We start from the raw sequence: 144,179 nt of genomic DNA on the forward strand, positions 1-144,179 counted from the left end.
GGACCACTACGACCTCCCCGGGCCGAAACACCATTATTTCGGTCCCGTAAAACAGGGCAATTAAACTTTAAATGGCCCTCACCCCTACAATATGCACACTGATTATACCCAAGCATAGATCTGGATGCCGAGGAGTCAGAGCGCGACTGCATCCTAGAAGACTGTGCTAGCGGTCGATACTGCTGTTGCGAGTCATTCTGATTCGAGCGTGGAGGATCCGCTTGCTGCAACAAGACCTTAGTTTTTAGCTCTTTCGTTTTCTTTACTGCACGATCATTCTCCTCTTTTTCTCTATTTTCATAATATTGAGCCGTTGCTAATATTTGAGCTGTGGTTGAAACAGCCCATGCACTTTCAGAATTTTTCAATTTGTTGCATAGCTCAGGCAACAGATTTAACACAAACTTATCGACAAACAATCGCTGACCTCCCTCAGTGCTCATATCCTGACCACTATGATCGATAAATGCCTCCTCGAATCTAGTAAAGAAATCGGAGACACTCTCGTCTTTCTTTTGTTTGCAAGCAGACAATTTATCCCAGTTCACCCTCATTGCTGGCATAAGTGTTTTCATGAGCGTAATGATTCTTTGGGGCAGGTCCGTAATTAACTGTTCAGGCTTAGCCCCACCAACTTGCCGTCCGTCAGCCGCTACAAGTGCAGCCCAATCATCACCTAACTCAGCTGCATGATTCTCTTGACGAATTTTCGTCCAAATCGGTTGCAGTACCACGTTACCAAACAACATATCGATATCAGCAAGGTTCATAATAGAAGCATCCACGAGTTGGGATAGCTCCTTGTAATAACCTGCTGGATTCTTCCGGGGGTCAGGCAAAGATTGTTTCACCTGCAAAACTTCCGATCGCTTCCAGGGGAGGTGTATCCAAACTCTCTGGAAGTGTGGCAAAATTGGAGGAACGGCAGCAGCATTACCTGGCATCCATACTGGGGGAACTTCTCGCATGGGATACCGACCAGATTGCGCTTTCGAATCATCGGAGTTGTCGTCAAACGACACTCGAGGAGGCACTGTAGATCTAAAAGCTAACAATCGCTCTAATGCACGTCGTACATCATCACCTACAATCATACCGTTCGAAAACTGATTCTGAAGTTCAGTCATATCAGGCAGTACGTTATCTAGGTCATCATTATCCCACTCTTCTCTCAAGGATTTGCACATTTCCTCGAACACGAATCTTTGTGTGGGCTCATTAAACTGAGAGAACGTATCGAAAACTATGCGCGGAGTGTACTTAGCAGGATGTCTAATCCACCTACGCGCCATAGTTACTAACAACTCACTCTCCCTACCACCAGGCATTTGACTCCGTCTCTGGGAGATGTCAGAGACATCAGATTCGAATAACGATCCGAGAAGTGGAGAATAGAGAGTAGCAACAGTATGAGGTATACGATTACGAGCAGAAGGGGTAGAAGAAAGAAGAACAGGAGCAACAATATTAGGAGAAAACGTAGGAGCAGTGGGAGTAGCCAAGATAGCAGGAGTAGTAGTAACAATATACTGAGAAGGTACAGGCAAAGGAGCAGTAGGAAGAAGAGGAGGTAAAGGAGCAGGGCCCACTTGAGGAACAAGGGGATTCGGAGGAACAGGACCAATTGCAGGCTCACCAGCAGCCGCCGGAACAACAGGTGGAAGAACAGGAGGAACTACAGGGGCTGTAGTACCCTGTACATAAGGAGGTGGTGATTTTAATAAATAGGATAACAAAGGATCCTCTTTCGATTCTTCTCCCTTCTTTTCAGAACTTGACTGTAAAACCGGATAACATTTATCCACCGCCATGCGATGCTGTCTAGTAGAAACTTCCTTTTCCTTCTCTTCTTTGTCTCGCTGATACTGTTCTGCACTTTGCATCATCGTAATGATACCGTCTCTTTTATTCTTCTTAATCTGCTTGATTTCTTTCTGTCTGGCCTCTTTGCGCCATAACCGGAAGGAATCAAACATTGCTGGCCTAGCTTTCTTTTTAAACAATTTTGCTTCTCTTATTATCTAAAATCTCAGTGTCAAAACTACCATGAGGTGGCCAACTAAGGACACCATCCTTTCTAGTATAACGGATCCAACATTCATTATATGCAATGGGGCCCACTCCATGTCGATTATAGAGCTCATAAATCGGAGTTCCAACTGGAGGTATCGGACATGAGTCCTCCAACCGGGAATCCGTGCTGTAACATTTAAGGAAACCAAACAAAATACTACGGCCAGGCATCGTGCACACTAACCGAGCTTCAAACTTCAAGGGTTATCGAATTACGATATCCTCGCAAAAATACGAGACCCTCGGTTTTTGGCAATTGCAATTGTCAAAGAAAAACCCAAAAAGAGAGAACCAACAACTAAGGACCACAAATGCAATGGAACCATGCAAACAACCAAGTTTCAACAACAACAACCAAGTATCAGGATACGAAGCAACAAATGTTCCAAGGAGGAACCAAAGAGTTAACCTAAGGACTGGGAGCGACCCACAAATACTTAACTGAAAGAACAATGGCGTCACCAGGAAGGCCCGTCTATCGTCTCGCCGTACAAAGGACTACGCCAGGCGCCAAAACAGGTCGACAGTCAGAGCATCAGTCCGTCGCAGCCGTCAGGAGGCGGGAATCTTCGCGGGAAAAATCTTCGGACCACTTATTTCGACAACAGGATCGATGAAGCGGGGTGCACCTTCCCTCGGAGATTTCACACGAAGTTCCTCACGATCGTCAGGCTTTGGACCGGTACCGCTGATGTCGCCCCACGTTGGGCGCCAACTGAAGGACTGGACTAATTTAAGGCCCAGCGGTGCCAGGGGACAACACCTGAAACCTTTGTGGATATACCTGTTCCGGCGTACAAATCACAGAGACACGGGACACTTCCTTCGGCGTCAAAGATCAGCGTTTATTTACTGCAGGGATACAGAAATCGCTAGAAGTACAACAGAGTGTAGGTTCAGAGAGTCTGCTTCGAATTGCAAAAAGTGGATCGCTCCTTTTATACGCATTTTCGTCATTGCACAACATGGCGAACAAAAGGTTACAACTCAGTTCCCACAGTAAACTTCAAAAGGATTGCATTCAGTGGCGGTGCGTCCATTGGGGGCGTTGGGGCGTTGCCCCACTAGCCATGGACGCCCGCCGCTGGTGCCAGCAACATATTTACAGTATGAGTATTTTTATTTAAAGTTCCTTTTGTGTTTACAATAAATCAGAGCGCACAGCGCTACAGGGCCGGGACGAGCAGAATCGGGCATTGCGTATGGAAGTGGGCCGTGGGGGGCGGGGCTGCGGCAGAGAGTGATTGTGATTGACAGCGCACACAGGCAGGCAGCCAGAGCGTAAGCACCTGCAGCGGGGTCAGGGTGACTAGCTACGCATGTAACAGCCAGGAGTGCTCATAATTGAGACTGGCCTGCGCATGCGTAGTACCGAATAAACCTCGCCCCCCCCCCCCTGTAGCACTGAGAGACATGGCAGGGACCCGGGGCCCCGGTTTCAATATGGGCAGTTTTTCTCCTGCTCGTAGTCCAATCCTGGCGCAGTGGCGCTGTTAAGCCTGCGCCAGGATTGGCTGAGTAGAGCAGGGGTCAGGATCATGGGGTGCCGCGCCTGGGTGTTTGCTGCTAGTTCAGTAATGGCCAATCACATATGGCTATATCAAGCCAAGTTGAGGTGATTGGCCATAAGCTACAGTGACGTGACCGCGCGTGAGCAACTGAAAGTCGAAGGAAGGTTCTAGAAGACGACGTTGAACTCCAGACTAGGTGACCACTGAGACAGACCAGTTGATCCAAGTGCGTGACGGTGACTGACTCCTGTCCTGACTCACTCGTCGTATCGTATGGCAAATTAATGTAAGTGCAACATTATTATCTTATTACAGTACTACTTGTATGTACACTGTACAACCACCCCAGAATTCACATTTTACACTCTAGTTGCACTTGTCTCAATGTCTCCCCCCTTTTCGCACTTTTCTCCCACGTTTGTAGTCCTGGGACTAATTTGTGAAAAAAACAATGTTCTATATGTCCTGCACGACGGCGGCAGGCTAAGTGTTCGCTGCTGACATCAGCTGTGACCTGCACATCCTGTCAAGGACCACCCAGCCAGGCCTCTACCCTTCAGACATCCTTACATGGATTCATTCTCTAGGTGTACATTCGGGCACAGAGCACCTTGGCGCAGATGGCAGCCTCCGTCACTGAGGGTGTCTTTGGAATCCAATGTACAGGCTGCCGGAAATAAGGGGGTGGGGGCGTCATAGGCACACATGTTTGCGCGCCCGTTTTGTGTGTGCTAATACCCAACTTTTCAATTACTTTTTCTGCGTAATTACTATCTAAGCACTGGCGAGGAGTGCCCGGGTAAAACAGAGCGGACCAATTTAATACCAAATGGTCAAAATGTACACAGATAAACTACTTGCTGTCACGCGCTCAGGGTTTCAGGGAGGCTGCGTGGGCTTTGCTGGGCTGTGCAATGTAACAAAAGGGGGGATGCATAAAAGAAACCTCTCTCCTGTCCGACCTGTCGCCCTGCAGTGCAGGCCCATTTAGTGCAGCAGGCCTCAGGCATAGCATGTGTGTGGGTATCCAAAGCACTATTAAAAAAAACACTAGAAAATAGGCCCCGGCCACCGTGCTCTCAAAACGTTTGCGCCGTGCACTGTCTGATGGCCGCACGAAGGATCAGTGCACTGAATGTCGTGCTCTCTGAGGGCTGTGAAGAACATTGTCAGTGGAACACACTGCGGGCTACATACACATTCTCAGTGCACCAAAGCAAAGCGAGGCCTACATTTATTTATTTATTTATTCGATTTTATATAGCGCGAACTTTACCCGAAGGTGTCAGATTCTCAGAATGAATGTGCCTGTCTTCTGCCGACAGTGTTAAGTAAAGGTTGAAGGCAACGTGCGTGCAAACTACCGGCTGCTTTTTTCTTTCGGAAAGTCATCTGTATAATGCCGCATATTAGCACTAGAATTTTGCCAGCCGCAATTTGATAATTTGATAATTTGAGCATTGTACATGAAATAATTTTGATAGCAATAAAGGCTTGTTTTTTTGAAGCTGTGATCAGTTGGATTTCATTGTAATGTGCATTTGGGGGTTCCAAAAACAAAGTTGCTGCAGCAGAAGACATGTGATCAGTTACTTTTTAACAGAGGGCAAACGCATAACTAGGCATGCATATAAACGTACAAACAGTACATGAGGCTGAGATGGAAGGGAGAGGTGGGCCGCACATCAGTGGGTGAGGGGTATTCATGGATTAAAGACTAATACTAGTATTCTGGGATGGGCCCATCGAGCATTCATGTGTATAGTACGGGTCTGATGCCATTTGCACAGCTACTAGAGGAGTCCTTCTCAACCAGAAGACTGTCTGAATGATCCTGTCTATCTCCAGAACTATTAGATGCCAAAGGTGGATGTACACACCTGTGTATCCTGTAACATGAAATGTTTGGGGATTTAGCCCCATGTTGGCAAATTGGAACAGTCCAATATTAGTGTGTTGGGGGCTATTAGAACTGGGCTAGCCAGCAATTCATGGGGTCGAGCCTAGCCATTAGTGTGGCCTGACTTCTAAGAGCTAAAACAACGAGTCTCGCCATCAAAGGTTTTAGCATGTAAATGACAGCAAATATCATGTAAAAATATACTATTTCAAATTGTTTTTTTTATTTTTGAATGCTTCTGTTTTACATTCGTTTGTCCTCCCGGCATTAACAAATATTAAAATTAAGCTTTTAAACATGGGCCCCCATGCCCTGACATTATGCTTTGAGTGAGCCTAGATATGTCAGCTCTTCATGTACAGTATACACAAGCCAATGTTGTGCTAAGTGGAGCAACCTTGTTGTTTAGTAATTGATACGCAAGAGTGTTTTTTCTATTTAGAGCACATCCCAAACTGAATTTATCCAAGGTGCACTTTAATCTAACAATCAATCAAAATAATGCTCAGTGTATTAAAATGCTTTGGATAGGATCCCAGAATTTGGTCAAGTGGGGAGATTTCACAGTCGCTGGCAAGTTTTGAAAATGGCCACATTAGGCGACAGTCATACAAGTGGGGTTAGTTGGCTCGTAGCAGCATGTTTCTGCAGAAGGGACTGAACTACAAGTGTGGATTTGCAAAAGGTGCTGTACCAGTGGTATTAAGGTGGCACCATTTTTTCACTATTTTTTCAAAATTTTCTCGGTGCAGTATGCTGCCGAGTTTCTGCCCCACCACTTTCAAATGTCACCAGCCGCCACTGATTGCATTCATGTTTTCAGAAGCCCGGAACATAATTACAGTAACATTGCCAATTCCCAACTGTAAAAGCATGCTATCTCACCATTAGGCACATTCCATTCTAGTTGTAAACGAGCTAAGAGAAGAGACAGAAACAGGTGCAAGGAAGACACAGACAAACAACAGATTGAAAAGAGTGTAGGGGCAATATCGGAAGCGTGATCGCAGGATCAAAGGATTCGAGCCTAACACATGCAAGGCTGAAACAATAGACCGGCACGGCAAGATGAGCCTCGAGCGGAGCCATCTGCCTTTGCCGTGTCATCCCCCTAGCCATAAAGGCACATTCAAAGGAATATGCATCTTCCGCAAGAGCTTGGGAAACTCAGGGTCATCAAGCGGACATTGTCCGTTCGCCGGCTACGTGAGGGCAAGAAACAAAATGGATGCCGTATCTAAAATGGAACCCGAGGGTTCAGATGGAGAAACCCACAAATAAGACGAACCCTTTCAAGTAGTGTAGCGAAAACACGTACACCTACTAGACTCATCATTTGCGGTTCGTAGATACCAAAACGTCCATATTCGAACATGCCCAAAACGTCGTTACGATTCTCACAGAACCTCAGAGTGAGATAGAACGGATAAAAAGACTAAAGACTTAAAGATAAAGGTCTTACTCCAACAAGCATACCCGACCCAGACCCAATACAGAAGTGCCCCTAAGTTTCAACGAATAGCTCAGAGACCTGCCCTTGTGACTCCTCGCCCACCGCTGGAACCCAACCAGTGCGCTTATTGCCGACAGGAGGGTCATTGGCGCGACGAGTGTCCCTTGTTGGCCCAGAACAACTCTGCCCCCGCTGACCTCTTCACAGGACAACGTCCCCAGAGAGGACGAGGGTGAGGCGGACCTATAACACAGTTACAGGACAGGCGCCCCCTCATGCAAGAGAATAGATTTGAAACAGCCAATTATGAAGACCGCAATTATTTTACTGAGGATTATGGCCCGAAGAAGGGACGGGGTTTTTGTCCCACTAGAATTGCCAAGGACAAGAGAAGGGACCAGTGCCTATTCCTGTTGACCAAAAGGGACCGTGTGTCCATGTTACAACATTGGGCTCTACGGAAAAATACCTGGTCGACACTGGTGCAACCAAAAGTTCTATTGCTAGGTCTAAAGTCCCTGGGGTCCCCTTGTCTGGCGCAAATAATACTTCTGTAGGGTTTTCTGGTACCCCAGTATTTTTAGCCCCGTTTCACAACCACTGGAACTAACGATAGGACCCTACACCTTTGATTCCCCTTTGGTTTTGACTTCCACATGTGGAAATTTGTTGGGTTTAGATATATTAAAAAGATTACATGCCACCATATACTGTTTTCCTGGTGGGGTTTACATCACTATGGGTCCCTCTACAACACACCCAGTTTATTTAGCCTCATCAGATCCCATTCCCCAGGAACTTCAGAATGTCCCTCCTGCTCTTTGGGCCCAAGGTGATACTGATGTCGGCCTTTTGTCCATACCTCCCTTTTCTGTTACCGTGAAGAAAAATGCTCGCCCTACCCCGACTTCCCCAATACAAAATACCCAACGAAGGGAAAAGGGCATTACTCCAGATCATTTCTGAACTTGTTGACAAGGGTGTGGTTGAAGAGACAAGAGGAAACGTGTTCAATAGCCCAATTTTGCCTGTCCTAAAACGCACCGATCCTTCCAAGCCACCTGTTTATCATTTTGTCATTGATTTGCACGAGATAAACAAAATAGTAGTACCCCAGTTTCCTGTGGTCTCAGATATCACCACTCTACTGACTCCGGTTCCCCCGTCTGCATGTTTCTTCTCTGTCATTGACTTAAAAAACGCCTTCTTTAGTATACCCGTTGATGAACAGATTAAGGACCTTTTTGGATTCTCATTGGCAGGACGAAGTTTACGGTTCTGCAGAGCTCCACAAGGATACACAGAGAGCCCTTCAATTTACAGTCAGGCCCTCAAGGGCCAACTTGATTCCCTGACCCTACCCCAAGGTACCGCAGTACTCCAGTACGTTGATGATTTGCTTATAGCGGCAGACACCGAGGCGTTATGTAAAGAAGCTACAATGAAATTGCTCCTGCATCTGGCACAGTTCAATCACAAAGTTTTCCTCTCCAAACTCCAATATTGTCGATATGAGGTGACCTACTTAGATCATCTCCTGTCGAAGGAGGGACGCCGCCTCACCCCGGAACGAATACAAACAATCAGTAGGATGCCCCCACCAAAATCGCAGAAAGAGGTATGTGCTTTTATTGGTATCACCTCCTACTGCCGCCAGTGGATACCCAATTTTTCTTTACTCATTAAACCTTTATTGAGCCTTACACTTAAAGATGTTCCCCACCCACTCCCTTGGACAAATGAGTGCCAGCATGCATTTGAAGTACTGAAAACAGCCTTGTGTTCGGCCCTGGTGCTAGGCACCCCTAGTTATCAGATGCCCTTCACTCTTTTTGTGCACGAACATGATGGTTGTGCATTGTCAGTGCTAACACAGCGCTTTGGCGACAGACAACGCCCCTATGCATATTTTTATGCAGTTCTAGATCCCGTGGCCCGCGCACTACCCAGTTGCTTGAGAGCGGCAGCTGCCATATCCATTCCCCAATCTGCTGGCCTGGTCCTTGATACTGCACTCACAGTTATGGTTCCTCACGCAGTTTACACTTTATTAAATAGGACAAAAACTCAACATCGTACTAGTGCACATTTGTCCGGATATGAATTGACTCTCTTAGCCAGTCATATCACCATCCGCCGCTGCACTACGCTCAATCCAGCCACATTGTTACCCTTTGTTGTGGTGACACTAGATCTGATCCACATGATTGTGTCTTCCGGACGGAGGAAGAGACTAAAGCCTGTGTGGATTTGACTGACACACCCCTCACTGACCCTGATGGTACCCTGTATGTGAACGGTTCTTGCTTCAAACTTCCTGATGGTAGCACAACTGCTTCCTATGCTATCACCACGTTACAGACAGTAGTGGAAAGTGAGAGAATACCTTACCAATCAGCACAGGCTGCCGAGTTAGTAGCACTGATAAGAGCGTGTGAACTGAGTACGGGGATGGCCGCCAACATCTACACTGACAGCCAGTACGCCTTTGGCGTGTCCTATAATTTTGGGCGACTATGGGCTGCGAGGGGATTTTTTACTTCTCACGGTACTAAGATACAGCATGGTCATCTGGTCAGCAGGCTGTTAGAAGCATTGACTCTTCCTTCAAAGATAGGTGTGGCCAAATGTAGCGCCCACAAGAAAGTAACTGATGACATAGGAAGGGGTAATGCATTTGATGACCAGACTGCATAGGTAACAGCTAAAGATGTCTCTGCCCGTATGTCTGTAGCTGGCCCCTCAAACTGGGTATCGGAGAAAGGGATGCATGAGGATACTATTGAGAATGTGAAGGAAATAGGGGCAGAGGCGACTAGAGAAGAAAAGGCTCTCTGGGAAGAGCAAACAGGCTTATTAAATGAGAATGGCTGTTAGACGGATCTGTCTGAACAACAGCGATGGTTGTTACCCGATGCCTATGTTTTGCCAGTGGTCACTATGGCTCATGGCCCAGCTCACATTAGTGCAAAAGGTATTTGCAAATTGCTAGCTCCGGTATGGAAAAACAAACACATCCCAAAATATGCTGAGAGGTTAGTCAGGAATTGCATGATTTGTTTGATGCATAACCTGGGAAAAGGCACACCAACATACTGTTGAATGAATTTTTTCCCAGGTTGGGGATGCCACGAATTATCTGGAGCGACAACGGAAGCCACTTTACAGGGGAAATAATGAAGAAAGTGTGTGTAGGGATGGGGATCAGACAGAAATTCCATGCCGCGAATCACCCCCAGTCAGCAGGTTTGGTTGGGCGCCACAATGGAACACTGAAATTAACAAGCATTTACAATGCAATGGTCTCTGCATTGTTAAAGTTAGAGCTATTAGCATTGCTCATGACATTATTTTTATTTATGTTTTTGTTTTTAAAACCTATAAATAAATGGCATTGTCATTTACAATACCAATAGCTTAATCTCTCGCAAATGCAAGACCTATTGCATTTGCACCCACACACAGAGCCCCACACACACACAGAGCCCCACACAAACACACAAATAGCCACGTACACACACACAGAGCCACACACACAGAGAGCCACACACACACACACACAGAGCCCCCCCACACACACAGAGCCCCCTACACACACAGAGAGCCCCCCACACACACACACAGAGTCTCCCCCCACACACACACAGAGCCCCCCACACACACACAGAGCCCCCCCCCACACACACACACACACAGAGCCCCCCCACACACACACAGAGCCCCCCCACACACAGAGAGACCCACACACACACAGACACAGAGAGCCCCACACACAGACACAGAGCCCCACACACACACAGACACCGAGAGCCCCCCACACACACACAGAGCCCCACACGCACACAGAGAGCCACAGACACAGAGAGCCACACACACACACACACAGACACAGAGAGCCCCCCACGCACACACACACAGAGCCACACAGACACAGAGAGCCCCCACACACACACAGACACAGAGAGCCCCACACACACAGAGCCCCCCACACACCCACACACAGAGCCCCCCCACACACACACAGAGCCCCCCCCACACACACACACAGAGCCCCACACACACACAGAGCCCCACACACACACACACACAGAGAGCCCCACACACACACAGAGTTCCACACACACACACACAGAGCCCCCCACACACACACAGAGCCCCACACACACAGAGAGCCCCCCACACACACAGAGGCCCCCCACATACAAAGAGCCCCCCCCCCACACACACAGAACCCCACACACACACAGAGAGCCCCCCACACACACACACAGAGCCCCGCACACACACAGAGAGCCCCCCCACACACACAGAGCTCCACACACACAGAAGAGCCCCCCCACACACATACAGAGCCACACACACAGAGAGAGCCCCCCACACACACACAGAGCCCCAAACACACAGAGCCCCCCACACACACAGAGCCCCACACACACACACAGAGCCCCACACACACACACTGAGCCCTCCACACACACAGAGCCCCCCACACACACAGAGCCCCCCCCCCCACACACACACAGAGCCACACACACAGAGCCACACACACAGATGCACACACAGAGAGCAACACACAGGGAACAGAGGCCAGAAAAACCGATCACAACGAGGGAACAGGGGCCAGAAAAAATGATCACAACGAGGGAACAGGGGGCAGGAAAGCAAGCACAACGAGGGAACAGGGGGCAGGAAAGCAAGCACAATGAGGTATAATTCTATTATTACATGTCCCTTGCAACGTCTACCTTCTCTGTTGGCAAATGTCCCTAGCCCTTTACCAAGGTGGCAGACAGGTCGCGCCACTGTGCTTGGTTTCTTTTTGAAAAACGCACGGGCCACTAAGAACTTTAAAAAAACAGCAGCTTCATCCCCGAGACAGGAGGCCGGTGGGGCTCGATATTGGCTGAGGGGAGCGGGCGGTGACAGCGAGGCAGGTGCTGGGGGAGCGTCCCCTTACCATGGCCGCTGGTCAGCTGGTCCCCACGAACGGGCGGCAGCAGGCGGAGGGAGGCTGCGGGGTGCCGGTCGAGCTCAGGGCGGAGGGGTGAGGATGTTCCAGCAGCTCGGCCTTTCCCAGGATGCTCGGTGATGCCACGGCCGATGTGTTTACTGCCCGCCTCTGTACTGTAGCCAAGGCTCTGCGGCACGCTCCCCGCGGCGGCGGCCCCTGTTGACGCGGACGGGCCTAGAGCGCGAGCCAGGCTCAAAACTGAGCACGAGCCGGGTTCAGAACAGAGCGCGAGCCGGGCTCAGAACCCGCGCTCGAGCCGGGTTCAAACCTAGCGCGGATGCTCAATCAACCCACAAGTTTTAGATAGCAGCAGGAGCCCTTTTGGTTTTAGGTCTGGTTTTAAGCACTTTAAAGTGTTCCATACTCCTATAATTTTTAGGCACAATATCAGGAAATACTTATTGCATAACCGGATGACTTAGTACAGAGGCAAAATGGTGCCCTTGTCATTCAGAAACAAATCTTGGTTAACAGCTCCATTGATTTCATTAGAATGGTGTAATTTGGTGCTTGGGTGCTAACTGGGACACCAAGCACATCAATGGTGCTCATACCACGGACACTCCTAAGAGGCCATGAATTAACACACGTATGTAATGTCAGAATTATACCAGAAGAGTCTACCATATTGCTATGGATACCCATACGACGCGAAAATGTTCCACCAATATGCGATGCCCAACATTTTACCAGACTTTGAATGCCCCGTCCTTTTCGGATTGGGGGGCGTGTTTCTCTTTAGAGAAAGAAACGAAAAAAAAACACCCCTCAATCCGAAAAGGACGGGGCTTACAGCGAAAAGAGATCGTCACAGAGACCTCTTCTCCAATGGCTGGCCACCGTTTAGGAGGCCAGCCAATGGAGAAGAGGGGCGGGTTTAAGCCTCGCTACTCTGAGACATAAGATCTTGCAAGCAAGACTGCACATGCGCAGCCTATGCTAGCCAATACCTAAAAATGGCAAAGATCCAGGCTGACACAGGACTGTCTTGGCCGGACGCCCTGCCCCTTGCCCTCCTATCAACTAGAGCCACGGCACATTCCCGTACCGGACTATCCCCGTATGAGATAGTGTTTGGTCGGCCAGCAAATGTTTGGGGAGTACCCCGCCCAAAGAAATATTCCGACATTGAATACCCATTGTTGCTTGATTATTTACATGAATTGACCACTAACCTACGTCTCATTCATTGTCATGTACAAGATATCCTGCCACCCAAACCAGAGGGCCCTGGTCACACCATCCAGCCAGGCAACTGGGTCTGCATCCGCAATTTCCAGAGAACAAAGAACTTGGAGCCGAGGTGGAAGCCGCCCCAGCAAGTGTTGCTGGCTACCAGGTCTGCAGTGAAGGTGGCAGGAAGAAAAAACTGGGTTCACGGAGTCCACTGCAAGAAGGTGCCTCTACCACTACCATACGACTGGTGGGTCAAGGAAGGACTGGGAGACGACGAATGTGAGAAAGTCCCGTGCTTTGTACCCTTCAGTGACGCCAACATTGCCTGGGCTTCATCTGAAAGAGAGGACGACGACATCCTGCAATCTGCCGTTCATCCACATCTGAGGTTGCGGGACACTCAACAGCCAGAGCCTTTGTTTCCTGATCAAACAACGCCCAGGTCCACCCGGTACAACCTCCGACCCATAAAAAAGGACTGAAGAGACAAAGGTATCTGCCCTCTGTTTGACATGGTCCGACAAATCGCTGCAGGGCTGTGATACACCGGCGCATTTTGACCGGAGCCGGTACAGCGGATCGGAACGTGCCAATAGGACCACCGGAATCACTGACCGGTGAAGCAACCACCAATCACAGGCAGCAACTAGGGAACACCAAGTGAATCAGACGATGAACAAAATGAACACTGAAAGCTTGAAGAACAAAGTAATAAAGAAACAAGAGTACATAAAGACAATACGTGGCCGGGACTTGATCTGTCTAATCGTACTAATGACTATTTCACTGGGACTGGCCTGCCTCGGATGGGTAATACACGCTGCCCTTGCAGCACCTGAGCCTCCTACCTCTACAGAATCACCTCATCAACATGTGTCATTACCCACCCATGAGAAGAACAGAAGGACAGGTTTCTTTAACAACACTTTCATTCAAATGTTACACCAGCACCAGCTTGTGGTGAACACAACAAACTGTTGGGTATGTGGGTTGCCGCCCCATACTGCAAGCACTGGGATGTCCCTGATTCCTGCTCCTTTTTCTCAAGCTGGTTTGGCCTACGGCTGGTACACAGTGTTCTTTGATGCATTCTATTCAGGTGACACATCCACACGATCCCTGGAGAAGATCAGTAGCAGACAAGCATTCCGCCACATCATGGCTGCGGAGTGGCCAAGCATGGATAAAGATTCAGCAGAAAAGAATGAATATGAGAACAATCATGGGTCTTTTTAGCCATCGAACATCTACAATGGTGGGGGAAAGAAAAGACTGCCACCTCTCAGGGATCTCCCTGTCTACCCACATCTCTGAAAATACTGCATGAAAAGCAATGGAACAGTATGGGTGGGGCAAAGTGACTGCGCCTCCACGCTCAAGCTCAATGGTTCGACTCTCCCAGCTCTGGTGTCTTCACTGAATACCTATTTTGTGTGTGGGAACAAGGCCCACACCTGGCTGCCCTAGTCTTGGGCAGGCACCCGTTACATTGCTTGGTTGCTTCCCCCCACCTACACAGCCGATGAAAAACACCACATCCAGAAGAGAGGTGTGGTTGATACTGAAGACACAGCTGGCCAAGAATTTGGTGACTTTGCTAAAGGATTCCTTCCCTTTTGGGGCCCGATGGTCAATAGTCGCAATCTCCGACATCTCACCAGGGTGGTAGAGGCCACCATCAACGCAACTGCCGGTGCCCTCAGTAACATCACGGCTGAACTTCAAGCGGACCGCCTCATGACTTTACAGAAAAGAATGGCGCTTGACATAATACTGGTGGATCGTGGAGGAGTCTGCACATTGATCAAAACAAGTTGCTGTATTTACATACCTGATAATGCACCGACAGTTTATCAAGCAATCCAGAAGCTCCATAAGATTGCTTCCGACATCCATCAGGATGAGGGTTCATGGTCCCTAACAGGCTGATTTTGGAGCATGGTATCTCAGTGGAGAAGGACGATAATGATTTTCATTTCCATCATTGCAACCGCACTGTTCTCCTGCTGCCTCTGTGTGGGCTCTGTGCCACCTCTTTGGCACACAAACAAATGAATTCACACCACCACAATGCCATGATGATGGAGAAAGAGGTCCAGGAGAAGATGGACATTGACCTAGATGATGACTGATTGTTGCCTCTGCATGGCAAAAGGAGGTACTGTTGAACTGTAATTAAAATGACCCACAAGACTCCATTTTGTGTTGCCATGCTCTCGGCAACCTGGTGAAGAATTGCTTTCCACGTCCTTGTTGAAACTTGCACAACCCTCTTTCCTCCTTGTGGTCGAGCCAATTCCGAGAAACTGCCTGTGTACCTCACCCCCCAGTTGTGTCAGAGACTTAGCCACATCCTGCCCCCGTTGGTAACTCAGCCTGCCACGACCAACTCTTGTGCCCTGTGACAACACCATCTGGTCAAGGAAACACGAGGCTGTGCCCCGTGACCACACCATCTGATCAAGGCAGGACGAGGCTGCGCCCTGTGACCACACAATTGGGCAAGGAAGCACAAGGCTGTGTACATTCTGGAATCAGAGGCAGATGTCCCCTGGCCACGACTGCACCACATGAGACTGACGAATAACTTGTCTGATGAGGAACTTCTCAAAATGTGGAACTATGTATTGTGCAAATGGGCGTGGCTAGCGCTATAAGTATGTGTGCGCTGCGGAGTAAAGCAGCAGTCTCCGTAGAATAATAAATAACTCACTTCCCTCCATGGCTGGTTGTCCTGGACTCTTTGGTAATGTATGATTTAAGCAAGAAGAACCCGTAGATTCTAGGTGTCCCCTGCACCGCTGGCTTTGACTCTCCTAGCGTGGGGTCTTCAAAAAGCTGGTTCTACAACCTTGACTCCTACAATGCATTTGGGTATCATCTGTCTAATGCAGAAACCGGGGGCGACCTGGAGGACCCCTCCTCATACCGCCCTCTTACTATGATCATTTCTGATGTCAAGGTTCTTTGCAAGCTGCTGCTGAGGTGCCTGCAGGGGGTGGTGCATGGGTTGGTCCACGAGGACCAAAGCGGGTTGATGCCAGCTCTTAGCATGTCTCACAATCTCCGGCAACTGATGCATATACTGCATTAGACCACCGATGTGGATCAGGACATGGTGTTTGTATCGACTGACTTAGAGAAAGCTTTTGATACTGTTAATTAGGGCTATCGCATGGCAGTGCTGTGAGGGATGGACCCAGTGTTTCGGGGCTGGGTACAGTTGCTGTACGCGAAGCCCAAGGCTCTGATCTGGGTGGTGGGTGAGGTTTCGGAGGCCTGGTCTGTCGAGAGAGGAACTCGACAAGGCGATTCCCTTTGCTACTCCTCTTCGCTTTGGCTGTGGAGCCGGTGGTGATCCTGCTGCGTAGGGAGTTAGAGCCCTGGGGAATATGAGTGGGTGAGCAGAACCACATTTTCTCCTTATATGCAGACAATGCCCTGATTTGCCTCCATTCACACACAAAATGGGTGTCATCTCTGCTACGGCAGATGGCAGCTTTTGGTCGAATCGCAGGCCTGCAGGTCAACATTTATAAGACCTTACTGTTCTCACTGGGGAGGTTGGCTGTGGTGCCGCTTGAGAGACTGTCTGAGTTTGGAATCTGCTGGGAGAGGGAAAGTTTCTGCTACCTAGGACTCAGGGCCACACATACGGAGGATACATACAAGCGCCTAAACATGGAAAGGGTGTTGAAGGGCTTGACTGGGTCGATAGAGTTCTTGGAGACACTGCCTCTGTTGGTGATTGGATGGGCAGCCATAGCAAAGATGGCCTTTCTCCCTCGTTGTCTTTATCCTGTCCAGATTTCCCTGTTCCCTCTGGGTTCGCCTTTCTTTCATTGCCTCAACACTCTGTTGATCTCCCTGGTGTGGGCGGAGAAGCGCAGTCGGGTTGCTCTATCAGTTCTTAAGCAAGACATGAAGGAGGCGGGCTCAGCACTTCCGGACATGCAACTGTATTATTTCGCAGTGCCCCTACAACATGAGGCTCGATGGTTAACAGACACTATAACTGGGAGAAGAGGTTGCTGCAAGGCATGTCCAGGGAGGACACCCTAGCGCGCCTACTGATGAGGGGTGGTCGCTCTGACAGGCCAACCCCCTACCTGGTATGGCAGTGAAGTGACAGTGAAGAAGGTTCTATGTTGGGTCCCCTTTGATAGAGAACTACAGATCTGGGACCTTGAACCCTTTTGGTCCATAGAGCAGAAAATGTCCATGGACAGACGGAGGTAGGGAGGATGCCTACTGGCGGGGAACCTCTACCTGGGGGAAGTCTTTATCATTTTCCATGATGCTCAACGTATGGTGGAGTCCCTTCTTTCATTATGCCAAGCTAGAGAGCTTGGCCAGAGGGGTCTGGTGCACCCACCCAGCAGACCACCGCCTTCACACACACTGGGTGGCCTGATTAGATCACACTTTTTATAAGCCTCTTAAGGAAGACTTATTCAAACTCCCGATAGGGGGGGGCGGCATGGGAAACGGATTGGGGTCCCCATTCGAGGACTCGGATTGGGATCTTGCATGCGGTCTGGTGAAACGGGTCTCCTGCAATAAAAGGTTTAAACTGCTACACTTTAATTTTCTGCATCGCATATAAACTCCTGCTCAGCTTCATAAAATAGACCCCACTAGAACAGTGAAATACGTGCGTTGCTGGGAGGTGAATGCCACCTTTCTGTACCTGGCATGGCAGACTGCTGAGGTACATGGATTCTGGAGGGAGGTGGTACCAAGAGTGTGGGGGGCACCGAGGGTGTGGTTGTCCCCAGTACACCAGGGGCATGCTTGCTGGGGATGGGGAAGAGGCCCAGGAGAAGCAAGACATCCTACAAATGTATCATTGCTCCTGGCCAGATGGAGAGTTACTATAGGTTGGATGGGATCTCGGGTGCCGAGTGTGGACCTCTGGGTCTGTGGCGTGTTGGAATGGGGGACTGCAGAGGAGTATCACATACATCTCTGTGGGACTGATGAAAGGGCACCCAAAGCTGTGGCCGCCTGGAGGCAGCTGCTGGGATGAGTTCAATACGTATGGGGCTCCGGACTCTGACAATGACACTGACCAGAGTGAACAGGATGCATGAAGGCGTGCACTTAGGTTAGTTGTTGCGGTCACCTAGTGCGGATTCCACTGGTACACAGCTAGGGTTGGCTCGTGGACTTGGTGTATGCACTACTACTTTATTTGTACAGCTAGTCGGGTTCAGGGAGACTAGACATGGGACATGCTGATTGCAAGTGATGGTAGCACTGACTGTTATGTTCAATGTTTTGTGAAAATGCAAAAATATAGGTTTAAAAAAAAGTCTACGAAACAGCAATGCAACAGGGTGAATGAGGTTATTGCTTTGTCCGATAAAATTGATATGACTAGCAAGTTGGCTAGTGTGCCAGATTATATCATGAATCTCATTTGGTTGTTCTGGATGAGCACTCTTGTCTCTACCCATTCTGCAGGCCTTTCAGCAGGAGACTGGCATAGAAATGTGCTTCGTGGTCCAGTAAGGCAACCAGTCTATAATTGCTGGGTTCTGATTTAAGGCACCCTTTGTAGATGGGTTGTATGATAGCCCCACACCATGACTCCGGAAGTGGCGAGCTCCTCAAGCAGTAATCAAAAAGCGATGAGAGCTTGCCTGCCAGAAAGGGATGTCCTGCTTTAAAAGGGCCTGGGGGAGGCTGTTAGGCCTAGGGGCCCCATCTATCCTGGCCTTTGGTATAACCTGTAGCAGCTGACTGTACAAAGATGGTGAATCCAAGGGGGAAGGGACAGGCAGTATCAATCTGGGGCATAGCTGAGGTGGTGGTTACATTTGGGCCGGGGAGACTCCCGTTTGTGTGGCGATCTAGGTCGCCTCTCGACATGAAATGCCTGAAGAGGAAAGAGGACCATTCTGATTCAGTGATGTTCGCACAGCCAGTCCTGCCGACCCGTTCAGGAGATCCTTGAGTTGGTTTTCTTGCTCTCACTTAGGACATTATGAGTTGCACAATCCCTTACTTCCTCTGTCTGTCACTTTGTCATATAAAACTTCTTGCGTTCTATAAGCCCCATGACGAAAATGGAGAATTGTGTTCAACTTGAGATAAAATAAAAATAACTCGCGATTACCAGGCCAACTTATATCGGCACCTCACTCCCAAGTAGTGCCAAGGGAATTTATTTTCACTTCCCTTCCATAGAAAAAGTTACATGGAAAATTCATTCTACAGTAAATTTGGCGGGTGTGCAGAGGGGAACACTCTATCTGGTTCTGAATCTCCAGGCAGAGTGATTCATTTTTGCAAAGGCATAAGCAACTTAAAATGTGAATTTAATATAGTGATCACGATCCAAGAAGCTTCTGGAAAGCGTTGGCTTCCTGTGAAATCTACTGCTAATCCCGAGTTGCTGTATTTTCCTTATATGCCCAGTCTCTGTAACTTTTTTCCCTCTCACTTAGTATACTTACCTCTTGAATGTTCTATTTATTTCTGTTTCTCTATACTTTTTCGATGTTTTTTCACGTTCGCTTTCTTCACTGGTTCCAATTCATCCTCTTCGTGCTTTCCTTTCCATTTTCCCGTCTTGTAAGTACAGTGTATTGTTCATATTTGTCTACGCAGACACGTTCCCCTCTGTTCTTTATATCAGTACCCCCGAATCCACTGCTCTTAAACTAGAAGATCGGGGAGCATTCTCAAAAATTCCCCGACTGTCTCCTAAATCTCCCACCCTTTTGAATGCCGCCCCTCTTGCTGTGCGAGCACACAACATCATTGGGCATTCAGGAAATTAATTAAAACTTGGCTCTTCTCTTCCACTTAGCTCATCCTGCTCTGACCTCGTCTGCCAGTGCTGGGGCGTCCCAGCACTACTTACTCACTTAAGTAAGTAAGTAAGTAGTGCTGGGACGCCTGGCTGTTGGGGTAGCCATGCGCTTTATAAATCCACATAACATAACATAACATGGGGGTATTAGTGCTTATCAGAGTGTTGGACAATTTGGGACTCTCCCACCCAACCTCCCTGCCCTCCGAGAAGGGTGGGGTTGGGGGGTTCAAAATCAGGGGCCTTATTTATGAAGAACTTGCGCCGCCGGTGCGTCACTTTTAACATGGGAAAAAGTGACGCACCGGCGGCGCAAGTCCTTCATAAATAAGGCCCCAGGGGCGTAACACAGGCCCCCGTGCAGTGCGGGGTTGGGGGCGAGCTGGAGGGGGGTGGGGGGGCCCTCAGCACAGTACTCGGGCCTGAGAACTCCAGATTAAACCCGGATGAGGGGGGGTGGGCCTGTGTACCTTGCAGAGGGGCCCTCTTAACTTTTGTTATGCCACTGGTCAAAATCAGGGGGCCTCATTTATGAGAAATGACGCATCGCTGCGTGAAAGCGGCGATGCGTCACTTCTCAGTGCGCACTCCTTGCGACATTCCTGTGCGTCATATTTAATGTATGACGCATCATGTCGCAAGGAGTTACAGATACGTCAGTATTTCTGACGTATCTGTAAGCGCAAAAGTGACGCATTGCTGGAGTGTGTCACAAAAGTGACGCAACTCCAGCAATGCGCCCCATGTGAAAGGGCCTGTGTCAGTCTTACGCCTGCTGTGAGTCAGGCGCAAGATTTTGACACAACGGCGTCCTAAAAGTGACGCCGTGAAATCTCATAGATTTCACTGCGTCACTTCTACGACCCTTTCTTGCGTCAATACGCCCCCCTTGCATACATTATACCTGGCGCAGGTCTAATGTGGCGCAGGGGTTTACAAAGTGACGCATCTACCTAGATGCGTCACTTTGTAAATATGGCACAACAAGGCACATTTTTTACGCCACTGGTGCGTCACAAAAAGTGACGCACCGGCGGCGTAAAAGTGACGCACAGCCTCAAAAATGGGGCCCCAGGGGCGTAGATACAAATGCTGTGCTGGGAGTAGTGGCTTCCGGGTTGAGGGGTCTAAAGGGCCTTCTGGAACCCAAATTCTGGCTGCCAAACTTTGAGCCGGAGGGGCTATTTTCCCTGCTGAATTCGGGCCCATGACGCCCTTCCCACACCACTGGGCAGAATAAGGTGGGTCCTGGTGCAGCTGGTCTGAGATTTGTGTCTGGCAGTTGAGGAGGCAACCTGGGTGCCCCTGTCGTTTGAAACGGGGTAGTGGTGCCGAACAGAGATTTTGATATGGCTGTGAGGGGCGGTGCAGAATACCCTCAGCTTCTTCAAACCCGCGGGTCCTGTCTGGAGCTGCGAGCACTGGTCGGGCTCTGACTCAACTCTCTCTGCCTCTAGGCCTGACTCTTGTGGACCCACAGCGCCACCTAGTGCATGCATGGCGCGCTGAACACAGAGGGGTGTGGCTGGGACATCGCAGAAACTTGGTCCGAAGAGGGGTGTTCCAAGGGGCGGTGGGACCTGGTGCCTAGGAGGGCTGTGTTAAGGGGCGGGGATATTTTCGGAGGGGCTGAGATTCTGCTGAGGGAAAGGCTCGGTCACTCCCTGGTTGCCTTTACTCTGGAAAAAGGACCCTTTCCGCGGGGGGCAGACCTATGAAGAAGCCCTAGCAGCAGCTGAGGTCCGCGGGTCCGAGGGTCCGGGCTCGAGTGCTCCTTCAGTTCCCAGGTAGGAACCTTTTATTGGCCATTGTAAATCACCTCAGGAGACTGTAAGGAACAGAGCGCAGCGCGCGGCGCTCTGCAGCGGGAAACTTTCTGCAGTACCAACTCCGCTCATTAGAAAAATGAAATGGAGGTCCCAGGAGGGGTGTAAAGAGGGCCGGGTGGGTACCGAAATGACAGGTTTTGGGACGAATAAACAAATAAGGGTGGACCAAATAAGTTTTCCAAAAAGTCAGATTTTATCACGATTGCCTAAACGGGGTGCTCTGCAGAGAGGGACTCTTCAAAGTGTTTGGGGGAGGTGGGTAGGGGGCACAGCCATTGCGGGCAGTGTCTGCTTTGGTTGGCCTCTTGGGGTGGGCATCCTTGCGGAAGGGCACGCTTTCTGTACTTGCCAGTCTATGCAGGGAGGGCAGGTATACCAGGGTTCGGAAAGGTTTACTGGCGAGAACACCCTACCCTCTGATGAAGAAAACTATGCATTGGCAACTGCCCATTTGTTGATCGTCTGCCCAGCGCCCATCACCTGCGTGCGTGCTCGCCTTCTGCCCACCTGTCCATCATCTGACCCCCTGTCTGTCACTCCCCACCTACCTATCATCTGCCTGGGTGCTCATCATCCGCCCACCTGCCCTTCTTAAGATTACCTGTCATCTGCCCACCTGAGCATCATCATCTGTCTTTCTGTCCGCCCTCTGTCTTTCAGCTCTGTCTTTTCACATTGGCCCTTCCACTAAGAACAGCTTTGTATAAAAACTCCTCCATCATTGCGGGGGTGTAATTATGTGGGGTGAGTGGACGGCTGTGGGGACTAACTACTCTGCTGTCATGGCCGGTTTGTTTTCTAAATAACCAATGTTTTCCCAAAGAGAGGGAGGGGGCCACACAGGTCCCGTCTTAATGAATGTTATTGGCATTTTATTGGCGAGCCTTTAATCGCGAAGACGTTTCCAACGCGTCACTTTCCGCGCTCCCCGCGCAGTGCTGTGAAGAGGGAGTAGGGGGCAGGGGGTGTAGGGTCACACGCAGCGCCAGTTCAGCCCGCAGGAGCAGCGTTTCTCAGGGCAGCTGTTCTTGCGATAGATAGGGCAGCGCGCGCACAGTGTAACAGCGCCTCTGGGCTTCAGACCGGACCCTCGCAGCGCTTGCAGGAGGGCAGCTGCGGTGACTCCGCGCCAGGGGGCAGCGCTGGTCCTTCACAGGCCTATAAGACGGTACTCGGCACTTCACTACAGTTGTAGTCGCCCTGTGAGTTCCTGCAGTTACTGTTTCCAGGCTCGAGCACCACTGTACTGCTGAACTGGGATGTGCGACAGCGGGGGTTAACATACTTCGAAAGCGTTTACACTCCCGAGGCGGGAGTTTTTACAGCCGCATAGGACTGCGAAATGCACAGAACCGCCCACCCTCAAGAAGTGGTGTGAGGTTAGGAACAGAATTTGTGTACTCAAGATAGCGGGTCTGAATGAATTAAATGGAATGGTAATAGGCGTTGAAGCGAAGATGATGTCAGTGAGAGCTGTCTAACATTACATTAGAGATAGCGCTGCTGTCTAGCTTTAGTGCTGTGGATAGGTTTGAAGTTCACTCGGTACTGAGAGATTGTTAATCTAACACAGGAGAGAGCTATGACATCTGAGGCCGGATCATGTGTCATCTGTGTGGCCTGGACTAGCTCCTCCCTCCGAGGTCTGAGCCTATAAAATAGCTTCAGTCTAAATCCTTACTGGGATATGGCTAGGTCCGGGCGCTGGAATTATGCAGCAGGGGAGGGCCAAATTATGTGGCAGGGTTGGCTCAATGATGTAGCGAGAAAAGGCAAAATGTGCGCATGTGTATAGATTACTTCAGTATTTTGATATTTGTACGCACTAACACCACTGTCTGGGCAAAGGTCTCACCTCATTCGTACCAGTGTAACGCTCCATTGCACAACAAGAAAGTGAAATGTGACCAGTCAACATTTGGGAAGGGCCGTCCGCTGCGTCGCATCTGGGGTTCACTCATTTTACACACTTTTTATTCTTTTGAGCTTGAAACATTTTTCATTGTTAAAACCTGCAGATGATGGATCATGTAGGAATGACCCTTCCACTCCGCTGTCTCAAGCGTCACTGGCCGCTGGGTCCCCTTGTGGATGGTTCTAGAATCTCACCATTGAGCGTGAGGTGTGGAAACTGAAGGAGAGCGCCGCTGCAGGTGGTTCTGAGCGCTTTACAAACGAGGTGACATATTGAGGGAAAGCTCTGCTATCTCATCCCTTACTCAGAGGTGTGTACCCATAGAGCACCCAGTGGTATAGCACTGCTGTCTCAGGGACTAGCGAGAGCTGTCTACCCTGACGCTTAACTCCGCATACCATGCTTGCCTTCAAGGGACAGCTGTTACTGGAATCATAAAATCCATGTATCCTATGGGGTAGCTGTGCTGTCCCAACTGTTGATGGCAGCTGTGGAGCCTTCGATAGAACTCTTCTGTCTCAGGCGTTAATGAGAGTGACGTGACCCAGTCGATAGCTCTGCTGTCGCATTACCACGAGATGTGCAGCCAGAGAAGGAACTGTTAACTGAGGCCTGGGTGAGAGCAGCGTAGCCTGACGTAGCTCTGTGCTGACGCAGACATTCATGAGAGCTGTGACGCATTTAGGGTAGCTCTGCTGACCCTCGTACTTCCCACACGTGGGTATCAATGAAGTTTAGCTCTGCTCTCCCAGATGTTAGGGATGGCTGTGTAAATTGAGGGACAGCGCTTCAGTCTTGGCAGTCACAGAGTGCGTTGTGTAACCTCCGGGTGTCTCAGGCCTTTCAGAGGCGTGTCACCTGAGGGGCGGCTCTGTTATCACAATTGCCGCTGAGATATGTGTGTATGCTGAGAGAGAGACAGCTCTGCGACCCATGGCTTCGTCCACATCGTCCACATCTGTGTCACCCTAGAGGTAGCTCTGCTGTCCCAAATGTTCCCATCTGCTGACTCAGGCATTAATGAGATCTGTGTAACCCAATTGATAGCTCTGCTGTCTTAAGCGTTACTGGGAGATGTGCGACAAAGGAGGTAGTTGTTTTATCTAAGGCCTTGATCAGAGCAGGGTAACGTGGTGTACGTCTGTGTTGACTCCGACATTAATGAGAACCGCCACACCTGCGTGGTAGTTCTGTTGACTCTCGTACTACCAAGATGTATGTAAACTATGTGTAGCTCTGATGTCCCAGGGGATACCGACAGCAGTCCAAACGGAGAGATAGCTTTTCATTTTCAACACTCGCAGAGCGCAGTGTATTCCTAGGGCTAGTTCTGCTGTCCCAGGCCTTACCGAGAGGCGTGTCACCTGGGCGTGGCTTTGTTGCATTAATGTTAATTGCTACTGAGATATATGTGCACGCTATGAGACAGCTGTGCTGTCCAGGGCTTCACCCAGTACTGTGTAACCTCAGAGGTAGCTCTGCTGTCTCAGAGATCACTGACAGCAGTGCAGCCTCTTCATTGTCAGCAGTCACAGAGTCAGTATAGGATAATGCCAAGGGTAGCTCTGCTGTCTCAGGCCTTACTGAAAGGTGTGTCATCTGAAGGATGCTTATTTTATCTCAGTTGCTACTGAGATATGTGTTGAAGCTGGGAGACAGCCAGTGCTTTGAATGGAGAAAGAGAAGAGACACTACTCACCAAATTGATTGGGGTGGGTCTTGAGTGTCTGGTAGGGGCGTGGCTGCGAGGCAGGCTGTTGTGGCCTATGTATATTTGAATATGTCTCTTTGGTGATGATGGAACCCTTGGAGTGTTAAGGGCATCATATGGAATATGGTGCCCTGATATCAGGGATCAGTTGGTGAGGATGATGTCAAGTGCTGGCAGCGCAGTTACATGGTGGATGCATTAAAGAGAGAGTTAAATCAATCCTATGGTGTGGCGGACTCCCTTAACACAGGCATTTAACAATATCAGAATTTAACTTTTCCTTGTAAAGTGCCCTAGAGACATCAGCCGAGTGCGGCTCGTCTGTGTAGGGATTAGTCAGTATTTTTTTTCTTCCAACTTTATATAGCGCAAACTTAGCTGAGGATATTAAAGCGCTTTACATGAGAAGCAGACGTTTTACACGAAAGCTTACTTTTTTGTTTTTTTATGGCACATGGAGATTAAGTGATATGTCCAGAATTACAGGATGTTTAGAAGATGGGATTCGACCTCCCCGTGCCATAAAAACCAAAAGTATGCTTTCATGTACACCTTGTTCTTCTCATGAAAAGCACTTTAATGCCCCCGGGTTAAGTTCACGCTACATAAAACTGCAACAAAAGTGCAAATTACGCCCTGAACATATGAGACGAACTTGGCCTAAGGGAGAGGCACTCTGACAGTTTTACAGCGCTAGGTTGCAGCTGCAGGCTCACACTCTGACAACGCAACAGTTTCAATGTCGGGAGCTCTAGCTGTTAGGCCACATCTCATTTCTGTTGCGCTGCCAGTTAGAGTTTAAGGCTGCAGCTGCAACCTAGGTCTTAGCACTGGAATAAACTGGCCATGACTGTCAGAGCGGCGCTTGGGCACGCGCTGCTCCGAGAGCCTCGTTTGCTGCAATACCTGAGATGAACAATCCATACCTCAGAGCCTGAGCCCAGCTGCCACTAGGAGTACCAGTACTCTCCCAGCACAAGGAGCAGTTCAGGTACTCAAGAGAGAACACTGAGAAGTGCCGGTACTCAGCATTGAAAGTATTTGAGATAGCTCTACTTTAAGGGGCAGAATGAAGCTCCAGCAGCCCCTGAAGTGTGTGTGTGTTTGGGGGGGATTGGGGTGGGGGGATGTGCTTGGGGGGGGGGGGGGGGGCTCCCCATTTAACCCAAGAGCTATAAATATATATGAAGTATGGGTTTCCCTGGCACCCCTCATCATATTCTGAACGGGGGGTTCCATCATTTTGTGGTATGTCACTCTCTGCTGTCCATGGCTTAACCCAGAGCTGTGCAACCTGAGAGGCAGCTCAGCTGTCTCAAAGGTTACAGATAGCAGTGTAAACATATTTTATAATATAAGATGCCTACTTGCCTTCCAGAGGGATGTTGCTATTTTAGTCGTCCTATTATTTTTGTCAATAGTTGCCCTACTTCAGGCAGTGCTTAATTTGAGCTGGTGGTTTCCGGTGCTAGGCTCCGGCACTTAATTGTCCACACTGGCACTTATGACAGTTGCCACATGGTGGGGCTGTTTGTATGATTTAGAGATGAGCAGAACAACAATTGTACATTAATTCCGTATACGTTAAGAAAAACTAATGCCTGCCGACCAAGCCATTTTTACAGCTTTGGGGGCTTGGAATGGTCTGAATTGTAGCAGTGTGCTGATTAGTAATTGTGTAGGTACTGTCATTGGAAACACTGGCAGTGGCAATGGGTGGGGCAAGTTACGGAGGCCTCCTGGCAAAGGCCCGGGCACTTATTTTGTTACAAATTAAGCACTGATTACAGGTCTCATTTAGCACCACTGATGCCGCTAGGAGCAGCACTGGTTTCTTCTGCAAGGAAACTTGGCTATAGAAGCTGTGGGTACAGAAGTTCAATGTGATCATCAGCACATAAGTCAAAAGATAAGGAGGTATTAACCACGTCAGGAAGCTCTTTTACTAACATACCCGACTCTCAACCATCTTGGAACATCAATCTCACCTCAACCCCATCTAAGGCTCAAGCTTTATGCAACCTCAAATCAGCTGATCATTAGCCTCCTCACCTTAGAGCGGCAGAGCCTGATGCAGAGGTCTAGCCCGGGACCAGGGTTCAATTCCCCGCCTCGGCGGGTCTTGGGCTCAAAATTCCACGGGCCTGATAATTCTCGCCTCGGTGCCTATTCCAATCATGGAGTCCCACTCTGCAACTCTGGGCAATAGCTTGCTTAATCTCCACAACGCTAAGGATGCCTGGACTCCACCTTGGGGGTTCCCAGGAGTGGACGTCTCACAGGGAAAGCCAGGATGGGTTCCACAGCGGTATTCGTACAAGCGCCTTGAGACCCTTACGGTGAGTAGTGCGCTATACAAGTATCAATTTACAAGTTACCTAACCTCAACCTTACCCTAAATCCACCTGACCTTCAAGGGCACCTCAAACTCATCAAAGGTCTGCTCAACCTCATTTAGCTTAACCTTGACCACACCTTTTCTAAATCTCATCTTAAGCCTATCTTGCCTGGCCTCAACAGTACCTATTCCTCACATCACCCAGATCTCACTCCCTCCTTGCCTCAACATAATATCATCATCCCCTCCAACTCAAATCAACAATATCCCTCCTCAACTCCTCTCAACTTTAATTTCTCTTCCTTATCATAACCTCACATGTACACAGTGTATCCTCTCCTCAATCCAACCTCAGCCTCAAACCACTTTAGCCTCAATTCAACTTCACATCAAGCAAACCTCAACTTTACCCATCCTCAATCTAACTTCAAGCCACCCCAGCCTTAGCTTCACTGATTCCAAATTGAATGTCATTCTTACTGGAGGCTCTTCTTATTCTCACCTCTAACATCACTCTCACACCTTCTCACCTTAGACTCAGCTTCACCTCACCACAGACCAACCCCACCTCATCTTAAGTCAGCACTGTCGTCTCAGCCTAGTGTCACGCAACCTTACCTGAACATCACCTCATCCTCACTTCAACCTCACATCATCATCACCAAAATCCTGCCTCAACTCGGCCTGAGCCCAGCCCATCTCATCCTAATATTACTATAGCTTTCCTCAGGGCCACCTTAATCCTTACTCACCCTCAACCTCACCATAGTCTGAACTTTAACTCAAACTAATCTAACCACACCTAGACTCATTTCAATGAACACCACATTTCCAGCTTCTACTGCTTCAGTCTCACCCTTGCCTTAACCTCCTCTACCGACCCCCTCCCAATCACCATCCCTCTTCCTTCCATCCTTCCCTGAACTGAAACGTCATCCGCACCACAACTCCACCTCAGCCTCCCCCTAATCTCCTCCATACTTCCCCTCCTCTTCACACCCCGCTGGCTCATATTCATCCCTTTAAATATTTAGAGATTATAGATTTAGGCTTGTTTATAGATACACTAATTTTCCACAGTCTGTGTTGGGCGGGAATGTCCCCTGTATGATGTACATTCGTGTTCCTTGTTCGAGCTGTATACCTGTGATTTTTTGGGTCATTTCACATACTAATATTGTGTGCTCATATTGACCTAGGCCTGGTCTCTTGACACTGATAGGTTCTGGATGTTCTGAGTCGGAAGGAGCAGACCAAGTGCTCCCTGATAGTGACAATTTGACTACCATTCCTGTTGCGGGTGTTGTGCGTGGAGAGCAATGGTGACACTGCACCATGTTAGAGAATTCTATTGAAATTATAGTTTATTTGGCTTTTTTTGTGACATAAAGCTAAATAAACAATCGTGCATTTTTTAAACCCAAGCTAACAAAAATCTTATTTCCAATGCAAAGAAATGGAAATGTATGCTCAGGTTCAATCTTTCTGTTTATAATTGCATTAAGGGTGCAGTATCTTATGTGGCTAATAGAAGTCCCTTTACAACGCTTCCGGGACACATAGTAATAGCCTGTGGTACTGCACTCTTTACTTGCTTAGTGCATTTGTGGCTACCATTCATAAAGATAATGGGCCTCATTTATGAGAAATGACGCATAGCTGCGTGAAAGCAGCGATGCGTCACTTCTCAGTGCGCACTCCTTGCGACATTCCTGATGCGTCATATTTAATGTATGACGCATCATGTCGCAAGGAGTTACAGATACGTCAGTATTTCTGACGTATCTGTAAGCGCAAAAGTGACGCATTGCCGGAGTGTGTCAAAAAAGTGACTCAACTCCAGCAATGCGTCCTTTCACATGGGGCAAGCCCCATGTAAAAGGGCCCGCGTCAGTCTTACGCCTGCTGTGAGGCAGGCGCAAGAGTTTGACGCAACGGCGTCCTAAAAGTGATGCAGTGAAATCTCAGAGATTTCACTGCATCACTTCTACGACCCTTTCTTGCGGCAATACGCCCCCCATGCATACATTATACCTGGTGCAGGTATAATGTGGCACAGGGGTTTACAAAGTGACGCATCTACCTAGATGTGTCACTTTGCAAATATGGCGCAACAAGGCACATTTTTTACACCACTGGTGCGTCACAAAAGGTGACGCACCGGTGGCGTAAAAGTGATGCACAGCCTCGTAAATGTGGCTCAATGTGTGGCGTGCCCTGCTGCTGCTAAACACTTTTAATACAGACAATTTTTTTTGAGTGAGCCTCGCAAAATAAAACAAAGGCACTCAACCGACATTATTAATGATAAGCGTGCGGCACGCCGCACTATTTCTGAAACGTGAATAAAAGAGTTGGTAGAGCCGTGAAACAGAAAACAAAGGCGCTGCCACCATTGATGTCGATGAAGTGTGGCGTGTAAAACATGTAATATTTACAAAATATTCTTGTTTGAACCGCATGAAATAAAAGAAAGTCGCACATCACCCATAAGTAAAGATTAAGGGGCTTATTTATGAAGGTCTTACGCCGCCGGTGCATCAATTTTAAAATGGGAAAAAGTGACGCACCAGTGGCGCAAGGCCTTCATAAATGAGGCCCTAAGCGTTTTGCACGCCGCGCTGCCTAGCTATTGATGATGCTGAAGTTTGGTGGCCCGCACTTTTGAAATAAACATGTACTATTTAAAAAATGTAGTTGTGTGAGCAGTGCAAAATAACAGAAAGTTGCACGGCTGCCATTATTAAAGATTATGCGGATGGCATGCTGCACTGCTTAAAAAAACATACAGATACCATGTACGCACCGGCCATGGAGCTGTACCTGCAACAGCATTAATGAAATAGTGGTCACTAATTGTAATTTAAACCAACTGAGTACCAAAAGATGCAAGAGGGGCTGTCCTTATGGGAGGTAACAACAGAAGAGAGCTGGTGCTAAAAAGGGACAAAGAGGGACTACTAAAAAAATAAAACAATGGCATATAAAGATTTCCAAAAGCTACTGAAAGGAGCCAATAAAATACATGGGCGGAACATAGGCGGCGCTTAATGCCCATTTCCTGAATACAGCATGTCTCTAAGAGATAGCGCTCGCGCTGCCTCGGCAAGACCTAAAAACATATGGGTGCTTTTTTCCATGAGTAGAAGTAGACTGTAATATAAATCCTTAGATTTACATATACACATATTTGTGCTAATATATGGATCTCTAGTGGCAATTCCACTTCACATGTAGTATGTTTACTGTCCGACATAAAAGAAGCTCCTAGAGGGCACTCGAAGGTTTCCAAGGTGTGTAGCAGCACTAATTGCAATTTCACTTACTACACTTTCGTACGTCATTCAAGTCAATGTGTATGTCATATAACCCAGAAGGCACCCAAACAATATGGTAAGACCTCCGCCCACTCCTCCTGTCAAAGAAGCATACTCACTTACGGAACACAGTAAATGACCCAAATATCCCGCCCATGATACAGCTTCACAAGCCAACCCAGACTCTGGCCTGTGGTGCAATCAGCTAAACCAAGGCTGGAAGGTTTCTGGACTCCATGAATGCTGAAAGGCCACACTGACAGGAGAATGTGGAATATGGTGATATGGCTATACCATATAATAAAATAGTAAACCCAGAGTGCAAAGCCTGCTTTCTCGTTTCAGCCACACATGTGTGGTCCAGTGTAAACGGGTGTGTATCATTCCAACTTGCAAGTGTTTTTTTTAAAGTTTCTAGACACAGACAGCTTCAGCCTTTTGCTGAAAGCCCTAATAAGATAAAGACAAGTCCAAAGCATAGAGAGGAGTTTTGCACTGTTCCACTGACTTTACAGTATGTACTTTGTGATGTGAATCGACAGTTATTAGCTTTTAGCTAGTCCACAATTTCACATTCATGGAATAATAGTGACACCTAGTGCCTTTCAGGCGTATTACAGGCATTCATTCACTGAGTGTATGTGGTATCTTATCTATGCAATGTGCAGCAACCCAAATGTGTTGGATGTACTCGTGCACATACATGTCTCAACTGCTGTGGTTTGTATGTGCATATTTTGTAGTCATTCATAACCTTCATAATCATATCATCGCTTCTATGAAATTCAATTCATTTTATTAATATAATTGACAAAGTCCACGTACCATTTTAGATACTATTTGCTTGTATGCCTTGTGGGCTCTCCATCAAGAAATCAGTAGTGGCCATATGTATCATTGAAATTTGCATTCCAAATATGGTATGTATTAAGCAAATGTGGTTCAAAATAAGGAATCTCACAATTTGCGATTCCTTATTTTGCGATTGCATTTAAGGAATCGCACAATTTGCGATTCCTTAAATGCAATGTATCATGCAAAAAAATATTGCTAATTGTCCCTAAGGAATCGCAAATTACCACCAACTTCAAGTTGGTGGTAAGTTGCGAATTCCTTTCAAAAAGCAATTTTTCTTAAAACGAAAGGTGCCATGTGACGCTCATACATGCCCTTAGGGCATGTATGTGCGCCATATGCGCACACATGTCATTTTCAGAGGTGCAGCAGGGTGTCCTTTGGACACCCCTGCACCCTTGAAAATATTCTCAATTTGCGAATAGCTAATTGCTAATCGTACATTTCCCCTTCATTCCTATGGGCCTCCTGGCCCATAGAAATGAATGGGAAATTATTCCTTAATTGCGATTAGAAAATTGCTAATCGCAATTAAGGAATTTTAAGAAATCGCTAAAAAGAAGCTGATTTCTACATACATACCATTTTGCGATTTCTAAATAGCGATTCCTTAAAAATCGCTATTTAGAAATCGCAAAACGAAACTATGATACATATGGCCCTAGGTTCCCAATACTAACCATCTCTAAACCAGACTAGGAATTTTCCCAATTTACTAGATTTTACAATAATTAATAAACATGTTATTTCATTACTATTAGCTAGGAATTGTAACTCTATAGTTTGTTGATAATGCACAAGTGTATTATTATGGGCCAGCTGCACACAACTATTTTGAGGACACAAAGAGCGCAATTTGCAAAATCGCAGGTTTTGCTACTGCCAAAAGGTGTATTGAAATTTACAAAAGTTCCACTGTAAACAGGAAAGTTTGTCCATCTTGCAAAGTACCATCTACGACCCTTTCAGAATGGTAAATAGGAGGGACTTCGAAAAGGATTTCCCTCCTGTTTGCCATTTGAGATTATTTGTTTTAATGGTTTGCAATCACAATTGAGGTAGTAAGCATTGATTAATGAATGACCAGACTCCATGTTAGGCCGATCATTGATTCACAAAGGGAAGATATGCTTTTAAGGAGCTGAGAATGGTCCATGAAACCAGTGTATGCTCCTCCCAAGTCCCTTTTTTTTAAGTGAACACTTTAAAAAAAAGCTGCCGCGTTTGTTTAAGTGACACAAGATGCTTAATAAAATATGAATGCAAACGCAGGTATGGTGGTCTGCTGTCCCTCATGGGCCACCATCTCAGCATTTGCAGGCATTCGTCAGAGGTCACAAAATGCCTCCTGCCTAATTAATATTCATTGCAGAGTTTATTATTATAAGTTGAAACCTAGCTTGGCAATCTTTTGAGGGTTTTGTGGGTGACTTCACCATTTTCCTTAGTTTATACACCAAATATTTCCCCACAATATCTCTTCTTTCTCAATAGCTCAATTTTGTGTGGAGTGGAAGGTCTGATTTAACAGAAAATGTATCTCTTAACATGTTCAGATATTTATTGTATTCAATAGCCTTAACATGCTGAGAGTGTCTTCAATAGTCACCAGCTTTCTAAATGCACATATCACAGTTTGTGCGTGCAAACACTCTGTATGCCTGATTTTCTCATCCGTGCACGTTTGACAGCGAGTGAGTCAAAATGTGGCAGCTATTGTGGGGCCTAAAAAGACTTGTCAGGTGCCAAGAAAGGAACTACTTCACTGGTCACTTTTTTTTTTTACTTTTCAGAGTCGCCGGGCCTTATTTAGAGTTTGGCAGACAGAACACTCCATCATAAACTTTGCGGGTGTTAATCGTTTTTAGTTTTTAGGGTACTATTAACTATAACACACGTTTAATATGGAGATGGGACATCCGCAACACTTTTGGGTAGGCTGCCCTGTCTTCTTAACTCTAAATAAGACATTTCTTCATCTTTGAGCCAATGTTGTCTCCATGCAGCTCACCTTGGCCCACTCACTGAGGCATGGTCCAGGCTGGTTTCCAAAGAGCAACAAAGATTTTCAGTTCAAGTCCCTGACATTTGAAAGAATGTTCCTTCTTCCTGTCACCTATGTTTCTCTATTGAAACCCTGGCCGGTGTAGATTGCCTTCTTGTGCATATCGGTCAACAACAATTGATTGTCTATTCTTGCTTGAAAAACTCAGAGTAGGAGGTATTTATCACAACCAGTAAACCCCCTCCCACATAACAGTACCAGGTAAAGTAAATACCACACCTATTCCACACATCTAACAGTCGGTGTGTGCTTCTTAAAACATACACATAACATTTTAATAGAAGAAAAACATGTTGTTCTATTTAACACAAATATTCTAGGACATTAGCAATTTTATTAGCAGCATTATGTATTGATATATTTTTCTGGTAATACTATGAGTGAGTATATAATACGCATGTGTTTAGAGTACTACCAGCTCCCGATCGACATTTCTGCGGTTGTGGAATTGACTGACCTATGGTCGTCAGTCCCGAAACTGCAATTACAATGCCATCACACATGTTGCGTTCGCAAACACCTAGTTCTCTATGGGAGCTTGTGTGGTGGACGGAAACCGGCCGCAGCACTAGCTTCCATAGAGAAATGGGAGTTTCTGTAAATCCCTGTACCATGTGGCAGGCACAACACAGTGCAGGGATTTACACCTAGGCCCACATCAGTAGGCCCAGGGGATAAGGGGGTCCTGGTAGGGCCCCCCAAATTCACTTTTTAACTGTCTTTCTTTTTCGGAAAGCCCTACATGAAAAGCCTGCCGGAAACCAACATCATAATCCTGATGGCGGAAACGCAGTCCGTTAGGGATTATGTGTGGCTTCCGACTGGCTGACGGGCTGCTTGAGCCCATCAGAAGCCAGTGATATTAACCAGCCAGTTTAAACTCCAACTGCCATCCTTTAAATGTCAGTCGGAGGCTTTCCGACCAACATACAAATCAGGCCCTAAATGTTAAGTTGTTCTTTTTTTGCTAGTTGACTTTTCCATATGGCTTTCTCGTAAGGTTGTGTGCTTTAATATGCCATGCTACTAATTTCTTTTACTTTCCAGTACTATTGTAAAGTGTATTGATGCCTTCCTTTATGTGGGCATGGGCACCTTCTAAACCCTATGACTAAATTATCTCTGCAAAAGAAAATGTGACTATTGGGCCTTTTGCGTAATCATGGCAAATTGGACTGTGGGTGTCCTTTGTAGACCACTGCTCTTGAGGAAGTAGGACACTCTCTCACCAAGGAGTTGAGGGCAATGTCAAATTGGGGAGATGTCACGCAGGAGCAAATCATTCAAACCAGGTGATGGTCTGAGGGCTAACCAATAAGACATTGTCATTCATATTAGGGGGTGCTTTTGGTATCAGCAGAAGAAAAAACAGAAGGAATGGCTTATTCAGTTCAAGCGGTCCTCAGAGGAGCAGTGTAGAAGGACTATCAAGAGTAAATACTTCTGATTGCTTTCAGACTGTCCAGGCAGTGCTTAATTTGTAAAACTATAACTGCCAGGGCCTTTGTCAGGAGTCCACCACAGCTTGCACCGCCCATTGCCACTGCCAGTGCTGACAATAGCAGTACCTACACAACTACTAAGCATTACACTGCTACAAGTGTGACATTTCAGACTGTTCGAGTCCACCAAAGCTATATGAATGGCTTGGGGGCTGGTATTAGTTGTGTCTAATGCAATGATACTCAAAGTACGGCCTCATGGCCGCTTGCCGCCCTCCTGACCTTCACATGTGGCCTCCTGGTGAACAGCATCCCTGAGCTACTGTTTACTGAAGAAAGCACTAACTTTCAGAAAGATGGTAAATAAAAAGTAAGAAGTAACAGAAGCAAACAAAAGTATCCTGCAACAGTTAACACCTTAGCTGCTTCGCAAATATCCCTCCCCAGTGCTGCGCTGTCCATTGGAACTAGTGCTGAATGGATGTCCAATGGTCGTGCGCAGCACTGGGGAGGTAGCGCTCGTGACGACCGTTGGCCGTCAGCAGCGCTTAAGAGGTTAACTTTCAGAACACATTCATTTTTAGGACAATTGCAACAAACGTGTATAATAATGACAAAGTCTCTTCAAAATTCAAAAAGTTTGTTATGAGCATGCACAAGTGTTTTGCCTTAGTTCAAAAAATTAGAAGATTAAATTTTTTTTTTAAATTGATAGTTTTTAAAAATCAATGTAGAAACATTCATGCCTCCTACCACACTGACAACAATGCCAACTAAGAGGCAAGTCAGTTGTCCTGTCGAACACTCAGGGTGCCTTGGGCCTTACAATACATGAACAACATTCTAGTTTATTACATTAAAGACATTAGAATGATTTGTATAGTGCATATCCTGAACACTGATATTTCAAGGTGCTCTTACATGTGAAATGAAGAAAAAGGAGGTAAAGTAAAATAAAATAATTTCCTAAGATCACACAATTCGGTCAAGTGGGGAAGCCGGTATTGGTCATAGGGTTTTTGGTTTCCCATTGTGCAATTCTATTTCATTCCAATTCAATAACGAAGTTTCTTCTTTTTTTACACTTGACTCTCCCGAGGTAGCGATAGCAAGTACAGAAGGCTTGTGAAGGGATAGCGATTCAGATACTGCCTAGCTCAGTATTGTCAAATCTATGACTCTTTTAAAGACTAGGGGAGTAGTTTAGAGGGTAATGTGGACTGAAACCCTCAAAATAACTTCATGACTCCCTGACCACACCATGTACATGCTTTGTTACCCCAACACCCACCTTACACCCAGCCCGTAAAGCCCCACTTACAAACCCCTGGCATCAATGCGGCCATTAGGCACACCACAAACAAGATGTTGTGGCCCATTGCAAATGTTTGTGAGTACCCATGGTTTAATGTATATTGAATTAATAAACAACTGTTGCTCTGCTCTTTTTTTAAGTGCACAAATAGCAGCACCATGTGATGGCTGTCATAAGTGCCAGTGTTGACAGTAAAGTGCCGGTGCCGAGCACCCAAAACTACCATCTCAAATTAAACATTGTATCCATTGAAAGGCCTCTATTTTTGAAGTCTATAATTAGAATAGTGCGCGGTCATGCACCATCTCAACCCTCTGGTCTCTGCGGTTGCTATATTGATCGATGCCACTAAGGCATCCAATTCATTAGACTGCGCCTATTTTTTCCACTTCTCCAGTGGTTGGGACTCAGTCCTACTTGTAGCCAATACATTTGCCTTCTATACACACACCCAACTGCACGTGTCTGACTTAATGGGTGGACCTCAGACCCATTTCCAATCACCGAGGTATGCGACAGGGCTGCCTGCTATCGCCACTACTGTTCGTGGTAAAAATGGAAACCCTCGAGGTCAGATTCTGGCAACGTCATATCAATCGGGGAATAGGCTTTACATCTCAGTGTTTGATAGTCTCAATGTGTGCAGACCATATTAGATTAAACATTTGCAACCCTCGGCAGAACATAGCACCAATTACATGCAAGGTTATTTCCCGGTATACAATTAAAACAAGATAACTCTACACCCCCCCTCCCCCCCACTAATAATACACACGATTTTCACACAAATTATCCCTTGGCATTGGCATATGACCAGGTCTGTTACCTGGGTATTTACTGAGTCGAGACCCGGTAGAAGTTTGTAAGGCTAATTATGGTTGTACGATTGTGTGGCTAGAAGACAGAATTCCCATCTGGTCTAAATTGCCTCTCTCACTGGCCAGTCGGATTGCCATTGCCAATATGGTGGTACTCAAAACTTCTCCATCTTTTTCTTAATGGCCCACTCCCATTCACAGTTGAATTCTTGCAGTGTTTGCAGTCTGATTTAGTTACATTGATCTGGGCTGGTGGGCAACTTTGCATTTTTTGGGATCTGCTCACCCTGTCGGTCGCTCAAGAGGGACTAGAAGCGCTGGACATGTCACTCTATACCCTCCCTATGTGCCATGGCAGAATTCTTACATTATTGGATAAACCCTACACCATACCAGCCCCACACTGCCGTTGAGTTGGATCACGCGGCTCCATGGCCACTTTCCACAGCACTCTATGTCCCTTATAAAGCACCATGGGCGGAGGGCTTGGGTCGACCGTAGGAAACAGTTGGGACAAACCTGCATATATTCACCCTCCATCCCTATTAGTAACAACCTTCTACTGCCTCCATGACAAGACAAGTGGGCTGGCACGATTACATAATGCCACCACATTCCCAGATTTGTATCTGGAAGGAGTATTCCTATAGCCCTTTGCTGCTCCTGCCTCATCAATGTCAGCCACATTGAACCTCCTCCTATACTATCAAATAAGGGTCACTTGCTGAACTATTCATGATACTTTCCCAGCCCAGCCACTGGTACTCCAGGCACTAGAAAACATACTCACCACTTTCTCCTCTCGTAAGATTAGCTGCATCTATAACATTATGCAATCCTCATCTCCGATTACAACACCGATAGCACATACATCAAACCGATATAGGCTCTCCAGTGACAGACTCTCAGTGGTCATTCTGCTGTGGGCAGTTGTGACTACTTTCATGGAATGACAGATTGCATCTAATACATTTAAAAATAATGCACCGCATATATTGAACCCCGGCACAGCTTTTTAAGATGGGCATTGTCTCCAATTCCCACTGCCTCCGGTAGGTTTCACCCCAAGCCTCCTTCTTTCACCTGGCGTGGATGTGCCCTGCAGTGGCGGAATTCTAGGAGGAAGTCTTTTCAGTTTGTCGCACAAATAACTGGGCAGTGCACCCCATGTATCCCTCTGATTGGTTTGTATGGGATTACGTTAAGGATATTCCAGCTGCAGACCGCAGGCTCACAGCTATACTACTCACTGCTTCTTGCAAAACACAGTGTGGCCATGAACTGTGGTAAATATCCAGTCCCTTCAATAGAGGCCTGGCTGCAGGATGTGACATTTTGCTCTGCTTAGCTATACAATTTTTGGGATTTGATGCCACTGCGGGCCCATCCTATAGATTTTTGGGAATCTCTATTAGCCTATTTACGCACTACAGACACACCAGTGCAATCGCCATCTGTGGCCACACTTATGAGATCCCAGACCCACCTGACAGCCAACACCCTTCCATGTGAGGAGCACATTGAGATTGTACATGCATAAGCTCTGAGATTTTTCCAAGTCTCCATACTAAACCAGGTAAGCATTAATTTGTTAACTGTCCTGCTGTCCAGTGGTTAGTGTGTATTGTCAATCCAAATTAATTGCCTATACAGGTGGTGAAATTGTACACTGTGAATTGCTTTCATGCTGTTCTGTAATGATCCTTATCGCTGACCTCTCCTCTCCCTCCGCCTGTTCTTTTCTCCCAACCACCCTGAACTTATTCCGACTGCTTTAATTTTTGTGTTTGTCTCTGTGTATTCTTACTACTCATTTTGTGGGATCTGTTGTATTGCTGTATTATTCTAACAAATTCCAATAAAAACAAGTAATCCTATGCTGGCAGTGTCTTCCTAGTGTTACAGAATAACGGTTAAAGGACAATGGAACATCTACTGGGCAGCGCATCCCCTTACTGTCAGCATCCATGTGTCATTAATATTCCTCAGGTCAATAGTGAGCCGAGGTCCCTATCATACCTCAGATGCTCAGTGACTCTCACCTTCAAGGCATCTCCTATGTCAACAGTGATACTAGACATCAGTAGCACTGTCCAGACTGAGCACCTCTGCAATGGTCATCAGCATTGTCCAAGTCAGACTTGTTTCCCACACTCTGAGTGTTCTTAAGTTTCCACTGTTTCTCAGTATGGCACTGCTGCTACCTGGATTGGTGGTGCTCACCAGAATAGTAGTATTCCTTTGGCAGCAGCGCCTCTCAAGTCAGCCATGTTTCCCTAGTTCAACTGTGGTCCGCAGGGTCTGGAGATTCCCTGGATGGTAAGTTTCCACCAGAGTTTGCTGTTGTTGGCAGTGCTTCCCAAGTCAATAGTATTTTCTTAGAACAGACCAGGCTGGCCATGTGTCCTCGGGTCAGTAGGATTGCCTCAGACAGATTCATTGTCATCCCTGCAGGTCTAGTGGTGCTATTTGCTGTACAGTGACACTTTTTTTGTTATCTTAACAGGTGGTGTGGTCTGAGCCTGAGTTCCTGAGATGGCAAGGACAGGTTTATTGGGCCTCCTCCTATGTGGAATGCTGGGGTCCCTGTTCTCTCAGCCGGACTCCACCGATGTGGCACACTCTCCTGCCTGTGCAGGTATGAAGACAGTCAGACATTCAAGCACATATATTCTCACAAATCAAGCACCCTAGTCAAGAATGTAAATCCCCAATCAGAGCCCACCATTAAACTTACAAGAGCCCCGTTACAAGTTATTTAAGCAGTGTCTAAGTCACAAGTCACAAAAGCATAACAAGCGCCCGCTCATCAAATCCAGCAGTCAAAATCCACCACTAAAACAAACTGTCCAGTCCCTGCTGTAACTTCTGAGAGGAATAGCATTCTTTCAAACGTAGGTAAACAGGGCACCTAAAAGTGTGACAAAAAAAGCAGAAGTTATGACCGAAAATATTATGCTGTAGTCACTTTATTGTGTGCCTATTTGCTTCATTGACTCCTGAGCAACGCTGAGCAAGTCACCTGATTGTCACAAAACACTTGAGTGCTTAGAGAAAAGAATTCAAAGTCCAGTAACCCAAAAAAACACCACTGGAACAGGGCCCCCATCAAATTTAAATATTGAGGGTACCACAGTCAAGCTCATAAAGTGTCTTGTGAACTTAATGAGACTAGAGGAAAACATACACTCTATTTCAAGTCCGCTACATTACCTAATAGCTGCATTGACTACATTACTGTTGGAAACAACTACATTAAGGATCACAAACCACTATATCATCAACAATTAAGTAACACAATAAAATAGGGCTAGGAGGTCATTCAAAATAAATCAAGTTATATTAAAATTAATTTCATTCAATAAATCAATAAATGTTGAGTTTAAAAAGAAAATAATTGGAGGGATATGGCGCTCCCCCAAATAAATATTTTTTGGTCATTTTTACTTTGATTTCAAGTGATGTAAAATTTAAAAAAAGGTTATTACATTTAAATAATTAATTATGAATGAAATAAAAATACATATATATATATATATTAGCAATACGTTATTACCTTAAACTCTTCAAATTAATTGCCTACATTTAAAGATAAGGGCTAGGTTATGGATAATTAAACAACATTTAAAGTACGCAAAAAAGAAGGGGGACAATCACAAGTAAGAAAATAATTCCTTCAGGGGCATATTGACGAGTTCTGGCGCATCTCTGCATATCAGCAGAGATGCGCCGTACAAATGCGTCACGCAAAACTACCCTTGCGTCACGGCAGATGCGCCGCATTTACAATGCGGCGCACCGTGGCTAAGGGTAGGCAGATGCGTGGCACATCTCGTGACGTAAGGGCGGCGCATCGCTGGAGTTGCGTCGCAAGCGCAATGCAACTCCAGCAATGCTCAGGGCCGCCCAATACTTAACATGCTGCGTCAGTCCTTACGCCTGCTTCAAGCAGGCGTAAGGAATTGACGTAGCATCGTCGCAGAAGTGCCTGCGTGAAATCTTGTAGATTTCACGCAGGCACTTTTGCGAGGCACACAGGCGCCGGAATGCCCACCCTGTGTGGGAACGCCCCCATTGTGGCGCTGGGCTTTATAATGTGACGCATCTCCCTAGATGCGTCACATTGTAAATGCCTCACAGGTATGCACCACGTTTACGCCGCTGTTGCGTCAAGCAAGGCGGCGTAAACGTGGCGCAAGGGGCTTGTAAATCTGCCCCTCAGAATCAAAAATGTGAACAAAAGTCAAAGTAGAAGCGGGGTCCAGGTGGGGTCGATTATAGTGGTCTTCAGGTAGTGGTAGAATACATACAAAATCTACCATGATGATGTAATGATAGTAGAAAACAGTGTACCAATGTAGTTCTATTTCGGTATAGTGGAGGCCAATGTAGTAACACACAGACCTGACAGTGGGTCCAGTGGGACAGAGCTCTAGGATGGCATCAGTCAAGGACCCAACTGAGAACTCCTGGTCCTAAAGAGGGAAAGTGATCGGAGTGAAGCTTGCACCCACAACAGGTTCTATGGGGGCACACAACTTTAAAGATTCATAGCTCGATCACAGGACTATCACAGTCATGATTTTCAGTTGGCAGGGTCCTAACTTTAATCGAGAAACCACTACAAGCTTCTGATCTTAACAAATCTCTCCTTTAAGTGTGGAACATATTAATTATCGGTAAATAAAGTCCCCTTATTTCTAAAATTAAGACAAGTGTGCACATTTAAATGATGACTTGTTGTCGACTTGCCATCTTTTTTGAGTGTCTATGGTACACCTGCTCCTGAAGTGAAATTTGACTGCTCGTCCCTGCTACAGGGAGGGAGTCAAGAGCCGCAGAGGAGGGCTTCATCATGGAGTTGGAGTGCCAAAGTTATATGGCCCAAGGACCCTAGTGTTCTATGATATCAATTTCTAAAGTGGGTGCCTAGAAACCTGTAAATTCCCTCTTGGCGTAGCAGGATTGAGTGATCGCACATTTTTCAAAGAGGTAAAATGTTTAACAAAATATAAACAGAGATGGATATCCATAGACAGAAGCACCTAGAACCGTCTGGGTAGAGAACCAACACCAGGCTTTTTAGAAGCTTCCACGAGGGTCTACCTCACTGAGAGAAACATGTGCAGAACTGTCCAGAGCATGTTCTAGGGCATGCAGACAGGTATCTATTCAAAGCCATGCAGAGGACCTTTCTCTCAACAAACTTCCAAGCCCACCGTAGCGGGCTATACCAGCTATTAAAGGCCCGCTCCTGCGTTAAAGCCCTGAGCCGAAGGTGAGGGACTTTAACAAGGCAGCGGGACTTTTATCGCCGGTATAGCCCAGCTACGAAGGGCTATAAGGCTATTAGAACATTATGCCACTAGAGGGCAAAATGTTCTAACAAATTAAACAAAGGCTTCAGGGAGCGCAAGGGGATTCAAATACCCTCAGGCTCCCTGAAGCCTTTGTTTACAGCCAGAGCTGTGAACAAAGAAGTATTGGAACGTTGGAGCTCCAGGCTTATACCAGCCATTATAAGCCCGGAGAACTCCATTGTTTTAATTGGATCTTCCAACATTCCAATGTTCTAATTTGTTTTAAATATGTTTTCACTTTCATTGATTTCCAAGCTTACTTATCCCTTGCGCGTGCAAAAGGTACACATGCATTGCAGTGGGTGAGCATAACATCATTATATATTTTCTGCTTTTAAATTTAAATCTTGCAAATTGTACTTGTTGCTTTTCTGTATCTTGAGCAGTAAAGAGGTTGCGTCAGAGAGAGGATAAAAACCTAACAGTGTCACAAATGTCATATGCAATGTCATAAGCGTTATTTAATAGAGCTCCAAAAGCAACTTAATAGGTTCTGAAATATATATTATAACAATTGATGGCTTGGTGTCTTAAAGCACTCTCTTCCTTCCTGTTTCATTTTTGCAAAGAAGAATGAATATTCACTAGCATGGAAGTGGTTGCTGACCTGTTTCATGAGAAATAACTACATATACAGATCAGTGGAATCCAAATGTGTACCTTTCAAAATGTATCACTGCTAAAGGATGTAATGTGCATGTTCCTAAATGCTTGTTTCGCAAAAACTCTAGCTCACGACCTGAACAAAGAGTGACACGCAAACCCACACAAAACAATTATAGAGTTCAAAGCATAACACTGCAGAGTCCACTCCACAAGCCAATAGGTGGACTCATTACACAAATTTACAACTAAAGTCCATGACTCAAACCCCAGTTAAAGTAATCTTTACGAACCATGAAATACGTCCATAGTAACCAACCAGCAGATTTCATAGACAAACACCAAGGATACGCCACACAATACCTGCAATCTGAGCCCACCTCACAGATATCACAACTGAAGCTCACCACACTAGTATTTCAACATAGATACATCTCTAAAGAATAGCAAGCAGAATGCACAACACCAACCGGTAACCAGTGTACTCAACAAATCATTAACCCAAACTCACCACATAAACAGAACATAGTCCACTATCAAATGCAAATTCTAAGGCTCTCTTTACAAACCCACCCTGACGAAAGCCCGGGACCTTCTTAGACCGTAAGAATAGGGCTGAAACATGTTGGTGAATTTGGGTCTCATGACCATCACATTGTAATACCCCTGCATAGTCTTTGTTTTTAACCTTCCCATCCACCCCACTAATAAAGTGATACCTTGGAAGTGGACGAGGAAATGTTATCTTTAAAATTACGCCCCTTAACTAACAATCTTCATAAGTGCTCCCTGGAATATGGTGCAGCCCACCCTGACCTTTCGTAGTCCGAGTGAACCCAATGATAAAGCATGCCACTATTAGAGCAGGTGAGGGTTGTATAAAAAAGGGGTTTCTCTCTCTTTCCACCCCAGTTGGAGTACATAGGTGTGGCATGTAACACAATACCCCCTCTTTTTCTCTGTGAAGGCATCTGAACTCCAGGAGGTACACTCTTTGGTCATTAGTAACACAAATCTAACAACCAACTTACTGGGGCAAAAAGAAAAGAACACATTTCCCCAGTCCTAAAATCCCTAAACTGGTTATCATACGAGGCCAGAATTTACCAAAAAATTGCCTGCATGACGCACAAAGCCCTTCACTTCAAGACCCCCATCTATCTGGCTCAAAAACTAGAACTATCAGGGGGCTGCAGAGCATCTTGAAGTGCAAGTACAATGCTCCTAAAACCACAGCTTTTCCACAAAAAGAGATTGAGTGGCAGAGCCTCCTCTGGCATTGCCCCAAAGATTTGGAACTCTCTTCCTCCGGAAATCCGTACAATCTCCTTGATCGCTTCCTTCAAAAAGGAAGTGAAAAAAATCCTAATGCCCAAGTTCCTGCCTGAATAGACCTTGACTACTTGACTCCATTACTGCCCTCCATTTGCTCTTCTTGATTAACTTTGGACATGATTATATACCTGGGAATAACATTGTTAGCATGCTTTGTACATACATATGTTAGAATGTTCCTCACCCATCGCTGTATCCGCCCTACCCTTATGTGAAGAGTTCCGACAACTACAGGAGTCTTGCACATGTCTTGCATAGTTATGTAACAAACAAATGTTTTGCTTCCCAATACTGCATCCCTCTTAGCCAAAATTGTAAAGCACTCTGATACCCGTAAGGGTCATGTTCACGTAATACAAATATATAAACCATGTTATTGTTCTACTGACACACATCTATTTTTTTACACACAGAAAAATCCAACTGCCCTATCCAAGTTTACTTCTTGATTGACACGTCCGAGAGTATTATCCTACAGACAGCCCCAATCCAGAGTCTGCTGGACAACATCAAGCGATTCATCCCCATGTTTCTGGACAGAATGGAGAATGAGGCATACCTGAACCAGGTGGCCATCACTTGGCAGTATGCTGGCCTCCATTACTCAGATGAAGTGAGAGTGTACAGCCCAATGACCTCCGATAAGAGTGACTACCTCAGAAGACTCAAGGACATTCAGTACATAGGCCGCGGAACATTCACAGACTGCGCGCTCTCCAACATGACCAAACAGATGCTGCTGAGCCACAGCCCGGACACCAAAGTAGTGAAGTATGCAGTAGTCATTACCGATGGCCACGTAACTGGAAGCCCTTGCGGTGGAATAAAATCTCAGGCAGATGCAGCTCGTGATGCTGGCATCAAGTCATTCGCAGTGGCACCCAGTCATGATGTATATGAGCAGGGGCTGCGAGAGATAGCCTACAGCCCACACGAGCTTTACCGCAGCAACTACGCAGTCACCACCAGCCAGGATCTGCTGAAGATCGACGAGGCCACCATTGATAAGATCATCCAGGTCATGGTAAGCAGTGCACGCAGATAGCAACGAATTTGTGGTACAGACATGGGTTTTCAGAGACCACAGAAGTACAGGCAGTAGCGGCCCATGCAGGTAAGAGTGGTGGGGCCGGTTGGGGGGGGGGGGGATTTCGACAGACGGCAACGAGGGAAAATTAATTATTAATTTAATTTTCCCTCGTGGTTGTCTGTCGAATCCCCCCCAACCCGGCCCCATTGCCCAACCGCTCTTAACGGCACGGGTCCCAGCTGGGTATAGGGGCATTAACCCCTACAGCAGTAGTAATGTCCTGGTAGAGAGATTTGCCTCCAAGGCGTAAGGAAACAGTGGACACTAACTCCCACAGGTGGCCTATTAAGAATTCATGATTAGCCCTTCCTTAAGAGTGTAGAGGAGGGAGGATAGCGCTTAGTCCGTGACAAGGACACGTACATTCAAACAATGCAGTATAGATGTCATTTAATGGCATGCGCCGTTAGGGACAGTCTGGAGTAATGCAAAGGGGCACACAGGACATTCACAGGCTGTGCTCGAGTTGACGGTTGTGAGGGACTTCCAAAGTTTGTTTGTATCACATAGAGGTGCACTGTATCTAATGTCAGTCAGGTTAAGTATGCAAGGCGAGGAAAACTGCAGAACTGCTGGATTTTCGGGGAGCATGTAAATATGGGATCCCAGCAAACTGCAAGAGACCAGGAAACTGTTATTGCAAATCAGGTTAGAGGCTGTAGTCAGTAGAGTTCCTCTGGGAGCAGTAAGAGGATAGAGCCTGCAGAGTTGATTGTGAGCATGATTTAGAAGTGAATTTCTGCATCTAACTTGTGTTTTATTATTTTCTTTTTTCCTTGTGACAGAAACATGAAGCCTATGCAGAGGTGAGTGTGAGCTGCAAGGTAGAAGTGGACGGACCCGCCTGTTGCTGAACATCAAGTACCATACAACAACTCATAAATGTACACTATTATCTAATCTCCAATCGGTCTCACTAGAGGTTGTCACAATATTACTTCCTCTCTTGGTGTTATCTTTGAAGGGTGATCTGGTGGTGACCTCCTGACATAACATGACCAACCGGTGGGGCGGGAATCTTCCGGTGCCATGGTACCCACGCGTCCCTTCACTGGTGATAATTCCCAGAGTCCTTGATTCTTCTCATGAGCCACTATCCCCAGGGTGGGAAAGCTCCACCTGCATCTGTACCTAACGTCTTGCCGCAGTGTTGAAGCAGGGTGGAGGGGTTTTGGAAGAGCCTATGGGGGTCACAACCATGTTGCGTGGGAAGCGGCATTGAGTTCTTCACTGCAGAGTGCTGGGATCTCCTGGTCTCGCTTATACACTCCCTCCAGTAGACTAGCCCCACTCTAGCAGAACTGGGTTGACGTCCCACAGCCATAGACACCCTGCACTGCTGCAGAAGCTCTTAATTGGCCACAAAATGTAGTGCTTTTTACACTCAGGCAATTACTGTCACATTGTAGCCTCGATTTACCTAATGAACGAGGGATTGGAAAGGCTGTTCTGGAACGTCTTGCCTTACCCTCTTCTGCGATGCCGGCAGTCTCTAAAACCCTGTCATCACTTACCTATATATATGTATATGTGACATGTATATGTGACCAAGAGCCTGTGTGCTCGAAACGCGTCTTTTTCTTTGCCCATTAAAAATACCTTGAACCCTACCTGGCTGGAGTGTCTCGTGATTCCTTCGCATCTACATGTCTTGTGCAGGAGACCGGATAGATATATATATATATATATATATACGTAGTGGTAGTCGTTATCCCGCAGTCAATATTCTTGTGGGTTGGTATTAGAAACTCAGTGTTGTGCTAGTCCATCCCTATTGCTGGTGTAAGTTGAGGATTTTGCAGACCGTTACAGTAGCCCGCCTCCTGCGATACCAAAGTGTCTTCATTGCATTGGAGGTGGTGAGACCACCACAGGCGGCACAGAGAAAGACCTGACGTCTGCAGCTAGATGACCTCCAAATCATGTCTTTCACTTTACATTGTCCTTGACAACCTGGATGCCTCTCATGCTTTCTCTTCTAATTGTATCTGCTTTCTCTTCCTTCCAGTGCTACAAGATGAGCTGTTTGGAAATCGCAGGACCTCCTGGGCCAGCGGGATACAGGGGACAGAAGGTATGAACTGGCCCACCATGGCAACTAGCAACAGCCTAAGTGTCAACAAAAGAACCTGTTGACCATGGGACGATTTCTGGTGATTTGCACTGACATAAACAACAGTACAATACATGTGTGTCACAGACCAGTGGAGCACAGAATGGCAAAGTATGTGACGCTCAGGGCTTGACATGCTTTCTCGAGAGTTGCAGTCTAATATGGGCAGTCAAGTTCATTGGTGTATATCATGCGCAGTACCCAGAGAGGTTTCTAGAGCGCCCGCGCCTCTGACTGATGAATTCCTTTTAATTTCTAGAAGGCTGCAATGGTTCCCTGTTCTATAATTAAGGCTCCCTGTTTTCCATTTTTACGGATTTTTACAGATAAATACAGACAGAAAACAATGTGTTTTCTGCCTGCATATATTTTGAAAAGTGGATAAATACAGAAAATTGTGCATTTTTTTAGTGATTCTCCGTGCAGTCTTTCATGAATTATAGGCCAGCAGCTGAGCAGATGGACAGCAAGGAAAATTAAAGAACAGGATGAAATTTCTTTAAATAACAACATATGCCAACATACATTAATGGTATAATGCTAGTATTTACCAGTGGATGTACTGTTATGTAATATTTGGCATCTTAAATAGCTAAAAAACGACAGACATCAAAGTATGAGTGCATGTCTATCAGTTAAATAGACATGGAAATCTACAGTCTTACAACTTCATTTATACTCAAAACACTGAATAAATATGGATGAATACAGATAAAAAGGCCAAAAATAAATACCATAAAACCGAGAGCCCTATCTATAATGAATCCATTTTACATTGTTACTAGTGAGTATCCTTTTTAGTGAGAGGTAGGCCGGCCCATAAATAAAGCAGGACATTTTCCTGCAGGCAAGTGCATGGGCATCAACCAGGGATAGTCGGGAGTAGCAGCTGATGGCTTGTCCAGTGGTACCTGGCGTTACCCTGACTATCCCTCTTCTCATGCTTCGGATTCAGTGGCATGACATGAAAGTAAAGAGAGATCTGTTTACTTTCTGTAGTCTTCAGTAATTATCGCACCTTTTCCATTTCCTGTCCCCTCTACAAGAAACAAGAGGCTGTTAAAGGGTTCACGTGGGGCAACCCTTTGCTGTCATGGAGAATGGTCAAAGGGCGCTTGAAGGGACAGTAATTCTGCAGCGGTCAACTCCTGGAAATGCTGCTAGGGCTAAAGCAGATACGACTGTGTATCTAAAATGTGTCTACTGTGTCTCCCTTGACCTGCCCGACAGAGGCCGCCATCAGGCAGGAAATCTGCCTGGTTCTATTCTGGTCACCAGAGGAGCAGCTCCTGATGACTGCCCGTGGGAGCCCTAATCTGTCCCATTCGGCATTCCCTACATTAATTGGATCCCTCGTTGTTATAATTTCTGTATACGTTTGGTTGTAGTGGGTCATAGCCACCCCTTCGAATGGAAAGAATGCACAACTTCATTTAATAATGAAATATTTTGTTAAGTTTGAAATGGACAATACTCTTCGGCCTATTTCTAAAGTGAAAGATGTCTCCCTTTTGGTTTTTAGCAGGAAACCTCAGGGGAGGAAAAAAAAGAATTACTTTTGAGGCCGGATTCACGTTCTTGGCCACCAATTTGGAATCTTGAGAGAGGTTGATTATCGGTGACACAGCTTATCAGTTCTATTTGCTCTGCATGATATTTGAATTAAATGCAGTTCAGACAACAGAGCCAGACCCCTCAATCTGAAACTCAGAGCAGTGATTTGTTTCTGATGGTGGTTGGCAGCTAGGCTCGTCTCTTGAGAGCTAGACTTATTTGTTCATCATCTTTGGCATAAAACCAGAAGAAAGGCAGGCAAAGGTAGGGAAAGAGAAAGATACGAAAGCAGGGATGAAAAACGGCATTCGACAGTGACATTAAGCGACAGGAAGTGAGGGTGGAGGGAGATAGAGGAATGAAGTGAGTCCAAAACAGTACAGCCTAGTACTTAGCAACTCATCACCTTCTACGTAAGAATAGGATCTTTGAGTCTGTTAACTTACTTATTCGTTTTAAAAAAAAAAAATTTTTTTACACAATAAGCATTTGTTTGGAGGTGAGAAAGCCAGAATTGCAGGAGCTATACAGGGCTATGGAGGGTGTACATGGTCATGTTCAGATAGGGGCGCTGGACGTAGGAGTGTGTCAGGTGCTGCAGCATCCCAAGATGATCTTGAGGGGTTGGGCAATAAAGTAGCCCTTTAGATTATTTTCTCCTGCTGACTTTGATTTATTCACAGTGGATCAAAAGTTAAGTGTAATTAAACCAGAGAGAAAATGTCTTTTTGCAAACAGTGCTTGTGCCTCCACGAAGGACATCGATCTTTAAATCTGTTTGCCTGAAGCTTGGAGGCATTTAAAAAATGTAAGTTTAGTGACATTTGCAAAATTCAGGAGAATTTGCAAGCAACATGCTCGTGACAAAGTGTTTTAAACTTCAAAGTTGCCCAAAGTACTTGTTAGCATGATTTCTAAAGTTTTCAAATGCTTCAAAATATGTAACCGACAATGTAAGCACACAAGTTACACATTGCCCATAGTGTGGAGAGTGACCGGAACAAGAATTTCGGGGTATGAACAAGACTAGCACCACTCAGTTTTTTATTTATTTTTATATCTCTTCTTTTCAGTAGACAGTGACACACTCGCAGGCTCACACATCAGAGTATTTTATGACACAACAGCAGGCCTTATACTATGTTATTCTATGTTACCAGATTTTCAATTGTGGCATTAGGTTGTATTCCCAGGCGTTCTTGGGTTTGAAGAGGAGCGTGTACTCATCAACCCAGCAAGCGACCCAACTTTTAACTAGGAATCATCTTCACGTTAGAGGTCTGCTGCTGATGTCCCAATGTAGGCCAAGAAAAATGATATATCATGCAACACCAAAGAATGTGTCTGCCATTTATAAGGAGCGCTGATTGAGTCTATTCATTGTCTAGATCAGAGCTCGGAGTTACTCTAGGTATTATCAACAAGAGAGAATCTCATGACTATTGGAATCTCATGAGACTTTGTCTGAAAGACTTACGCCTTTTGGGGCGAGTCTGGGTACCATCACGACCAGATCTGCTTAGTGACTGTGGGTTTTAACAAGATTAGAGCTGAAGTATTTGTTTAGCAAAACGTGCAATAAATAGCACATCATACTCTCACAATGCAGAAAATGCCCAGTTTATACGAGCCTATGTAGATAAAACAATCAGCATCTACAAAAAACACTTTATAATATAATTTCACAGAATATAACAGCCTCAAGTAACAAGGATGGTCAGTTGATATTCAAGTTGCAAAACAATTACTCAATTGTCTTTTTTTCTCTATTAGTTTGAAAAATTTTGATGAGGGCGGAACTGGACCACACCATATTCTGAGACCACATTATGTGGCCAAGTAAGCTGTGGCCGTGACATAGGCTCCATACTTTGAGCAGCATTGTTCCAAGCTAGAGTATCCTGCTGTGTACAGCTTTAAATAAATAAGTACCAACTATAACCTCTAGCTATCTCCATCACCTTTATGGAATTCCGGTCTACATTTTCTTAGATTTAATGTTGACCTTCTTTGCTTTACAGCCCTCTTTTCTTTCTAATGTTGCGACTTTTCACCAAAGAAATGTTCTAGTAAAAATAAATATTTTGAGGAGCGTTTTCCTGAGCAAATGACTACTTTTTAATTCTTGGAACAAAACAGGGGTGATAGCAATATTCTTCCTGGTGTTTTAAAGTATAGCCCAGTCACTATCTGGCCATTGCGCTTGTGATGAGCATGACCAGAGCTGTGGCTCAGTGTTATTTCATGCGTACCAAGGTCGGCTCCCACACAAACACATTTCTGTAGTACATCTATGATTCTCCCAGGGAGGAGCAAATAGGTAATGGACATACAGACATAGGACAGACATAGCTATAAAGGGCTAATACATCAAGGTAGTGTTGCAGATTACTGAACAATTAGATTCATTCACAAGCTCCTCGCCAAGCCGCCATAAGCTCAGAAGCAGCATTAAGACCTGACTGTTCTGAAAGTCTGACACAGAAGTGGCCCTTCAGTGGGTCTTTTGTGCTTCATGTTCATTTAAACGCGTCTTAATGGAAAACATGTTTCATATAAATCTTTTCACGTTTCACCTATATAATTAGGAATGTGTGTCAAATTGCATCTATACTGCTCATTTTTGCAAAAAAAATGCCCTTCGGAGCCCTTACAAAAAACCCTGTTAGATGGGACCTGCTCATGTGTTGCACTGTTTTTTTCGGTAACACAGTAATTTTTCGAGCATCCGATGATTTCATTGAGTTTTGGCCACAGGCCAATCTCCACCCCCCCCCCACCCCCCCCCCCTCTGAGCACTGTTTTAACATCACTACATAGTGTGCGTCTTTGCAGCCAGACAAAGCCCAGAAAAGCCACCTGGATGTTCATGGATATTTAGGGTTTACTTGCTCTTGCTCCATTCAGCATCTTTTAACATACTGCAGGCATTGAATTAATTCGGAAAATGTTGTCTCACATGTACATCATTGGGGTAGGTGTCCTAGAGTCCTGTCTGCCTGTCCTCCTGTGTACAGGCAGTATTTGAACTGATTGATTACTGATAAATAGACTGAGGAGTGAGTGGCAGGTGTCCTGGAATTCCTTCTTGTGGAATTTAACTGATAATTGCAAGTTGTGCAATTACATGATGTATTTTAATGTATGACTGTGAACTGTCCCCGCACCTAAAACAATGCTCTGTCTCTTTTAACCAGGGTGCAAAAGGTAACGCCGGGGAGCCTGGTGACGCCGGAGAGAAAGGAAGGCAGGTAAGTGCCAGGTTAGCCTCAAACCTTTTCTGATAACCGATATGCAGGAAACAACCCAGACCTAATATATTTCGTCTTATGTTTACTTCACAGGGAGATCCCGGTATAGAGGGTCCCATCGGATATCCTGGTCCCAAGGTGAGTGCCGGGCTGCCTGACATGTGTTATGTTAGGATCTGAGCTCCACAGATCACTACACACTGATTCATGGTGCTCTGGGGTCCACAAACACGGAGCGGGTTGTATAAGGGTAATAACGTAGTAGCATTTGTAGGCCACTTTCTGCCACATGGCTGTAACTTGAAAGTACTGAAAATATTGTTATAGTTGCCTCCAAGTTAGTAGTCTAATGCAAAATTGATAGAAGGCAATGCAAGACAGAACCCCATGAAATATTCAATATATTAGCACTATGGCTAAGTTACAGAGCTAAAGATTATCTACTAAAAAGGCAGTTGTTAGAACTTCACAAAGCCTTCTCAAAGACTGCAGTGTAATACCAGTGCATTCAATGGCGTGGTGCCTTTTGTATGGCTGCTTCAGTCCAGTATCATGACAACCTTTAGTCGAGCGTACACTTCAATTGGAACAATGGTGAGAGCTAAGCATTTTCATCGACGGGTATTCCTTAGGACTCAGGCTCTTTTAAACTTGACTTTCTGCTTTTCCAGATTCTAACTGTATCCCTTTAGCTGTCTTGATTTGGTCTTGCTGAGTATGCTTAAAGCTGTGTGGACATTGCCACACTGGCGCCATTTTGAAAACTGCTCTACAGTGACATTTTGTGACGTTTTGAAATGCAGCAAGGCTCAATCAAAGGAGCTTGAAGTGAACACAAAGTAAGAGTAATCTGTAGGAAAAGTGTTGTAAGTACCACACAGATCTTATAATTGCATGGAGGAACAGATTGGATTGGTAATCAAAATCCCTCGGTCAGGTTGTATGTAACCTAAAATAACTCTATCACAAAGAGAGAGCTCTTCTGTATTTTATTTCTTTGTCTATGTCCCAGAAGACTTTGTTGGTAGGGGACAAGAACCCTGGAATCTCTTTGAATATATAAAACTTTTAGCACGTTTTTAGTAATTCTGAAATGTGATTGAAGCAAAAATGTTAATAGGATCAAAACAAATCAAGACACTTTACTTGGTATTGCACAAATTATAGATATTCACTAAAACCTGATTTCCACACACTATCATTTGTGAGCAATATCGTTTTATCAGTAAAATTGTAAGTTTGTGCACATTTTGTTGCAATTTCATTGGAAATGTTTCTGTTGTAAATGAAAGTGTGATGCCACACGATGCTTTATTTACATAACTAATCCTTCACCTCATGTCCATTAAAGCTAGGTGGGTGGCAAAGGTTGGTTATTTTAAAAAGTGGATCGTGGTTCTAAAATGTTCGGAAAGCACTGGTCTAGTCAGAGAAATGTAAAGGGTCTGAGAATAGATATGGATTCTTGCCTGGACCACAAATCCTAGCTCTTGTGATGGGATTCATTTTCATGCTTAAATGTAAAATATTTCCCTTTTAAGAGGGGCGGATGTAGCCTTACCGCAAGAGCAGTCAACCTCGAAGCTGGGGATCTGGGTTTCAGTCTCTGCAATAACGCTTACCATTCTGTGATTCTGGGCAGATCACTTAATCTCCTCGTGCCTAACATAAATGAATGTGTCCTTGTGTAACTGGTGCTCATGTAAAGGGCTCTGATACCCGATGTCTTCTGGTCTAGTTTTCGCTATATAAAACTCTAAAAAGAAAAAATTAAAAAAAGAACAATTTCAATTCTTGGCATTTAATTCTTATTGCCATGTGTGGTTATGTTATGTTATGTTAATTCTGCTTATATAGCGCATGGCTACCCCAGCAATGGGGCGTCCCAGCGCTGCGGACATACCTAGAAGCAGTGCAACACAACAGAGAAAGTGGAGCTAGATGGAAGAGAACAGCCAAGTTTTAATCTGTTTGCGGAACAGCAGGTGGTTAGAAGTGGCCCGAGCCCCAAGGGGAATCGAATTCCACAGCTTCGGCGCCAGATGCCTAAAAGAGCGACCACCAGCTCGGCACCTGCGGATCTTAGTCGTGCGTGCCAGTGACAGGTCGGCTGAACGAAGGGCGCGCGAGGGGACATAGAAGGAACAGAGTCCCAGCAAGGTTTGAGGGGCGGTATTGTACAGGATTTTATGAATTAGACAAAGGCTTTTGAACTGGATACGTTGTTTAACGGGAAGCCAATGTAACCGATGGAGGATAGGGGAGGTGTGGCATTTTTTTGGCAGAGCGAATAGAGTGCGCGCCGTGGCATTCTGAGCTCTCTGAAGTCTGTTTATCACCGTCAAGTTAGAACCTAGCATCAGGACATTGCAGTAGTCTAGATGGGATAAGACTAGGGCCTGAATTATAGTCTGGCGGATGCATGGCTCAAAGAATCCGAGGATAGGTTTAAGGGAACGCAGGCGACCATAGCAGGTGCCTGCCACTCTCTTGGCATGAGTTTCCATGGAGAGTGAGTTGTCCAACATCACACCCAGGTTTTTAACAGCCTCTTTGGGGACAGGAGAGGGTCCCAGAGTGGGAGGCCACCAGTGTGCATCCCATTTCTCGGTATCCTTACCTACAATGAGTATCTCCGTCTTGGAAGAATTTAGCTGGAGATAGTTCTGTGACAGCCAATTCGATATAGCCAGGATATCTTCCTGGAACTTAATTTGGTCAGCCCCACTGTTGTTAGAAAAGGAGAAGATGAGTTGTGTATCGTCCGCGTATGATGTTAGTTTGATGTTACGATCCCTGGCCAGCATGGCCAGGGGGCGGACGTACACATTGAACAATGTGGGGCTGAGCGCAGAGCCCTGCGGGACTCCACAGTCCAGGGGATATATGCTGGATGAGTACGGCGGGGCGTGCACTTGGAAAGAGCGGTCGGATAAGAATGACGCGAACCATCCCAAGGCACTCTCCCTGACTCCGATCTCCCACAGTCTCGCAAGCAGGATCCTGTGGGAGACCGTGTCGAAGGCCGCGCTCAAATCCAGCAGAACCAGGGCAGATGTCTCACCCTGGTCCAGCCCCTCCCTCAGATGTTCCGTAACGGCTAGCAGAGCAGATTCCGTGCTATGTTTAGCACGGAAGCCATGCTGAGATTCGTCCAATATTCCATTCGACTCCAAAAAGGTGGTTAGAATGGAGTTAACATGGGCCTCCATCACCTTGGCAAGATAGGGGAGCAAGGAGATGGGTCTAAAGCTGTCAGGTCTAGTGGGATCTAGTGATGGCTTTTTTAGAAGGGGGACAACTTTAGCATGTTTCCAGGATGGGGGAATGGTCGCAGACTGAAGTGAGTTGTTAATTAGCATCCGCCCTTCTAGTAAGATGGAATCCTGGAATAGTCTGAATAGTTCTGGCTTAACAGGGTCTTCCGGGGAACCTGATTTGACTCTTTTGATCAGAGAGTCCATCTCAGTTTGCTCAATAGATGGTAAGCATTGTAGTAGGAATGGCGAGTCGATGGACCCCATAAGGTTGGAATTAGCACTGGGTCTATCTGAGGTTAAAGAGTTATAAATCCCTTTGACTTTGTCTACGAAGAAACAGGCCAGCTCTTCACATTGGGCATCGGACGCAATTAAATTACCTGGACCTTCTGGTATCTTGGTCAGATCTTTTACTAGGGTAAAAATGGTTTTGGAGCGATTGGTGCTGGAGTTGATCAGCTCTGTGTAGTATTTGGCTTTAGATAGTTTTATAAGTTTGTGGTAAGCTTTAGTAGCTACTCTAAAGTTAATTTTAGCCAAATGATCATACGACCTCCTCCAGAGGCGCTCCAACTGCTTACATTGTTTTTTCTGTAATGTAAGGGCCTCAGAGTACCACGGATGAGTTTGGCCCCGCTTGGGCCTAGAGCATTTCATAGGAATGAAATGGTCGAGTGATTCTTTTATCCACTCCCTATAGGCTGTATCGGCCTCGTCCAGGTTGCTCGGCCAAGTGGGGCAGGAGGAATGGAGTCTAGCTTCGAACGCTGCATTGTCAAGCTTGTTCCAGGGGCGTCTCTGCAACGGAGGTGGTAGCTTTTCCCTACATCTAGCTGGAATCTGGATAGTAGTAAATAGGTTATAGCATGGTGGATACTCAAAAACAAGGCTTAATGAAAGAATATGCTTAAAGAAGTTGCTCTGGTTCCAGCAAGGTTCAGATGAGTCTTCAAGAGCATCCCTAGTGTCTTAAAAGCTCACCAAATCCTCAGACAAAAGAGTAATGTAACCAAACACCTTCAGGATCCAGCTCCCACAGATTGGCACTCACACTTTTCTGAAGTGTACAAGACTCACCCACTCCCTCAACACACTAAGCAGGATTTAATAATCCAAGTTTGGTGGCTGAAGGTAAGAAATATAGGCTAAACTAACAATATGGATCCAAAGCTGCAAAGAAAAGAGAGTGATGATGAATATCAAGTACATAAATCCTGTGCTCATGGAACATTGTGGCCAAAATAGTGAGAACAGAAATAGTTAAAAGATAAGTAGATATAGGAAAGTATACATTTACTCTTCTTAACCCCACATGTAAGTACCTTGAAGATAACTATATCATCAAGGTATGTATATTTGTATTTCAGTAAAATAAGACTATGCTTACCTTGTCAATTACTTGGTCCTCAATATTTGAACATCCACAATATTCTGGTAGCTCAATATTCTGGAGTCAATGTTATGGTGGAACACCATATCAACCGTTTCCTTATTGGACAAGGTGTGATTGATGAGTGAACGCTTTCAGTTATGCTCTCATACATTCTGTAAATCCATGTCATTGTAGCTGTCATTTTTTCCTTTTCTCTAGGGAGCTCCCGGTTTGAAAGGAGAAAAGGTAAGAACTTCTAAATCCTCTTTTTTCAAAATCCCAAGATATTGAGGATGGATTTCGGTGGGATTATCAATTCACATCTTTGTTTTGGATTTCCACAGGGAGATTACGGGAGCGATGGCAAAAAGGTGAGTCCATTTTCAGAAATGTATCTCCTTCTATCATGCAATTTCGAAACTTGTTGCTCTTTGTGATCACAATTTGCTTGACTCATATTATGCAATGTCTATTTCAGGGAGCCTTCGGCTTGTCTGGGAGAAATGGAACCGATGGGCAGAAGGTATGGTGGCTACGACACTTTTGTCTTTGTTTTAATTTCTGAACTTTGTCCCAGTAAAAATAATTAATCGACCTGATGGACTTCAGATTGTGGGCGCCCAATACCCAAAGACTCCATTTTAGGTATCCAAATGCTGTTAGGTGTTTAAAGAACTGATCCCCACATTCCGTCTTATCATTCACACTCTTTAGAGGCTGAACTTCAAGAAATACAGTCCACATCATTCAAAGTCTTAGAAGACTTGTTACTAATTGGATGTCTCTATTTGCGTTTATATGCACCTGTTTTAGGATACAAAACATTGAATTTTAATGTTGTGATCCACACATTTCTTTAATTCTTTCAGCAGAGATAACTTCATGGGATGTTTGGATCCAATATTCTTATTCCCACTTCCCACTGAATTTCCAGAGGGATGTTCCTGTTCCAGATCCTCATTCCTATTCATGAAAGTTAGAACAGAGTGTGATTTCAAAATGTTTTTTCTAATAGTGGTTCATGATACTACAAATGACATTTCAGCCCATTCCTAACCCGAACCCCAAACTAAAGGCTCATTATGAGCAGGCAGGAAAATGGCCTGTAATGCCTGCTGCCCCTGTGTTTATCAATACACAGGCATTCACAGCTCCATGATGTCAGAATCAGTCGCGTAACAAAACTTGAGGGGTCATCCAGACCCAGTCAAAAGCTGTCAGAACAGCAGGCCACGGCACGTGCATGGTGCCGGAGGGGGCCCCCTGGATCTGAAGCCCCCCCCCCCGCTTCACGGGGACTCGTTATACACCACTGGGAAGAATTACACCTCATTACACATTTTCGGGGACTAACATGCGAGAATCAGTGTTTCTTCACCAAATCCGGCATGATATTGCCCAGTGTCTCACCCACATGTTTCAACTGTTTTCAGCACATGAATTGTCCGGCAAAACACTTCCAACCCACAGTGCTCCATCAACACTTGTAATTTCAGTGGGGCTAGAAACTCCCATCACCAACCTTTTTGGATAAAGACTCCTCTTGTAATTAGTTTTTTTAGTTCTCTACCTATGCTACACAGACCTTCACACTCTGTAACTCATTAAAAGTAACAAAGCAAAACTGATTCTTAAATTTCAGAGAGTCTCTCCAGGTTCAGAAGATGCCGTCACCACTTACCGCTCTACCACCACCATTAACACCTCCATCTCCTCATAATCTATTGCCCATTATTTAAAAAAACATCTTCACTATCTGTGAAAGGTTCTGCACTGGACTGCCACTACCCTAGAAACAACTTCCTAAAGCAGGTTTCTGAAAATGTGGCACTGCTACAGCAATTCATATTGATCAATCAAACACAAGAATTAACTCAAAAGACTTCAGATCCAAACTCAGCACTAAAACTGTGGGCATCTTCTCAACATATGGGCTTCTGTTTACATGGTCTCTCACACAACTGTGCTAGGGAGAATATATACTTATCCTGGTATAGCAGGACACATCCTGGATTGGCTCACACCCTTTGGCTCACAGAAGTGTTTTTTTAAATCAATGACGGACAGTTTTAGTGCCCCTATGCAGCAGAAGGAACCCATTTCCGCTGCTACAGAGAGTCTTGCAGGGAGCGACACCTCTTGGCAGCTGTCCATATTACCTGCCCTGAGCCCCCTCATACCCCTTCCTTCCACTTGCCCCCACCACATGGAATTGCAGGCCTGCAGCCTCCTGTTAGACCATAAGCTGTGTCATGGCCTATGTCTGAGGTGTTCTCTGCTCCAGCATCCGCTGAGATCCAGTCATCTTGATGCCACCCTTCCTGCACCATGCATCGTCCCCTATAGACCTCCACAGCATCTCCCACCTGATGGCCAAGAGAGGACTGCAGGCTCTGTCCATCACCTGCTCCAGGATGTCCCACCAAAGTGGGATCCTCACACAGGAACTTGTGAGAGGTAGACTGGCTGGGAGTTTTAAAGCGCTTATTAACAAATTGAGTAAGGTTGAGAAATGTAGGCCAACTTTGAGTGGGTTGAACATTTGCTCACTCCTACTCCAATGCATTCCTGGAATACCTAAGGAATAAAATCTCCATCCACATGCCCAGCGTACTGCATAGAGCAAACAACAGGAGTCCAGTGTCTGAACCCTACTTTTCATCCTCCAGTACTTCTGTTTTCAGTTCTCTTTACTTTCTGATAGATTTCTATCCTCTGCTCATTTCTCTGTATTTTACTTTTCAGGGGAAGTTGGGACGAATTGGACCACCTGGTTGTAAGGGAGACCCAGGAAACAAGGTGAGAAAATACATTTTATAAGACCACATTTTTTAATGCCTGGTGTTCCTGCATGGGCAGGGTCAAGCTGAAAATTCAAATACGCCTTGTCAAGAATGTTCAAACCAGCCCCACACTGTTGGAGACCTCAGCTAGAATGGGGTATTGGGGCTTCAAATCAGCCCCACATTTTTGGAGACCTCAGGTTGAATGGGGCCATCTGGGCTTTCCTAGTTGGGTCATGACAGCCCACTCACCACAGAAAGCAGCCCCCTAACCTGGAGCCTATGGGAGCCTGCCAGAGTAGCAGAATACCTAGTCCACCATGTTCCTGAGAGGTTCTGTGTAATACCGATAATGTGTGGTACTCTGGGCAGGATTCCTAGGTGGAAATACTGAAGACAGCATTCTTCACTTGAAACGCTCCAAGAAGAACACACAGTTGGAAATAGTCTGGGTGACACCCCCAGGTCATATGCTTCGAACAATAGCCACATCCATCAATACTTTGCGCAGTACTCATAGCTCCAAACATTTTGTGGCAACACCTGTAGACAGAAGAGCAATAACACAAAGTAATAATCATAGCTCAAAATAATCTAAGCAGTGTGAACACACATGTGAATAATGTAAATGTAAATGTGTTGTATTTGTATAGCGCAAACAGTAACCCGTAAGCATCCCGGCGCTTGTACTCCTACCACAAGGGAACCCATCCTGGCTTTTCCTTGTGAGGTGTCCACTCCTGGGCATCCCATGGTGAAACCAGGCATCCCTTGTGTATCGGGGGCCGTTGTGGAGACTAAGAAAGCTATTGCCCAGAGTTGCAGCGTGGGGCCCAGGCTTAGATTCGGCACTGAGGCGAGAATATTCGGTCAGAGGAATTTAAGCCCGATCCTGCCAAGGCGGGAATCGAACCCTGGTCCCTGGCCAGCGCTCTGCATCAAGGTCTGTCGCTCTAACCATTGAGCCACACTTCTAATATTCTGGGCAGTATTAGCAGGTGGGCATGTTCTGAGTTATGTTCACAGGTAAAAATACCATGCACAATACTTACTTACTCAATAAACTCTTCACTGTATTTGCAGGTTGAAATACATAGAATTCCCCTAGTTCCAAATACTCTGGGATATATTCATGGCTCAGAAAACTCTGAACAGCGCTCCCAGCTTGAAACAATCTTGTCGCTAGCCAGGCATGTAAATACTCCAGGCAATCCCAGCTCAAATGATTCTAGGAAGATTCAAAGTTTAAAAAACACTCTCTATATCTAATATCTATACGTTGAAATACTCATGACAGTTCTAATCGTTTTATCTACAATCAAAAATATCTGCAAGTAGAATAGTGGTAATGCAAATAGATGTCATACGCTAGACAATACTATCTATCATGGAAAATCTCTCAACAATAAGAAGTAATTGGAAAAAAATTATTGTAAGCGCTGTCCAGTAGCTTCAATGCTCTGGACAAAATCCATATTTAGACATACGCTCTACAATACGCACAGGTGGAAATATTCCGGCCATTCTCGAAAGGATAAGAATCCATATGGGTGTCATGGAACTTTGCAGGTAAGGCGGGCCCCTGTTTAGTAGAGTGCTAAGTAATTGATTTTTTCCCGGGCTCTCCAATGCCCATAATAAGGTGATGGAGACCCCATGCACCTCTTGATGGCTTTACAGGACGCCAGTCATACATGCATGGCTAACAGGCTGGGTATACCTCTTTAGGGAATATCTTAGCTTTGTTCCCTTCTTAGCATCCCTAGGACAATGAATGATTTTGGTAAAGCTATTCTGTCAATTTTCCATGGACTTAAGTCAGAGTAGCAGCTGTACCCCTGACTGGCCATATGATGCCCCTCTCGCAGTCCTTGATACCCCCGGTGTCAGAGGTGATGACGGTAACAGCAAGGGACAGAACTCAAACAGTGCTTGGTGTGTCCTGCTTATCTTATGGAGGTCACACTCCTTTGCATCAGCAAAAAGTGGAGATGTTCAGGAGTTAAGGATAATGCAGGGGGTCAACTCTGTGATGTTGTCAGGGGCTACAGGGTACCTAATGTCATTATTGCTACCCCTGACGTCCATGGATCTTGCTCTCAGTATATTTAAGATTCAGATTAGTATGAAGCACAAACAAACATTTTAAAGGCTGACTCCATGATGCGCCAATGGACAGAGTCCCTTGAGTTTGTATGAATTCAGCACTCAGAGTCAGTTGGTGTCCCTATAGAAGCATCTCTTGCCTCTTGCTCCCCAGAGCAGTAGGCTTGTCTTCCCTTCTTAGCCCTGTAGTGGTCATCCTGTGCTAGTTGGACTGTCACGTTTGATACTATTGTGTCCCAGACGTCACCCACTAATCTCTTTTTGTTTTTTTCCAGGGGCCTGAGGGATACTCAGGTGATGTGGGAGAGAGAGGAGAAGATGGCGACCCCGGTGTAAAGGTATGCACGATCCACACCTCATCTTCTGTGCTCCTCAGAACCGCTTCAGCCAACCGTGCCCAAAGAGCTCTAAATTCTATTTCTTGAACACTCTGACCCATCTTGCAAATTCTTTTATTCTCTCTGCGGTTTTATCAGTCTGGATTTCTTTGCCTGGTATGGTCTCTATAGGCTTTTGTTTATATCTCCCTGCATTGCACACCCTCATAGCTCTCTTCCTCCCTGTACCCCTACATTGTCTATTTCCCTTTTGCTTTCTCTCTTCTCTGTCTCATAGAGTGTCATTGTTTCCCTATCAGTTTAATTGTGTATCTCGCTTGCATGTCATACACACATTTATGTAGCAGATGCTCCCCAAAAATGATTTAAACATGATCTTAATAACCCTACCTGAGACGTCATTCTTTTTTCTCCAGGTGGGAAAACATTGCTTGTGGTTATTCTGTGCTTTCAAAATGTTATAAATGTGATTATGCTACTGTTAATGTTCTGTTCGACTCAGTGTAAGAAGGATCTTTCCTCACTTCACCTTGGTAGAGCAGGAACAACCAACCTTTCATGTTGGTGGTGTTTGTCACTCTGGGTATCTGTGGTAGTGATTCAGCAGAGCAATGCGAATTTCGAAGGCGTTTATATGCTTGAATTCGATTTCAGGGTTGGTTGGTTTGAGCTCACCTGCATGTGTGCTGCTTAAAACATACCATTTGCCATTATTTGAAAATTTTGACTGTCACTTTTTTGAAGTATTTGTACCCTTACTTTACTTTTTGGTAAGATTTGCTAATCCTTTTGGTAGTGGTTATAGTGGGATTTAAATATTGTCATTTTTGATATTGCATGTGATCAGATAAAGGATACAGTCCAGTGGTGCTAGATTAACACCACTCTTTTCTGTATTCCATCTTATTTATGTGCCATACACGGCCTCTACCATTCTAACTTTTCTATGATTCCTAACCTTTATGTCTCACAGCTTTTACATGCACCTTTGATTCTCTTCTATATCTCTCTCTTTCTTTGCAACAATGTTCTCCTTTGTCTCTCTTTTGTTGTTCACAAAGAGCTAACTCACTCCCTTCTGTGTCTTGCTTTTTCCTGTTTATAGCTTTGTCCTCAGCCAACCACCTCCATCATTTTTTGTGTGTGGGCACAAACTCCCCAAGTGCTTCTTTTGGAGTAGTGGAGATACTGGCAATACATGGGTTATAAAGAAGCAGGCTCTTGTTCAATATGGATAGGAACAGGAGAGATTCTGGCAATGTTTTTTGTTGGAGCAGTACACGTTCAGAGGCTTTACTTTCTCTTTCAGGGTGATCCCGGTCGCCCAGGACGTGGCGGACCTCCAGGACCACCAGGAGAGAAGGGAAATAAGGTAAAGTGTGCATTTTCTGGCCACCTCACCTGCTTTGAGGCTTCCAGAAATTTATAGAACTAAAGAAACTACTTTCCAGGCAGTGCCTGCTTAGCACATATTCAACATAACTACATAGCTAGTGCATAGTGTCACACTGTCTTGGCCTTCCTTCTACAGACCATGTATCTTATGCTATCCTCTTAAGTGCCACCTAAGCTATCTCCATTGGTTATCTCTGCTCACCAACTTTGCTCAAAGTGTCCAAGGACAATGGATGCTGGTAGGCTGGAGTTTGCACATCAGTCATCACATGAAAATGGCAAAACCCATCTCCTGAGCTAATCCACATCGCTACCCCTGAAGAAGATCAGTACCTCTGAAAAAGGCAAAACTGACTGATCTGGAAAAGACCAAACCTCTGAGGAATTTTAAGATTTCGGCCTCAGAGATAAACCAACAGCCCCAACTTTGATGAAGACAATATGCAACCATTTAAAAAATACCAAAACCCATTCTTCCGAAAGAGGTCCACACCTCTGAAGATGACCAAGATCTGTCAGTCTGAAGAAGGTAAACCCCCATCACCATTGAGAGTCAATCCAAACTCTAATACCTCATACTGTGTGTTCACTACCAGTCCAAATGGGTAAAACAATGATTATACCATGTAGTAGAAAACAAGATTTGTGGGATTATTCTATTCAACTTATCTTACTTCAAATTGGTGTTTTATTCCTGCAACATTCCAAATTCTTCCTGCCAGACAGATGTTCTCTTCTGGTGAATGTTTGAGTCATAAAGATCTGGGACATTCTATTATCCCTAATTCCTGATACTTTGGATGTCACATTGCTCCTAGTGCTTTGTAACTGTGGAAAGAGTGGCACTGGTATTAGGTGCATCTCCAACGTTCGCAGAGTGGCATGTGCATGCACCTTTCCTAGACAACAGACCATGGGACAGAGGAAGCCCATGAGTGTGTACCTCGCATTCCTTCACTAATACTTGCTGTCTTTCTTCCTGCAGGGCGGTTTGGGGAACCCTGGAGCTCCTGGAATTCCTGGCATCAAAGGAGGCAAAGGTTCTCCTGGCACTGCTGGACCCAAAGGAGAAGTGGTGAGACTGCAGCTTGTATCTCACATATTCAGCGCTAGAGTTTTTATTTTTTTACCCCCAAGAATATACGCTGGTGGTATTCATATGAAAAATCTGTTATTTATTTCTTAGTCAATAACCCGCCTTTTTTCAAGACGGACATTACAAGAATGTAAGTTAGAGCACTGCGATGGTGAAAGTTCCATTGCGCAGAATAAAAGTTGTAGAGGGCAAAGGAAGGCTGCTGAAGACCTTCTTCTCCAACATTGCAGTGTATGTCTCACTGTTTCACCTTGTTTAATTTAGAAAATTCCAGCGTAAGTGTTTTTATTGTGGATAGATACATTACATTGTTAAATCTGCAGGGTAGTATCATAAGGGTGTGAAGAGACAGGCACCTTTCTGCAGGACGGCATCCACAGGGAATAAAGACAAAGATCACCTTCCTTCCAGTAGAGTAGCAGCATGTTATTTAGGAGGCCAGCCACTCTGTCCCTCAATCTCGTGTGGCAGGGAGAAGCAACTCATTCAGTGAGACTTCTGTAACATTTGTTTTTGTGTACAAATCCTGGATTATACAGAGAGATAATAAGGGTTAAGGATTTTGTGTTGTTATTTCCATAAATACCTGCAGTGAAGGAAGGTGAATTTGAAAGAATTAAACATAGCCTATCTTGAAACACCAGATAAACATGTATGTAACATATATAACCAAGATTGGTAGTAGAAAAATAATGGAACATTGTGCTGGGGGAGTTTGGGAGATGTGACCAAACTTTTTCAAAACTCAAGTCCATTTCTGAGGGGCATATTAACAACGGCCAGCGATGAACATCGCTGGCCGGGCTTAGCGATAATTATTTTATTGACGGCTATCTCTGGTATGTATCGCCCTGGTAGCGCGTAATTAACAACGCGTTACTCCAGGGTGATACAAATTCCAGAGATAGTGAGGTTATCTCCCTTTTGCAGGGAACATCACTTTTTTCCTGCGATGTTCCCTGCAAAAGGGCGATAACCTTGCTGATACGACCCACAGGGTCATATCAGCATTATCCACCCCCTATCTTAGGGATGGCTAAGTCAGGATTTTAGCAGACGTTAGGTTTTGGCAACTAACATGTGCTAAAATCATGTGGGCTGCCTTGTAAATATTGCGATGTTAACATCAGCGATATTTGCAAGGTAGTCCATCTTGGGTACGCCAAGTAATGCCCACTTTGCATCTCATTGGAGGTGCAAAGTGAGACGTTGGGAAAAAGGGTGCTAACATGCGATTATGCATGTTAGCACCCTCTTGTAAATAGGGCGCTGGTTTTATCTCCACTTTTTTGGCTTTCTGAGCCGAAAAAGTGGAGATAAAGCCCTTGTAAATATGCCCCACAGTTCTTACTTTTCCACAAAATGCATTTTAGCAGGAGAGTCTGAAATAGCTGTATATATCGTAGAATCTGAGCGCCAATTTGCTCGGGATGTAATCAATCTTATATAAAGTTCAGTATTTTTTTTTTTTTTTTTTTAATTTTTGAAAACCTTTATTGTGCATGAAAAATGAGACAAATACGGGCCTACAACCGTCAGGCCGGCCACGACACTTTTAAGCACAGGAGCAAGCATTACGGTTCCCCAGCGCCATCAGGCAATGCAGCTACAATTAACAGCAGTTACACTGAACGGAGTCATGCCGCCAGGGAGAAGGAGCATTGAAGGTTAAAAAAAATTTTTTCTAAAGATAAATCAGTGAAGAATAGAATCAAGGAGAACTGAGTCCGTACATTAACTTCACAACATGGGCAGGCAGCATCAAGAAAAACCAACAGTAGTGAAGACCACCCCGTCAACTTGGTAATATTGCACGAATCAACAGAGGAAACAGTTCGCATTTACGTACCACCCACAGCGCTACCCACTTCCTACTAAACCCCCGTCACAGACCCAGAACAGAAAATGAGAAAATTATAAAAGAGATCATACATAGGCACCATAGAAACTAACAAAAATGAAATGTAACCCCCCCACCCTACACACATGCAGAGGCTATGGCCTGCCCCCCCCCCCCAGCAGAGTGTCTGTCGCCCCAAAAACCCGAAATTTAGGAAGAAAAGAAAATAGAGAGAGAGAAAGGAAAGAAGAGGCAAAGAAAACCATTCACCAGTGATATAGGGAGCAAGGAAAGAAACTGTCCCAGATCTCCCACTAGAGAAGGTGGGGAGGAGCCAACACAATAACAGATCTCCCGGACACCCAGCCATTAGCAGTTCCTGCGCCATTGGAATCAAAAAAGTCAAAGGCCATAAAATCAAAGGGGGTACAAAAACAGGTACACCCAGGACGTGGAATGAACCCATGAGTCACCACCCCATGCGTAAAATAGACAACAGGATATGAGCAGCTCCATCTCACAGTCGAAGGTGCCAGGATAGACAAAAAGAGCAAAATAAATGTGAGGAGCTGTAGCGTAGATACGCGCCAAAAAGGCGCCGTAATTCTAGACCCCATCAAATAGGCCAGTACAGGTTGACACCCGGAGCCCCCTAGCTCTATGTAAGTCGCAAGTGACCACTACACCATGGTACCCGCCCGGAGCCCGCCCCAGTTGGAACAAAGACTAAGATGGCTGCCCCAGGCAATGCAAGGACAAAGAAAAGTAAAATGGACGCCACCCTTCACAAGCAACCCCCCTGTCCCAATGAACGTTGTTGGCAAGTCAGGCACCCAAGAGAATGCAACAGAGCCGCCGGCTCACTAGGTACCAGGATAGCCAGTTGTAGCGCCGACTATGCCGTAAACAAGATTGCAATATCACAAAGGATGCTTTGAGAGCGAGAGCTAAGCAATATCTAATAACATCAAACCAGCTGGAAAAATCAAGTTGCACTCTGCGTGTGATCCATACATTCCCTCCACATAGCGTTCTGAACCCAACCCCCATCAGGTAAGAGAGCAATACAGCAGAGAAACTGCCCAACCCCGGCCCGATCTCGGACGCCCTTCAGTACACCACCCTCTACGAGTGTCGACCCCCTCTACAACAAAGGAACAAGATGGAAGCAGAGAAGAAGGGGAAGGCTCACAAGTATAAAATGGACGGCGCCACATACACAATAATGCATCGTAAGTGTTCCAATCCGAATCCCCGCCAGCCCTTCAGTCCCGGTCACAATACACAGTTTATCAGCCTTGGCCAGAGTGCGACAGTCCCCCCAGACTCGGCGTCCGAGGGGGGCCAGATCCATATAGTACCTGAAAGCAAAATGGCCACCATCGATGAAGAAGAGGGAGGTAGGGACAAAATGGACGTCCATAGTCAGTAGCCGAGCAGCAGGCAATCAGAAAAAGTACCCCCAAACACCAAAGTCGAAATCCAGTCCATAGCCGGAGGGAGGGTACTCGGGAGGCGTCAGGCGCAGGGGGACACATTTGTAGCAACAGCGAAGGTCGGGAGTACAACGTCAGCCCCAGAAACAAAGTCTCAAGTTCCGTAGAAGACTGCAACAATGTATCCCCAACAAAGCCACCGAACTGCCCTGTGCTGGAATCGCAGCATCGGGAAACAATCTCCCCCTCACCTTCAGTAGCCGGCTCTTCAATCTCCCCTGTTACAACTGAAAGGGTCGAAACCATACCGTGCCAAGGATCAGCCACACAAACCCGCATCAACTGTTGCGCTGCTTCGTCTATCCGATCCCCAAGCTGACCGGAGAGTGATCGCCATTCCGCCCTAAGCTCGACGAGCGCAGCAACGATGTCCCGGCAGGTCAGCTCCTTCTGAGCGCGAGGCTGTCTCTCTGCGCGCGGTGGGGGTTGCAATGGAGCTGCCAGGTCGCCGTCGAGCAGGGAGACGATATCAGGGGGCGAGATAACCTTCGCCACTGTGGAAGGGGCAGCCGCCATTTCGGTCGTCCAGGGGGAGTTGCACACCAGGAAGTAAGCTAACTCAGCCCCAGGGAGCTTAGGGTCCAGTCTTGTGGATCAAGCGGTTCAGGAGTGCTGCACCGAGGAAACACTACCACCTCGCAGCGAGCCGGGGACAAGCCATGGGGCGACCCGCCCAATGGCCGCCGCAGGTCAGCCTCAGCGTCGGCCAGGGGAACGAGAACTGCACCAAACACTGCTCCCCAACACGTCGGCCACCCGAAACGGGGCTCTCGGGTGCAGCGCTGAAATTCCGTCCCACACCCCCTGTGACGGCCCCAAGAAACAGGGAAAACCACGCTCCCAGGGTTCCAGCTGGCGGCGGCCGTCCTGAGGGTCCGCGGTGGCAGGGAGCGGCGCCGGTCTCGGAGCGCGGGTGTGGAGACCGATACACGGCACGGCGCTATCTCCGGGAATCCGGCCGGCAGGGACTCCGGAGGAACACCCAGAGCATCAGTGCGGTCGTGGCTACATTCCGCAGCGGCTCAAGCACGGATTTGTGAGCAGGATGAAGTTCAGTATTTTCAATTCCCTGGGAAGATTACAGGATAGCCTCTGACACTTATAGAAGGTCATCTTCTCTTGTTTATGTTGTAAACTGTTTGCAAGAAAGCCTTCATCTCAAGAAGTTCATGAAGCAAGAAGATCTAATAGACTATTCTCAGCCAGAGCAGGATACCTTTCTACAACATATGAGAGTTTAAATCCCTCATATTGGCCCTCCATGGGCTATTCCTACTGGCAGCAATTCTGTGAATTACGTAAGCCTTCCCAATGGGGCCCCTTCAATATTAAATACATAGATATTACATGGCTTGGCACAAACCAAGAGAGGTCCACTCCTACTTGCCAGTATGAAGGTACTCCAATTGTGGCACTCTGAAGGGTGAAAGCATACGTGAAATCCACTGTCCCATGGGTTGGTAATACTTGGCTGTGTTAAACATACAGGGCCCGATTCACAAAGGTAACTTACGTGTAGTAAAGTTATAAGTGTTATGTCTCTGCACTCGGGACAATTGCACCCCAAATGCAGAGACTTCACCCTGATTGTGGAGACTCCACACTAGTAACCTTACTAAGCATAAGTTACCTAAGTGAATCGGGCCCATAGAGTTATTCCCGGTGTGTATATGAGGTATATCCCCCAGTTTATATCAGGATCTTTGACCTCCTGGAATGTACTGATGGAAAATTTATTGTGCAGTAGAGGATTTTATGATACCTAGTAATCTTTACACAATGTATAATTCTTATCCCTGGTTGAAAAGGGTTTTTTGCAGAGGGTGGAATTATCCAGTCCACTTGTAATCATGGAATGTGCCTATCTCTCCTACAGTCCCTTCTGTGCCCCTTACATTGCATCCTTCACTGGATCTTTCTTTCACATAAGTTGTATTGATCTCCTTCTGTTCTTCTAGGGCCGACGAGGTGACCCAGGCCCAAAAGGAGGCTCAGGAGTAGATGGCGGCAAAGGAGAAAAGGTGAGTCAGCAAGGCTTGGGAAGTTGTGTTTGAAGGAGAGGCAGAAGTCATGAGCACGAGAGAGCAGATGTAGATAAGTGAGGTAAGGGATTCAAGAAGTGTGTGAGGGAGGGGCAGAGGAAACAATAGCTATGAGGGAGGCATAGTGGATACAAGTTAAAGTGTGGAAGGGTTTTTAAGATGTGTCAGGGTTCAATCAGCTGAGTATGTAAGTCTGAAAGATTGTATGAAGAATGAACTATTATTCCCATCCTCTTGATTGCATGCTGTTCTCACTAATAGTTGAAGTAAATCAGAGGTATGTGGCTTTGTAAAGATTCGGCACTGACATTTAATTCTTACTTGACTCAATCCTTGCAAAGGGATCACTTGGGCTGAATGTTGCTCAGTAATAAGCTGTGGCCACAGACTTTTACTTAGCGGTGGTACAGTAGTTTACAATTCTCGTAGAGGCAACCATTTAAAATAGAGCACAGAAATAACCTAAACATATTTAAGCTGATCCCCTTGTACAGAGTTTATTGAAAGAGGATCTGGCTCTCCTTTGAACCCACCTGCTAAATATCTGATAGTAGGCAGAGCTCCCACCTGCTAAATATCTGATAGTAGGCAGAGCTCCCACCTGCTAAATATCTGATAGTAGACAGAGCTCCCACCTGCTAAATATCTCATAGTATGCAGAGCTCCCACCTTCTAAATATCTGATAGTCGGCAGAGCTTCGCACACTCAAACGTTTGCTTGCAGCGACAGAAGTTAAGGGGTGGCAAAACATTTTCACCTCAGGAATCCCATTCATCCCATGAATTGAATGAATAAATAAATTGGGCATTTATAAAGCTTGAACTGTCACTCCAGAATGAGCATCCTGGCTCTGTTATAAGTAACAATTGCGAACCTTAAACTTGGACCTGAGTAATCAATTAAATTACGGTATAACAGAGTATATCAGGGACTTGAAAAAGCCAGTTCTTACTTTTTAAATGCATCTTCCATGTCTATAAATCGGAGGTGCAATGGCAGTTGGTTCCCAGCTTTGGTGCATAGCAGCATAAAAGATTTACCACCTTGAGTTTTTAATCTAAAGGATGGAGGCTTCAGCACATTTGCTCTTGAGGATCTCAGTGTTCTCAAGGTCTTGTGGTGGCTGAATCTGGCATTGAGGTATTTTGGGCCCATTGCCATAAAAGCTCTAAAGACTAGCAACAGGATCATAAACAGGTTTCTTTTATGAATTGGTAGCCAATGGAGCAGCTGAGGCTGAGCTCCGTTTAGGCAGCTGTAATACCGGTCTGGCTGCTGCATGTTAGACCATCTTAAGTTTGTAAATGAGCTGTTTGGATCAGCCCACACATAGGCTGTTACAGTAATTGAGCCTTGATGCAATTAGGGAAAATGCTACGGTTTTCCAGGGGGTTAGAGGGAGGAAGTGAAAATATATTTTGAGAGACTTAATTAGATTGAAACATATCCTAGCTACTGCTGCCATTTGAGCATAAAAAGACAGTTTGGTGTCAAATTTGACCCCCAAATTCTTTGCTGGTGAAGGGGGAGCTGAGTTTGGACACCAATGTTTAGGAGAGAAGTGTTTGGATTTTCCAAAGAGAAGGATTTCCATTTTCTCTGAATTGCACTTAAGATGTTTGTTGTGCACCCATAAGATGATATTAGAGAGACACCAGGCTGGGGCTTTCTAAGAGACCCCTATGTCTTGGATTCGCTGGAGAAGGATGTTATGTGAGATAGTATTGAATGCTGTGGAGATGTCTAACAGAATCAACACTTAATCAGTTGCAGCGCCCAAATTCATTTTAATAGTATCTGAGACCTCAAGTAGGGCCGATTCAGTGGAATGTCTAGGCCTAAAGCAAGATTGGTATACATGAAGCATGTTGGAATTTTTTAGGAAGGTGCTAAGTTGCTGATTCACATTTTTCTCGAGTATTTTGGTTAATATGGGCAGCAGGGAGATAGACCTGAGACTGGACAAGATAGTGGGATCTGCCAAAGGTTTTTTCTGTAGGAACCTGACAGAGGGAACTTCAGCTCTGGCTAAGGAGGTATTGAGGATTTGGTTAATCAGAAGATTTACTGTGTCAATGGCCTCATGCGGGATTTATGGTGAACAGGGATCAAGAGGCGAGCCTGATTTACAAGAAAGCTCATTTGCTGTGACGATATCAAGGAAATGTCTTCAACTGCAGGCAGATTTGTATAAGATCCATTGTGGGGAAGGCTAGAAACAGAACCATTTAAGAAGGCAGTCATAGAAGTGGGTGCAGAACCTTGTTGTGTGGCTTGGAGCTTTTCCTCAAAAAAAGGTTAAAATCCGGTCACAGAGGGCTTGGGAAGGCGGGATCTCTCGTGAGAATTTTGGGCTGCAAAAACATTTTAGACATGTTAAAAATGACTTTGGGGACCTGATTGGACTCTTTGATTATTGTGGTAATGTAAGATTTTTTATGTTGCTTTAATCAACTTACGGTATATTTTCTGAGCCTCTTTAAAATGGTAGAGGTCATCTGTGCTGTATGTCAATCACCATTTGCGTTCACATTGTTTGCAGTTGAGCTTTTACTCTAAAAGTTCTGGAAAGAGCCATAATTGGGAGTATTTTGGCCGACTATTTTTGGAACGAATGATAGGTGGAAGTTCTAAACTGTTTCAGTGACCCAGGTGTTGAAGGCATTGATATCTTCCACCAACTTCCCTTTGAGGGTCAGGGCTGAGGAGGACTTGCGGGCTATGTGGATTAGATTTAATTTCTCCCTATTTCTGGGGAATGGAGGGTAAGATGTCTATTTTGCAAGGAGGAAGAGTTTGGGGCATAATAATTATGTTAAGTGGGACTAGACACCCACTTAACATGTCAGGTATCCGTCAAGGATTGGGTGATGGGTGTACTGGATATCAGGCTGGAATGGTTAGTGCAGATACCGTCAAGGGTGTGGGCACTTAAGTGGCTTGGAGCAGGTATAAGTTTGGGGAGACCTAATATTTTTAGGATATCTCAAAGTGAGTTGGCATCAGAATTGTCTAGATCATCAAAATGGAAGTTGAAGTCACCTTGTAAGGTAAAATTAGCATAACAAACTACTGCAGGGTAAGTGCCTTCCCTACCATGGACAGGAAGCTGGTGCCCGGCCTGTAGGACAATACAGTAGGTACCCAACAAAGGATTTGTAGGAGCTTACCTTAAGCCAGAAGTCTAGGCTTTCAGCACCTTTGAGGGTATCCATGTCAAAAGAGCTTCCACCACACTGAGGGGAAATGAGAAAGAGTAGGAAGAGACAGGGAAACGAGCAAACATTGTGACATAAATGCAAGGCCAAATGAAAAAGGTTCCCTGGACAATACGGGGCGATTCACAGAACTAATCTGAGACAAAATCCTAAACGTACTACTTTTGGTATTCACAGAAGGCATTTAGTAGTAGTAAAGTTAGTATTTTGTCTTAAGTTAGTATTTTGTCTTAAGTTAGTATTTTGTCTTAAATTAGGATTTTGTCTCAAGTTTGGATTTTGTCTTAAATTAGTATTTTGTCTTAAGTTACTATTTTGTCACAAGTTAGGACTTTGTCTTAAGTTAGGATTTTGTCTTAAATTAGTATTTTGTCTTAAATTACTATTTTGTCTCAAGTTAGGATTTTGTCTTAAGTTAGTATTCGGTCTTGAGTAGGATTTTGTCTTAAGTTTTGGTCTTAAGACAAAATACTAATTTTAGGCAAAATCCTAACTTAAGACAAAATACTAATTTAATACAAAATTCTAATTTAAGACAAAATACTAACTTTACTAATACTAAATGCCTTCTGTGAATACCAAAAGTAGTACGTTTAGGATTTTATCTCAGATTAGTTCTGGGAATCAGCCCCTACATGTTCTGTGGGGTACACTAAGAGACTTTTTTTTATTTACCTATAAAAAGATTTATTTAGTTGTGTTTTATAATGTGCCACCTGCAACCCTTAGTATATTTCATTCCTACTTTTCTCAACGTTTACCATCCAATACTAGCAAAACCTTTTATAAATTTTAAAGCAAAGAAAACTAAAAGATAGTGAAAAGGAGTAATAGCAACAAGAAACAATTTCATAGGAAATTCGCCAACACAAGTAAGAGGAGTTGGCTTAAAATCTGAATGCATGTATGGATATTCGTACCTGTGAGAGTGTTGCGGTGTGTTTGTGTCTGTGTATGTGTTTGTATGTTGTGTGTTGTGTGAGACCAGATTCTGAGTCTGGTGGGTGTGTGTCTGCCGGTCTGACTAATGCAAAGCTAAATACAAAACGTTGAATAGTTAGACATGTTCCTCTACATGTTGTTTAGGCACCCATGTTGGTGGTCAAAATCAGAACCTAAACGAAACTAAAACATACTGTTGTGTAAGGCAAAAGAAAGACAAAATAACAATTAAAATAATAAAAGCACAAGGAAGAAAATTAAAATCACCTCCAAAAATTGTAAATTCCCTGATAGCTGGCGTGCAGCAGAGGTTGTCTTAATTTTTAAAAAGGGGAATAGATCTGTTCCCTCAAACTACAGACCTATTAGCTTAATGGACACCCTGCAAAAACTCTATGTCAAACACTTGTTATTTAGGATAAATGATTGGCTGGAGGAGTCAGCAATACTTTCCAAATTTCAGGCAGGCTTTAGGTCTAAGACCAGCACCATAGACCAGGTCTTCAGATTTTGTTGTATATATTGGAAGTATGTTCACATCAGGAAAGGTCATTTGTATGTAGCTTTCGTTGACTTGAGAGCGGCATTTGATCTTGTCCCTCGCAACTTGCTCTGGAGATCTTTAAACAAAGCCGGCCTGCCAGGGAGTCTTTTGGTACAAATAATTGAGTTACATGCTAGAAATCATGCCAACATTAGATGGGGTCCAAATGGTGAACTGACGCGTGACATTCCAATTGAGCGTGGTGTCCGGCAAGGATGCGTCTTGGCCCCCACCTTATTTTCTATATTTGTCAATGATGTTCCTGATCACCTGAATGCCTGTAGCAATGATTCACCTCAGCTCAACGGAGAGAGGGTGCCTGCGTTGCTCTTCGCGGATGATACCATCTTAATATCCCAAACTAAGAAGGGCCTCCAGGCACTCTTAAACTCCTTTAGCAGCTACTGTGTGATCAAAGGGCTAGAAATAAACGTTGATAAAACTAAATGTATGGCACTGAATCCTAGTAGGCCGGACAGAGGGAATTTGATCTTGAACGGCGAAACTTTAGGAACTGTGGAGAATTTTTCTTATCTGGGGGTAGTACTCGACTCAAAGTTAACATGGAAGGCCCAAATTGAGAAAAGTAAGGTGTCATATGCTCATAATGTCAAACCAATAATCAGTAAACTGAATGCTAGCACAAGTAAAAGTGTAACACCTGTACTTGAACTTTTTAAATTCAAAATCCAATCTGCCGCCCTATATGGGGCTGAGATATGGGGACCATGGGCCAGGGAGAGCTTTCAAGGCCTGGATAACAAATTCATGAGAACAATTGTAAGGGTTCCAACTAGTACACCATTAATTCCCCTCCAGCTTGATCTGCATTTTAAACGAACTGATCATCTGACCACCATAAGACCGTTAATGTTCTGGATAAGGATTTGGTCCACCCCAGAATTGATAGATTACAGGAATGGTCTTCGTGAAGTATTGAATCTAGACTCTTTTAATTCCATTCAATGGTTTGGGCATATTAAAAAATGGCTCATAATGCTGGGCTTGTATCCGTTTTGGGAAAACCCAGAGAATTTACCACCTTTTGCTAAATCCATGGTAAAAAGAGCCTACTGGTCTTTTATGAATAATAGGCATGCTCATGAAAGCAGAATTGGTACCCTAACTCAAGATTTCTTATCCTTCAAAGATGAACCCTGTTTTGAATCCTTTTTGGACGAAATAGAGCCCCCTGTTGCTAAGACTGTCTACCTGAAATTCAGGTATGGGAATCTTATGTTGAACTCTAACATAGAACGTTGGTCAAAGAAAAAAACGGAATGTCTGAATAGTATAAGTGGGAGATGTCCTATGTGCTCAGCTTTGTGTACGGAGAACGAGGTCCACATGTTGTTTATATGTAAAGCGTATTTGAAAGCTCGGAAAAGATGGCTTAAACCCATGTGTGTACTCCTAGGAACTAGATCTTGCCTAACAGCATATAGGATCTTAAAAACTAATACTGCCCAGTTTATTGTATTCAGTATCAGTAGGTTCCTCTATTCAGTGCATATTGTCCGAAGGAAATTGGGTCAGATGCTTTAAGTAGGACTATTTTATAAACTTACCTCTGCTGCTAAATGAATGATGTTTTAGAGTGACTGGTGAAAATTAATTCTGCACTTCATTTTAGAATTTGTTGTTTTAAATGAACTGATGTATGTATATTGATATGATCCTCTGTTTTATGCATGTATATATGTGTGTCTTTTATGGCCAATTGGCCGAAATAAAGATAAATAAATAAATAAATAAATAAATAAATAAATAAATAAAATCACCTCCTAAATACAAGGAAAAGAAAAACTGCAAACAATTAATAAAATGCTGCATCACCAATGAAAAGAGAAAGTGTGGAGCGGTGGGATTACTACCCCATGGGATAGCCTTTCATTACATCCACAATGAAAGTAAAGTAACACGTGAGAATAGGGGAAGAGCAGGGAAGTGTGATGGGTTAGTAAGCTTAGAGTGCTGGCAAGTCAGTGGCACATAAAAAAAAGTCTGGGTATTTGCTAAAGGCTCCCTTCCGGCAAAAACTAAAACAACCAATGTGGAAGGCAAAGGAAAGAACATAATAGAAATTAAAATTAAAAAAGGACAAGGCATATAATAAAAAGTCTAAATTAAAATAATGGTGGGGTGGAGCAAGGCATTTGTTATCACAAGGAAAAGGTCAACAGATTTATAAAATACTGCATTTTCCATAATGGAGGAGTCACGGAGATGTGGGATTACTACCTCAAGACATAGACCTGGAAACTAAACCACACAATAAGTCACACTTGGACTCCTTAGGAAACCCCACATAATAGCAATACATGCTCCTACAGGGGAATCATTCATGCATCTCCTACTTGCATTCTCCTAATGTTGTGGAGTACCTCATAGTTAGCCCAACCCCTATAAGGATTCCTGTATAATCACAGACGTGTGGACAACTGGCATCAGATATTTGGGGCACGCGCGCCATTCTAATTTCTACTGATGCTTGTGATTCTGTCAGTGCATGAATTACACTACTTGTCCCATCACTCTGTAGTGGGGGCCCCTTAAACTTGAGGTGAGAAGGAGCATGTGCATTAGGGTTGGTATTGGGAACGGTAAAGGGATTAAGGGTGTATGTTAAAAAGTGTGTTGCAGTGGGTTAGAGTGAGAGTATGAGAGAATAGCCTAAGACACTCCCACCTGGGTTAACTAAACCAAGGGCAGCACTTCATGAAAATCAGCAGCGCTGTATTGCTCATATGGTAAAGAAATGAGCAACATATGCAGTAAAAGTTGATCATCGATAATACCATGAGTCACACTCTTGCTGTAAAAGCTTCTGAAGGCATTTTAGCAAACTTCTAAGCATTGCACTTCAGAGTAAAGGCAAGCCAGTGCTTCCTTGCATGAAACTTGAACTCGTGTACCCCTCCAGTAGAAATGTAAACACCGGAACAACTGTCCAAGGGAAAGCTACATAAAATGTGTAACTTTACAATAATTATACATCTGATGTATGAATACCATGTAATATCCCGTTTGTCCCTTGTTGGTGGTCAATTTCATTTGGACCTAGAATTCCTTGCAAACCCAGTTGACATTATTTTGGTAGATTTGGCTTGCATGAAAATCTGGAGCTTTGTGCTGTTCCTGCATAAACAGTGGGATAGGGATGGCACTGCATTACTCGAAACCACTGTGGATTGTAATAGCATCAACTTTTCAGTACGAAAAATATCATCTACTGGAACGTTGATCAGCACTACCGTTTGCACTGCTTCGTGTCACGCGAGCCTCGCATTAAATGGTAGAGCCTCTAACTCTAAATACTGTGCCTTTTAGATGGTACGGAAAGGAAACACTTTATATCAGTATTTGCATTGAAGCCTTGAGTCTTGTTAGAAGGTCCATGAGGAAAAGTGTTTCTAGCTGTAAAGCTCAGATCTGAGACAGGGTCCTCTTGACGATGATGCTCCCACTGATCTTGTACTCTGACCTTCTGTATCTGCGGAGATGATTCCCGGAGACTCAGATCTCAGTCTTAGCCTGTATCTTGGCAGGCATTTCCGCAGGTGGAGGCACTGAGTCTCAGTTTCAATACTAAGCCCTCTTTTTTAATTTCACAGGGAGACCCCGGCAGTGACGGACCCCGTGGTTTAGGAGGAGAGACTGGAGCCAAAGGATCCAAGGTGTGTTTTGATAGTAAAGCCCCACCTCATATGGGATGAATTGAAGGAGCTCCAGAGAAGGAGATTGTGTTGTGGCACTGGGTCTTACACTAAGAATATGTCGCCTCTTCTGAAAATCTCTCTTATTCTGACATTGTCTCTTCAATACTTAGAATGTCTCCTGGACCAAGACTGTTAATTGCGCTAAAAATGTGAATTCTATTGAAGGGGTCTCAGCATGTGTGTCTTGTATTAAACTGCCTACTACATCTCTCGCACTCTGACTGCCACTTACACCAAGATTGTATTTAGTTGTGTCTTCCACTATTGATCTGGGCTGAAGCTGCCCTATGTATTTCGACCTATTATCTTATATAAGTCTATGCCCTTTGTATAGGGCTGTATCTCTTGTATGCAAGATGTGACTCACATTTAGACTGTAGAATAGTTCTCTTTGCAATTAGATTGAGGCCATTGCAGGGGTGGGGGCACAGGAAGGCGTCACAGGGATGTAACTGCTGCTTTGTTTTCTCTTTTGTTTAGGGAGAGCGAGGATTGCCTGGTCCTAGAGGTGCCCAGGGTCCACCAGGGGAGGCTGGAAGAAATGTGAGTTACATATATACTACGTGGGACTGTCAGTGAGAGTGCATCAAACCTATCCGATACTCCTATAAATTGAAGTCTATTATGTAACAAGACAAAACGTTACCTATAGTAAAAATCAAACACAAGCTTAGGTCTTGAATCCTAATTATAATCAGCCGCAAACCTAAGCGACAGTCATCCTCACAACCAGGCTACAAACTTCCTCTAAACTCAGGCTCAAACCCCGTATGCAGTCAGGAGTACACCCACCCTGCATCCAACAAGAAGCCCAAGCTTTAGCAGGGCCACATCCCTGATACAGTCAGCAATAAATCCATTCTGTAAATCCCAGGTAAAGGACCAAAACCCCTAAGTAAAGGTCAAACTCCAGCTACAATCAGCACAAGCCCGAGCTACAGACATGAATTTAAAAAAAACAATATAATATCAACAATTTTTAAATCCAATAACTTAACCCCAGCAACAACCATGCTTAACCATAAGAACAGACAGACATTCCTAACCCAATGAAGTGCCACTGCAAAGTCAGTGGCAGCTATGACCCACTCCAGAAACAGGTAGTACCATCCCCGTATACCATTTACCGGCTCAAGCTCTTGCTGCCTTAGCTGAAGCTACTACCACCTTCACAACACCTACTATTAACCCATCAATAATCCCTGCAACCCCCTGCAACAGGCACTTCCCAGATCCAGCAGCAGCCTCCAGAATTTCCAGTAAGTATTGCTTGCAGCTACAGCCCGAATCACTGGTGAACCATAACATTTGCAGTATGCTATACTGAACAATTGAAACTCAAAACTCCAGCATCAACCACTAGCTCCAGCACTAACCACTGCCTTCGTCAGCAACAGAAACCTCAAGCCCCAGCATCAATCACTGCCAAACCCAGAAGCCATCAATTCCATACATCTATCAACTATTGTTCATCCCAGCAAAAGACACTTCCAGCCCCAGCTTTTGCAAAGAAGCTACCATTCACAAATACTCTCAGTGATAACTCAAATATTTTCATTGCTATCCCATTCTCTGCCTCCTTTGATGTGGTTTGCCAGGTGATAAATGTTAATTCCCCTGCCTTTCTCTCCTTATTTGTAGGGATCTCGTGGGGATCCAGGTGATATGGGAGAACGAGGAAATCCTGGACCCCTAGGACCTAAGGTTAGTGTGTATGTTTCTCAAGCTTAGATTCATTACAAGTAGGAAGGAGGCGTGTCTTGCATGTCACATATATGCAAAATGTATGTGACAGACCAGAGTCATTGTATGTGAGGATGTTGAGGTACCCATGCTGATAGCTTCACATCTGTGTCTTGGGTGTGGAACTCCATGTAGGAATCATGTACTAACCTTATAAAATCTCTATAGCTCCAGTCTCAGAAATCATAAGGGACTTGTCCCAACAATGCATGAAGAGTGAATTTTGGCACCTGCAAGCTATGTTTCGCAGCCATTCAAACCAATCACTGACACTACTGTCAAGCAGCGGCCTAACAGGCAAACACCATACAATATACATCCTGAATTCAGGAGTCGTCATCCTTTTATTTCAATCTTTGACCAAGATAAGACCTAAGAACTATCAAAATATTGAAATCTATCACAGGAAATTCTAGTTCTTCCATTTGATTATAGAATTCAGAACCTATGATCCACATGGCATGATCTGTGTGTGTTCCAGTAGGAGATACATCTTTAAATGTGTCACTTGAGCTTTGACATCTAAAATATTTCTCACAGTCATCTCCTTTGCGATTAGCCCCCTGGACTATTGGGTCAGGATAGATTTAATTGGCCAATAATGCTTCATAGGAGTGTGAAATTTCATTTGTTCCAAATAGGCCAACACCCTTTGCAGCCAAAATGGGGTTGTCCATTTCCCATTTATAAGTCCTCCCTTGGCCAGAAGTGCATTTAGAAAGTTTATTTTAATAGTTTCATGAACATAGGCCACAGTTCACCAAACAGTTTGCACACCTAAATATCACCTATGTGGGCAAAAAGTTGAATTTACGTTAGGAAATCTAAAAGGTTTAGTCAAGGGATCGGGATCAGGAAGTTTTATGACAAAGGAAGCCCCCTACAAGCTGGAAATTCTGCAAATATGAGATTTATGCAGACATACATTTTGGAGTACTGGGTAAAATAGAGTAGATTAATGAAGTATCGGGGGTATTACAAAATCATGAAATACCCTCAAAGTATGAGATATTGCGATTTTGAATAATATTTCAATGGTAATTCATTCTCTGGAAAGACACACAAATATGCACATACAAAATATAATTGTGTTCCATGGTGGGAAAGGGTGTGAAGCACCACCATTTCTCTTGGTTCTTTTGGGAAGGTGGTTTCTGAAAATGTAATACGACTACTTTCCCTGAGGAACGACACTTGTATAAGAGTGTCATAGATAGTTTCTTATGCTTCTCCCGCATACCACTGATTACTCAGGCAGAACAGAAAGTAGCACAAATACCAATTACACTAATTATTATTGGCACAATGTGGGCATGTGAACCTTCTTGTTCTCTACTGTTAGAGATGTGTATTCAGCTTCACTAAAGTTACACTTTACCTAGGCCTACTCTGTCAACACAAAAGGAAGTTATTACATCTCAACTTCACAGTACTGAAGTTTATGATCCCTCGCCTGAGGCATTAGATGTTGGATATTTACAGCTTCTTCAGGCCTGTATGCAACCCCTAAAGGATGCCAGAAATCCTACCACTAAAAAGTGCTATGCTGCTAAATTCAAATACCTTGTTGTGTACTGCTCTAGTCTTCTCCTTGATCAGTTAATAGCTACAGTACAGCTTATTGTTTGTTATGTTACACCTGCAAAAAGCAGGCTTAGCTTACACACTGGTTTGGGTTCATTCAGTGGCCTTTACTGCATGCCCTTAAAATAGAGAACATCAGTCTGCCTATGCAATGCTTTGAGCTATTACATTTGTCTCCGCTACAATTTCTATTGTTAAAGACTCACAGATAAGTAACGTTTTCATTTCCAGCGGGGGAAAAAGGAAAAAAAGATTTATACGCATTTCCACCTTAAATATCTCAGTAAACTGGTAAATTTTAGACCTGAAAATATATGCTGCTTAAAAATAAAGCATGCACAAGAAAGTATATTGGTGCTTACGATAACACCAACAATAATAATAATAATATTTAAAATGTAATGGCAGTAATTGTGATATTAATGAAAGCGATGATAGAGATAATAACAAAAGTAACAAAAATCTAATATTGATCAATGATAATAGAAAAAGAATTTTGATAATAATGCATTGGGCCCGATTCATGAAGGACCTCCACACTCTTGGAGGCCCCACAGTTATGGGAGTGTCTACAAAACAGCAGCATTATCGCAATGAGATTTAAAATTGTGGAAATTCTGCCCCAGTGCGGAGAATCCCCCACGGCTGAGGAGCCCCGGCCACAAGTGCAGAGGCTCTTTGTGAATCAGGCCCATTATTTAATTATCTATAGATTTATTTTTTAACTTAATAAAGAGAAGACCACAAGACGAGCCAGATCTTGAGCGCTATACCTCTAAGCTATAATGCTTGATAATACTATTGCTTACCATGCAGTAATTCAGAGGGCAACTCGTCATATTTAAGGTGGAGATGCCACTATTCAAGAAGGTGTTTGATCCGAAAGACGCACATTTCCATATCCCTATCCACCATGCTCATAACAAGTACCTATGGTTTATAGTGAGTGGACAGCATAATCGGTTGAAAGTACTCCTGTTCACGGTCACTCTAGCCCAAGGGTTCACTGTAAGTACCATCTTTAACCTCAACAGATCCAACCTATCCTATGGCACAGTCTTAATGCTGTCACATGGAAAGCATGCCCCAATCAGGAGAGGTGATGGCATTTCAGCAGCTACTGCCTCTTTTTTCGTGCAATAATTGTAAGAACAGTAATGTAGCTCTTGGGTATGATGACATCATACTTAGCAATTGTTCGGCATGCCAGACTGCTCGTGTGCCCACTCCACAGTGCCTTGCCAGTCAATGATAGCAGGTGGAGGGTAAATGGGAAAACTAGTGTTGATAAAGGCCAACTCTCAGCACACTCTGCGGTGGTGGAAAATCAACAAACTGTTGATAGGCGAACCTTTTGTAGACCTTCTTCCTCAGCTGACCATTACTACTGATGCACCACTCCTGTGGCGGGGCACACATTTAAACAATATCACTGTTTAGGGTGCCCAGACTCCTCTTCGTCAGGAGAGGCACATCAATGGCCTGGAACTCATGGCCATCTCTCCGACCCTCGAGGCTTTCTACTCCATAATATGAAGCAAGGTAGTTATTGTATGCCAGGCATGACAGCTATGTACTACATTCAAAAGTAGAGGGGTACTTACTACCCTCTCCTCTCAGCATTCACTCAACAGATATGGCATTATGGTACCCATCACCATGCACACCTTCTGACAGAAGACCTCCCACAGCTGGACAACGATTTTGCAGACCGGCTAAGCAGGACACATTAACAAGAACACAAGTGGAAACTCAATCTGCACTATGCACCATGGATGAACTGATCAGGGATATTTGCCTGCGCTTTTCCACCTCTCACACTCATTCCATATGTGGTCAAGATAATGAGGAAATCCTCAATGACTCTCATCCTTGTGGTCTCAACTTGGGCTAGACAACCATGGTACTCAGTGCTGCTAGAAACATCCATCAGCCCACTCCCAATCAGCCCAGATTTTCTCACTCAGCAACTGGGTCTAATCAGGCACCCAGGCCCCAAACTGCTCAACTCTGTCATTTTGCACCTGAGGTCTTTGGATTTGTGCACTTACACCTTCCAGGCTAATGTAGGGCCATCTTGTGGGAGCCACGACTTCTATGATGTGCACTTTTTTCACTCCAGGGTGCATGCGTGCGCACGCACACTGCTTCCTTGAACCTTCCAGAGTCTTTAACGTAGCATGCAGGCCACTCCAGAAAAAATTAAGAGCCCTTTGTAGTTACATGTGTATATTTTAAAAAGGCACGTGTGTCAAATGTATTTTATCTCTTGTGTGATGACAGGCCAAGGAAGGTAAAGGAATCCAGCTGAGGAGGGGGCAGACATGTCCTGCACTGTGATGGAAGCAAGTTGTGTGATTAGCTAGAGGTGAAGAACAAGCAATGGTCGGGAGGGGGACTTCTGAGAGAAAGGGAAGGCAGCTCTCGACAATAAATTAAGAATTAGTGCTGAGATGAGTTAGTGGTCTCACTTGCTCTAAGAGCCTTATAATGATAGATGTAAATCTAGATAATGCAAGCATTTCTTTAACATTTCACCATAGCATATCACATTACATCAAAAGTCATAGGCGCTGGAAGTAGGAATGCAAGGGGTGCTATAGCACCTCCACCCAAAAAAAGAAAACAACCATGCTGGGGTTTTGAAGGTGAATAAGCAATAAACATGCCTGTACATTTTGTTTTTATCTTGTCACATTAGCTGGGTACCCAGAGACAGAGGGCAAATATCAGACTGTCTTCTGACAAATTACTAATTAATCTTTTAACTTGGAGAGTGGTGTTTACGTTTCCTTCTCTGACTGCAATTTTAGAGTATTTAGTAAAATGAACTATGTGGCAATTTTGCTGTTGTGGCAGGAAAGACTGTAGGGTGTCATTTTTTCTAACACACAACAAAATGTAAGTATTCATACATGAACTGTACAAATGTTTTAGAATATATCAGCAAGAAACTTTTTTGGGGCAAAATCTGCAGATTATGCAGCAGATGATGGATTATGTTGCAAATGCAGCAAATCCATATTTATGCACACAAAAAAACACAGGCGCAAAATCGTATATTTCCAGTGGCCCTGCCTTAAAAGTACTAGTCTTAACTCCAGATATGAATACCTTGGAAGGTTACATAAATAAATAAATATAAAAATATATATATATAGAGTATTTAGTAAAATTAACTATGTGGCAATTTTGCTGGTGTGACAGGAAAGTCTGTAGGGTGTCATTTTTTCTAACACACAACAAAATCTAAGTATTTATAAATGAACTGTACAAATGTTTTGGAATATATCAGCAAGTAGGAAAGCCCAACGCTTTTTTTATAATTCGGAAGGGAGTTGGAAACAAAGATTGTAATAGGATCAAAGCAAAGCTAGACACTTTACTTGGAGGTATGCTAATGTTAAATATTCGATGAAACACGATTTCCACACAGTATCCTTTGTGCACTGTATAGCGGCTATATCACTAAAACGTCATGTCTTTGCAAATTTAGTAGCCATTTCATTCTTGTTAAGGATAGGAGCAGAAAGCTGAACTAAATAATTGGGTGACAGAACTTAAACGTGACTTGTGTAATCGGATTTACTTTCTCTCCTAAAATGCATGGTTATTCACACCCCTTTTCCCTTCAATACATGGAGTCAGGCTCACTTAGGTGCACAACTTCGTCAAAGTGCAGATGTCGAAAAACGAATTGGAATTCATGTTGTGGTTATAAAAGAATGCTCTTTGCCACCCTCTGTTTGTGGTGAAGTATATTAAGTCGTTTGAAAGGAAGTTCCCAGCCTGCATTACTGTTGATGGTAGATAGATACCTGCTCATCTGTGCCACAGCGTCCAGGAGTTTAATAAATAAACTGAGAGACATAAATATTTCTTCAGCATTGAATAACTACAAACTGCCACAGAAACAACACTTCGCGTGAAAGGAATAGAAAAAGTAATCATTGTGCTTCATTAAAAGTTAAGTGGTGTTCTGTTGTAAGATTGGGGAGCTGCATTTAATTAAACTAACAATAGCAGAAGGCCTAATTCACATAAAATGGAGTCGCAGACATCCTATGTATTTCATAAGGTTGCTCTTTATTTTTAAGATTCACAAATTCCTAGATGTTACACACCTACAACTATGAGTGGGTAGATTTCTTTGTAGCTGCCCAAGTCTAAAATGTTGAATTTGAAGTACACCAGTTTATGTTTATTAGTAAGGAAATTGTTTTCTCCTCCCCTCCCCACAGAATACTTTCCCAGGTGGAGTAATTTGCTCACCTACAACTCCCTTACACTTTGGGGGTGCATGGGTGTTTTCACACCTAATTTGTACATTTAGCCCGGTTGTTCGTGTGTGTAAATGTCCCCATGTTTTGTCATTTGCAGTCAGAGATGACACCCTTTGCCCAGTAGTAGGAATGAAAAATACGCTGTAAGAATTATTGCAATGCATGTACAGGTGTTTACAATTACAATATTTTCTAGAACGCCTAGGTTAATAATAAAATAATTGAAACAAATATGGCTTTATCTGGAGTACGTAGGCTCCGACATGATGATTAACACATGTACATTTCATTTTCCCTTTCTCACAGGGTGATCGTGGCAGACCGGGCTTCAGTTACCCTGGATCCAGAGGACCACCGGTATGTTTCCACCTCATTTTATGCTTAGCTTGAGATCCGTGTTTATGCTCTATCCTTGACTTTGATCCACATTGCCCAAGATTCTATTTCTATAGTGCATTAATATCCTGAGATTCATACCCATATGGTCTGTGACACATGTTCATCTACAAGCATTCCTTATTGTGTAGTTACGTGATAATCTGCATGTATGGACTCGTGTGCCTGCTTTAATGTGACTGTGTTTGAGATGCCTGCTTCATTTTATTTCATGCTTTCTTTTACTATAATTTACACAAAAGTCTTCAAAGGCGAACATTCAGTGCGTTACTTATGCAATGCTACAAATTTAACTCAAGGAAGTATACATTGTTTAGACTGGTAATTCTTTTCAAGTAAAGGCACCAACAAGATGGTACACTTTTTTCAAGCAGCGTTTAAAAGAAAAAATAGCGGTGGAGTGAACAGAGGAAAGGAGAGGATTAGCAAATTTGGAAGAATTTCCTGGAAATAGAAAAGTTTAAAAAGAATATAACTGAACAGCACAGAAGATAGAATAGCTTTGGGGCGGTAACCTGGCCAGATAGGCTAACATAGATCAATAATAACCAAGCATGAAAGGAGTAAAGAGAGAACTAGTGTTTTGGCTGCTTGAGACTGTGGAGGTCGTGATCATCTGCAACTAATACATCTGGCACAAGCACATATGGGAGATCGAAACAAAAGGGGCGACAAAGAAGGGGAGCGTTTCACAATAATACCACTGGTGTGTACAGATGCAAAAAAAAGAGAAATAAAAGAGGAGAGAGGATGCGATGCATGAGGCAAGGGAAATATCAATTTCAACAGGATTGAACGGAAGCAAGTGGGTGACCATCCATGGATTGGGCATTCAAAGTCACATGGAGATGGTGTTGTGGCGGATGGGCTTGACGAGAAGAGAATTTTAGTAAAATGTAGGCATCATCAGCTTAGAAATGAAAGAAAAGACCAAAAAAATTTAAAAGAGGAAGGAGCAGATGGAGAAAAGGGTAAGCAGCACTGAGGCTTGCAAGTCCATGTGGCGGGGAGGAAATGAAAGCAGAGGTTGGGCTGGAACACAAAGTAGGAATGACTACAAAATCATGTAGATGAAGAACCAGATGGGAACAAACACCAACGTGCTAAATGAGGAGACTGTTTTAAGAGGATGGGTTGGCCCACTGTATCAAAAGCAGCCAATACATCACGATGAAAAAGGAGCAAAATAAATTAGACGTGTGGCCAGTAGATAATGTGGAGCAGTTTAAGTGAGTGGGAAGATCAGAATTCAGACTGCAGTTATGAGGGATGATATTGGGAGTAAGGAAAGACAGAAATTTGGGTAGGGAAAAAGAGAAATGAAGTGAAAGCAAGAATTAGCCAGTCGAGGAGACACTTTGATGGAGCCACAATGACTACATGCTTAAAAGAACTGGGGAAAAGACAGGCAGTAGGAAGCAATTGACTAGCAAAGTCAAATAAGTAATGAGACCATGGTATATCTGGGGATTGGAGCAATATGAAGGGGGCAGAAAAATAAACTGTTGTACTGGCTGGTCTCAGAAATGATAGGGCAGAGTCAGAACTTAAGTCAAAGAAAATAAATGAGGGGGAAGTCGGCAAAGACGAGTAAGCAAAAATGGGGAACCAGGTGAAAGTAAAACAGATAAGATCAAGTTTTGAGGCAAAGTAGTTACCAAGGTACAAAGCAGCCAATGAGGAGTTGGCAGTGACTCAACTAGTGTTACCCAAAAATCAGATATTGGCAAACATCTAGAAAGTGACTAAGGTATTATATTTTTTAATAATATATTAGAATTCATGTTTTGATTATTTTTATACTATCTTTGTTTCTATATGTTTATTCCTGTTGATTTCCCCCATTGTACTGCTCTGTAAAGTTTTTAGTTCTAAACACAAGTTTGAAAAAGAGCATGGCTGACTTCAATAGTTAGTTGGACCTAAAGGCAAGTGGTTGTGACAACCCGAAGGACTTCAACACACAGTTCATGGTATCAACCAGTGACTGAATTCCTCCCACCACCTGAGAGAATGGTGTAGTACATGTGTGAGCATCCTTTCGTATTTTGAAAGATTGTAGAAGTATTGTGAGTGCCTCAAAGATGTGGGACTGGGACTTTAACTTCTTACCGGTTCATCACTTGCCACTGTTGTAATCTAATATTAAATCTAACCTTGCATCTTTCTTTTACAGGGAGATAATGGCGAGAAAGGTCCTCCAGGCCCACAGGTCAGTGACATATGATGTGTCTACAAAATGTGAGCCATACAACCCAGAATAAGATTCAAATTATCAAAAATGAAGGCAACACTGTATGCAAGTAGAGGGAGATGGGTTTGCTGTACAAGAAGAGGCTCTGCCATCTTCAACGTAATGGGTGGAACAACTGGATCGGCCAAGCAGTCTCTTCGCTGACATGCACTGTATCAAGAAGGGATTGTTATTTATGGGTTGAAGCAAGTGCTGTGCCTAGATGGGAACCTGCTATGTCCTGGACAATGTATTGGTTATGTATGGAGATGTTCTGTCATCGTATCTGGGATGTTCACAGTACCTATAATGGCTTTGCCGTCTCATGGTCGATATGCTTTCATCGAAGGGGTTGAATTCTCCTGCATGATGTATGCGCTATACTTCAAGGGAGATGTAGTTTCTCAGGTTATAGGTGCACCATCCATGGTGGGGTTTTATGTGTCGATATGTGTCCCTATCACTGCAGATGTCATTTAATTTTGTAGGTACTGAAGTGATGTTCTGGTGATTTTCCCAATTTATTTTGTTATCTCATCTGATGGGACACTATCTTTCCTTCCATTGGTATTTCTTACCTTCCTTTTGATAGTGTTTACCCTGTCACTATTGATGTATGTTCCACTAATGGGTGTGCCTACCGCCTAGTTTGTTGTGTTACATATCCTATAGGTGGGGTTTACTCTCAGATACGGATGTCTTTTCTCTTATTGTTGATAATTCCCTCCGACTTTTGGTGTTGACTCTCCCTTGGTGATGTCTGCTGTCTTGTTTGTGGTGTCTTCCTGCCAGTTGGTGGTGTCTTTCCTCTCTTTGTCAGTGTTGGCTCACCAGTTTGTGGGGGGCTGACTTCAACTCATGTGTTACCGAAGTAGAGTGGATGGTGCTTCACAGCTTAACCTAGGCTCTTTTTTTCTATCACAGGGTGGTAGAGGTGACTTTGGACCAAAGGGAGCTCCTGGCCCTAAGGGAGAAAAGGGAATACCGGTAAGTACTTGACATGGGGGAACAAGGGCACTTTCTCTATGCCTATTAAGGACATTTCTGCTTTGTCATGCTCAGAACTGCTGTGTCTGGCATGGCACAACTGGATGATGGAATGTATCCTATAGAGTAAGACAAAGAAGGTATACTATAACTTTTCCAGAGCCAGCCTCAATAAAGGTATTACAGCAGCCCTGGGCTTCATTACTTTAGCAGCACCTTTTGAGTCAAAACTAGTGGAATCATGGATATCTCTGCTTGCCAGATGGGCGCCTGTTTTAATCCATGTGTCATATAGATCTCAGTTTCCTTTCAGGGAAGCGTTGAAGAAGATTATTGTGGGATGTTGTCAAGGCAGCACTATAGTTGCTAAGAGAAACAGAAGAAAATCAGATCAGGGATTGCAAAAGGGAATTTAAGAGATTAATCCAGGGGCAATTATCCTGATGTTGTAAATATAAAGAAATGGGGCTAGGGTATCTAGGATCATTAGGATCCACCATCATGGTCGCATGATTTGCTGAAAATATTTACAATGAGCGATTCCAAAGTTGTGTAAGGTATTGAGTGTTCCTAAAAACTGGGATTGTGAAGGTGGGTATGAGTCAGCAAAGTCAATTAGTCAAGGATTATGAGGTGGTAATAGTAGGTGGGTGCAAGCAGGATCCTGAAGATGTATTAAACGAGGAATTAAGTCAGGGCATCAGGACCTCACATTTTGCTCAAAGTGGGATGAAACTAGTGTTTCTCGGATCCTCAGATCATGTTAGAGATGATATGTTGACAGGTTATCTCAGATCCTAATGTTGTGTGAGGAGTGTAAAGTCATGGATACAGAGATTGTATTTTGAGTTTGTGGAAGGTACGATATAAGCTCCTCGGATTGACCCATATTATAATCCTATTGAAATAACATGTGAAAAATGCTGGTAACATCTACTATCATTCTTTCCAGGGCGATCCAGGACCAGGAGGAGAGCCGGGCCTCAGAGGTGCACAGGGAGATCCTGGACCTGAGGTGTGTCTATGCTAAATCCAGTTTTTTTAATGTCCTGTAACCTGCTGTATTTAAAACTCCCAGATCCTTCTCATTTGCCTGTCTTTTCTTGTCTTTACCAGTGACATCTGTTATGTATCATCATATTGGGCTGTGAGATGTCATGCTATCTAATGTTATGTTATTTTAATTATATTGATTAGTTCTATAGTGCTAAGATCACCTCGAGTAGTCTGTTTAGTGGAATAGGAGAGTTTTAATAAACGACCATGAGATAGGGTAGTAGGTACAAGATAGGAGGAACGGAGATGGAGTGAGTGTACCAGATACTGGGATGTTATTTACGGTTTTGTTAGTGGGCCCATCTGCAGTCTATAAGCCTAATTGAGAATTCTCTACTTTCTTGGTGGAACATCTTCCAGAAAGTGCTCCAATGAACATGATGGGAGTACTTTTCATGCTAAACCGCTGCTGAGAAATCCTACATGTTATAGCAGCCCGCTCAGCAATATTTATGTTTCTCTGAGGCAACCCCCATGGGATTTTGTTTCTGAGAAATAAAAAAGGAATATCCCTCAGCCACTGGAAGAGTTTTGGCACTGTGAGCTTATGCAAAGTGGGTTTTCTTCATGCCCGTCAGGTGTATTTCTGCTTTGTCATATTTAGAATGGCTGTGTATGAGATGGCTGCACCAGAAATGAAAAAATAATGTTGGAAGTCCTTTTCTAGTAGAGAATGCCTCACAATATTATTAGTCAGTGCAAACCAGACAGTTCACACATTTCAAAATAATATTTCAAGGTTCTCCCACTTTCCAATCTATTTGGCCCCCATAGCCTGTTATGGATCTTTGGCCATAGGCATCTGGTTGGCAAGGAGGATGGAAGAAGTACACTAGATAAGACATGGGAACAGGAAGATAAAGAAAGTAGAAGCAGGTGTCGCTGGAGCCAATTTCTGCTCTCTGGTACCTCTGTCCTACCCCTCCGTAACTCCATCCTCTCTACTTTCACTAACTATCATTTCTTTCTACTCTCCCCATCTTCCCACATTTGCGTCTTTACCCTCCCATCATGTCATCTTCGAGCCCTCACGTCCTACACCCTATGCAATCTCTCAGTGTTTACCATCTAACATCATCTTTCCTTTTCATTTCTGCTCTCCCAATACTGTTGCTTTAGTCGTAACAGTTTGGTCTTTAATCTGAATGTGGACTGCTTTTACTGATGGCCCACGCTTGCTGGCCACTACCGGCCATTGCAGCTAGAACTACCATTTCCTTCAGCACCTGGTAGTAAGAGATTCATTACTGCATGATGTAAGCCATGGATAATGTTAGTTATCAAATAAAATGTAGTGAAGTGGTGACTGATGAGAGAATTCCTGGCAGTAAGCACAGCTCATCCGCGCACACGGACAATGTCTGTCACCATTGTTGATTGCATAGGGCAATGTTTCGAACATTCCTCACACTGCCTTGCTTCTCTATCTCCAAGGATAATGTTTGCCTCCCTGTTTCTGTTGACTGAAGATGTTGAAGAGACATACAAGATGCCTTGAAAGACAGGCAGCTGAGTAGGGTGAAACCTGCATGGTGTATCATACTCCGTTCCTCATTTGTTACCCCATGCAGCTTATGATCGGATTGCAAGGCGATCTTCCAGTCCTACTGCTACATTGTGTAATTTGTTGTTTATTTGCAGGGAAATCCAGGACCTTCAGGTGACCCAGGGCTAACGGTAAGCATTAGTCATTATTACTTTCATGCTGTTAAGGTCTGTTGTCTTCAGAGTAAATGTCAACACTGAATCAATCGATCTTAGTGAGGCTAAATCTCTAGCCCTCCCAGCTTGTAGTGGGCTATGGTATGCTCAGCCTTCCAAGGTGGTTAACGTACGTATCACTAAATTGGACAATGGCTAAACTGGTTATTTACAGCACTTAAAAATTACAAACTTCCTACATTTAAAATAAGCTAATCCTATTGCATACTTACAAGATCAAATACAGCCTGCTTCTTTTCCACTATGCAGAACAATTCCAACAGATTGACTCTCTCATACTTCACATTCTGAATGTAAAACCTTCTCATTATGGCTTAGGGGCTTTATATTTTTCCACTGTTAGCAATATTGAGAATATTCACAAGGACATTGCTTACCATGCCTCACTTTTGAGAAGAGGCATACTCGCCCCCACAGTATGTGTGACCACCATGGACCGTGAGAGTTACGCTGGACTCACCCTTGATTCAATTTTTCCATCAGGACTGTGACGTGATGACCTATGTGAGAGAAACCTGTGGCTGCTGCGGTGAGTCTTGAGTCTTTTTATCTGCACTGGGCCAAGTTCACACAACACACACAGAAAGCTATTTTGGCAGGCCTTCAGGCCTTCAGGCCTTCAGAGTTTAAGCAGCGTTTGGCACAAGGACTTTCTAGTTTTACAGAGTGCTATATATGAAGTGAGCCTATTTGATCCTTGTTGGATTAGACATTTCTGGTTTGTGGTTATACATTTTGAGGTGGGGAGACAGAAGTATTGATCAGAGGCTTGTTGGCTCGATGAATGCTCATTTTATATGTGGGTGGGGGGGGATTGAGGTTTTCTAAAAATAGATTATATTTCAGGTTTAGCAAGTTATTGTTTTTTAATTTGCCTGGGAAATTGCTAGCATGAGCGCTACTTGTTCAGGTATTTTTTTTATAAAATGCTTAATATGTTTTGCTGGTTAAGTGGTTTCCGTGTTTAATGGTTGGTGGATTTTCCAACTGAATTTAGGGCCAGATGTATCAAGGCTTTGCGACTCGCAAAGGCCGAAATTCGCAGAATTTCGGCCTTTGCGACTCGCAAACGGCCGATTTGCATTTTTTCAGATGTATGAAAAAAATCGCAATTTAAGGAATCGCAATTATTTGCGATTCCTTATTTTGCCATAGCATTTAAGGAATCGCAAATTTTGCGATTCCTTAAATGATATGTATGACACATTTTAAAATTGCGATTTTGAGTTAAGAAATCGCAAATTACCACCAACTTGTACTTGGTGGTAATTTGCGACTTCTTTTAAAAATGCCCTCTTTGGCATTTGTGAGGGTGGCATGTGACACACATACATGCCCATAGGGCATGTATGTGTGCCACATGCACACACATGTAAATTTCAGGGGTGCAGCAGGGTGTCTTTGAGACACCCCTGCACCCTTGAAATAATTCTCAAATTCCGATTCGCTAATTGCGAGTTCGCAATTTGAGAATTATTGCACTATCATTCCTATGGGCCTCCTGGCCCATAGGAATGCATTGGAAATTATTCTTTATTTGCGAATTCGCAAAATGCGAATTCGCAAATAAAGAATAATAAGGAATCGCAAAAAAATAGCGATTTTGTACATACATTTTGCGAATTCGCAAATAAAGAATAATAAGGAATCGCAAAAAAATAGCGATTTTGTACATACATTCCGTTTTGCGAATTCTAAATAGCGATTCGCAAAAAATCGCTATTTAGGATTCGCAAAACGGAATCTTGATACATCTGGCCCTTAGTTACTTCTTTTTTTGCATTTCCACCACATATGATGTACACAGGTTATCTGAAGATAAGCATGAGAAACAACCACATTTGGAAAACTGATGGAGAGTGAGACAGTACATGGGAACAGTGGCAGGTGTCAGCACACTGCGCATTTGTAGAGATAGGACAGTGTCGTGAGGGAATCTGTCTGGCAAATAGGCGTTTGCACTCTTTAGTGCATGCGTGAGTTGTTTGGAAACGAAAAGATCAGATAGGTTGAATTTTGTAGATGCAAGATTCAGACACAGGGAAGGGAGGCAGGGGCGGCTTTAGGCATGTGCAAGCTGTGCACCTGCATAGGGCCACCAAACCCCAGGGGCCACCACGCCAATATATATCCTTAATATAATAATCATCTGAGGATGGATACATATTTGTGTGGCGGCCCCTGGCAGGGATTTGGCGGCCTCCGGCTCTGTTCCACTTCCAAACACCCTGACCCCCCCTTTTTCACTGGCCTCCATGCTCCGCCCCGCCCGGACCCCCTCTTCCGGGGCCCCCTACCTACGCTCCCTGCCCAGGGCCGCCATGAGCCTAGAACCGCCCCTGGGAGGAGTGACAGAGTCAAGGAGACGGAGATTGTCTTTAGAAGCAGTGAATGAAAGGCAAGTCAATTACCTCATACACATAAAAGGGGAAGAGTGGGTCAGAGAAGAAAATCTTGACACCTGCGAGGGTTAGCTCCCCAATCTTTCCCAGCAGTTCCTTGTGCCTGGAGTACCGACTGTGAGAGCGGTGCCCCCTTCCTGAGCCGTATGCCAGGTTAAGGTGAGGCAATTCCCCAGATTATGCGGTACCACCAGTGAATCCCTACAGAAGAAAAAGATCACTGGTTTTGTATTCTGTATTTTCTTTTCCTTATAATTTTTGCCCCTTGTCATATGTTTTATTCACTATTCATATCAATGTGAACGAAACTAATATAGCAAGCAGCAGCACACTCTGGTCCTGACGAAAGCTGCAACACCACTACAGAGTGTCAATAGGCTGAAACATATAGAACTTTCTCTCTCTCGTCTCCAACTCGCAGGTATATGTTACCCCTGCTAGTGCTCTTGTTTTAATCCTGTCCCCAGGACTAGTTAATAAAGGTATATTACGTAACTGGTAGCCAGTTTTATCCCACTTTCTCACTATCTTCATATTTTTTTTTGGACTACGTATCTCACCCAACCCAGTTTTGTACTCCTCATTGTCAGATTTAGTACATCCAAATCTAGGAACAAAAATCCCTGAGCTCCTCCCTCTCGGAGAGTTAGTTGTAGCCCGTGGCGGGACTCGGCTTTTCTGTCACGAGGAGAATCCCAATGGTGAAGCATGACACCTAAGGTGGGTGAGGGATTTCGTCCTAAGTAAAGGATACCGCTAGGGACACCCAAGGCTCACCTTGGATGCTTTCTCTCTTCTCTTTGTTTTCATTTCAGACCTGAGGGTTCTATATGGTATTATTAGTAAATAACCTCACCTTTGGTTGATTGAAAACATTGGATGGCCGGGTATTCAATGGCATTGAGGAAGTCTGTTAGGCCGCCTGGGGTCGGCGGTAGACAATTTGGTGTAGTCAAACAAGAGTTGGTCAGAGCATCCAAGCGAGGAGATAATATCACCAAAATAAGTGCTGTTAAGGGCAGAGAAAAAGGGACTGAGGCTGGAACCTCAGCCACTAATAATCAGTGGCACCGATCTAGCAGATAACTAAGGCGAAACCATTATCAAGGTACAGGTTGGGTCAAGAAAGTGCATTCCAATATACAAGTGTCTCATGTTTCTGGGAACATCTTACTGTCAACAGTATCAAAGGCAGAAGAGTTGCCCAGATTCAGAAGTTTGGAGATATTGTGGGTGTGGTGGATGGATTTGGTGACACCAGCTGTGCATTCCCACAGGAAGCTGGAGATCTGAGAAAGGATTCCTGAGGGAATCCATTTTGTAGAACCAGATTGGATAAGATTGCTAAGGCTTTGATGTACTGTCTATGTTAAATACAAGACTACGAAGGGGTTTTAAGCATAAAAGAAGGGAACGGATGTGAAGGGGGCGTTACTTGAGGGTGTAGAAGATTCAATTAAATACTTCTTGAGTATAGAGACTATAAAAGTGATTTTTAAGTGATGTGGCAGAAGTGTGAGTTAAGGGATAAAGTGGTAATCACCTGCCGGAATTGTCTTGCATTGAGTGGCTTTGGGATTTTTATTTAGGTATTTCCCGTATCTTACAGCTCACTTCTATATCAGAATGCTGGGTTGGGTAGGGATTAGGAGCTGAGGTTACTCATTAAAGATCACTTGTGTTTATTTTATTTTTAAGATTTTAGCTTTAGGTCTTTATCGGTTTTTGGTAATTTGATGACTTGGATTTGAGGGTTAAGCTTGGTTTACTGAAATATGCCACCCATTTTGCCTGCTCTCATCACATTTCCTACTGTTCTTAGTTGTAACTTGCTTTCATCATGTTTTTTCCTCAGACTGCGAGAAGAGGTGTGGAGCTCTTGACATTGTTTTCATCATTGACAGCTCAGAAAGTATTGGGTACACAAACTTCACCCTCGAAAAGAACTTTGTCATCAATGTAGTCAGCAGACTCGGATCCATTGCCAAAGACCCCAAGTCTGATACAGGTGAAGTTCTTGTCGAGGCTTAAATAATAACCTACAGGATGGAGAAGCAGTTAGTGTGGTAATGGAGCAGACCACAGACCTGAAAACTGAGAGACAGATCCCGGGGCCATGCATGCCACTATATCTTGAGCTTTTCTTTAATTTTGTTTTGGAGGTGTGAAATGTGTGTCAGTGTTATGGCACTCTCAGGGAGCTGCACACACTTGAGGGTAGGTACTAGTCCATTCCAGATACATTCAGATTTGGATAGGAGGAGAAGCGTGGGAATTAGACAACATAGAAGCAGCAAAGGTACTACTGCAGTGCTTTCTCTAGAGTATATTATCAATGAATTTAGGATGGTGAAAGACAGAAGAGACGTCAATCCCTAAACTGAACCAGCCTGGAATCTGAAGAGAGCTGGTGCGGAGTAACAAGCAGGGAGATTCAGAAGAAACCTACAGAGAATGCAAAGTGCTTACTAAACATAATTAGCATATAGCAGAATTCAAGCACCAAGGAATAGGCTGGCAGGAAACACAGGAATAGTCTAGTAACACATCTAAGGCAACCAGCAGTAGTTGTGTTGACATCTACAAGTGCAGTTTATGAAAAAGGAAAACAGGTCTCTGGTTACTGCAGTGATTGTCAGTAATTTCTGAGAGTGCTTTTTGATAAAGAAAATGCAGTAATAATAATGAGCCTTCCCATCTCCCTTGAAAGGGGGAGCCAGAGCCAGGGCAGGCTGCAGAAATGATCTTAGTCTCTTGCAGTTTTACCAAATCCCAGAACAATGCCTTATCAGTCCTGTAATTCCTTTATACATGACATGGGTGTATGGCTATGTTCCCTGTAGTCTCAGTTGCTGGTATGTTTACGAATGAGTTTCCCTCACATTTGTCTTAATTTCTTTCTTCCTTCTAAATGCCTCTTTAGTTGAACTTATTTTTTTCCTCCAACCTGCCCCAATATTGTATTTTATCTCTAAGTGACTGCCTTGGGTGGTTGAGATTGGGTTACTCTTCTTTATGTTTCCCCATATTGGATTTGTTATCTTCATGTACCCATGCTGGCATGGTTATCCGATTTCCTTCTTTTGTATTTTGAGTCTGTTTTTGCCATTTATACCGAAGGTGCCTGGGACGTCATGGTTTTTACTGAGTTATCCCCCAATATGTCTCTGCTCTTATCTTGACCTTATTCAGTGTTAAAGTTTGTGTAGGTTCAATTATAATCATGTTTCCTGGTGGAGGCAATACTGGAATGGTTGTTATTTAGAATACATGTGATTTATATTTTTTCTGATTGTTGTTTGTTCGGGGTAGTTTCATTTGATCATTTAGATGTGATTGCATTTCCTGATGTTGTTTTTCTCACCTTTGTTCTATTTTATTCCTTGTAGGTGCCCGTGTAGGAGTGGTACAGTACAGTCATGAAGGTACCTTTGAGGCAATCCAACTCAACGATGACCGTATTGATTCACTCTCCAGCTTCAAGGAAGCAGTAAAACGTCTTGAGTGGATTGCTGGTGGCACCTGGACACCCTCTGCACTGCAGTTTGCCTACAACACGCTCATCAAGGAAACCAAGCGAGAGAAAGCCAAAGTGTTCGCTGTGGTCCTCACAGATGGGCGCCATGACCCTCGTGACCCTGATGCTGGATTGAATGCCCTCTGCCAGGGTGACGTAATTGTTAATGCCATCGGCATTGGGGACATGTTCAACAAACAGCAAGATGATGAAACTCTGAGCTCCATCTCCTGCAACGACCCCACACGAGTCCGAAAGATGAAGCTCTTTTCCGAGCTTGTAGCAGATGAGTTCATTGACAACATGGAGGAGCTGCTCTGTCCAGGTCTCATATGGTTCTATATTTACTACTTTGTCAAGATGGTGTATAAGGTCTAGGTTACAGAGGAAGGAGGATGAAAGAAGGGAGTCCATAGACTTGCTTTATTTGAAAGTAATTTTGAATGACGCTATAGTAAGAAGTATATGTAAAAGAAACTATGATTCGTTATGGACTCATTTAGTACACTTTTCTCAAAGTACCTGTAAGTAATTCAATTGCTAAAAACAATAATTATAACCCATAAGAATAGAGACAATCTTAAAAACAGAAAATATTTTAATGGATTTCCGAAAATATTTTAACAGATTTCAAGAGACAAAGGAAAAAAAGAAATTTGAGTACTCCTTGACCCAGTGGTTACAGAGGGAGAAATAACAATGAGGGTTTGTAACAAATGGGTATATAAAAGGGAGACTACTTGGGTCAGGGTAGCACAGATGTGCGTACAATTGTGAGTTACGCAGTTCAGTCTTTTATTACATGAAAGGGCACCTGGTTTATTTGCTACGGTCTCGGCAATGTTTCCACCTTATAGGTTACATCCAAGGTTACCATCAGCAGCAAGGAATTGTGAGTGGCAGCTGACTGCTGTCAAATCATAGAACAGCATATATTAGAGACATCCAGATTAATTCAGTTATTCTGAGGTAATTTCAAAGGTTACATTAAAAAAATCTAATTTATACTTAAGGTGCTGCTTGAAAAAAATCAAACCCTGAAATCAGTGAGAAGCAGCAGAAAAGTAATTGATATGTGCAGTGAACACCCTCAGTGGTAGAAATGGGCAAAGAGAGATTTTACTCTCAAGAATTGGATGAAGAATCAGAACGCAGAGTACTGCATCATAAATAAAACAATATTAGGGAAGGAGGCACAAATTACAAAGCAAGCACTAGAGGCAAGTCAGCAATGTAAAAACTTTTTTACATAGTACTGTTATTAAAGTGGTAAGAACTGCTGAATCAAAAAAAGCAATAGTGAAAGGCCAAAGTCAAAAATAAAAAGTCTATTATCCAGAATACTAAGTTTTGAAATGTCATCAGGAGTTGTCTCTTGATCAATCATAAAAGAAAAGGGCGCACAAAGTAGCCCCGTGAACGCGGTTGCCTGCAGCGCCAGGCAACATTCACTGTCTGGGTAAAGAGAAACATTTTACGCGCATGCTTTCAGAGGCGATAATAAAGATGGCGGCCACCATAGCACTGGAACTGTAATCATGTAACAAAGGGAACATACTTGAATTTGGGGAAGGTTCAAGGGAAAAATGAACAAAATGAGTACATATGTATGTGTCAGTGCAGTACATAAGGAACAATGATTAGGGATTTGCATCTCCAATTTGGTAGTGATTAGAATCTCCTTACAATAACATGGGAGACAAAGAACAATACGTTAGAACTGACATTTTAGCATATAAGCAAGAACATAAACCTTAGGGTGGTGGAATTTCTTGGGCTCTAGGAATCAGATAGAATCAAGGACAGTTAGAAAGAGGAGTTACGTAGAGGACAAGAATAGTGGAGATGAGGAAGTAAATGACAACAGTGAAAGAGGTTTATAGGCTAGGAAAGAGTTTAAATAGGAGAATTTAATTCAAGACATCAGAGGTCTTTGGCTAGTGAGTTCCAAATAGAAGTAGCTGCACCAGAGAAGGACTCAGTGGCAACTAAGTGGGATTTGAACTTCTTAGTTTCAAGTGTGAAGATATCTTTGCTTCTGAGGCTTTTAGACCCTCCTGAGATTTTAAGGCAGCAGACAAGTAGGCTGGGTATTGCATATGAATGGATTTGTATGTGATACAGGCATGATTGAATCAGGCCTTGTTTAAAATGTGGCTGGTATAGGGTGAGGTACTTACAGGAGCCTGTAAATACAGATGTGGGGTACAATATAGCCCATGTGTGATAGGTACTCTCTATTCTGGGTTTTGCTCTGGAAACTAAGGAATTATATGCATTTCCTCATTAGATTATGTTCTACATTACAGATTTCACTCTCAATCTCAGTATCTTAGTTATCGTTTTGTACTCATATGTATCACATTGTTTTGGTTTTGCTCACCAATAGTGACCATTTTTATCTTTCCACTCCAGATCCTCAGATTGTCTGCCCGGATCTCCCATGCCAAACAGGTAAAAAAACATCACGTCATGAGTTATGTTTTCACTCTCCTTCTGTGTTTTGCAGTCTGTGTCTGCTTGTCATGAATTCATTGTCTCCACCTATCATGATGTCAGTATCTCCCTATGATCTGGATTTGTCATGTGTTGTGTCTTGTGAGGATGATTGAATGTATCTCTTAGTATACTATTGTGTAGTAGGAGTGACCGTGTTATGTATGAACTAAATCTTGGAGGAAAGACGAACCAAAAGACCTTGAATTTAGACCTAAGATGAAAAACCAAACTGCATCCATGCTTTTGTAAAGCAAACTAGCAGTAGGTTAGGTTAAAAAAGCCACATGCAAATTATTGCTTAAACTAGGAGCTGAAAAACATACGCAAATCCTTCCCTGAATAAAAGACACATTTCAAGGTGGCCCAAATTAACCCGCAACACAACAGACTCTTCTAGTGGTTGGACCCGTACACAGCTCTGGCAATACATCCCAATCCTGCCCTGAAACACCGTTGTATATTTCTGCACTGAGCAGAGGCGTAGGTACACTGATGCAATTCGATCATGACCTGCAGCCACTACAGTGGTTCCTTTATTGAAACCGCATGACAGCAGACTACCTTCTGCAGACTTGGAGATCATGAGCAGGCAAATATATTTGTGATTGAAATATAACAAGATCCTCAGTTTATCATGTTAAGTTTCAAACTTCTGTGGATTCTGCCCATTCTTCTTAGGTAAACCCAGGGAGAACTGCAAAAATTGGTCTTTCGACAAATATGTATAAACAACTTGCAGTCATAAGGAGACGTGAGGCAATATTAAGTCTACAGAAGGCCCGGCTAAAATAGCTATTAAGGGAGTTTTGTGTAGTTTTATTTTCTGTTACTTACGCTTCACAAAATTCTTTACTGGAGACTGGTTTAAGCCAAAAATTAGCCATGTTTCAAAAGTTGGACATGTTCTATTTTCCTATTAACACTAAGGGGCCGATTCTGATTCAGTAAAATGCCCTCCGAATAGCTGTACAAAGCATTTTTCCCGAACGAATCATATGCAGAACCGTACCCGTACGTACGATGTAGTACGATGTGTACCCAAAGCAGTTCTCTATACGAATCGTACCGAAGACCGTACAACTCACTAATCCGTACGAATCGCATTCGTAATGCGCAGTACGCGATGTCCGTATGGATCGAAGCTGCATTTTCCGACCCAGCAAGTACGAATCGTATCGACAACACTCCGTACGACTCTTTTTCTACGGGAGCTTAAAACATCCGTAAAAGCAGATTTCGCCTTGAAATGCGTTCGAAACGGACCCCCGTTGCATACACCCCATGGTTGCAGGGGTATGGTGCACTGGGGTACGGTGCGGACACCCCTGGATTTCAGGGGAACGGTGCGTATGTCCCCGTGCATACACCCCATAATCGTAGGTGTACGGACTGTAGAGGTACGGGTCGTACACCCCAGTGTCCTAGGTGTGCGGTGCATACACCCCTTGATTTTAGGTGCGTATGTGATAGTGTTGCCCTCCGTATGAATTGCTCATACGCAACGTTTACCGTACAAATCGCGTAATCATTCCCCGGTCCGGATCGTACTTGGAGGTTCGAACAGCATTTTAACAAATCGTACGGTTCACTGTGCGGGTCAATGTCGTACAGATTTACCCTTCATTTTCGTACAGTTCGCAAAGATTCGTACGTATTTTCTCGGAACGGATCGTACTACTCGATTCGGAAGGATTCGTACGATTTGTACGGAAACGGCTACGAATACGAATCGTCATACGGATTTGTTTTCTGAATCGGAATCGACCCCTAAATAGGTACTGCTACATAGCCATGCAATAACATTGCTCGACAACTCTATTGTCGCCTTTAAACTAGAGGCAGAACCAAGGCATGCTGCACAATGATTAAGTTGTTATAGAAGTAGATCATAATTTATTCACTACAAATAATAACAGGTTTACTATAAAAAAAAAGTAGGTAGAATAAGTAAGAAAGCAAGAATGTATCCGCCTGTCACAGAATTCTGGCTTTGGTGATAATACAACTCAATAGCCAGATTTTCCTTTGCAGGAAGAAAAGAGTATTTAAATAGCAGTTTCCTAATGAGACTCTCACCCAGCCTGGGATCTGAATCAAACATGTATATGCCCACCATGTTAAGCACCCCTCTAAAGATAATGGTCCTGATGGCATTGTTTCACCATCACGGACTGGACTGGACTGTGAAGGAAAGGTATTAATCCCTTTCAAGAAGATGTGAAGACAAAGTGCATACTGCCTCATTTTTACCTAAGACTAAAGCTAAAGAGCCTAAGAAGCCAGTCCCTTCTAAAGAGGTAATATCTATGATCCATATTCACACTAACCTTAGAAAAATGTTAAATAGCTTCCAAAGGTTTCCCAAAGACAGGTTGAGGTTACATTACGCAAATTCTTGCTCCCTTTCCTTTCTCCCTTATGCATTATTTCACTATAGGTTATCTGTTTAATAATGTGCCACACTGGTTTTAAATTTACAAACATCGGAAATGCTCATGGAGAGGCGTAAGCATAGTCCGGTAGACAGATGCGGGCAAATGAATGGATTTCTCTGTCAAAGCCAGTGTACTCATCTTAGCCCAATTTCCGATTGGTAGCAGTGACATCTTACATTGTACTTCAAAAAGAGGATCGTATCGTCCAATATGTAGGTTTCTGACTTGACTCATCCAAAGATGTTCAAAGCCCCTTTTTGAATTTACAATCAAGAAATCTTTGTGTTGATGCCTGGAGTAGTTCAGAAATAGTTTGGCATCCAAAGGCTTGCTAGAAGAAACTTGTTCACAGTGAAACGAAGACAGATAAGGCTTTGGTGTTAAACACTTCAAACTTTTCCACATAGAAAGAGTCTACAGTTCTTAATTTGTGAAAGAATGAGGGCCGGTGCTCAAAGTTCTGATCCTGCGGTGCTATTAAAAAACAGCACACTGAATACCAAGGCTGCATAGTGTTGAATTTACCTCAGGACATCTTTTATTCATTACCAGACAATACTGCGCCTTTAACTCATGCTAGCTCCCTTTGTGCTCGTTTCCCTTCCTTCTGTCCCTCCTGCTTTCCCGTTTGTGTGTTTTTCTCTCTCTTGCTCATTGTTAATATCCAAAAAATAAGTGCTGGTCCAAACAATTGAAGGCCGGTGAGCCCCACTGGCAATTACCAGCTTAAATTAAGCCCTGGAAAGAGATCAGAACATAAGAATTTGGAGCGATAACTGAGAAACACTTGTAAAAATCTAAATTTGAATGAAAAAAATAAAACTGTCTATCTGGTACGGTAATTGACAGACTTAAATTTAAAGAAGGTACAAAGAAGAAAAATATAAAAGAACAATAAAAGCTATGTCTCCAAATTCAAACTTCAACAGAAAGACAGTTGGGAGGTACATCAGTTGTGCTTTGGGTTTATGTGTGAGAAAATAGCAGCTGGAAGAAACTATGAAGATCTCTGAAATCCCTCAGAGGAATCCATCTTACGAACTTTAGAAAAAAACAAATGCATCTCTTTTGCCAAATCCTGTTGGCAAATGCTTGCGCCCAATGCCACAAATGAGCTTCATGTGATTCTATGGGGATGTATGACGTTACAACGCATGCTTTTACCACGCATGCCTTCACAACGCGGTTTTTACATTGCAAACCTTTACAACGCATAGCGCTCAGAGGTGCTGGATAGTGAAAAGTTTAATTTTCTATTCCAACTCCAGTCCCCGTGGACACTAGGGAAGGTGTTGGATAGAAAATTAAACTTATTCCCTATCCTAGAGCGCCCCCCAGCGCAATGCGTTGTAATGGTTTGCGTTGTAATGACCGCATTGTAATGGTAGTGCGTTGTAAAAGTTTCATTGTAAAGGTTGTTCACCATCCTTTGGACTTCTAAGCACTTAGGAGAAAGTCTCCAGTTGAAGAGAGACTGAAAGAATATTTTAGAACCAAGAAAAGAAAAGTGATATGTTTGCTCTCCCCAAGGAGAATCCTTGTGTCACTAGACCACTCATTCAATAGACCATCAACACTGAGAGATTGATGGCCTGGCCATAACTCAGTCATAACTATTTCTAAATCAAAAACATTTGGATGAAGCTGTCTAACAGTCTTAGAAGGGAAGCAGTGTGACCCTCCATGGACAAAATGGATACTCAGCATTTTTATAGGGTGCAAACTCTGGCCATATTTGTGCTTGATGATAGCATAACTGTGCTCCGGTGGCTGGACTGTGCGGGTGAGGTAGAGCCAACACTGTCTGATACAACAAAGCCACATATCACCTATCAAAGGTATCAATCTGGATAATGTAAAGTAGGCCTGGAACTTTTAAACTGCCAATTTGAATATATTTTTTGTAAAATCCTAGTGTCTCGAGGGATGAGTATAGGTAGTGCAAAGTCGTAAAACTCATCACACAGTTTGTGATTTGCATTTTGTCGTATGATTTGTAGTGCTACAAAACGTACTACAAAGTGAAGTTTGACATTCAGCATACTATGTATATAAGCAGAATTCTCTCCATCCTACAGAGTTTGATTGCTTGGAAGTAAAGTAGGCCTTGTACAATCAGAGGGGACTGTACTCACCACTGAAGATAAAGCCATGTCCTCCTCTGGTTTGTTGTTCAGGTATTCTGATGATGGATAGAACTGTTATTCCCTAAAGAATTCATCCAAATGTCCTTTGTTCAAAAATGTTAGGTTGAAGAAGAGAAGAGCGATTCCTGGATAATCTCAATTACCTTTATTCAGATCGCATAGAAATCTATTACGTGGGGGTTTGACAGCAGGCAGATTACTGTGGAGTGCAGGGACTTTGAGCTTTTGTGTCACAGGCATCTAGTGATGTAGAGTGATGATAGATTGCTTGCAGCCATCTACTGGGAGGCATGCCCACCTCAATTGTGTTGTCACTTGCCCATGCCCCAGTGCCTCTTAAAGATCGCTGTTTCTCATGAAACACTTCAATTGGAGCGTCTGAAACACACAGCAATTATTTGGGAATGCTCCCAACTCCCTTGCCTTCCAAAAGCTGGGTGATCTCTGTTACAGGTAAGACTTCAGTGGGTCCTTCAAAACGAGCAACCCACACAATCTGACGCTGTAGTGCTTGTTCCTAAAGATCCCCCAACAATGGAGAATTTGTGTACGTTGTCTTTATATAAACTTATTTATAAAACCAGAAGGCTCAAATACCACTCCCACACAAGCATCTTAGTCCCCAGCTTATCTTCCACTGTGTGCCATAGGGCGGACATTCTCAGGCAGTGAGCCCCCGCTATGGATTATTGAAACTAAATATGCATCATTCTCTTCACTTATCCTCAATAAATCAGCTGAACATGCTATTTTTGTCAATGGCAAAGGTTTCAGCACATACCACTGCTGAGCCACTCTCTTCTTGTTGGTTCTTTTTGGTAATAGCATTTGAGATCCTTCTCTCCCTGGTGTGTAGAGATCTCTAACAAATATTTCTTTTTCCCAGGTAGACATTTTCTGTATCTGCAGGATTTTGCCTTTTGCTTTCTTTGCTTTGCTTTTGCTCTTTCCTACGAGGTCTCTAGGGCAATTTCAACCCTTGCCTGAGTCATGTCTTTACGATAACCTTCATTGCACTCCACGATCCTGAGGATGCTAATATGCAAAAATGAGTTTTGGAGTACGTTTTGCTCTACAGTTGGTCACTGAGTTGCTTCATCAGGGGCTAAGAAAGATGTTCCTTAACTATGTCCTCCGGATTTCGTGCATCAGTCCCTCCAACCTTGCTGGACATGCTTTTTCCCACTGCATCTCACAACCCTTGGATCTCTTCACTATTAGATGGTGCCATGACACATTTGGAGACTGTCACTACTGATGGTGATGCCCTTTGCAGTGTCTCCATTTTCAGGTAGGGCACATACACATGGTTTGGACTACAATACTCCTTCAGCAGGTATTTCTTCTGGCATGGTGGTAATCTGTTAATTGAGATGCACAGCTTTTGCTCGAAACCATCTCTTTCACCTTCTGTGGTGGTATGGTTTTTTGAACGTCTTTCTTTTTTTTCTTTTCAAAATACTTTATCTAATTTTCACAAGGTCAGACAGAAAGCCTGTAACAGGGTTAGCATTCTTTCATAAGACTGCCCACTTTCTCTGAGCCTTTGCCACGTAATTTCAAAGATTCCTCCTTGTGCATGCATGCCCAGTTTCGCCAACGATTTCTCTGTTCCTGGAGTACCTCAACTTTATTCTTCCCCATTGTCACAATCATGCTATAGTGGGCAAACTCTGCACCCCGTTCCAAATGAAAAAATACTAGGTTTTTCAGAGTTTCTCAGAAAACTCAAACTCTAATCTACACTTATTATCTCATGATTTCACACTTAACGGAAACTCAGCTTTTTGAAAGTTTTCTGAGGTAGCAGAAATCCATTGTAACAAAGACATTGTGAAAATGTTTATTTCTTATCATAGATACATTGTATATTGCAATTGCACTGCCTAGCAGAATTTGAAAAAGCATAATTGCTATAAAATGCAGAATGCTTGTAACCATGAAGGAAGGCATACATTTTAAAGTTTCAGTGATGTTGCCTTTTAAGGGACTTTAATAAACTTAAACTAGTGAAAGAGGTTGGCTTGTGAAGGGATAAGATACAGATGTAATACTTTGACGTTTCTGATAAACAGACGGTTTGAGTACAATTGCATGTGCAAATGCACCAGACTGTGCTCTGTCGAGCTTCATATCCGATCCATGGTTCTTGCCTATATTTGCTACACCTCTAGAAAAGCAATCTGAGCAATGCTAGGTCTGCCGGGATTGGAGGTTCATTTCACTGAAATCCCTCCGTCCATGTCCATTATGTCTACAAAGCTCATTGCATACATGAGGCCCCAAGAGCCCTATGCCCTTACAGATTACATTATGATCGAACCCGGTTGAAGTGGCTGTGATTAGAAAACCAGCCACTGCCTGGTCATGCGCTCAACAAACACATAATATGTGATGTAACCCCTCCCATGCTCGTGACGGAACCGTTCCGTCACGAGCCTCGGGTGGGCTGTGCTGGTGACGGAACGGTTCCGTCACGGCTGCCGCCCCTCCGCCTGCGCGAATTCCGCGCCTGCGCTAACGTTCTCTAGCGCGGGTGGGGCCATGACGAAACCGTTCCGTCACAAGCACAGCTCACCCGCGTGCCTTGACGGAGCGGTTCTGTCACAAGCACAGGACCGCCACGCGGCCCCCCAACCCCCTTAACACTGCGGCGGAATAGCCGCCGCAGTGAAGGGGTTAGCATTGGAAAATTTGAAGAGATAATCAGCCAATGACTGCCCTATGTCTAGGAAGCTAGAGAGTCTGATGTGAAGTTTGGCCACAGATCCTTTGTTGTGCCAGAGGCAGTGCCTCCACCCTATCAGCAGGGGCCGGGCATCTACAAGTATGAATGCCTTCTATTGCGGTAGACTTTTTTGCACCAAAACCACTAGCACACGCATGGTGGAAATTACTTGAGAGTGACAAAATCATGCCAAAAGGTCCAATTTAGAACTGTCTTATGTCAGTGAGTACTAGAGAGGAAGCCCTTGAAGATGTGGATCCATCTAACATAGCAAATTTACCAAGTACACTTGAGATTTTTCTGCCAGCACTTGGGAGACATTTAAAAATATGTTCTACCTCTGAGTGTTATGGTGTTAGTTATGGCTGTGGACTGAAGAGGAAATGGCAGAAATGACATCAGACTCATAATCCTTAATTGGGTGGCCCTATTCAATGCCAAATCTGGCACACTGAAAGGTGTTGCTTATGCCCATGCCAGCAATAACCACGCCATTCAGAATTAAGTACCCAAAGGGCCACCCTCTAAATCGGACGGTGGTGTAGGAGGGCAGACAGGATTACTGCCTATTTTTACATAATGTTGGGTCTAACCCACCTTAAAAGGAAGCTTGCAAACAGACTTCAGTCCCAAACTCATTGATATGTCACCAATATGTATAAATAGCGTCCTCTCTTACCCATGCTCGTACTTGTCACCGCAGAGCTGGGCAGCATGCACATAAACATCCACTAAATGTTCATCGAAGGAAAGTGTGCACTCGCCTTCAGGAAGGAATCTATGTAGGGTTCAGAATCCCCCTTAAAGATTGAAAACATGTAGATTCTTCCAAATCCCCTGCTTACCCTCTGAGATAAGTTTAGATAACACTAACCCTGGGCGGAGCTTGCAGAGTTTCACTCCACGGAATGCTGTGGAGTTAAAAAAAACTTCGCTAAATTCCATGGAGTTCCACGAGCGGGCGGAGTAGGCAACCCCACTACTAACTATCCCGCCGTTGTGTTGAATAAACACGACAGGTTCTGCCTTACTGTACTGCTAAGGTCATTATTCTTTTAAATCATGCACTTTGACCCCAAAAGCATGATGGATGCAATTGCTTAGAATTTTGCAGGTTAATTTATTTAACTTTGGTTCAATTTTGCAGGCGTTTTGCCTCCACGTCTGAAGTCTATAATGAATCATGCTGCCAATAATGAATCATACTGCCTATATTGCATCTGAGTGACCTTTCACAGCTAGGAAGATCGGTCACCACCCACTGCTGGCATGGCACAGTAAAGCTGGTACACGACTGGCAGACTGCGATGCACTGTGCCACACCCCCCCATGATCCCTGACGTGGATAGGTTTTGGGTGTCACTTTCAGAGCCAGCTAACAGCAAAATCGAGATATTGGGGAAGGTAGCTTGAACAAAGCCAAGTGCACACAGTAGCCCAAGCAATGTCTGCCAGACTCTGCAATAAGGTGTACGCTTCAGTGGCTGCTACAATTACCGTCATGTCCGGGAATCCCGCCAAGCCTCATGGCAATATGAAATACTTAACTAACACTAAATAATGGAGTCCACTCCACACCGAGCCACTTTACGCCACAAACATTTAATGCAGCAGATAAATAGAAAAATTTAAATTGCAATAAAAACAGCATTCTCACGTGCACTGCAGAGATTTGTGCTTACACAGTCTGACACACAAACACACGTCATGTACACAGTCCTTGTTCCCCCTGGTCTCACCTTCCATATTGGAGAAGGCCTCCTGTAATCAGCAAATCAAGAACGTGAGCGTGCTCACAAGAAGGGCTAAGATATCCCTTTGACATTGCCAAACCATACTGCCTGTATGTGGGTCCCTTATTAGCCATCCAGGAAGCCGATCGCATGCCTTATGCCGCTTCTGCCCTGTGCAGCATCTGGTCCTATTGCTGTCTCTCTGTGGAATCAGCAAGAGCTTGTGTCATGGCCAGAGTGTCCCCAGGCAATGACATACAAGGTCACAGTGAAACCTGCCGCCCTCCAGAGACATAGTATGCCACACTTCAATTTAGCATCCTGCCAGCCTGATAAGTGTGGCCTGTGTGTGCACCTAATAGGGTGACAAGAGCACTGAGCATGCCGGTAGATTCCACTCCATTGTGGTTACAAAGTTTTTTAATGAACTTCAGACTCCAAGCGGAGTGCGGAGTCACACTATTCCGCAAACTCTGCTGGCTGAGCGGAGTTTGCCCTTAGCTTACATATCACTCTGTCACCAGTAGCAAGCGCTCTCTAGACCCAGCCTCCTTAGACCAAAGGAAAAAGAGTGAATGCTGAGAAATCATGGACAAAAAAATGTTCAGAGAATCTATGAAGTGTACTGTTATCTCATCCTTGCTTTGGTTTTGAGCCCGTTAACTACCATGGACCTCCCCCGGGAGAATTCTTCCTTCCGTCCTGGCTGGTGCCGTGTGTTCAACTGTGTAAACCCTGATGTTAGTGAATCCTTCACTGCTGGTTGGACCTGAAAGTATTTTTTGACGCTCAATTGCAGATGAATGGAAACTCAACCCTGAATCCTACATTAATTTCGACTTTAATGAAGAAGGTCTTGAGCTGTACTACCCCAAGACCATCCCCACGATCGCCGAGTTTCTGCAATCCGCCAAGGTGCAGCCTGACTCCAGCCCCTACTCCCATCTGGTGGGTGTCATGGTCTATACAGCCCAGCGTGCAAAGTTTGCCAGCAGTGAGGAGAGACAGAACTGGACTGACCTATTCATTGACACCTTTAAAATGGTGCATACGGACATTGTAGGGGACCCTGAGACTACAATAAAGCTCTGCTAATCAGAAGATTTGCCTGCAGGGCAGGGAAGGGAGTGACACATGCCGACAATGAAAGATGCATAAATAAGAAGGCAAGGAGTGACCCTCCATTTGAGGAATAACAGAGGAGTCCCTCCACAAATGTATAGCAAGGCCAGTAATGGAAAGCTTGTAACTGGGGATTGAACAATAAACTCCTTTTTTTTGTTTTTGTTTGGGGGCGCATTTACGAAGTCAGATGAAAACTTATTTTGCAGGGCCAAAGAGAATACACAACAATACGGATATGGTATACCGTAGGGTTAAATTCGTGTGTGAAACATATACACTACAATGATGAAACTTATACGTTTCACCAGAAATAGCATTTAATCAAACGTATCTAGCTTATTCATAAACTATATAAGCCTATCTGTACATCTGTCCACACTTTAAATTCATAATTTATTGATCTCTGATACAAAAGATTAAATAAAACAAACAAATACAATTATATACACAACACGTTACAGAGTTTGAACATGCTGCATGTTCTCACAGTCTACAAGTCATATAAGAAATCATTGTTCTTCTGTCCCTCCTTGCTTCTTTCTCATTAGAAATTGGTGGCTACATGATAGGTCCAACGTTTAATCCACCTGGAGATAGCGACCAAGTCAAAGGAGTCCTAGGGCACCTGCCCCCTTGTTTTTCCCTATGGGGGAACTTATTAATTAACAATATATCTTGTGAGCCTCCTCCTACTAAAATGTCAACGCGCTTCGGCCTAGACAGTCAAGGCATCCTTAGGACTAGGAAGACAAGAGACATGTCAAATGCCTGTGATCAATAACAGTAATCCAAAGCTATTCCGGAAGCACCAAATCTTGAACTGCGGTAGTCCAATACCTATAAAATGAGGAGAATAGTTCTTATGACTTTGAAGATGACCGTGTTCACGATCTGTTCACCATGCTGCTCCTCAAAAAAGAGGTTGTGCTGTGACTACGTTATGCAGGTTCATGTCACAGTGATGCCCAAGTGACTTAAAAACAAGCTGGTGTAACTGTTTCACACACAAATGTATCCCTACGGTATACCATTTCCATATTATGGGGAACAGCGTTTACAACGCAACTTTTACAACGCAGTACCTTTTCGACGCAACCATTACAACGCAAGTCATTACAACGACTTGTGCTAGGGGGCGCTCTAGGATCGGGAATAGTTTTAATTTACTATCCAACACCTTCCCTACTATCCACGGGTACTGGAGTTGGAATAGTAAATTAAACTATTCACTTTCCAGCGCCCCCCAAAGCAAGTCGTTGTAACGACTTGCGTTGTAAAAGTTGCGTCGTAAAGGCATGCGTTATAAAAGCATGCGTTGTAACGACGTACATCCCCATATTATTCTTGTGCTTTTCCTGCCCAGGTTACGTGGAGTGAGATGGGTAAATTATTTTCTTCTTTCCAAAGAGAATACACATGCAGGATGTGTGGTCGTGTTTTGTGTCTCCACTAATATCAGTTCTATTTATGAACAGGTAAGCTTTTATAATGTGCTACTTTCTATGTACAGGTGATGGTGCAATGTTATGTTCAGTGCTTCAGTCACCCCACTTTTGTAGTACCTTTATCACTGTAATCTGCAATAAATGCGTACAATTTTCAATGAATTTCAAACAGACATTCACCCTAATTCTAGTAACAAAAATGAAACAGATATTGTTGATATAAATTGGTCATTAGTTGATTTTATACTTATTAAAGCCTTGCCTCTTCAATTTGGTTGCAGTAGAATATGTCAATGATGTTTCTTTCCTGATCAAAAATATTTCCTTTCCTGTTTGTCTTACTGTCCCGATAAACAGATTGTCCTGTACTGTGACCTCCCAATTTCATTTGTATGTTGTCTCCATATTTCCCTTATGCTCAAAGTGTGACCTATTATTAGTTGGCAGATCTGATTTGTTCTGATCAATTAAGCTCTGTGCCTGTTTATTGGTCTTTTGGTCGAAATGTTATTTCCTGGTTGCCTGTGTGTGGTCTGTTTTCACATTGGCAATGTGTCCTGTAAATGTGTCTTTTTAGAAAACTCATGATCTGGATACTGTCTTGTTATTGGTTTTGCGTCCTGAGTGCCACCCCACCAATGACTGTGTCTTTGTGCAGCCTTCTTATTGACAATGTGTTCTGTGTTTCGTTTGTACACTCTTTTCATTGACTGTTTCCTCCTAAGTACCTTCACAATTGCCAGTGGCGACCTGCACAGGTAAGAGCAGGGGGGTGGGGGCTGTTGGGTAAGTCGACATACAATGTGAGAAGTAGAAATAAATAAAAATAAAAACCACTTACCTTGCGCTTGCCACATCGCCAAGTCGGCAATATGGCAAGTACTTTTTTTTTGGTCATTTAATTCAACTTCTCCCGTCGTATGTTGACTTACCCGACCTGACCCGCCTCAGTCCACAATCTTACCTGTGCCGGCCACTACAGTCAATGGCTTTACATTCGCCATGAAGCCTCTTCAGTGTGTCTGTTGTATTCATTAAGCTGTCTCTTCACAGATGTGTTCCACATTGAATTATTGTGCTGACTGTTTTGAGCGCTGGCTCCTCATTCGACTGTCCCTTACCTCCTCATTAGCTATTCATGCTGCATCTAAACTCCTTATGTTCCTTACGTGCCTCCTCAATAGTGGTTATTTTTTCATTTTGCCACTTCATTGGATATGTGTCCATTTCAATGTCTCTTCATTAGTCATGTGTTCCATGTGATGCTGCCTCATTGGTCCTGTGTGTCCTGTGCTACTGTCTCACTGGTCCTGCGTTCAGCATATTACTTCTACATTGGCTATGTATTCTGAGTGCCCTCTTGTATTTTCTCTTCCCTTACTTTGCTTTGAAGAACTTGCAGTGGCTCAGTGTACCCAGCGGCCGGTGGACGTCGTTTTTCTGCTGGATGGATCAGAGAGAATCGGAGAGGCGAACTTCCACAAGGCAACCAATTTCGTGGAAGAGGTGTCCCGACGCCTGACCCTAGCACGGCGGGATGATGACAACATGAATGCACGCATTGCCCTTCTGCAGTATGGCAGTGAAAATGAGCAAGTGGTGGCCTTCCCGTTCTCCTACAACTTGACTGACATCTCAGAGTCACTGGCAGAGATCAAATACCTTGACTCATCTTCCAACATTGGTTCGGCCATCATCTACGCCATCAACAATATCGTTCTGAACCAGCTGCTGGGAGTCCGACGCAACACCGAGCTCTCCTTCGTCTTCATTACCGATGGCATCACTGGGAACAAGAGCCTGAACGAGGCTGTTACCTCTATGAGGAAGCAGGATGTCATGCCCACAATTGTGGCCATTGGTGATGATCTGGATATGGACATCCTCATGCAGATTGGCCTTGGCGACAGGACGGCCATCTTCAGGGAGAAGGATTACAGCAGGCTCTCCCATCCCAGCTTCTTCGACCGCTTCATCAGGTGGATCTGTTAGACAGCAGAGGACCCAATATTTCCCCTGAATCCACCACTCTCTCCCCTGCCCCGCCCTCTGCTGCCCTGTCCCCTCCCTCTGTTATTACTCATGTTTTTAAATCCTACAAGTGTTAGTGCTTTTTGAATTGTACAAAGAATTGTTTCCTGAGGGATCCGTTTTTTAAAATCAGAGTTTGAATGTCTTTTTTTTACATGCAATTGCGGAAAAGTGTCTTGCATATCTGATTCATGGTGCTAAGTACAGTAAGAATTGCTGAGAAAGCGGCTGCAGGGTAGGACAAGATTGGCAGGGGAGGCCTGTGGCGCCCTTGTTCAGGTGTCCCTGACCGGTGATGATCTATAAAATGGGTGCTAATTGAATAAGGTCAGTGCTAGGTCAGAGGGCACCTCCTCTTTCCCGCTCTTCATTCACTCATTAACCCTGCATGCAGTAAAGCAGCAGGACCAGTTTACATGCCTGAAATGGCTACTATTGTTACATAAAAGAGAAGGAAATCATGGCTCAAGTAATGCATGGTCAGTCGCTGTGGTGTGTGGTTACATGGGTGCCGCAGTGCTAGAGAGACCCCTCCCTGAGGTTCCAGTTCCCACTTGCACATTTCACAGGATTACTGTTGTCACTCACTGTGCATTTACTGATGCTAGCAAAAACCTTCCCTGCTCAAAAGTAACATTGCGACTCAATGACCCTCCATGCTCCTCTCCATGCACATATTTCCGCACAGGCCACATCCCCAGGTACTAGCCCCCTCCCGCCCCCTTCTACCTTTCCTAGCGAGGTCCCTTCCATTTTGCATCCAACAGTGCTAGATTGACCCCTCTCTCCCTGTATCTGCCCGTGCCGTTCGGGCCTCTACTTGCATTAGTCATGGTGTCATGGTGCTAGATAGTCCATTCTTCTCAAGGGTCCCAACAGTAGTTAGTTTAGGCTCATAGTTAGTCCCAGTACTGGAAGTGTGTCAGTGGTAGTCAGTTCCCCAGCCCTGCATGAGCTCAATAATGGTCATACTCAGCACTGCATGTGTCCAGTCCAAGATTTGCAGGAGCCTTAGAAGTTTGTGTCGGCCTTGCTGGTGCCCGAACCATAATCAGTAAAAGGCTGACCTGCGCTTTAATGGTTGTCAATCCTTGCCCTGAAAATGCCTCCATGGCAGTCAGTCTCAGCCCTTGAGGTGCCCCAATGGCATGCAGTCCCAGACCTGCAGATGCCTCACTAATATTCAGTCAACAGAGAAACAAAAGGTCCCTATGGGAGAAGCGTAAGCCTCAACTTTCGTGGCAACATTTACAAAACTATCAATAGATTGGTTTAAACTGAGATTGGAGCACTGTATTTTTCAAGGTAATTGTTACACTAAATATAAGACAATCTTCAAGTGATATTTGTGGACATTTACTAAATAAATTGTTTCAATCTCAGTTTAAACCAATCTACCAATGGTTTTGTACATGTTGCCACGGATGTTGAGGCTTACACTACCCCTATAGGGACCTTTTGTTTCCTTATTAACTGTTCTATTCTGGTCCCAGGGTTACTGGGTTGCCCTTTTTGCTTTAAGAATTCAGTAGTTTCAGGACCAGATTTCCGAATGCCACAGTGGTAGTTAGTCCCAGAAATGCAGATGTCTCTGTGATATTAAGTTTCAGACCTGCAGATGCCTCATTGGTGCCAGTCTGGGACTTGTAGATACCTCAGTGGCAGTCAGTCACAGACCAGTAGATGCCCCAGTGATAGTCAGTCTCAGACCTTTAGGAGCCCGAGTCCGTCACCTGCAAAGTTTAACTACTGACTGTCAAGGGCAATGTTTAGGCATCACTCACTTGGCCACATTTGGCCAGAAGTCACCAGGCATGAATGAATGAAATATTGATCAACTATAATTGGTGCTTTTTGTTCCCAGTTACCCGCCAACTGATTATCCACTAGTACGCTGTGATAAAGTGACTCAAGACAGTAGCTGTTGCATGTCACTTAGCTCTTAACATGTCCCACGTTTGTATATATAACTAAAGAAACACAAGTAATTAGTCCCATTGTGCAGGTGCAATAAATCCACCAGTCAGAAGTTGTGAGGAGAGTCTACACATTTTTCCATCTGTTACTATTCTTGTTCACGTTGAACCTTTCCATTAAAAATTACTGTGACAGGGTCATTGCGTGGGATTTGTCTGTTCTGTGGATGAGCGCACTTCTTCACCTGTATTATGTAATGAGTCTTCTTGCCTTCTCCTAAGGTCCCAGACTGTTTGTGTGTTGACTATGTACAGGAGAGAAAGAAACTAGCCAGGGCAGTGTTTGCAGAGTTCCGTTTAACCCAGAAATTCTGCCGCACTACATTATTAGGTCGTTCCGTTCGCATCAACTTTTATCGCCAGGCGTTTGCCCCATACTGGAAAATCAGCGTGAACTGCACCATGCGCAGTGCAAGAGGATGCTGCTTCTTTCTGCCGCTCGAGTAGATATTGTACTAGAGCAGCCAGCATCTACCTCAACGTGAGTGGAAGTATACTGAATGCGACAAATTTCACAGGGAAGTGGTTTAGCATTGGAATTTCTCCGCTCGACGACTTCATGTTGGCAAGCGCAAGCGAGGAAAAAAACTCTGCTCCACGGAGCAGAGTTTTTCGGAACTCCATGTGCTCCGTGAAAAACAACGCAAACTCCGCAAACAGAGTCTTGTTCACCGCCCAGGCCTAAAAGAGACAGAATGAGAGAGCATACATCAATGTGAATACAAGTATATAACCAATTTCCTTATCTTGTCAGCAGGAGTACCACAATGCCCTACCTCGGGGACAGTCTCTAGATTATTTTCCCACCTTCACTTTTAGGCTGAGCTAGGAAAGTTCCAGAAAAATAATACAAAGCTACACTCAATGTATGATTTAACAACATTTTTTTAATTTTTAACTTGTAGAGGTACCAAAGGAAATCAAGTGGATTTTCAAGTTCAGTTTTCCACAAAGAATGGGTGGAATAAAGAGAAATCCCCCCAAAAGGATAAAACTCGATGGAGTTTTTTTTTGTGTAAAGAGTTTAATATAGAGCAAACTAGACCCGAAGATATCGGGTATCAGAGCGATTTACATGAGCACCAGTATTGGTTCAGATGGGCACATTCATTTTTGTAAGTGCAAAATGTAATCACTCAGTGAAATTACCCTTTGGTTGGAGTAGGCTGAGTGGCATATTGCGCCTTGCGGTATGCTGTAGTGGGTGCAAGAAAATGTAAATGGATGAAGCGTGCTGGCGGAAAGTCCCTATATGTACATTATACACATAATTTTGGCAAAATCAAAAATTCTTGGCTAATGCCAGGCGTTAAAAGCGACAAGAGGCCGCAGATGATAAAAGTACACATATTGTGAATTTATCTTAACAGTCACATTATCCCTTCTATATGAAGGAGAATCTATATAGTAACAAATAAAATGCTCCTCTGGTACAAATGCATGCTGCAGTGCAACAGCCATGCACACCACCCATTAAATGTACAAGGGCTGAAAAGTGAGAATATTACTAGCCGAGAAAATATATAAATATAAATATATATCACAAACAATGGCGAAATGAACCTGCGCCACTATCAAAAGGCGGGCCACAGCGGGGTTCGCCTTACCTCCGTCAATCCAATAAAGAAGTTGTCACCAGTATCCATAAGACAACAAGCTGAGGCCCAGTTGCATTCAAGGTGAGTTTTTAATGGCAGAAAACACCCAACGCGTTTCGCAGCCGCAGCCGCTTGATCATTACCACAAACAAAGGTTACATTTTTATTTCAATTCACATTAAAACATCACTTTGCACATGAAGAGTCCTGTTACAACATTCCTTAACCATGTGATTGTGAGCACGCACACTTCTGAAGACGGACATTTTAAGCTGACAAATGGAGCACTTTCCAATGTTCTCGAGCCTTCTTAGACACATAACTCATGCAATCAGGTGTATATACGAAAAGATGACATCTGACCCACAGAGAAGCCAGGACAGCAGCACACAAAACAAACAATTATGTAGAACCTGGTAAAGCTGGATTTTCCGAAGACAAGTTTTGTGGAAAGATCGATCACCTCAATACAATGTAGACATGTTCTGAGAAGTGAAGTAATGCCGCTACTTCAACCCCAATAGGCTAAAATGATAATGGGATTCTTGTGGAAGCATTTCTGACATCTCTGTTTCCACCAGACTAGTGTCAAATCCTCTCAGATTTTTGCAGGGGGCGACAGGGGAGTAGCCAGAAGATTAAAATACCCCCACTTTGAACTAAAGATCTGATGGCAACATGCAAGCAAAGCAAGTGAAGTGACCCTCAACCCTCCCCAGAAGAGCTCACTTGTTTCTTCCAGCCAAGCATCTATCCTTTCATCCTCTTACCTTCCCAGCCCCCTGCTGACATCCACTATTACACCTTTACTTTTTGTCATCCATTCACTGTTTGATCTGTCATTCAATCTTTCCTTATTCCATCCATCCAATCTGTGCACCCATTGATACAACATCCACTTTGCCATAAGTGCATATATCCACCCATTCACCCAATGCAAACCATTGATTATGCAATCCATCCTTCCATATATCCACACTTCCCTCCATCCACCCATCCACTGTCATCCATCCACTCTACCATGCATCCACTCTGACACCTATTGACTCATCCTTTCACTAACTCACTCATCCATCCTTTTACTCTGCCATCTTTCCCTGTCTGTCCATCCTTTCACCTGCCCATTGACCTATGCATCCATCCAGCCATCCACTCTTCCATTCATTTATCCAGTCTGCCATCTATCCACCCCTTTACTCTGCCATCTTGCTCTTCTGTCCACCTATCCTTCCAATCATCCGGTCACCCACTCATCCATCTACCCATTCATTCAATCTCTGATTTATTCATCCACCAACTCATTCATCCATCTTTCCTTAGCACCCATCCTTGCATTCAATTTTCCTTTCAAAATTCCCTTTTCTATTTACCGATCTTGTAGTAGTTCTTGCTTGCTTTTCTTTTGAGGCTGCATTCCATTATTGTGTTAATTATGAGCAGTAGTGTGCCAAGTACAAAACCCCACCCCCACCTTAGCTGCTAAAGAGGGAGTTTACGACACCCCTGGAGGAGGATACTCACTCTAATTTGGCTCACCAAGCAAACAACAAATACAGAACATGAAACACCACTGTAAGAAATTGAAATATTATTTGGGATGGTTGGCTACCCACCTCATGGAAAAATTACAACCTTTTTTAGGGTGAACCCTCAAAGTCACAAAATTAATCTGAGCTCAACCCCCTAATAGCTATGGCAAAGAGCATACCGGCTTAATTTAGGGCAATGTGTAAAGTAGTTATGCTGCACCAAAACAGTATTAAAGTGGAAACGCAATCAATAAAAATACAAAACTGAATTGGGAAAAAAGAGTGTACTTTAATTAACAAAATGACACAAAATTGGCAAAAATGAAATAAGGGGAACCAGAGATATGATTTGTAGTTTTCTTTTTTACTTTTAAGTAAGAATATTGGCAAGAAGCATAAAATTCCACTGATAGTCAATAGTCGCAGTAGATTGGGACCTAGACGCAATATGACATTGACAGCAATGGAGCGCATGTCAGATATGCCAACCAGATTTATCCCCGGCAAAGATTATACCTTCTGACTTCAACCCTTAAGGTCCCAATAAACCACAGGAGTATACTTCAAAAACCCTTGGGACCTCAGATGAGACACTTAGAGAGTCATAGGGTCTCAAGTCAGAGGCTAACAGCTGTCGGTGGCCAGCTTGTTGGGCCCCTGTAGCTTTACCAGGAGGTTGGCCTTATGACCTCTCCCCTCAGAACACTCCAGAAGTTCATTTATTTGTCCTGGGTACAAGAGGCAGCAGGTCTAGACCTCCTGGGCTCCTCTCAGGTCACAGACAGCAGAAATAGTAATCTTCTGTTCTTCCTTAGGCCTAGAGTGTTCTGAAGGGAGGTGCCTTGTTTATGCCTGGCACAAGGTATTGGGTAGGAAGGACTCCTGGGCACGCCCTAAACAATGGGGTAAAAGTTCCAGGGCACATTCTATCTACTTTGGGCATTTTCAGAAATGCAGCAGCCTTTGGCCACACTAAACTTGGGTTCTGATGGCTAGGTGCATGTGTGTGGAGTATACTATGGCAATCCTAGTATCCCCCACATCTAAAACAAAACTTCAATTTGGGGCAGTCACTGTACCAACAATAAACCCAGAGACAGAAGTCTGATAGAACAATAGCAGGATTTTCCAGCAACCAGAGAGTGGATACACGTGGGCACTCCCAGTGTTGTATATAAACCCAGCAGCCGTGTCCAGAAAGATTTGACACTGCAATTTCACAACGAATGCTAACAGCCCCATCTGCATATTCGGTCTGGTTAAGAGGAGTCATTGCTGCCAATTCAAAGCAGTCTATTGTTTGCTCTTGGACACCACTTCACACCTTTTTCATGCCTATTTAAATGTCTAATTACTGGCTGCCAGAAATGGGAGAGCTGATGCAAATTTAGACCCCCGGAACTGCAGGCAGGAAAAGGGTAACATTCTAAAAGTTAATTTTGCTTAGTATTTATTAAACATCTGATTTCACCATTGAATTAGATTTTTAATAACTGTTAAAAACAGTTGTTAAATTATTTTTATATCTGGTCCCATTTTCCGAGATACAATGTTAGGATTTTAATTTATACTTTGATTTTCTACACAGAACAGCTAGGTCTACCACATTACAAATAGCTTTTGGGTGCAAGTCACTGTAAGGACATGTTAACATTGCATTTCTACATGTCCTACTTTTACCCTGCATTGTGGGCTCCAAGGCCTTTAGACAGGTGAAATATTCATAAGAAAAGGGGAGGGGGTTTGAACTGTCGAAGGGATTATTTTTTCCAGGTTGAATTGCAGTGTTGAAACTACCACACTTAGTGTAAAACATGGCTTCAGGCCTACTATTCTAGTCTGTCACTGCAGTGGATGGCACAATAGGCGCTGCAGTCCACTATAGACATTACATTTACAGGCCCTAGTTACTCTTTGTACCATATACTGGAGACTTATATGTAAGTGAACTATATCAGTTAGCAATGTGCTAGTTTGCCCATGTTTAAAAGAGGTGCACAGGCTCTTTACTACTGACTGGTAGTGGTAAAGTGTGCAGAGTTCCAAAACCAGCAAAAGTATAGGGTCCAGCAACATGTGGAAAATCCAAGTTAAGTATGAAGGAAAGGCAGATTTCTTACAACAGTTTACCTGTGTAAATATAACACCATGCCAATCTTAGATTCCCCCTTGATACACAGCAACTCTTAACTATCTAACCAGTAATAACTGTTGCACAAATCACAACTCATTCAGGGCAGAAGATGGGAAGTGACACTGTCAGAAATTAATTAGTGCCCATTTACAAGATTTCACTACATCATCTTGGTAAGTGTATGAACAATCAAGGTCACAAATCTTTAAATAGGTATAGGTATTCACGGGATTATAATCTGAGATGGAATTCAGTACAGCCACTGTCAGCAGGGCGTGCCAGTCCTGCAATTAAAGCAGCTGCAAGGGGCAAAGACCTGTATTGGCTCATGTGCATCGCTTGTGTGGAGTGCTTGCAAAGAGGTGGCCATAAATGATCAAATCTTGCCTCGGCATTACAACACCTGAAATTAATTTTAACCCAGGACCCACCTCACAAGACTAAGAGAAGGCATGGGACCAGTATACACAGAACAGGATGCTACAAAGAATGTGGAATAGGATAATCTGTCAAGCCACAAATTGAATGGCCTAACAGGTGCTAACACACACTGTTACCTCACCCAAGACTATGAAGTGAAAAGATAAATGATCTCCAGCAGGCAATACTTGTATTTTTACTATGTACATCTTTTTTAGTAAAGTTAGGCTCCTTATGACAATAATAGAAGTGTCCAGGATAAAATATTGTTTAATCACATATTTATACTACCAACAAACCAAGGTTCACACAAAAGAGAAGACCAAACCTTTAGAACCTTCAAAGACTTCTCCATAGACAACCTAACGCTGGAACTCAAATTACACCATATTAACTCCACGGCCGACGCGGACACCCTTCTAAACAACTTCACCAATCTCTTAAAAAGCTATGTGAAAGTCCAGGCCACAATTACAACAAGCAAGTGTAAGCCAAAGCCTTCAGGACCCTAGTATTCCGAAGACCTTGCTGACAATAAACTATCCATTTGCAGACAAGAAAGAAAATGGAACTCCAGAAGATCTCTTGATGCCGAAGGCCCTCTGCGCAACATGCAGACAGCTCATCACAGCCAAAGAACTACACGATTACCATCAATGAAGCCACCAACAGAAGCAGATGATGTTCAAGTCAATAAGGCACTGCATTACCCACTGGCATACCCACCTATTCCTCACTCCAGGAAAGTACAATGCCATCAACCTCTCTTTCAGTGAAATAATACGGAAGATCCAAGAGCTCAATGATGATACCAAGCCGGTTTCATCTCTCACACCCACCCCTTCATGTACAATCTAACAACGGTCATTCCTTCAAGGTTCTTTCCCACCTAGATCTGTCTGACATTCTCAAGTACCTCAAAGATGATGTTTTACCATCGTCTTTCATCAAAGCTCTCTCTGGAGATCTTCTCTTACCCCTACTTACCATTGTTAATGCCTCCCTCACTCAAGGCATCTTCCTAGAAGCTCTGACGACTGGCCACCTCCTCCCACTCCTAAAGAAACCTAAACTAGACCCTGATGACCTCACCAACTATTGGCCCATCACTTACCTACCATTCATCAGCAAGATCATTAAAACGCATTCTGTGTTCAACTCCGAGATCAAGTCAATGCAAACCATCTCCTGCATGATTACCAGGCTGGCTTCAGATCATGCTACGCACAGAGACAGCCACCTTACATTTCCTAGACAATGCCTTCTTGAACATGGTTGAAGAAGACCCCTGCCACCGTATATTGCTGGACCTCTCAGCTGCATTGGAAGCAGTTGACTATCCCACCTCATATGCAGCCTCGAGTTGCAAATGGGTACCCCGTTAATGTCCTTCACTGGTTCTTCTCTTACCTTTCCAATCAATACCAGTTTGTTCATATGGTACCCCCAGGTCACCTTCAACCTTTCCATGGATCTGCTTTTGGCTCTACTCACAGATAGCACCATCAAGATTAACCAATATGCTGATGATACATAACTCTACTTGAAAGTCTCCTCTTCTTTAAACATCCAGTGCCACATACATTGCTTGCATATCATTCAGACATTGATGGCTAGTGCCTATTTGAAGCTCAACCCAGCCAAAAACAAATTTTCGATCATTTGCCAGAAACAACAATAAACATACAGTACAAACCTGGCTCAATGACATGAACCTTGCCAGTTTTAAACCCCAACTCTCACTGAATGACAATTCACTTGGATTCACCCTAGAGCTCTCCCTCAAGTAACACATTGCCAAGAAAAACACAGAGGGCCTAGTACCAGCTTTCTCTTCTAAAGAAATTCAAGTCGTTTCTTCCAGAAAGCGACTTCAGAAACGTCTGTTCAAGCCCTTGTACTTTTGCATCTGATGCTCCTAATACCCTATTCGACTCCACTCTGGGCACCCATTAGGGGCATCGTATACACCGCAGCATGTCTCATCCTGTGCCTGAAGAAATATGATCATATCAACCCCACAAGTGAACTCCCAACTCTCCATGCCATCCCGCACCATCTTCATACTTTCTGCATCATTTACAAAGCCTTCAGAATCAGCACCCCCGCTCGGAACACCCGCATCCAGGACACAGGACTGCAGACAAAGAAGGGTAAAAAAACAAAAGGATCTGGAACAACATCCCTGTATCCATCAAGACTGTCCCAATGCTCTTCCGATCCAGAAAATAGTTGAAGACTAGCAGCTTTAAAGAACAGTATATCACAATGCTCTAACCGTTCACAACTCAGATTCATCTTCTATTACTCACAGACTTTAAGCCTGCATTTGACTATGTACATTGCTCCACTGCCTTTTGGCTATGTTCTGGCTATTGAAATACTTTATACATGCATACAAACATACATACAAGCATAATTTTCTCCAGCGTCAAAGCTTCCATTGATGTACAGTGGATTTATAGCAGTCAAAACACATTTGAACTTGATTAAGTCAAACACATTCTGAGGCATACTCTCTGCTGCATTGTGGTTTTCAAAGGCATTATCACATGTCACCTCAAAACTGAAACACCTTCTTCAAAGAAAAATAACTTGCAATATTTCAAGCCCAAAGCTAGATGGCAGGAGTGTGCATAGCATGTGGGTCTACAGTACTGCAAGCTGACAACTGTTACTGGTAAGTATTTTTTCCATTTCCACAGTATATCCAGATAAAGAATAAAACAATGAAAAACATGTCAGTGCATTACATCATTATCAAAAATATGAGAGAAGAGAATAGAATAGAAATTCAATGTATCAATGGAATACATGGAATGTACATATATAAGGAAAAAATGTATGCTTCAAGATGAGCACTCAGTCATGAAAGGCAATCATTATTACAGGTTTACTAAGGTCATGTAAGCGCTTATGGCTAGATGAAACTGAGATTTTAAGCTTGGTTACTACCATAAACACTAACATGTATGTTGTTTTCAAATAAAGATAAAGCCTTGTTTAGAGGAGGGGAGTAACATGACATTTACCAAATACTTCAGATGCCCTGTCCGCCTCCTTTAGTTCCCCCACCTCATTAAGAGTGTGAGGGTACAGAATTTTCCTTGTGGTGAACCCACCATCAGCTGTCAGTGTTACCTTACACTGGTGGCAGTGTAGTCAGAGGAGGCTCCCCTATTTGGGTGACTCCTCTGCCAACATTCTGGCCAGTGCCCGTTCAGTCTCGGCCCACAACGTCAGCCTACTGAAGTATCAGCCAGAAAAGTCCAAAGATGTCCCCGATGAGCTAGGAGAAAACTCCAGGTGCAGGAGTAAAATTAGTTATATTATTTCCAGAGATGGACCTAGGCTTTGGTATTTGTCTTAAGAAATTATATAAGTGATTGGAGTTTGGTCATGGAAACTAAGCTATAACTGACCTGCCATCACATTTTCTTTCATTGAAAGCAGTTCAATGCAAGATGGCAGCTGTGGTTTCTGGGATAAATGCCCACTTAAGAGGCTGATAACTCTGAATTCTGTGAACTGCTCTGCTGGGCCAGCCATTAGGCAGCCGGCCTACCAAACTCTAAATAATGTCCCAATTCCCCATACAATTTACCATGTGGCCTTGCTTGGTAAAGCATTTGGTAAAATGCCGGTCATCTTCTTAAACAAAAACAAGAGCAACCCTTATCCTTGGAATAAGTGTTGACATGGAACTCATTTCTAAAAACAAATGATAGTTGCACAGATCGTACTGTGTAGAATCATTCTGTATGCCAATATTATTAATTCCATCAGCATCAAAATTTGATAAATGGTTGTAAAAAATTGAAGTACAACCAGTATTTATAAATAGCTATGATTCGCCCATTTACAACAAATTCATCAAAGAAAACAATTTGTGAGTGATAAAAAGATTCTCTTAAAAAAGAGACCAAGAAGAATGCATAAACTCCAAGTGTAAAGAAAACCAAAACTGAGCGAAGAAAAATACGGTGAAGGAAAATGTGAGTATGAACGGTATATTGGTTGTTGTTTATCAAAGACATCAGTTTATATTCAGTGCGATCACGGACACAGGAAATTAATCAGTGTATCACAATTATAGAAGACAGTCTGTCTTTGTACATATATCGACTGGGTTTTGACCCTCAAAAGAATACAAGGGTCTCATCAGGACAACAATAACAAGGGGTCTGAGAAAGAGATGAAATAGGACGGCTAGGAGGCTGGTGATTGGGTCTGAGGTAAAGGATGGAATAGAGAAGGGATACATACTGGCTGGTAGTGAGGAGAGCCACAAGATAGGGATTTTGTTTCGTGAAGATGGCTGCTATTGTGGACGTGTAAGGGGAAATTGTCCCTTAATTGTTCCTATATAAAGATAAGGAGCATGTGTAAATATAACTTTAGGAGGAAAAGGAGAATTGAAGCCGCTGTAGTGGTAACAAAAGCTCACCGTGAAAAGATGTAGAACTGCTCACGTGGGCTCTGATTAATATGACGATGTCCTGTAAGTTCAAGACACTGTGTTTTAGAACCAATATAAAATATATAATATATAAACGTGTTCAGTCCATGAACAGAAACAAGAGTTCTTGTTTTAGAAGAAGCTCACTGTGTAAGGCCAATTGTCCTCCTATATGTACCACTTTCTGATAATCCTGAAAACAGCTCGTCCGAGCCAGGAAAGATAAAGAAGCGCCTGTCATCCGGGCATGTTAAAGACATGTAGAACACCATTCTAACTTGGTCAAGCTAAGGGTACACTTGTAGAGATACTTTGCTACCCATGCACATTACATTGAAATAAATTCCTATGTCCATACTTTTATCAGCATAGGACATTTTAATATTTACAAACATTGTTATTGTTTAAAACAGTGGTTCTTAGCCTGTGGTTCGGTAAATGATTGGGGGTCCGCTAAGCTTACTCAGGGGTCCACCACTGCTTAGACAATGTAATAATAATAACAGATTTTAGAAAGTGTAAACAAATAAAGAAGCAAAATGTAAAATTGAACATTTTAAAACATTCTGTAAATGTGAAGGAATTTGAAATTGGAGGATAGGAATTAAGTTGGCATTCTTAGAGGGATTTGTGGGAGCAGCGCAAGTGCATTAAACACAATATACTCTTGATGCTGAGTGGCCTCAATTGCATTTAAGAAAAGCTCCTGCCTTCCCATTAATATTAGCATTTTGGATTTTGTTTTACATTTTTGTTTTTCTGTTCAAATCATCGAAAATGCTTACGCTGGGGTCTCCAGCTCCAAATGATGACTCAGGGGGGATCCCCAGACTCCAGTAATAATTCATTGGTGACCGTCGGGCTTTAGTTATGATTAAGTGGGGGTGCACAGAACTCAAATGGTTAAGAGCCACTAGTTTGGTTTAACCACATGTGTGCGGGGGTTATTTTTGCGCTACGCGGCTTTTTTCCAAAAGCCGCCTAACATGACGAGCTCAGCTCGTCATCAGCACACGACCACCGTGGCTGATGACGAGCTGAGCTTGTCATCAGCATCGAAGGGGTTAAAACATGACCAAGTATAGAGCGGAGAATGACAGCACTCTCCAAGACAATATACTATTTTTAGGAGAGCCTTTAACAATTGCATAGACAGACTTTCACGCAATAGATTACTACAACAACAAGGCAGTATTTATTTAAAAGTTATAAAGTTCTCAAAGGAGGGAGAACGTTTTATGTTTTTGCTGTTTACTGTGGGAAGCCATTCATGTCAAAATGACAGCTCCCCATATAGGACACCTCATGAAATGTCTAGTGAGCAGCAACATGAATAGGACACACAGAAAGAATATAATATGTGTCAAAATAAATATTAGATACATGGCAAAATCATCATAATGATCACCATAATAAATATGAAACGTGCCAGAATTAATGTACTACTTAGTGAACAATATGAATAATTCACACCGTGAATTTAATTGGAGATAATGAAATATATATCAAACATTCTGAAATTAATATGGCCCTCACTGAAAAGAATGTAGCAAGCACTGAAATGAATAGGATATGCTTTAAGAATGGGACATTTATTGAAACAGACCAGTCAAGAAGAATATGACATAGGTTGAAATTTATATGACAGATTGAAATTAACATAAGTTACTGAAATGAGTTTGATATATGTTGTCATGAATATATATTATATTCTGAAAAGAATATAATGCACATTGAATAGAATAGGACACGTGTTGAAATGAACATCACACATATTGCGATGAATATGAATTGTGAGGAAATTAATATTACCCAGATTACAATTAATATGACACGTTTCAAATATGAGGTGCTTTCAAGTGAATATGACTTACCTTGCCATGAATACAGGGCATGACGAAATGATGCATTTGAAGGAACGTGACCAGTGTTAGAATCAATTACTGAGATGGACCTCTATGAACTGAGACAATTATCAGCAAATCAGCCACAGACATTTGTAAATTGCTGAGCAAACATCCAATTAATGAGCACCACTGACAGCACTCACACTGGAGGTGGCCTCATGGCAAAAGTAACAAACAATTAAACAGAGCTGGGATTAGCGAGGGGCGGGGATTCTGAAACCTGCAGAGCAGACACCACAATCATTAACAGAAGAGAACCACATGGAACTAGGGAATGAGGTTGATAGAGAAGTGGTCCTCCAGAATATAGAAAATATAAGACTAAGGCTGTAGCATTATTATATATTTAACACATCAGGAGTATCTAAACCTAGAATCTATACATGAAAGCTTGATGGACTAATTAGGTATTCAGAATGATTGCACCAATGGCAACAGTGCTAGCTGCAGCCATAATAAAAAGGATCGGGAAAGCAGATAACCGAAACAACTGAAACAATTAAAGCAATGTTTGAGTCATTATCAGTAAGTATGGCAGGCCCAGAGAGGACTATTCAAGCGAGGATTCACGTTTCAGCTCAGGCTCCGGCTCCTGTAACATATCAATGGATCATCGTGAAGTAATCCTTGTTGAAGAATTAGGCTAACAATAAGAAGAACCATTAGAACATCTGTCCCAACACCACCTTCACTGCAAGTTTACTCATTACTTCAACAGCTGATAGCAGAAGTTAAGGACTTGAAAAACGTTCAAATGGCGACAGCTCAGAAAATTGGGTATTTGGACAAAATATTGAGTTATAAACATCTGGGGACAGGAATACAGCGAAAAATATTGTGATATAAAAATATGATGCTGAAGTATTGTTGTCAAGAATATCATTTCTTCAGATAAGTAATATCGTTAAGAATATCATTGTTAATATAGTTTTCAATAATATAGTTGTACAGAATATAGTTTTTGAATTATATTAATGTGTTTTAATTCATATATACATTTTATGTGTGACTATTGTATGTATAATTGTTATGAATTTTTGTAAATATAGTTTGTAATTTTAAGTGTTGTCGAATTTTTAATTAATGATACTAGTGAGATTTTCTTTCCAATATTTTTGTACTTACAATTATAAGGATAGGGAAACAATATTTTTGGCACAATATTTGTGCTACACAATATTGTTAATTTCAATATTTTCTTAGTAATCTGAAAATTGAGTCTAAATAAGTAGCATCTGAAGTGAAGCTGTGAGTTTAAAATGAAAGATTCGAGGAGATAGAAGAGTTAATCTCCACTACAGAGGATATGGAAGACTCTCAGCAAACTCTTTTTGATCAGCTGCAAAAGACTCTAGTATAAATAAAGTAAAAATAACAGATCTTGAGAATGAAGCATGGATATCAAGACTTGTTGATATCCCTGAGAGTTTCAAGAAAAAACAAGACACTTTCGAGGCAGTTATGAAGTTCATCTCTTCTTCAGTTTTGACACAAAGTACCCTTTAACAAACCCAAGGATGGAACCAGACCACATACTATTAGCCTATATTTTGAAGGCTTTAGGATGAAGGAAAAAATCTTGTAGAAAGAGATTCAGCTTAAAAGTATAAACACTGGTGATTTTTCATTTAAGATTTTCCATGATGTTTCTTTTGAAACTTCTAGGCGGCCGGGAGTTCAAACATCTTGCTGAAACATTTTGCACTTATAGTGCTCAGCCACATTCCACACCCTTTCTGACCTATCCTAATCAGGAAATCTTCTAAACTCAATACAAGACTATGAGGAAATGAGTGTTAAACCTATCTGCTCTTTTTTTTTTCTATTTTGGGGAAAGGGGTTAAGGGCCCAGTAATGTCAAAGGTACAAATCAACCACACCTTATAAATGTGCACTAGTGCACAGTTGCCCTTCCCTAGTGTTAGCTAGGCACACAAAAGGGGGAAGGCACAGGGGCAAGTGAGGTGATGGACACGTTAGGGGAGGCACAGGGTAGAGGTGTTGGAAGATCAAGCAAAGAAAGAGAAAAAAAAGAAGGGTTAACTTGTCAATAATTGTAATGCACATGGCCTCAATAACAAACCTAAGAGGATTGGCATTTTTGCCTGGTGTAAACAATTTAACCCAAGATTTATTTTTATTTTTTACAAAGACACACTTTATTGAGGGGAAGGAAAAAGAAAAGATTTAATATCATTGCATTGGCAATACGTTTGAGCCTTCCTTTAATGTTACTTAAGGGGGGGTTAGTGATTTTGATAAAACAGAATCTTTCATTCAAGTGCCACTCCCCTTTTAAGGTTAAAGGAGGACACTGTATTATTCTCCCATTGGAAATTGGCAGTCACGGATTTTATTTAATCTCCTATTATGGCCCAGTACACAATGAAAATCTGCTTCAGCAATAAAAATGAGGACTGTACAATATACCAGGGGATTTTATCGTTGGGGGACCTTTAAATGTTTTACCAGCCCTTCTTTTAAATTCTTATAACTCCCATTGAACCCAGCACAAGACAAACATCGAAAAGATTTGTAAAGATATATGTTTTCCTTTATAGATCCGTAACATTTGAAGACAGAAAAACCCTGGAATTGTAGCCTATACTGGTTTTTCAAAGTGTTTTCACTCTGCCGCTAGAATTGACATGTTTTTAGTGAATCCTTTCCTCTCTGGTATAGATACGCCGCATCACACCAGTAGTCGTTTTTAGCTGCGCTATATCTATACTCTCTAATCGCTTAGATGTTACCTTCTGATTTGTCCAGACAGTACACGAATGAGACTCTTTTCTTAGAATAAGACTACACAATATAGAAATGTAAATTATTTTACACATAATAAATTAAATGTAGATGATGCCACAGAAGCCTTTAAAAGTACTCCTAGGAGAGTTACACTATCAGTGTAAAGATCACAAAAAGATAAGGAAATAGTACATTCATTACAGGCAGGGCTAGATGCAAAATATCAATCTATGGTAATAGATCTGAAAAGTGGTGGGAGGTGAATGAGAAAATGAGGGATTTTTATCTCTAAAGAAAAACTGTAAAAAAACAAACATTTCAGAAGACAGGTCTATGAGGAAGGGGAGAGGATGGGAGGATTCTTGGCTTGGAGCTCAAAGGAAAGAAAAATCTAAATTTGATATTTCAAATTAAAGATCTAAATTCCAACCAATTAATCAAGAATGCAGTTGAAATGTAAAACTTTTTTTTAGATAATTATACTAGATTATATATGCTATATAAGCCCCACAGCCAGGTGACTCGTGTCAAGAACATCTGATATATAACCTCTGAAAGAGCTTAGACTTTCTTGTTCAACCCCCAAAGCAGCTGCCATTTTAATAAACCCTATATCTGGAATGGAGGCGAAGGCAGTTTTACAACAATTGCCAAGCTGTAAAACTCCTGGGTATGATGGATTTAGGCCTGTATTTTGCAAGACATTTGCTCCCTCCCTTATTAAACTTCTGACCATTATTTTCAGTTCTATATTAAGAGGTGAGCAGGTTCATAAAGGTGTTGATCAATTTGCTTAAACCTGGAATAATCATTGATTGAGCCTACATCATAGAGGCCAAATGCTTTGTAACTCCAATTATAAGGGGGCGCTAGAGATCCAGACAGCAAGCTTGCCGTCAACTAGCAAGGCTCTGCCTGCTCAGAGGCTTATCCAGCATTTATCCCTGTATATAAGGCTTGTTAGCCCTATCTCTCTGGTGGGCATTGCAGAGGGTACGGCAGGCTATCTGCTGAGACAGCTGTTACTGAATAGAAGCAGAGCACCTTGCTTTTTATGCCTGGTCCTGTGTTTCCTGTGACCTGGTTGAGGCCGGGGCGGCACTTGGTTTCCAGCGCTCCAGCAGAGCTGTGGGTGCCCTCCAGCTTTTTTATGCCTCTGGGACTGTAGTGATTCGCACACCGGAGCGAGAGCGTGGCTGCTGGAATCGCCTGCGCTGGCCCCGTCTGACAGTGGGGCAGCTGCAGCTGGGAGTATTGCTCCCCAGGTAAGGTGTATAACACCAGGGGTGAGGAGGAGGTCCATCGAGGAGATTTACAGAGCAAGATATGGAGTGTGTGCCCGTCCGAGAGTGCCTAGCACTCCATGCTACTCCGTGCAATAGTGACTTGATTAACGCTGCAAGGCACAAATATACACTTGTGATTGAGGAAAGGTGAGATGAGAAGCTCTGAATGGGGAGATCTGGAGAGAGTAGGAACCTTAACAGACACAAAACCAATTTGGGAAGTCATTAACCGCCCATTTTTTATTGAAGAAGTGAGGCAGATAGACTCACTTATTTTGTCAGATGCTTTGGTAGCTCATTTTTCTGCTATCTTTAATCCGCTAGGTAAGAAGGTAGAACATGTTTCAAGGGAGCCACCCAACTTAGTCGATCCATCACAGTATCCGAGGTGGAGGAGGTGTTAGCACAGGGGATCTGCTTGAAAGCGCCAGGCCCAGATGGGGTGCCCCTCGATCTTTTAAAAAGCAATCCTAAATTGTGGGCACCATTGTTGATGAATGTTTTTAAGTCCAATATCATTGGTCCCATGTCTGCGCCCTGTAAAGAGGCTGTAGTGGTCCCTGTTTTTGAAAAAGGCAATAGAAATGACCAGACATGCTACAGGTCAATTACACTCATTGACACCACGGTTAAGGTGCTGGGCAGAGTCTTTCTTGCCCGTTTGGAGACTTGGACATCCAATGTAGGGGTCATGTCTAAACCACAATATGGCTTTAGGAGGGGATAAGGCACAACCTAGCAATGCCTTAATCTCTCCTTAATTATTAACAAATACATGAAGGTCAGGAAGAGTTCAATCCACGTGGCCTACATAGATTTATCCAGTGCCTTTGACACAGTTAACCGGGACAAATTGTGGGCCATGATGAAAGGTATGGGCGTAGAAGAAGCACTGGTATCCCTTCTCCAGATGTTACACCTTAACACCAAGGTCACCATAAGATACCACACCCAAAGGGTGTGGCCTGCAGGGACAGCATGGCGGACGCGTACTGAGCGCACTCCACCGTCTATCCCCTTAATTCGATATATTTCTCCTAAATTGCCAACATCTGGTGCCATAGTGATGCTCTGGTGATACCCCAGGGGGTCAGCAGAGGTCGCCGCTGGGCCCAGAGAAAGAGTTCTCAGCGGCATTCAATAGAGCGCCAGTAAGCGGCAGAAGGACCGCGGCTTCGATCGGCCGGGCGGGACACCTGTGACTGGGCCTTGTCTTCCGGGCCCAGACATTTGTACACGCAGTGCCCCCACAGGAGGGTGGTGCAAGGTGGCATGCGAAGGAGCCGGCCCCCGAGACGCAGAGGGCAGCAAGCAGTCCGGCCTGCGGGGATCTGGGAGGAAGTGCACACTTAGGTTGCAGCCGAGTCGGGACATGTGTTGTCCCTTGAACGTCGGAGACAACGGTGAGAGGACGCCCGCAGGCAGACCGGAGACAGCATTGGTGGAGTGAGGCTCCCTTGGGCCCCTAACGAGTCTGTGAGGTGGCACTGGCGGCCGTCCAGAAGCTTGCATAGCGGGAGGAGGGCTGAGCAGGCCTGAAGTGAGCCATTAGACAGGAGGAGGCACCTGCTGGGAGCCCGTTTGGGTCAGCAACCTGCAATAGGACAGCCGGTGTGCGTTGGGAGGTGTAGGTGATCCCGGCTAACTGCGCTGGTAAGACCACATCAAGAAGAGGTGGCACTGCTCAGGAGTGTGCTGTTAGCAGGAGCACACATGTGGCACAGCTGGGCGCAATTGAACAAGAGCATTCAACACAGGAGTGTAGTGGTGAAATTCTACGAATCAGAGGGGCAGCCCCAGTACCACGGTGACTGTGGAGCAAGAGGAGCAGGCCCCTTGGTTACACTTGTGGAGGTGAGCAACATGGGAGCGGCATGAGGCCTGTGATCGTGGTCTGCAGAGGAGCGGACTGGAGCTGGGCTGAGAGGTGCTGCGGAGGGACCCCGTGGGACAGGGTCTGGCCTGGGCTTGCCACATGGATGGAGGCAGGCACACAGAGCATGGCCGGTGGGGTGGCCTAGGAAGTGTAATAGCAAGGTTGGGGCACAATAGTGGACTCATGCATTGGCGGGCCTTAGCCCGTGGCTGCCTGCTGGGATGGAGGATTGTGGGCTGGAGATTCAACGGTGGGCGGTGGCAATGTAATGTGCCCTTACGAAGCACATCCTTAAAGTTGACCTACATACTTGGTGCGGAGTGCCGCCCTGATGATTTGCCCAACTACACTCTCTGGTGGTATAACAGACGCACCTGGTTGTATACGGGAGAATGGGACGCACCAGGGGGACCTGGTTGAGGGCCTCCTTGCAAGCAGAAGGTGCCGGCGGCACTGATCCGCCACAGCTGTTGATTGCCTAGACGCTATTCTGCAGGCCATTGAGCGCTCTAGGGCATCAACGGAAGCCAAGTTGGACACAGTGGCTCTGGACCCAAACCTGCTGCATGCTCACCACTGGAAATTGAAGGATCGGGTCACTGCTGTAGAACAGGATGTAGCTGAATTGAAGTCTGCCATGGAGTTCCAGGAAAAGCAGCAGAATGCCCATGAAGTACAGATCCAGTATCTTGAGGATGCAGAGAGTTGCTCCCGGCAGAACAATGTTGGGTTGATTGGGCTGCCGGAAGGTGTTGCGGCACAAGACGCAGTCACCTCCTGGAACACTGGCTTAAACCATCTTACCACATACAGAATTCTCCCCATTCTTCACCATAGAACGGGCGCATCGCTGGAGGCTAACCCCCGTGACAGGACACGCCTGCTCATCTTCAGACTCTTACACTTCAGGGATCGGGATAGGATCGTCCGGGAGATGAGGAAACTGGATGACATCCAATATGAAAACGCCAAGGTGTTGTTTTTTCTGACAATACAATAAAAGTCCAGGGTCAGCAGGGGTCTTTCTTGCCGGTTAAACAACAGGTTTGGCAGCTCAATCTCTCCTATTCGTTGATGTCCCCAGTTAGGTTCCGTGTCATCTCTGATGGGAAGTCCAGGTTCTTTGACATGCCTCAGGAAGTTTGGGACTAACTGGAGACCTCAGGCATTGCTGTGACATGGCCTAGGGAGGCAGGTGGTAAAGGATCCCAGAGACAGCGACCTGTAAGGCAGTTCCGAGGGTAAACGGCTGTGCCTGGCCTGGTCCAGATCCAAATAAAACGACATGAGGTGGTTCACATTGCAGAGCAGATGGCAGACACAGCGGTGCTGGTGGAAAATGTGGCCATTTCCTTTCATTTATCGGGGGAGGGGGGGCTCCGCCATAGCAGACTCATCTGATAAAGTGTTCATGAGAATGCCGGACGTTACATCCCAAACGGCGGATGGTATCATATGACAATTGCTGTCCTGGGCGTACATTTATGGCTGCTGTTGTGTAAATTGCTGTGGGTATTCTTAATGTTGCTAATGTCTGTGTGCTAGAATGAATCAGGATGGGGTGGGGCTGGTGTGGTGAGAGTGCCTCTGCGTCCCAGGGGGTTGCGGTTATTCACTTTTGAATCTGTGCAATGCATTATTAGTTGACGTTGTGGGGTTTCATGAGAGCATACCCTGCATGGTTGCACAGCCCCCTGTTCTCCCCTTTTGCTTCAGGGCCAGTAGGACATACGGCTAGGTTGTATGTTGTATTTGGACAACACTCCAATGTTCTGGGGGTTGCCCTTATTAGGTTTCTTCCTTACCTGGTTGGTTTTTCCTGTTTTCCCTTTGCTGAAGGAGTCTATGAGGGAGGGGGGGCATTAGAGTTGTTGATGTGCATGTCCGACTGCTACTTATCGGGTTTCAGGAGGGGGGGACCACTATTCACTGTTGTACACTTCCCTTAGCTCTGCCATGGGTCATGTGATACTTACCTGGAATGTCCGGGGTCTCCACACGCCTTCCTGTAGGTATGCAATGTACTCCAGCATTAAACATCATAATGTACATGTAGCGCTGTTGCAGGAGACACACCTAAATGCAGTAGAGATTATCTGATTATAGTGCAGGTTGAGGGGTAAAATATACGCCATGGATTAGTCCCTGTTTGCTAGGTGGGCTCTTATCTGGATACGGCTGGGAAACCTTTGGCCATGAATGAGGTACTTGCGGATGGGGGGGGGGAGGGGGGGCAGGTATGTGCTTGTAAAAGGTAAATTGTATGGCGTCACATACTGCAGGAAAATGTGTATGCACTGAATGTAGATCAGGGCAAGTTCTTTGGTCAGTTGTCCCTTGCTCTGGGGAAGTGGTGCGAGATCCCTTGGTTATGGGCAAGGATTTTAACAGTGTCTTAGATGTAGGAGCTGACAGATCTTTTCCTCCGCTCAGGGGCACGGTCGCCAAGACCAACTCTGCGCTGCTGAATGACTGGGCGTGGGTCTGGTTGATGTTTGGAGATATCACCCGGGGGAGAGGGTGTATTCCTTATTTTTTAGCACCTCATAACCTACATGTCCGACTTGATGGATTCTTTAGGTCTACCTGCCTCCTTCCATATGACTCGAAATCAGGGTATTGCAGGTGCATGCACTCCAATCACAACCCTCATTGTGTTGTCGTGGCCTGGGAGGGTGGGATCCCGGGGTCCCTACATGGAGGCTGCAGCCGGCCATGCTTGAGGTTTAAATTTTTCAGGAGGAGATTGGAGAAGCTATTGGGGAATACTTTGCGCTCAATACGCGGACTGCCTCCTCCTAGTTGGTGGAGTGGGCAGCCATGAAAGTCACCCTGAGAGGGAAGTGTTTGGTGCTGGGCTGTGACTTGGAGGAGGCATGCAAGAAGCATGCAGAGCTCCTTGACCGGCAGTGCTGCCTAAACTTTGCAGCGCACTGTGCGTCAGTGCACGCTAAAGCGGATCGTTCTGGCCTCTTCTCGCTTGGCTGATTAAACAGGAGCGATCGGGTAGGCCAATAACGGCTCTCTGTTCTTCGGATGGAGGACTTCAGCACACACAGTTAGAAATCCATGTGAGCTGTTCACACATTGCACACCAAGTCTGATCAATAGGCCCCTGAGGAGGTGGTACAGGAGTTCTTGGAGGGACTTCCATTACAAGTCCTGTCGGTGGAACAGCGGCTGGAACTAGATGCCCCGCTCAGTCTAGATGAGGTTAGGGGTACGATGAGGGCTTTGCCATCTGGGAAAGTTCCTGGCCACAACGGTTTTTGCCATGAATTTTATAAGTCATATGCTGACCCCCTAAGCCCACAGCTGCTCAAGATATACACGGAGGCGCTCGCCCTCCCAGCCTCAATGATGGAGGCTATGTTGATTACGCTTCCCAAACTGGGTAGGGACCCCACTTCCGCGGGGGTCTATCACCCCCTGGCACTCCTGAACGGGGACTAGAAGATGTTAGCGGGCATCCAGGCAAATAGGTTATTGCCACTGATCCCTTAATTGGTTCACCAAGACCAAAATGGGTTTGTACTGGATCATAACATGTTGCTTAACATACAGTGGCTGTTCCAGGTGATGCGCTGCACTACACTGGACTGGCCAATGGCTGGCTGTGTTGTGCTGGACTTGGAGAAGGCTTTCAACACAGTTGAGTGGTCCTTCATGTTTGCTGTGCTCCATCAATTCGGATTTGGGCTTTACATTTTAAGGCTTATCAGATTACTATACAGGGCTCTGCTGGGGACTCTCTTCTATGACCCTATATTGATAGAACGGGGACTCGCCAGGGGTGTCCCCTCTCCCCATTGATCTTCGCCCTGGTGATCGAACCGTTAGCAATGGCACTACGAAACTCGGCACCGGCATGGGGGATACGTCTTGGGGATGGCATGCATGCAATTTTGCTTTATGCGGATGACATTTTGTTGTACGTTAAGGATATTCTGCTGATCCCACAAGTCATCCCTGATACACTGAGGTCTTTTGCGTCTCTGTCTGGGCTCAGTGCACACTGAGGCAAATCTTGCCTATACCCCTTTATTACTGGTACTGAAGATCCAGGTTAGGAGGTTGACGGGACGGTAATGGATTGGCAGCCAGTACTTTCAGGTACTTGGGGATCCACATTTACTATAATTATCTGGATCTTATGGATGGTAACATCACGAGGGCGGTCACAGCGCTCAAGTCTCATATTGAGTTTTGGAAGACGTTCAACCTTTCGGTTATAGGTAGGGTGCAGTTAATCAAAATGGACATGTTGTCTCCTTTAATTTATTTTGCTAATCTACCACTCTTCCTACCCGTGTCCTCCTTCCGTTCTCTGGAGAGGATTGTTCGGGATTTCATCTGTAAATAATTTGCAGTGTAGGGAGTAAGCCTGGGCGAATTTTGCGAATTTGCAATTCGCAAATTTGTGAATTTGCGATCCACAAAATCCGCGAATTTGCGAATTGGCGGATTTTGCGGATTGTGTGGGTAAAGGCCGGGCAGGAAAACGGTGCACATCGCTAGTGTGAGGGGCAGGGCCAAACGGGCAAGGCTTATATGCAAGTTCACATGCCTCTTGTGTGCATAAAAGGACAGGCACGGATCAGAGAAGCTCGTGGTCACAGGAACTGCACAGGGATTGAGCTTGTGAAAGTCAATAATGCAAAGGCCTCCATCAAGCATCAAAGCTAATTTTCGACGATAGATATGGGGAGAACGCACACCTACCCAGCCTTGACAAAACACACATTTTTGGGGGGCTGATTAACTTTGGCATAACACCAAAGAGCTCCGGGGTCCCTCGAGTGAACTGTCCATCATGTGGGTAAAGGGCGCGAAGACGGTGCACACCACTAGTGTGTGGGGAGGGGCCAAACGGACGGAGTTTATATGCGAGTTCACATGCCTCTTGTGTGCATAAAAGGACAGGCACGGATCAGAGAAGCTCGTGGTCAGAGGAACTGCACAGGGATTGAGCTCGTGAAAGTCAATAATGCAAAGGCCTCCATCAAGCATCAAAGCTAATTTTCGACAATAGATATGGGGAGAACGCACACCTACCCAGCCTCGACAAAACACACATTTTGGGGGGGGCTGATTAACTTTGGCATCACACCAAAGAGCGCCGGGGTCCCTCGAGTGAGCTGTCCATCAAGTGGGTAAAGGGCGCAAAGACGGTGCACACCACTAGTGTGTGGGGAGGGGCCAAACGAACGGGGCTTATATGCGAGTTCACATGCCTCTTGTGTGCATAAAAGGACAGGCACGGATCAGAGAAGCTCGTGGTCACAGGAACTGCACAGGGATTGAGCTCGTGAAAGTCAATAATGCAAAGGCCTCCATCAAGCATCAAAGCTAATTTTCGACGATAGATATGGGGAGAACTGTAATATGTACACATGTTTTATACATGCGCTCATATGCGCGCAAGCTAATGTTTATGTACTCGCGCATTTGCATGCGCTCATGTTTTCTTTCAATTCCAATTTCATGCGCACACTTCCTGTTAGGTGCGCATGAAGTCTAATGATATGATATTGTTTAAATATGCATTCTCGTGAGGGCGGCCTGACCCTCTGGCATGGACGGTTTCACTTGTCAGTTGCCGTTCATGCTCCGGAGAGGAAGGACGCACTCCTGTGCTGTTCTGTCTACTTACTTGAAATAAATCCACTTTTCTCATCTACTGCTCCCTGTGGATTATTTACCCTTGGAAAACATCACCTTACCAATTGGCGAAGATTTTCGGCCTTTTTGTGGATTTCTAAACATCACCATTCATTTGTGCCTCTCAAGCTTCACTCGATCTGCTCCTTCAACTGCCTCTCTCTGGTAAGGCTTTACAACCGGAAAGGAAACACGTGATTCAGCTCTGAGCCCCCGAGCGTCGTTTCTTTTAAGGGGACTGCCTGCTTTACAAAGACCTCTTCCAATTGGTTTTCTCTTGTGCGGCCACGCCCCCAAATGAAACAATTGGCTTGTCACCTTTTCCTGCTTGTTTAGGGAATTGGAGCACGATCGTGTCTTTGAAAACGATTTTACTGTCTTCAAAAACAAACCGGAGCACAATTCTTCTCTTTAAAGGAACTGGAAGTCTGAAAAGAAAGTATTATTTTCTTTCTTTCTTCCTTATTTATACTTTCACTCAAAGAAAAGTGAGTAATACATTTTTAATTAACAATTTAAGTAAAAGAAAGAGTTAAGCTTCATTTTTACAAATCAAAACTTTTATTTGTAATGGCAAAACAAGAAATATTTCAATTAGAACATTTCTTACCTCATCAGGGTAAACCTAAAGAACCCTGGAAACTCTGGATTAAATCTTTTGAAAACTATTTGGTAGCCATAGACGCAGAGGAATATTCAGCTAAACGCAAACTTGCCATTTTGTATAATTTCTTGGGAAGAGTTGGACGTGAGACTTTTAATAATTTGCCACTCACTATTCCACCTCCAGATGGAGGTGAAGGATGGAATGTATATACGGATGCTATCCAGAGATTAAATAAGACATTTTTGGAACAGCCAAGTGTGATGCTAGAAAGATTTAACTTTAGAAAGAAGAAACAGAGTTCAGATGAATCTGTTGAAGACTATATATCAGTTCTCAGGAATTTGACATCTGAATGTAACTTTGGTGCAGAATTAGACTATCGTATAAGAGACCAATTTGTTTACTCTTGTTTTCATAAGAAGATACAAGAAAGGATTCTTAGTTGCAGAGACCCAACTTTGACTGAGGTCATTATCATGGCAAAGGGAATAGAGAGATCCATCATCACCTCTTCGTGCTTGAATCAAGAAAATGTTTCTCCTATTAATGTTGTTGAACATGATGCTTCTGTTAATAATATTTATTACAGGTCACGCTTTTCGAAGCCTTTTCAAGCGAGACAAAACAAAACTTCATCATATTGTTACAGGTGTGGATCTAGATCGCACTTAGGCGATAGTCCCATTTGCCCAGCTTTAGGCAAAAAGTGTACTAAATGTGGAAAAACGGGTCATTTTTATAGTGTCTGTAAAAGCAAGAGAGTTGTCAGAGTCAGTTCTCTAGATACCAGAGACATTTCAAATGAAAGCTCTGCTGAACATAGTCTCATTCTTTCTAATAGTATGGAAAGAATGATGCTTTCTGTTGACGTTGATATTGTAGATTTAAATTCTTCAGAAAAAAAGTTCAAAGAATCATTAGCTGAATTTATGATTGGTGATTGAAAATTAGAAATGATGGGTGATTCTGGAGCACCAGTCACGATCATTTCTGACACTTTGTTTGAGAAACACTGGCCTGGTAAAGTATTAGAGGAATTGGATATTATTCCCAAAGGTTATGGAGGTCAAAAAATTGATATGTATGGGTATTTCATTGAGTTTGTGTCTTGTTTGGGGAGAAAAATTTCTACAAAAGTTTATGTGGCACTTCAAGGTAAGCTCATTATTGGATGGCAAGATTTAGCTAAGATGGGCTTAAAATGAGTTCCTGGTGCTGAAAATCCCATTCGAATCAATAATGATGTTTCTATTGATATCATAGATTGTTCTGAAACAAGTGATGCTTCATCTTTCACAGGAAAGATTCTAAATGAATTCTCAGATGTTTTCACAACACGCATTGGTAAGATTACTAAGGTAGAACATTTTATAAAGTTAAAAGAGAATGCCATTCCTATTGTACATAAAGCAAGGCCCATTCCTTTAAGTGTGAGAACTGATTTGAAGGTTTTACTTGACAAATTAGAGGAAGAAGGGATCATAACTCCTACAGACTCCTCTGAATGGGTGAGTCCCATTGTTATTGTGCGGAAAAAAGATAATTCGATTCGTTTGTGTGCTGATTTACGCTCACTGAACAAAAACATAGTACTAGACTGCCACCCATTGCCCAAAATTCAAGATCTATTATCAAATATTGCAGGTGCCACATGTTTTTCCATCCTGGATTTGAAATCAGCATATCATCAAATTCCTTTATCCACACCTTCCACTGACCTTACAACCTTCATAACACCCTTTGGTGCATTTAAATACCTTAGGTTACCCTTTGGTTTAGCCTCTGCGGCGAGTGTGTTCCAGAGGTTCATGGATCACATGTTAGCTGGCATTGCTTCAGTTCAGGCTTACCAGGATGATGTCCTTATTTACTCAAAGAACAAGAATGAACACATTATTACCCTAAGGAAAGTACTTGAGAAATTCAAGGAATTTGGAGTTACACTTGGTGCGGATAAGTGCAAATTTATGGTTCAGTCACTAGATTATTTAGGGCATACCATCTCAGCTTCTGGAATCAGCCCTAAGTTTTCTCTTACAAAGGCTATTGATGAAGTAGTAATTCCTCATACCAAAGATTTGCTTAGGTCATTTCTGGGCATGACAGAATAGTATTCTAGATTCATATCCAATTACGCTCAGGTGGTTCAACCATTACGCCTTTTGTTAAAGAAAAATATTCAGTTTACATGGAATGATGATGCACAGAATGCGTTTGAATTAATTAAAAAGTTAATTCTTCAGGCTCCTGCTTTATCGCCATTTTCACCTGGTTACAAATGTATGTTATCAGTGGATGCGAGCCAAAAAGGATTAGGAGCTGTCTTATCTCAATGGGTGAATGGAAAAGAGAACACAGTGGGTTTCTCTTCAAGATCCCTCTCTATTGCTGAATCTAACTATAGCACGATAGAGAGGGAGGCTTTGGCTTGTTCCTGGGCTGTGGAAAAGTTTAGGACTTTTTTTTGGGGTACACAATTTGATATTCTGTCAGACCACAAACCCCTAATTCATTTACTATCAGGCAATGGAACAGGTAAAGCTTCGTCAAGGTTGGTAAGATTATTATCACGCTTGCATGAGTATAATTTTATTATTAAGTATATTCCGGGTGGTCGAAATGGCAGAGCAGACTGTTTGTCAAGATTGTCTTTAAGGGATGACTATTTGCCTTCAAGGTTTGATGATGTACAATGTGTAGTTGCCACCATTGAGGATGTTATCACTGATCTTCCTCATATAACAAAGGATGATTGGATAAAAGCTTTTGTAGAAGATTCTACTCTTCTAGCTGTTAAGAACATGATCGTAACTGGCTGGCCTAGAGAAAGGTCATTACCATCTCCTTTAAAATCTTTTGCACAAGTCAGTGAAGAACTGTCCATAGTTGAGGGTTTAATTATGCG

The 144,179-nt window shown here is 44.0% G+C and overlaps 1 protein-coding gene across 1 annotated transcript; it reads left to right on the forward strand.

Annotated features, from left to right (window-relative positions):
• The first annotated feature begins 21,360 nt into the window (after positions 1-21,360).
• Positions 21,361-117,190, forward strand: COL6A2 (collagen type VI alpha 2 chain). The gene is made up of 28 exons (XM_086956236.1): positions 21,361-21,731; positions 40,056-40,187; positions 45,261-45,871; positions 46,723-46,743; positions 47,946-48,011; positions 52,802-52,855; positions 52,949-52,993; positions 57,707-57,733; positions 57,832-57,858; positions 57,966-58,010; positions 60,233-60,286; positions 62,652-62,714; positions 64,024-64,086; positions 65,095-65,184; positions 70,500-70,562; positions 78,903-78,965; positions 79,488-79,550; positions 80,649-80,711; positions 86,924-86,974; positions 89,190-89,225; positions 90,171-90,233; positions 91,186-91,248; positions 92,931-92,966; positions 93,495-93,540; positions 97,269-97,421; positions 98,803-99,255; positions 101,346-101,384; positions 114,436-117,190. Exons 2-28 carry the CDS (start codon positions 40,085-40,087, stop codon positions 115,032-115,034), a joined length of 3,060 nt encoding a protein of 1,019 aa, XP_086812362.1. The 5' UTR covers positions 21,361-21,731; positions 40,056-40,084; the 3' UTR covers positions 115,035-117,190.
• Positions 117,191-144,179: the final 26,989 nt, after the last annotated feature.

This window comes from Lissotriton vulgaris, chromosome 2_1 (genome assembly GCF_964263255.1).
Source record: "Lissotriton vulgaris chromosome 2_1, aLisVul1.2, whole genome shotgun sequence".
Lineage (NCBI taxonomy): Eukaryota > Metazoa > Chordata > Amphibia > Caudata > Salamandridae > Lissotriton > Lissotriton vulgaris.

Excerpts from the sequence above, each read along its gene's own strand:
- COL6A2 (XM_086956236.1), top strand. The coding sequence starts at position 40,085 with ATGGCAAGGACAGGTTTATTGGGCCTCCTCCTATGTGGAATGCTGGGG. Across the intron at positions 57,859-57,965 it reads ACGGGAGCGATGGCAAAAAG|GGAGCCTTCGGCTTGTCTGG; the intron begins GTGAGTCCATTT and ends TGTCTATTTCAG. Across the intron at positions 60,287-62,651 it reads AGGGAGACCCAGGAAACAAG|GGGCCTGAGGGATACTCAGG; the intron begins GTGAGAAAATAC and ends GTTTTTTTCCAG.